The sequence below is a fragment of the Glycine max genome, chromosome 10 (genome assembly GCF_000004515.6).
Source record: "Glycine max cultivar Williams 82 chromosome 10, Glycine_max_v4.0, whole genome shotgun sequence".
In the NCBI taxonomy this organism is placed as follows: domain Eukaryota; kingdom Viridiplantae; phylum Streptophyta; class Magnoliopsida; order Fabales; family Fabaceae; genus Glycine; species Glycine max.
In genome coordinates, this window is record NC_038246.2 from 326,891 (window position 1) to 471,069 (window position 144,179).

The 144,179-nt window shown below is 30.6% G+C and overlaps 13 protein-coding genes and 1 long non-coding RNA gene across 27 annotated transcripts in view; 6 read left to right on the forward strand and 8 right to left on the reverse strand.

The window, feature by feature from the left end:
* Window positions 1–1,448, reverse strand: part of LOC100812145 (uncharacterized) — a 2,754-nt gene extending 1,306 nt beyond the window's left edge. The window contains exon 1 of one of the 2 annotated variants that reach the window (XM_041005621.1): window positions 1,152–1,448. The gene's annotated coding sequence lies outside the window, so the exon portion shown is untranslated. The remainder of the gene's footprint in view (window positions 1–1,151) is intronic. The other variant, NM_001253306.3, reaches the window with a different exon arrangement.
* Window positions 1,449–3,758: 2,310 nt separating this feature from the next.
* LOC100784359 (VAN3-binding protein) lies at window positions 3,759–8,582 on the reverse strand. 4 transcript variants are annotated; one of them, XM_006588476.4, is made up of 7 exons: window positions 8,213–8,581; window positions 7,445–7,552; window positions 6,014–6,464; window positions 5,051–5,299; window positions 4,738–4,787; window positions 4,415–4,472; window positions 3,759–4,224 (listed from the first exon to the last, which is right to left on the reverse strand). In XM_006588476.4, the coding sequence occupies exons 1-7, from the start codon at window positions 8,528–8,530 to the stop codon at window positions 4,010–4,012; spliced, it is 1,449 nt and encodes a 482-aa protein (XP_006588539.1). In that variant the 5' UTR covers window positions 8,531–8,581; the 3' UTR covers window positions 3,759–4,009. The 4 variants fall into 4 exon arrangements, with proteins under 4 accessions (XP_006588539.1, XP_003537162.1, XP_014618351.1 ...); XM_003537114.5 differs by having other exon boundaries at window positions 7,445–7,555; XM_014762865.3 differs by having other exon boundaries at window positions 7,445–7,564.
* A 22,331-nt stretch (window positions 8,583–30,913) lies between these two features.
* On the forward strand, window positions 30,914–37,736 carry LOC100804854 (uncharacterized). 4 transcript variants are annotated; one of them, XM_006588411.4, is made up of 12 exons: window positions 30,919–31,261; window positions 31,582–31,692; window positions 32,872–32,958; window positions 33,700–33,753; window positions 33,919–34,064; window positions 34,217–34,367; window positions 34,434–34,571; window positions 35,023–35,094; window positions 35,171–35,244; window positions 35,344–35,485; window positions 36,041–36,119; window positions 37,249–37,736. In XM_006588411.4, exons 1-12 carry the CDS (start codon window positions 31,103–31,105, stop codon window positions 37,335–37,337), a joined length of 1,302 nt encoding a protein of 433 aa, XP_006588474.1. In that variant the 5' UTR covers window positions 30,919–31,102; the 3' UTR covers window positions 37,338–37,736. The 4 variants fall into 4 exon arrangements, with proteins under 4 accessions (XP_040861547.1, XP_040861546.1, XP_006588474.1 ...); NM_001254657.2 differs by lacking the exon at window positions 37,249–37,736 and adding an exon at window positions 36,809–37,135 and having other exon boundaries at window positions 30,962–31,261; XM_041005613.1 differs by having other exon boundaries at window positions 30,914–31,261; window positions 35,171–35,485; window positions 37,249–37,497.
* Window positions 37,737–40,829: 3,093 nt separating this feature from the next.
* Window positions 40,830–46,082, reverse strand: LOC100807319 (uncharacterized). Of its 2 annotated transcripts, none has more exons than XM_014762866.3 (6): window positions 45,863–46,080; window positions 45,386–45,547; window positions 43,741–43,821; window positions 43,517–43,642; window positions 43,249–43,344; window positions 40,830–41,160 (listed from the first exon to the last, which is right to left on the reverse strand). In XM_014762866.3, the coding sequence occupies exons 1-6, from the start codon at window positions 45,960–45,962 to the stop codon at window positions 41,012–41,014; spliced, it is 714 nt and encodes a 237-aa protein (XP_014618352.1). In that variant the 5' UTR covers window positions 45,963–46,080; the 3' UTR covers window positions 40,830–41,011. The 2 variants fall into 2 exon arrangements, with proteins under 2 accessions (XP_014618352.1, XP_014618353.1); XM_014762867.3 differs by lacking the exon at window positions 40,830–41,160 and adding an exon at window positions 41,831–42,532 and having other exon boundaries at window positions 45,863–46,082.
* An 8,595-nt stretch (window positions 46,083–54,677) lies between these two features.
* IQD34 (protein IQ-DOMAIN 34) lies at window positions 54,678–56,881 on the forward strand. The gene is made up of 3 exons (NM_001357596.1): window positions 54,678–55,148; window positions 55,345–55,569; window positions 55,975–56,881. The coding sequence occupies exons 1-3, from the start codon at window positions 54,771–54,773 to the stop codon at window positions 56,641–56,643; spliced, it is 1,272 nt and encodes a 423-aa protein (NP_001344525.1). The 5' UTR covers window positions 54,678–54,770; the 3' UTR covers window positions 56,644–56,881.
* A 3,261-nt stretch (window positions 56,882–60,142) lies between these two features.
* On the reverse strand, window positions 60,143–67,792 carry LOC100775252 (RNA polymerase II-associated protein 3). The gene is made up of 8 exons (XM_003537152.5): window positions 67,433–67,792; window positions 66,324–66,417; window positions 66,192–66,242; window positions 65,909–66,082; window positions 62,508–62,687; window positions 62,176–62,295; window positions 61,186–61,319; window positions 60,143–60,623 (listed from the first exon to the last, which is right to left on the reverse strand). Exons 1-8 carry the CDS (start codon window positions 67,579–67,581, stop codon window positions 60,548–60,550), a joined length of 978 nt encoding a protein of 325 aa, XP_003537200.1. The 5' UTR covers window positions 67,582–67,792; the 3' UTR covers window positions 60,143–60,547.
* Window positions 67,793–69,117: 1,325 nt separating this feature from the next.
* Window positions 69,118–72,136, reverse strand: LOC102670323 (uncharacterized). 4 transcript variants are annotated; one of them, XR_003263124.2, is made up of 4 exons: window positions 71,869–72,136; window positions 70,893–71,744; window positions 69,497–70,810; window positions 69,118–69,406 (listed from the first exon to the last, which is right to left on the reverse strand). It is a non-coding gene; the product is annotated as an uncharacterized lncRNA (long non-coding RNA). The 4 variants fall into 4 exon arrangements; XR_005886885.1 differs by having other exon boundaries at window positions 70,893–71,416; window positions 71,869–72,133; XR_416189.4 differs by having other exon boundaries at window positions 70,893–71,540; window positions 71,869–72,133.
* Window positions 72,137–80,686: 8,550 nt separating this feature from the next.
* Window positions 80,687–90,245, forward strand: LOC100808390 (COP1-interacting protein 7). 3 transcript variants are annotated; one of them, XM_014762868.3, is made up of 13 exons: window positions 80,687–81,130; window positions 81,771–81,950; window positions 82,358–82,478; window positions 82,556–82,595; window positions 82,743–82,795; window positions 82,868–82,923; window positions 83,932–84,084; window positions 84,222–84,418; window positions 84,896–86,262; window positions 86,461–87,414; window positions 88,060–88,465; window positions 89,629–89,694; window positions 89,813–90,245. In XM_014762868.3, exons 1-13 carry the CDS (start codon window positions 81,072–81,074, stop codon window positions 89,878–89,880), a joined length of 3,720 nt encoding a protein of 1,239 aa, XP_014618354.1. In that variant the 5' UTR covers window positions 80,687–81,071; the 3' UTR covers window positions 89,881–90,245. The 3 variants fall into 3 exon arrangements, with proteins under 3 accessions (XP_014618354.1, XP_014618355.1, XP_006588541.1); XM_014762869.3 differs by lacking the exons at window positions 80,687–81,130; window positions 81,771–81,950 and adding an exon at window positions 83,560–83,668; XM_006588478.4 differs by lacking the exons at window positions 80,687–81,130; window positions 81,771–81,950; window positions 82,358–82,478; window positions 82,556–82,595 and having other exon boundaries at window positions 83,978–84,084.
* Window positions 90,246–91,874: 1,629 nt separating this feature from the next.
* Window positions 91,875–94,985, reverse strand: LOC100794054 (putative protein phosphatase 2C-like protein 44). Its single transcript, XM_003537206.5, has 5 exons — window positions 94,781–94,985; window positions 94,120–94,395; window positions 93,040–93,307; window positions 92,667–92,800; window positions 91,875–92,292 (listed from the first exon to the last, which is right to left on the reverse strand). The coding sequence occupies exons 1-5, from the start codon at window positions 94,811–94,813 to the stop codon at window positions 92,155–92,157; spliced, it is 849 nt and encodes a 282-aa protein (XP_003537254.1). The 5' UTR covers window positions 94,814–94,985; the 3' UTR covers window positions 91,875–92,154.
* Window positions 94,986–101,346: 6,361 nt separating this feature from the next.
* On the reverse strand, window positions 101,347–103,039 carry LOC100808592 (probable 60S ribosomal protein L14). The gene is made up of 5 exons (XM_003537224.4): window positions 102,887–103,039; window positions 102,683–102,784; window positions 101,878–102,007; window positions 101,682–101,794; window positions 101,347–101,506 (listed from the first exon to the last, which is right to left on the reverse strand). Exons 1-5 carry the CDS (start codon window positions 102,887–102,889, stop codon window positions 101,456–101,458), a joined length of 399 nt encoding a protein of 132 aa, XP_003537272.1. The 5' UTR covers window positions 102,890–103,039; the 3' UTR covers window positions 101,347–101,455.
* A 3,182-nt stretch (window positions 103,040–106,221) lies between these two features.
* LOC100499964 (glycolipid transfer protein 1-like) lies at window positions 106,222–111,810 on the forward strand. Its single transcript, NM_001251767.3, has 7 exons — window positions 106,222–106,368; window positions 107,336–107,471; window positions 108,089–108,144; window positions 108,418–108,548; window positions 109,917–110,052; window positions 110,573–110,704; window positions 111,514–111,810. The coding sequence occupies exons 2-7, from the start codon at window positions 107,354–107,356 to the stop codon at window positions 111,547–111,549; spliced, it is 609 nt and encodes a 202-aa protein (NP_001238696.2). The 5' UTR covers window positions 106,222–106,368; window positions 107,336–107,353; the 3' UTR covers window positions 111,550–111,810.
* A 5,342-nt stretch (window positions 111,811–117,152) lies between these two features.
* Window positions 117,153–120,585, forward strand: LOC100808922 (CRIB domain-containing protein RIC1). Its single transcript, XM_006588479.4, has 5 exons — window positions 117,153–117,422; window positions 117,788–117,950; window positions 118,266–118,363; window positions 118,460–118,520; window positions 119,868–120,585. The coding sequence occupies exons 2-5, from the start codon at window positions 117,815–117,817 to the stop codon at window positions 120,281–120,283; spliced, it is 711 nt and encodes a 236-aa protein (XP_006588542.1). The 5' UTR covers window positions 117,153–117,422; window positions 117,788–117,814; the 3' UTR covers window positions 120,284–120,585.
* Window positions 120,586–125,391: 4,806 nt separating this feature from the next.
* LOC100809470 (KIN14B-interacting protein At4g14310) lies at window positions 125,392–129,693 on the forward strand. Its single transcript, XM_003536788.5, has 3 exons — window positions 125,392–126,574; window positions 127,705–128,312; window positions 128,906–129,693. Exons 1-3 carry the CDS (start codon window positions 125,537–125,539, stop codon window positions 129,435–129,437), a joined length of 2,178 nt encoding a protein of 725 aa, XP_003536836.1. The 5' UTR covers window positions 125,392–125,536; the 3' UTR covers window positions 129,438–129,693.
* Window positions 129,694–130,354: 661 nt separating this feature from the next.
* On the reverse strand, window positions 130,355–141,667 carry PHO1-H4 (PHO1 family protein). Its single transcript, XM_006588480.4, has 14 exons — window positions 141,248–141,667; window positions 138,973–139,279; window positions 137,558–137,882; window positions 136,049–136,097; window positions 135,169–135,240; window positions 134,860–134,989; window positions 134,017–134,137; window positions 133,074–133,323; window positions 132,814–132,918; window positions 132,654–132,698; window positions 132,402–132,554; window positions 131,628–131,906; window positions 131,401–131,537; window positions 130,355–130,721 (listed from the first exon to the last, which is right to left on the reverse strand). The coding sequence occupies exons 1-14, from the start codon at window positions 141,476–141,478 to the stop codon at window positions 130,631–130,633; spliced, it is 2,295 nt and encodes a 764-aa protein (XP_006588543.1). The 5' UTR covers window positions 141,479–141,667; the 3' UTR covers window positions 130,355–130,630.
* Window positions 141,668–144,179: the final 2,512 nt, after the last annotated feature.

The following is a 144,179-nucleotide window of genomic DNA, read 5'->3' on the forward strand; positions in this document are numbered from 1 at the left end:
TACAGTAGACAGAACAGCAACAAGTTAAGCTTATATGATTAGTTGTCTCATGTCTGGTCTATTTGTAATGAGAAATTATGATCACATTGATTCAATTCATGAATTGTTAAAAACAGACTAAACAAAACTATAAAAAAAAGGGTATCATAAATGGCATAGTTCAGGCACCAAATAAAAATGGTGCTTCACTGCTACTACTTATATTCAGCAAATCAACAATAATGCATCACTGTCAACAATATTTTTTTTATTGACAGCATCACCGTCAACAAATGATATCATCTGTTGAGAGTTTAGTCATCACTATTCCAAAAGTAGATGGAACTATAAGAGCTGGGAGAGTTCTGATAGGATCATGGGAGATTTATTTAGACTAATTATTTTTACTGCATAAAATTAGAAAGTACAGATAAATATGCAGTGCATAGTATAAATTATAAATTCATCTACTTTGCCAAAGAAATAAGGGTTAACTTTCTTAGCATGGATTAGGGAATCAACGTATCAAGGTGTCATACCAAATATATTGGTCTTAGCATTATCAACTATTGATGTTGAGTTCATCTGTTCTTATTTATCATCGTTACTGCTACAAGCTACAAGGTCCATTTCTAATGCTTCACTCCATCACATTAATGGGGAGAAATTGCATAAAAATTGGACACACCACTAATTACAAGAAAAGAGATTTAAAAGTATCAAACTTTACAACCAATACCAAAAAGAAAATATGATTTAAACTATACCAAGGAAACAATATATGCAGAAAAATGAATATTGAAAAACTCTATAATGCTGAAACAAGTATATCTGATCACAAATCCATAACTTGGGGAACAAGTGGCGTTTGTTGCAGCTGAGTCTAAATGAAAAACAAAAATATAATGCAAGATTTCTGAACTGATATTTCCTAAAGTTCAGTTAATACTGCATCCAAGCTCAATTCGCATAAAAAATATAATGAATTTATGATGTAAGATTAATTTCATAACCGCTTTCCGAAATAATAATAACAAGTTAAAAAAAAAAAAAAGACAGAGCCTTTGCAAAGAATAGGAATAAATCAATTCCCGATCTCCAACTATGCTTAACTGAAACACAGTAACATACAATGTTATCAATAGCGGGAAAAAAAAAACGAGAAAAAGAACCTTGTATTTATGGGTCACCGGAAAACGCCACTCGTCGGAGCGTGAATGCTTCGCACGGTGACATCCGGAAGTCAGAACCCTATTGCTATGGTGCCGGTCTCCCTTATAGCCATTAGATTAATACATTTAAAAGATAACTTTTTCCACATTTTTCTTTCTTTACGAAGGCCATCCTCCGTTTGGCGGAGTAGTGGATGATGGCGGCGGTGAGGAGAAGGGTGACCACGAAGAACATGCTCAGATATATGCTGTTTGGGATGTATATCTTTTAATTAAAAAATCTCCTTTTCATTTACACCTTTACTATTTTTATCTCCTTTAACAAACGGACCTTATAATACTGTCTTAAATGCCTAAATGGTGTATTGTTTGGTATGAGGAAAATAAAGTAAAAATAAAATAGTAATGTGTTTAAAATATTATTATATTCTTATTTATTCATTAATTTATTATTTTTTTGACAAAATAAAAGAAAAATAAAAAGACATTAATGTATAATCAATAATCACATCAAAAGTTATTGTGTGTAGAAACCATGCATATCTACACAAAATTTTCTTCACCAATCAGGCATCCTCATTTTGATCTCCACCCACACTTCAAAAATTCATTTACATAAACCCAATGTAAGGGACAATTTGGGAAAGTTTAGAAGAAAAAAAGAGAAAATAGATAGAAATCAAACACAATATTAAGAAATCTTTAATAATTCATGTATTTTCTGGATCAGCTTAACTATATTTTCTTAATATAAAAAAACTTTCAGCCATTAACTTTTAAATATATTAATCTAATGGCATAAAATGAATTTCCCATTGCGGAGACATGTGGCATTCGTCTTCTAGGAATGAGGAAAAGAACGTTGGACCAAAGGGTCTAAATGTTTTTTTTAAATAATAAAAAAAAAGGGTCAATAGATAACCCAAAAACCTATCTATTTCTTGCCATTGTCGTCATAAACTACTTATGGCATTACCATAAGTTAATAACCACTATTTGATAACACTCTAACATATGGAGTACATGTTTGATTTCACGCTCCAAAATCTACAATTGATTTTAGATAAAATTTCAAGTGTCTGATTTTAGTATGAGAAGAATTAAAAAAAATATGAGTTTAAAATTGATTCCAAGTTAAATCAACTTTAAGTAATTTTTTGCTTTAGATAAAAAATTTATATTGAATTGTATTTTTAACTTAATTTTATAATAAAAGCTTTCAAACATAAATCATATTATTTTAAAATCAATTTTATCAATATTCATCAATATTCATCATGCATGAAAGTTTAGCAATTTATCTTCCAACAAGGAACATGTTCAAGGGTTATATCACTCTCGAAGTTTGAAAATTTAATCAACATAAAAAGAACATGCGACAATAAATGCATTAGAAAACAATAGATAAAGTAGAAAAAACTTTGGAGGTTAAGGATCAGTTTCTCTAGAGATATTTTCTACCCATGACTACCAGTTTCCTGGCATCCAACTTGAGGACAATGTGTGTCTTGAGGAGAAAAATGTTGATAGGATCCCTAAAATACCTACAGAGTATATGAGAATGGAGAGAGGACCAAGAGAAATAATGGAAGGTTATTATCCACTATGCAAGTAACAACTGAGTTGGCAGTGAGGAGTAATGTAAGAGTAAGAGTGGTTAGGTTGTAATGGGTAGGGCTGAGCAGAAAATTCATGACTGTCCAAAAATTGAAGCACCCGAGTTGATTAAGAGTTAAACAGACGGGCGATAAAACAATTTAAAAAATAGCTTATTTCGAATAATATGTGTTTTTATTGACAATTTTCTCTTATTTCATGAATATTGTCCAAATAATCATCCATAAGTGTTTTTATTGGGAAATTGGTTATGGCTGAGTTCGTTAATTAGACTAATGTTTACTTTAGAGTTAGTGTAGTTTAACTCTGACTAGGATAGACATGTAATGTTATGGCTGTAATACCACTAACTCCAAGTAGAGTTTGTGGTTCTCATGATTTCTACAACTTGGATGGTGCAACTTAGTTACTTGTTGGACAATATAGAAAGCTCGTAATGCAACTTGGTCTTTGAGTCTCATTCAAAAAAAATTCCGGTAATCCTCCATTTGGCTTCTTGATTTATGGTCATGATTTGCAATGAGGCAAACAAGTATTTGTTTTCCCTGCCTTCATTTACAGACTAGGTAAGGTAACTATAACTTTATGAAAGACCTTTTAAATTTTTAATTTGCCACATCTTAAAGTTACTAATTATTTACATGTTACGTCGCTCTCGGCTATATTTGCCGAGGCATATTATATATTTGTTCAGCACTTTACTTTAAACAAACAAAATACGCAAAGTGAAAGAATATAATCCAAAACAATGATGGCTCTAGCTCATAAACCTTAAACTACTTCTTGGGATCCAATCAGGGAAAGCCTAAATCAACATGTATAAACAAAAGCACATAGATCACTACCCTTTCTTTGTCTTTATCTTCAATACTACACTTCACTCATTCTTTTTTCTCTTTTGACTGCCCCGGTCCAACACACATACTACTTTTCCTTTCCAAATCAGCAAAAGAAAGAACAACACCAAGGTTCACATGATTTTTCACTCACTTTGGCTCAAATGACTTTACTTTCACATTCCAAAAAATACATAAAAATATCCATGTGTGTCCCCCAAGATTAAAAAGAAAGAAAAGAAAACCCCCATATGGCACAACTAGAAGAACTTCAATTTAATTTACCCTTTTTTACATTTGGATTAAAACCCCACCCCACCATGTATCAAAAGATCTACTACCATGTTCATTGATTAATTATATCTTATCATACTTAACTACTACCATCTCCTCAATAATTTTTCACTATATTCGGTTTCTGTTGCTCCTCTCGGCAGCAATAGATAGAAGCCTTGACACACCTTGAGTCCATACATCATACTCTCTTTGATTTCTGCACTCAAATTCCACAACACCACGCATCACTGTTTTCAAACCAAAGTAGCGACGGTTCTCACCACCTTCAAGCAAGTGGCGTCCAGGCCAAGCAGGCATATCTTTGATCACTCCAAGCACCACATCTGTGCCAAAATAAAGGGGGTTTTGAATTAAACTTAAAGAAGAACCCTTTTGATTCTTTTTGCCAACTTTAAAATTAAAGACCATGACTTTCACAAATCCCCAAATGGAACAAGACCCACCTCCAAATCAGTTAAATTATTTGGGGACAAAAAAATAAAAAAAGTAAAATTAAATCAAAAACTCACTCACTCTTTTTCTTTTTTGTGATGGTCCCAGCAACGTGCCTGCTCTTCATCTTCACCATAACCTGAGCACAAAAAGAGACTCCAAAGGGTTATATTACAATTTACAATTTCTTGGAAAACTAAAACAACTTGTTCTGATCCCTTTGACATCACATCATACATACTACGCGCGCCCTCACTTTATTACTTTTTCCATAGCCAGGTTCATACTCATCATCAAAACTCTTAATTGATGACCAAATAATTGTTATCTACACTCTAGTCTAGAACCAAAAGTATATTAACATTATACTATCATAATTTGGAACTAAGAAAAGAAAAAGTCACCTGATTCATCCTGTTTATGTAAACGGATACAATTTTCCAATGCAGTTCACCTGCAAGTGCAGGCAATTCTCAAATCAAATCATTTCCTAATCATCATCATCATATACACAACATTTGGAAGAAACACAAAAAAAAGAAAAATCAAAACCAACAAAGAAACTAGATCAAATCATTTCCTATACTAATGTCTTTTACTCCGCAGACACAAAACACAAACCATGCCAAATTATGTTAGCAGAGAACAAAACTAAAACAAATTGTAACAAATATTGTGATTCAGAAACGCTAGAAATGTAAATTTCAGGAAGTATACCGGTGCGAGTGCGCTTGAGAAGTTCACAACCTCTGGCTAGCAATTCTCTGCTACAAATCCCCAAGAAATTTTCTTCTGGTACAATTTCACCACTGAAGCTACTATTAGAACTATCATTGCTACCATTTCTATTACCATTAGCATTGCTGCCACCGCCAGCACCCAAATTCTTCTCCACGGGAATCACAGCTGCTATGTTCCAAACCTCCTTAAGCACCCTTGCTTTCAACGTGGCAGCCCCACGTAAAGCTGCAAATTCAAGTCACAAGCAACATACTCAGTAAAAGCACCAAAAACCCACAAAAAGAATCCCACGTAGAGACAAACTGATGCATTTTCACAAACAATAACTAATGCTACCTGAAAATATTGCATGTACATCAGAATAAAATAATAAAAAGTTGTTCTATTTCAGGATATATTACCAAAATGCTAGTATAAAACAAGGAATAAAAAAGAACAATAGGGAGAAAATTAATTGGCTTTAATTTTGATAGACTAACAATTTAAAGAACTTGAATTTAGTTCTTCTAAATTTGATTAATTGTGAAGTAAGTAAATAAGTCATTCAAGTGATTAATGAGAAAATTAACAATTAATATTAGTATTTCAATGCATTCTTAGGTGTGTGTTCTCAGTATCGACAGTTTAGTTTTTATCAAGATCAAGATTCCTTATTAAAATAAATTGTTTAATCCAATATAATATAACTAATTAAAAATTACCACATATATATATATATATATATATTAAATAATTATTATCCTTATTAAAAAATATTATAAAATCAATAATCTCCTACACGTAAATAGACCCTTTAAATTTTATTTTTTTAAACCAAGCCCCTTTAAATTTATGTACATTCAAGTTAAATTCAAAATAAATATAGATGATATAATATCAAAATTTTCATATTCAACTGATCAAAGTAAATGTCATTTGTTTCAGTTGTCATGCACATACCTGTGGCGGCAGCTGCCGTCAACGTCGTGATGTCGCCGGCAGACCTCACGTTCACGGCGGAGCTTACCACCGAGGCCAGGTGGTCGCGCTCGGCTCCCATGGCCTCGGCAGCCTCCACACACTGGGCCGCCACCAGCGTCGCCGCCGACGCCACCGCCATGTCGGTCTTCGCCATCTGCGCGTCCTTCCTGGAGCCCGACGAGGCGGCCGTGGCGGCGGCGATGGCGGCCACCGCGGCGGCAACACCGGCAACGGAAACCGCCGCGTGAAGCTGAGCATTGTGGGCCCTGGTTTCCTCCTTCTTCTTTTCCTTCCTATCCTTCAGCCACCTCCCCACCGTCTTGCCACCTCCGGCGGCGGCGGCCGCAGCTGCGCCGCCGGCACCCCAGTATTGACCATTCAAGCCGGTAATCATGTTGACAGTGTTGTGGTTGTTGTTGGAACGGTTATACTGCACAGAAAATTGCATGTGGTGGGCCATTCTTAGCGACAACAACAGAAATAAGTAACCAACAATTTGTATTGCAACATAAACTTTGTGTTCCACAATGGATATCGATCTTGTAGTGTAAGTGAAAATTCTGTGTCTATTTACAAATCACTAAAACATTAATAAAAATAGGTAAATTTTAGAACTAAATTAATGATACAAACAATTTTTTTAATTTAGATGCCAAGATCGTTTAGGCTCTGCGGTTCTGTAAGACAGAACAAGTAGCAACCTTGATGTGGCAGTGCCAAAAAACTGTACTAGTACTTATCTTTTATTAATATTTTGGCATATGGCTATGGTTATGTTCAACCCCTTTTCCCAATTTCCTTCATAGGGGGTCCATGAGCAATTAATGCAACCCAAGAGGGAAATTTTTTTAAGGCATATTCAGGAATCAGAAGAATGGTTTTGATTGGTGTTGTTATTTGTTAACAAATTTGACAAATAGGGGGACCAGAAATAATAACAGGTTGTGGATAACCTTGTAACCAAAATTGTAATGGAAACAAACAAGTGAAGCTTTTGTTACTCTTAACTGAACAGAAATAATTGAAATACCCCAGACATGAGGGCCTGAAAAGAAAATATGGTATTTTTGGAGGGCTAATTTTAGCCTCTTTTATTGTAATTTAGTGATTTTTTAATGGGTAGTAGCAAAATAAAACAAGTATTTGTTTATTTGTTTGTATTGAAAACTGAAAAGAGAAAAAAGCTGGGGGAGTCTCTCCGGGTGTCATCCAAGTTTGTTATTTGTTTTGTTGGTAACAGAGAAAGCTGAAACTGAAACTGCATCATGGTTGGTTCCAAGTGTGCAGTGATACCAGTGTTCGTGCTTTGTACCCAACCAAAAAAAAAGTTTAACTCTATTATTAAAAAATAAAAAAAAAACCCATGCAACAACATGGTTGTCGGTTTATAGAGAGAGACATAGCTAGTACCTTGAAATCGTCAATTTCAGAAGGAGAAACCGGAGGGCTATCTGTTAGGGAGCCATTAAGAGGGCCACTGCTGTGAGAGAGTCTTCCTGAGGTGCGTGGTGATACCTCCTGCTGACCAAACTCAAAAGTAAAACCACCCATTTCGCTTCAGTTTCTGACCATAACATAAGTCCATAACACACACAAACAAAAATGAAGGCTTCTTGATTGTGATGCAAATTAAGCTTATGTCTTAATTTTTCTTTAAAGCTAAAATGGACTTATATAGATCAGAGGAAAGGGTTTCCATTAAAATTAAGTTTATTTTTTGTCATTACTCTTCTAATAGATGACAAACTAATCTCATTTACAACATATGAATGTCGTTGATCTCAGAAAATTTTACAAATAAATAAGTTCAACAAGAGTTTATAAAATAAAGTTTATAAGTTCATGAATCTAAAAGAAAAAAATAAAACATTTTTTTAAACTAGGTAAAAAAATAATTTATAGGTAATTTTAAAAATATTTGTCATTAAAGTTTTTGTAGTTTTAGAATTAGTGAAGAAAAAATATCTTTGTCACTAAGTTTGGCCAACTAAAATTAATAACAAAAAATTCTATAACTATTTCTTAAAAAAAAAACATGTAATTCCAAAATTAGTGAGAAAAGAACAATTTCCGTCACTAAATTTGATTGCCCTTAATTTATTTGTATATAAACAAAATACAGAAGATAACAACATAAGTGAGTAATGGAAGAGAAGAAGAGAGGGTAAGGGAACATACGGAGTGGGACATGATGCGGTCCATGATCATCTGAGAGGTTTCAGAGGAAGCGAAGGAGAAAGGGTTGCCAGAAACAGTTGCAGCAGACTCTTCCACTTCACCAGCTATGTCTTCGAGTATTATAGACGCATTAGAATTATTAACATAACAAACAACGTTGTTGTTGGATGAAGGTGGAAGCTGTTGAGACGACAGTGCCTTGGAAACTTCGAGGGCGGAGGCGCTCCATGACCGGGACAGGAACTCCATGGGGTCGCGCGGCGGCGGCCGTGCGTGAAACGGGTCGGGTCTCCATGATGCGGGTCGCTCCTTTTCCATTTTCGGGTGAAGAAAGATGAAATTGAAGAGGTTTTGATTTTATTGAATGAATGTGTGAGAGGGAGTTCTATTAAAAGAACATGGAGAGATTTTAGCACCGTCGATCTTTGTCGGGATTTCATCCACGGCTCTTGTTGCTCGATGCCATTCCTCCCTATCAAGTACTATTCCCTACCACACTTTCTTCATAAATTACAAGTTTGGACCTTCATGCTTTGTTTACAAATACTAGTGCATTTAGTAATTTCCTTTTTTTTCCCACAAGAATGCTTATAATTTAACGTAATCTACAATCATTAATAAAAAATTATTTATATTTGATGTAAACATTTATTTAAACCATTTTGCCCTTTGATTATTTTTAAAAATACATTTAAATCAAACGCTTATTAGAAAAAAAAAATAATTCCCAAAATACCGTTATCAGAAAAAATAAAATCATTCAATGTGATAGTTATTTACATCTTTTAGTTATTTTTAATTTTTAATTTAAAACTAGAAAATAAAAGAAATTGACAGTTGAGCCACATAGTTTCTGTTTCCAGCTAGTATTTATTAAGTTGCAGTGTAACTTTTATAAGCATTTAAATTAACAATACTTACATATATATTTATTTTTTTACTTTTGCATATGTTGGTAAAAAAATGTTATATGTTATCTTGATTGTTAAAAGAAAAATATTTGTACAAATTAAATTTTATGGGAATAAGTTTGACGAATTTTAGAAGAATTTTTTTTAAAAATTAATTTGTTTAGTTAAAAAATTTATTAGTAGAGATACTCAAAACTGATTTTAAGCCTTTGAAAATGGGAAGTTTTCATTATAAATTACATATTTATTACATAATAATATATGTATAACAAAGGTTTTCTTCTCTACAAAATTTACTATTTTTAGATACTTAAAATCTAATAAAATCAATTCTAAAAAATCGGTGCTAACTTATTTTATAACATTTCAAAATATAAGGTCTTTCTTTTAGGTTTGATTTGGTTCTCTAATTTTTTTTAAATTTAATTTAATCTTTTAATTTTTAAAATCTGATTCATTTTGATTTGATCATCTAAATTTAGTCAATCATATTAAAAAATTACACTCTGTTACAAAATATATATTTCCTGTTACCGTCAATGTAATTTAGATAAAAACATTAAATTGAATTGACTTTAAAAATTAGAAGACTATAAAATAAATAAATTAAAAAAAACGAATTTAACCATAATCTAATGCTTGGGCGACTATGCCATCGAGTACATTTTAGATTTTATTTTTTTTATGTTATCATTAATCATATTTATGTTTTGTGAAATAGTGCCTTTATTTGAATCTTTTACATCCAATCCCAAACGAAATAACATGAGAATTGGGCTTTATCAACAAAATGACCACAATAGTCAATAGAAGGGAAAAATTATATATTTTAAACCCCGATCTTGAGTATGCATTTTTTAAAAGAAAAAAAAAACTGAATGAGTTCTTTAACCTCTCGTCACCAGTAATTATAAGTATATATGTAGCATGGGCATTCCAAAGGGGCTTTGGAGTATGTTAAATGCCTCTACGCTTTCCTCATTATGGTTTGTATCTTTTAATATAATAAAGGTAAATAAAAACTAAAAGATATAAAGAAACGGGAAATTTTGATAAAGGCAAAAGAAAAAAAAAAGAGAGAGGAAAAAGCATGTTGATTATATAAGTAGAGTAATTGAAATCATAATTGATTTAATATTCTATTTATATAATTATATAATAATCAATAAATGGCAATACAACATAATAATATTTGGTGTTTTGCTCGCAATTGTGAATACTTACATAGCTGATTGGTAAAAAATGGATCCTTTTTTTCTCCTTCCAAGTTCTGAAAAGGAAAAAAAAAACATTATAGATGAGTCGAACTACTTTATGGCCGAGTAAATAAAATCAAACAGTTCAGGACAAAGCTAAAGCATCTTTGGTTTGAACCCTTTTCTGAGTTAAAGTGAGAAAGCGTTTCTCTTCTAGTTTGTTTGTATTTCCTTAAATCACATAAAGAAAACAAATCACCGCACCTCTTTAGGATGTTTGCTGGAAGATAATTGTCCAATATTATAAAATTTATTTGAATAATTCAAAAATTTAATAAACATTTTGTGTTTTTATAATACATATAATTAATAAATAAGTTTAATATATTCTGCCAAAAATAAAAAATTTAATATATATTTCTTTCTTCGGACCCTGTTTTTCTATTTGAAACTAAAAAGGAAAAGAAAGGAAAAAGTGAGAGAGGTGAAAAATGTGTGATGTGGGCTAAGTAAAGAAGATATATTTGTCTTTTGCAAATGAGAAAGTGAAGAATGAAAGAGGAATGGTTAATGTGAAGAGGTGGGTCCCAGGCTGGATGTAGGACATTATTCACTCACTCAGACTTGTGGTACTCTGCTTCCCTGCTTCCTTCTGTTATTGATGCCAACTCAGACAAAAACAAAAATAGTGGCGACACAAAACGTGTTTATTTAGTACCCGATTGGTTATTGCCAAAATTATGAGTAAATATCCATTTTGCTCCTCATGAAAATTTGAGGTACGGATAAATTAATTTCTCAAAAATCAAAATTTTCAATTTAGTTTTTATCCGTGTAAAAAGCTTAACATATTAATTTTGTTGTTAACTCTTCTCTCTTATTTTTAACATGCGTCCTTATGTGACATTTCTAATGACGATAACATGACAGTTGACTTTTCAATTTATTATTTGATTTTAATAATTAGTTATTACTTTAATTTTTTAGCTTAATCACTTATTAACATTTTGGTTCTTGAACTTAATCACAAATGATCATTTTGGTCTCTAGAAGTATTTTTTAGTTTTTAATTAAGTCTCACAATGTGTATGTTGTATGTAAATTATTAGTAAATCATCACCATATTTGCTTACTTCCATTCCATTAAGGGTGTTCATGAATTAAGTTGGGTCAAATTTGACTAAACCCTTCATCAAACCCAATAAAAAAATTTCGGGTTGGGTTTGTGAATTTTTTTTACATATCCAATCCAACTCAATCCGATCATGAACGTGTTTGATCGGGTTCGTTTAATTGTGTCTCAATATTTTAAAAAAATATACTTTGTAAAATTTAAATTTTTTTAGGATATAATTTATTTTTTCCTTAAATTTTGAAAGTATATAATGTCTAAATGCACTAAAAATATCAAATTTTGACAATATTTGACTAAAGAATTAATGATTTTAATACTAGTAAAATATTTTTATTCTATATAAAAATAAAATATCATATTAACATGAGAAAACATAAAAAAAAAACAAAGATAAAAACAACAACTTAAAAAAGAAAAAAATGTCATGGGTGATTTAATTTAATAATTTAATAAACTATGTGAACTAAAAATTAATGTTTAATTGGGTTGGGTCGTGTTCAATCCGGACATTTAAAACCCAACCCATTGGGTTGGGTCATGGGTTGACCCATAACACTCCTACATTTCATATCCCTTATATTTTTAACTTCTTTCATACTTTGTAGTTCATCTTGATTTTCACATCCATCATTTGCATGCAAAGTTTATTATTTATTGTGAAACATCAATTCTAATAGAAAAATAACACAAAACATCTTTGAAAACTATTTTTTCTCTTAATAAACATTGTATAACGACTAGTATCTATAAGCAGTTACATTTTATTCAATTAAAAAATTTCAAAGAGTTTCTTCAACACTCTCAAGTAACCATTACATTTAAAATCCTATGATGTCTCTATATACCTTGGGGTAGTGCGTAATTCGTGAAAATAACATTCATTGTTTATATTTTTGTGATATGCTTGACCCTTTTTCACTTTGATCATCGATAATTAATGTTTTAATCGATCATATCACATGGATCCTATGTCACCTTTCTCACTCACACCTCCTTCATCTTTAAATTTTTTCATTCTCTACACTCCAAACGTGATCAAAAGAATGAATAATTGACACGTGTTTCATGTGTCACCTGAGAGTCATGTCCTCTAATACCCAACCTGTGAACAATGATCTAAAAAATGCAAAGATTGAAAAAAAAAATAGGGACAAGATGTATTACATTTTCCCCAATGAAAAGGGTACATAAGAAAATAGATCTAACAATTTCATTTTCTCTCTTTTTGTGATTCTCAAGTTTTTTTAATTGTCTTTTTGTTATTAATGTTATTCCATAAAATAGATTCATTAATTAATCTAACATTCTACACATATTAATGGCATATAAGATAATATTAATATGTGATTTTGGTAGAAGGTCTAGTGTGGAACCTTATAGGATCTTGTTAGCAATGTCTTGGATTTAATCGCTAACTATTGTTATGTAATCGCTTATAAATTAGTTTCACATTTATATAGTATAATTTAAATGACATAATTGGTAAGATGAAAATGAAAAAATGAGGAATAAAAATAGAAGTGAGAATATTATAATGTCTATGCCAATAATTTATATGAAACATGAGACTTAATAGAAAATTTGAAAGTGCTTTTAGGAACCAAAATAATAGTACGTTGTTGAGTTCAAGGAGCAAAATGTTTGTAAATGATTAAATTTAATTAGAGACTAAAATGATAACAAATTATTAAGTTTAAAGATTGAATTAAAAAATCAATCTTTAGACACACATTGGTCACATAAATAATATGTGACAACCATGTACATGAATGACAATACGTCGATTACCACGTCATTACCTGAGATTCCATATAGACATGCATGTTAGCGATAATGGAAGAAAGTTAACAAGGAAGACAATTATTGCACTTTTCACATTCAAAAATTAAATTTAAATTTTTAATATTTTAAAAATCAATATGTTAGCACATCATACTTCTAGAAACTAAAATGAGTATTTAATCCCCCCAAAATTAATTTCACTAAAGTTCAAACACATTTCTTTCTAAGTAAAATTTGTAGTTCTTTTTATTTAGGCTAAAATGGGCAAACCACTCCTCAAAATAGTAATTGAATATACTATCATATATAAAGTAGATGTTGAAATTAATCAATTATAAAACCTTAAATAATACTTCTTCCATTCTTATTTATAAGACTCAAATTTAAAATGATATTTTTTTTTTCTAAGACTCAATCTATAATATTCATTATATTAATTATTTTTATACTAGAAATATCTCTCACTAAAAAATAAAGAGAATGTATTGACAAATTATTAGAAAAGAAAAAAATGTTAATAACAAGGATAATTTTAAAAAATATTATAAATTTAAGATAAATTTATTATTATCAATTAAATTAATATTTTTAAATTTTAATAAATTAGATAATTGAATCTTATATATAAAAATGAAGTAAGGATAACTTATTACTTAGAAAGTTAAAAAAATATAGTTAAATTTGATAAGTTATTAATTATGATTTAAATATAAAATTTATCTATAAAGGGTCAAAATTTCACTCTACAGCCCTAATATAACAAATAAGTGAATCATATCCCGAAAACAAAATACCACACATATATGTAAATTTAATCCTCTGACAGGGTCTTCACTACTGATCTCTGATTATATATATGACTGATCTCAGTTTGGTGCAAGACACAGTTTTTAATTACTATAGACATGATCAATCCTCTGCACGAGGAATATGACACTATTAAAAATGTAATGTATGAAGTTACATAGGACATATCAATATTATAGCATTTACTACTACATTGATGAAATCCTTCATTATATATCTATCTTGGTCACGAGTTCCTAGCAAGGAAAGAGTAGGGGACAATGATGTTACAGTTCTATGAAGAAGAAGTGTCTGATGACATATTAGGTTGTAAGCATGACAGAGTTCTGATTAGAAACATCGATCAATAAAAGTATAAAACTGTTCATCCGGCTAGCTTGTCCATTAATGAAATATTCCTCTCTCTGGGGTGATACCTAGATAGATAGATGAATAATATTGTCTTCGTGATCATGCCATGCATGCAAAGTGAGCCTTTCTTTTTCATTCTTAATTTCTTTATTACAATAAATATTGAAAAGGAGAAGATATATAGATATACAGTTATAATAATGCTGAATATATTTCTGCTTACATTGCCTTTAATGTCCACCTGCTACACGAGTGGAAACAGAAAATTGGAATAGTGTTGATTTTGATGCATGCTTGGTAGTATATATATTTTTTTCATTATCATCAATACGTACGTGTAAAGTACACTTCATTTGATGAATTTTGTTTGCATTAATAACTACAACTGTCAAACTCTCATTAAATTATATGATATACACATTATATATTAAAATGTATGTTTTCACCTTTAAATAGAACTATATCTCACGTTATGAGAGGGTTAGGGTTACACTCTTTACATCAATGTTTTGAAAAGGAGACTACATAGATTGATCATTGATGGTCTAACAAGAAAATTGGTAAAGTGTTTTATCGTCTTATCTAAATAAATCTTACAATTGATCTTGAGAAAATTGCTTAAAATAAAATAAAAAACAGAAAATGGCCAAAAAGAAATTCGCTAAAAATTGATATTTACTGTGAGCAAATAAAAAATGTTTAATGCAGCATTAATTATTTTGATTCTGTTAAAAAAAATCAAAGATATTTTTATTTTAGATGCAAACTTGTTATTATATAATCATTTGATATTAATTGATTTTATCAAATGATTAATTTTCATCAAGAAATCTAACTTGAATCCAAGATATTGCTTATGGTATTTGAGCTCAGCTTCTCTAGAACTAACTAATGTTGGTTGAAGTGTAACTATTATATTTAGCATAATAAATAAATAATAAATAAATAAATAATTTTTAGCTTAATGGGAAATTAAGTTAATTTATTGAATTAAAGGTATTCAATAAAAATACAATTAAAGTAGAAGTAAACGTAACATAACATAAACATATAGGTTTATATGGTTTTTATTTTATAGAAAAAATATATTTTATGTAATTGTAAATATTTTTATTGAATAAATATTTAATATTAATTAAAGGAGAGAGTTAATGAAGAATTTTAGTAGAATATTGAGGATAAAAAAAACTGTAAGCACAAATAGTCAAATATTAGATCAGGTATATATATCGGGAAAAAAAATCCTATAAATTAGTGAAATAAAATTATTTTTTAAACATCTTTATATTAATAAAATAATTTTTTGTTAATTAAATAATAAATTATTAGTTGATTAAAATGACTTTTAGGAATGTCTCACACCTAAAGGTTTCTCTATTAATTTATAGCCGGAGGTCACTTTATTTATACTGGCAATCTTGCGACACTTCATCTATTTTTTTCCCTAGTGTTACTGATTTGTGCATGTGATATTACATCTAAAACACGTTGTGATTCATAATATACTACAAACATGTGGATTTATGATTGGATTAATAGTTAATTTTCAAAATTTTCTGTATTCTAAAAATATTATAGTAATTCATTAAAAAAATTATAACACGTGGCATTTTACAATTATACATGTTTTTAGATTAAAATCAAATTAGTATAATTATAAGTTAAATTTGGACGGTTGTCAACTGCCGAGTTTAACTGTATGAGACTATGAGTATTTTTTGTCATTTCTTAGCTAAAACTACACACCTATGTGTACCTACACGAATTGTTCGTGCACGGACAAAGACACTATCAAATATCAATAGACACGAGACAAGTAACCATAATGCACAGAATCAGATTGTGACCAAACCAAATCCATAGAATATATAGTAAGAAACATTAATAGTGATGGACAATAATAACGAGTCATTGTTACTATCAAGTATGCTGGAAAGAATCATTTGTGTCTTCATTTCTCATATCTGCTAGCTGGTTTGGGTTAAGCACGTATATGAAGGAGAGATAGATACAATTTAACAACCAAAGGCCATGCCAGCACATGCATGTTATTAATCTTAACATGTTATATTATCCTCCTTTTTCTTTTATGACTTTTTTTTACCATCTTATTGATATAGAGTATCCATCATTAGTATCAATGATTAATATTTGTTGAAAAATGTAACTGATCATTTTAGTGACAGGAGTAGACCGAAGTATAGGGGAGGGGGCTGGTTTTTTGAATTTTTATTATATATATATATATATATATATTATAATATTAAATTAATTGTTTTTATTTGAAGACTTTGATTGTAGAAAAATAAGTCAAATATTAAGTTGTACACTAATAAATTATTGGTTCAGTCATAGTCGTGGCGTCAAATAAGATTTTGAGTTTGAGCCTTGTGAATATAAAAAATGTGATTATGAAAAGAAATTAGTAAGAGATTCAAGACCACCACGTCATTTATGATTTCGATCAATAATCATGTGACACATGGATAATTAAATATATTCATTAAATTAAAGATATACTAAGTAACTACCTAATAAGAATTAATTGTGTTATTTCTTAATTTAAGAGATTTTAATCATTTAAAATATTAAGTGATCTATGTATTATATAATTATTGATCAAGACCATAAATGGTGTGGTAGTCTTAGACCACCTAATAATTTACCAATAAGATGTTAAAATAAAAAGAAATATTAAGTTATACAAGACCTTCGTTGAAATTTATTTTAATATATTTTAGATTTTTTTTCTTACAAATAAGTAGTTTTTTTTTAAAAAAGGTAGAAATAAATAGTTAATCTAGATTTTTATTATAAAATTATCTAGGATATATATGATTTCTCTTAATTTTTTTCCGGATTTGCCCCTATTTAGTGAAATTATCTTCTTTCAACCTTATTTTTTTATCTATAAAACTTAAATTTGAGATCTTATTTAAGTGAATTAAAATCAATTACTTATTTGATTTTATGACTATTAACTTTATAACTTGTTATTAGTTTTGTACACGTATTTATAGTATAGGATATCCTCTGCAAAAGAGCACACATACACGAAGAGGACTAGCAGAATAAGCGAAAGAAATAGAGAAGGAAGAAAGGGTATATAATATATATATATATATATATATATATATATATATATATATATATATATATATATATATATATATAAAAGGGTGTTTATTATTATTTTGTCCAGCATGGCCCCTAAAATGTTAAGATTGGCCCTGAGTGTGATAATAATAGTTTTTATTTAATAAATAATATTTTGTATAATATGATATTATTTATTTTAAAATATGGTTTAATTTTTTATCTCTAATTTTATTTCTTCAAATTTTACTTGTAGTTTCTAAAAAAAAATGACTAATCTTAGTTTCTATACCATTGATAATTTTTGGCCTTTTGCTATCAAGCATCACTATTAAATGGTGGTGTGATAATCACATTAGTAATTACGTGGACTATCATATCATAGTCCCACATAATAATCACATGAAAATGTTTTGATATATTATGTTTTTAGTTTATAATTTTTTTAGAAAATTCATTTTAATCCCTTAACAATTGTTCGTCATTATTTTAGTATCTTTTATTAAGTATCATTATTAAGTAATGATATTATAGTTAGTAAAGTGATTACTTTCCATGTGAACTACTAGTTTAATGTAATAATCAAGTAGTAAAATATTATTGTTTAAGAATATTTTCTAATAGGGTAAAACTACAAGAAAAATATTTGGAAAAGGAAATAGAAAAGGAGATGGAGTAAGCTAAATCAATAATCCAATACATTGAGAAAAAGATACGGCTGAATATTAAATGGACTAAGATTAAAACCTTTGTTCAATATATATTATGCAAACATTATTGAATATTTGAATGTCACCCTCAAATATGGAAAATAAATGAGGAAGAATGTATGAAACAGACCCTGGCTGGGTAAGGTGGGTCCAGTGTGTCATCTAAGCGTGTTGTGATTGTGTCCCTCTCACTCAGGTCTTTGTGTTTGTGTTATTACAAGAGAGTCCCTGACAGATACGTTTTACCGTAACAAAATCTTCAGCCACTCACTGAATCACTGCATTGCATTCAATTTCAATGTGCCCCTTAATGCGTTGCCCTTTATTTTTATTTGATCTTAACATTCCCCCCCTTTCACTTTTTTCTCCCCTAAAAGCTTCACATACCAACACCTTTTTTTTTTTTTGTTCACTATCCATTTTCTCCTTTTGTGAAAATCTTTTTTGTTTTGTTTTGTTTCTTCTATACGTAAATTGAAGCTCTGCCATTTTGGATTTCCCATGTTGCTTCAATGCTACTAGTACTTGTCTCTTTTAGCCTCATTCATCATCCTTTGTCCCTTTGAATGTTAATGTTGTGGAGGGCAATGAAAACTATACAAACAGCAAGGAATATTTCCGTGGTCAAATATGTGGGGCTGTAAATGGGTTAATTGGTTGGGCACAATGGTGAAATAATTGGATAATGTTTGTACTTTTTGTTTCTTTTAATGCCAACATTTTTGGCACTTATGCCCACATGACATAAACATTGCTCTTCCTAGTCAACTAGTATTTCATTGAATTTTGGGCATAATTAGGGGAGCAAAATCTTTGTTATGGTGCAACTTTCCGCTTTGTGTTCTAGAGTAATCCACCTTTATGCGAGGCTGAATCTCACGAGAAATCGATACTTTTAATGCAATAATTATTTAATTTTTAAAAGGGCTAACTCTTCTTTAATTATAAATTTTTTGGAAAAAATAGAGGAGCTTTAAAGCCTTATAAACTGAAAATTCCCTTTAATAAATAGTTCTAGAGGTGAACTTCATTAAGATAATTAAGTAGGATGTTGAACATGCATCATCAATTATATATTTTGCTATTTTTGTTTATAGTGCATTCATTTGTGTGTGCTTTTCAAGTCAATAGATTTTCTCAATTGAAAAATTCTTTATCGATAATACACTTTTCAGTTTGGTCTAATTATTAATAAATTATATCTATCTATCTATATAGATATACAAATAGATATTCTTTGTACATTATGCTTGTTCATTTTGATGGACATACACTAATTTTGGATTCAGAACCCATGTTTAGTCCAAAGCAAGTTAGAAATGTGTGTTATTTGAACTCATTTTAGTTAATTTATAATTTATTTAATAGTTTATATTTATATTTGCAAAATAATATTTTAAAAAAAGATAATAGTTCAAAATTAAATAAAATATATAAAATCAATTATAAAAAAATATATATTAATGTCTTTAAAATTTAAAATATTGAGTACAAATCATATAAATACATATTTTTATATCATTTTCCACATATCAATTAGTTTAATAACTAAATTTACCAAATGCTTTTAATTCAATAAGTTAGTTTAATAGTAATTTTTTACTTATCAAATATTTTTTTTTATCAAATATGACGTTTGACATGATTTTATAATGTTATTTTCATTTATACAGATGAGTTTTCATTCTCAACAACAAGTGATTGGCCCGTGTCTGAGGGGCAATAGGCTAAAGTTTCATAAATAAGTTATAAGTGTTAGAATTTTGTTATGAATTTATGTGGGTGGTAATTAATTATAATATTTCGTTTTGTTAAAAATGAGTTAATATCATAATTAATTTAATGATTTTTAAATTTATTAATAATGTGATTAATTCATAACAGGTTTTGGACACTTAATTATGACTAGTGTGTCTAGGGTTATTAAATAATAAAACTAATGTATTTTTTGTCATCTTGTTATTCATTATTCACCAGAATTTGTCCCATTGAAATCTTAGTATATGAAGCATGAGATAGACAAAAAAGACTTTCACTACAATGCACGCAATTCTAATACATCATATCATGTTTTTAACAAAGTAATTTAATCCATATTTTAAATTCATATAAAGTATACATATTTGACATAGTTTGTCTTAGAGTAAGTTGCTCAAATCCCGACTCTTGCATATTAAGAAAATCTGATTAGAGAAGAGCAAATATTCATCTTTGAGTGCCTTCAGTTCACAATCCGCTCGGTAAACAACTAGCACACTCCTTACAATTTATATGCATATTGAAAGAAAAAAAAATCATTTTTCAAACAAGATAATGTTTCATTTGTTACAATATTTTTTTTTGTAAAAGAATAACTTTTTTAAAAATAAAAAACACTTTTTTATTTTTTTCATACGTTTATTTAAGTTTTCAAAATAATAAGAAGCTGAAGAGAATGTAAATCTAATTAAAACCAAACGTTATTTTGAATAACTTCTATAAAATTAATTTTTTTTTAAAATAATTTTTTATAATTGTAAACAACATTAATAAATTTATTTTTTAAAGTTTTAAAAATAATCACTGCATTGTATTACATTAGAATTATTATTTTTAATCTATAACAAATTGCCCAATATCTTACATACTCACTCTTCATATACCTTACATGCATGTTGGCTGTTGTCTTCATTTTGTAATACATGTTTAATGAACTTCAAAATCAAATCAAATTAATATTTTTTAATAATTGCTGCTCAATATTAAAAGTGCATTTTATCAATTAAATGAAGGTCATCAATTGTTTTATAAAAATAAAATATCAAATTAACAACTAATTTTGTATATTTTAATTTACATTTTTATTATCATTATAACATTTTTAAAGGTTATATATATAATATTTATTTATTTCATATTGTACATGTATTTGAAAATATGTTTATTATCTATCAGGTGTTTGTTAATAAATACTATATCTAAATTTGATCCGTGAAAAGAGAAATACAATTACTCTGCCCTGCTATGCTAGATACCACAAAGGCATTCAAGGAAAGTGTGGCCTCTAACATTGCAATTCTTTATGATTGATGTCATCATGATTAAATATAAAAATCATCATCATAATAACCACTAAGTCAATGTGAATTTTCACTCATTGAAAAATTCTCTGTCCTTTTTTTGAGACGGAAAAATTCTATATCCTATGAACATTAGTAAGCAGCTAACTAAAGCCTGCAACAAAAAATTCCTTATTAAAGTTTCAGTTCAACTCTTTCACTCAGAAGTGAGGATTCTGTATGCACACACTGCCATACCAAGTACAGAATTTGAATCCCTTCGTTGATCTTTCAACTTTAATTCAAAACAAGTACTACCATGATTGAACCCAGCGCCTTCTTGAATTCGAATTTATGCCAAGAGATATGTGGTCATTTCGAGTCACATGAACTAACTAACAATGTAATATTTCATAAAAAAAATAATAATTAGGGTACTTACGATATTGATTAAATAATTAAGAAAATATTTTTATTAAAATATATAAAATTATATTGTTTATCTTTTTTTTTTATGTTCTCCTACCTACAATTAGCACAATAAATATTTTATCATTTTCATTTCTTAATCAATATCCTAAAGACAAGTGTCTTTTACAAAATACTATATCATACTCTCTCCATTTCAAAATATACATCAGAGAAAAAAATTATTCTAAAATATAAATCGTTTTATAAAATCAATATTACATTAAATTTTTTTTCTTCAAAATTATCATCAATCAATGTTTCATGCATTAATACGATAGTCTTTTTAATTCTCTTGAACTCTTTTTCCCTAAACTATTAGTATTTATTCATGCATTCGTGCAATTGATTAATTCCAAAAATTACTTATTTTTCCACAAGTAACACATGAAAAAATCTTAATTCATCAAGTTTGTATAATAATTTATTATTATTAATGAAAATTCTGTATAATAGAAGTAAATGAATAGGATCACTATTTGATTAGAAATAAAATTATATATTGAAAAAATCACTGATAATTTGTATAAAATTTAATAAATTAATTATTTTTCTTATTAACTGCACAACAATTTTAAACGAGTTATATTTTAAAACCCAGGGGAATATAAGATTAAAGTGGTGGGGTGGATTGCATATGCATATATAGGTTGGTCCAATGTGATCAGAACCTCGTTTTCATCATTAACACAAAGAAGATACTACTACGTTTAGCTAAAGAGAATAGTCGTTGGAGTCTGTCCGTACCTTTTCATAATCCCTATGCAAATTCTTCCTAAACCCAAAATTCTGGCCTTTAAAGCCTGATGGGACCTTCAACTGCATATCGTTCAATTAATTAATGCTTCCAATTTCATGATCCAATTATATAAACTTGATGGATCCAATTAGATAGCTTTAAGCTTTAATGGGACTTTAAATTACTCCGGTATAATTTATATATTTAGTATCTGTTTGGATTAGTTTTCAATTGTATCAAAATTAATTAATTTAAAAAATAAGTTGAAGTGAAAGTAACAAATATTTGTTTAACCTTATTCAATTTTTTACTATAAATTTGAGAGGTCAAAATTAATTTTAGAAGTTATTTAAACATACTATTATAAAATTTTATATTATTATTGTGGTCACTATCAATAATTTTTTCGTTATCTTGCATATTGTGAAAAGTTTCAAATAAATATAATTGATGTGATCTTGATTGTAGTCATGATTTGATATATGAAAGAAAAGAAACTATTAAAACTTTGATATCAAGTTTAAAATTATGGTCACGAATTGTTTTTAAAACTTCTAATATATCTATTAAACAATTTCACTTAATATTAAATAATTTTAAAATGAAATTTAACATATTTCGATTGCCTCAAAGGTTTGTGGAGGGGATTCTACATGAAATTGGAGGACAAAACCTTTGTTTGTTGATCCAACTTGTGTGAGATTTAGACAAGTATACCATTTCTTATGCGAATAATGCGTTGTTATTGGTTAGCAAGTGTACCATTTCTTATGGGAATAATACATTGTTATTGGTTGACAGTGGTGTAATTTATATCATGTGATGATTGGAAAATTGAAGGATATATAATGACATGGGGACAAGATTGCACCAACTGAGCAAAAACAAAAGAAGATTCAGTATTTAGACTAGAATTGGTTGTGTATGAATTTAACAATAATAATTATCCCTGTTATACGTGTAAAATTATGCAAAGTTATAATTCTATTTGACCAAGAATATAATATAATTTTATATCTACACTCTATTGATTAGTCACCACTATGTCTTTGTTGCTTATAAGACAAGTGCAAATTAGACAAGAGCTAGCTTCCCCATGGAGAAAAAAAAAGGCAAGGAGTTCCCCGATTGTGGTCACCACCATTTCCTTTTCAACAAACCCAATTGGCCATTTTTTATATAGGTATAGTATGGATCATATGCTTCCAATTGGGCGATTAATTAGCAAAATGTGAAGAATTAATTAAAAAGGTATAATATAATGGGACAGAACTACATATATAAATGTGAGCAAGCAAGGGACAAGATTAATTGGAGAATGATTTTCATCTCTTATTATAGGAGACAACTCATTTCATGGATGGCATGGAGGCCTAGTACTGTTCAAAGATGGTGAAACAACAACCCAATTGAGCAAATATCAAGTTTCAATCCTTTTTCAAGTTTCAAATACGGTTTAAGTGGAATATTTGATTAGGAGCACCAGCACAACAAATGTGTATACACTATGGGGGACTTAATTTGACTTGAAGATGACATATCAATCACAATGTGCTTGACGCATGCATAAAGTTGGTTTTGAACAATATCCTATTCTTGTACTAGATTAATCGCATGGTAATTTAACAATAAGATTGGCGTTAACAAGGAAAAAACTGGAACAAGAAAAGGTAAAAGGGAATAGGGTAAAAAATAAATGTGGTTTGAATGTGTAGTTTTGGAATTATGCTTAATTTAGCTGAGAAGAAATAAACTTTACTCTAGCTAGGAGATGGAGAAATCTTATTTATGTTCTTTCTCTTTCTAATTATATAACAAATATTTCAGTAAAAGATTTTTTCTGTATAGAATATTTCAATATCAGATAAATTACTAAACATTTAATAAGGAATTGCAAAATGCAGTGGAATTCTTGTTATTAATGTTGGATTTTTTTAATTCAAATCCAAATCGTGCAATTTTTATAGATGAAAAATAACAAAAATTGAGTTAATTTAAAGATTTTCATCTAATAAAGAATTTAACTTAAGATCTTTCACCTTTTAAAAAAAAATATAATTGCACTAGCTTCATTCACCGGAATTCGACAACATTGTAAAATTGGGGCGGTGAAAAAGTTGTTTTTTTTATGATCTGAAAAATGATGTTTAATTTAAAATAATAAGGTACAGTGTCCTATAGATTGCTTTTAATTTAATAATATTGTAATTTATTATAATTGTTAAAAAAATTGTGCATATCTTCGTCGCCTTGAAATATTCTTCAATCTTCATGGAAGGGAGTGGAAGATGTTGGTTTAGGAGGTAATCTTTTCTAGATTCAACAATGGGGAAGAGAATGAATAATTATCATAACCCTAAATCTTTGGGACATGATACCCACGGGGGCATGCTTTTGCTAACAAAAGATTCCATATAAGCTATTAAGCTAACACCATACTCAAAGTGAATATTGTAATCAAAACACACACTTACCTAAATTAGGAATAGGGTCAGTCTTTAATTATATTCACAAATATTTGACATCATTGTGTTCATCTATGGTGGGATGGACCTACGTCGGCGTGTATTTTCTTTTGGCTATAATCGATAGGCAAAATCTTATTAATATTAAACATAGGATATCCCATTTCATAAAATTAAAAAATGATAAGTAGAAAGAAAAATTAATATTTAGAATTTATTATATTCACATCAAAAAGTAAAATAATGTAATTCAATAAATTTTAAATATAAAATTAAAATGTACATTCTTTTTTATGTCTATGTCCATTATATGTGTTTCTTTTATAGATTTTATTGAATTAATAATTGATTTATTATTTTTGTTATTAGTACTATTTTTTTATCCAACATATTATCTTTTTACACGAGGTGTTAGCTTTTATCTTTTCTTATTTAATGAAAAGACAAAGTGCATGGGATTCAAGCAAAATTGGAACATGATGAAACACAAAAGATAGACATAGGTAGTTACAAGTTCCAAAGTCCACATAAAATAACTAAAGCATAAACTTTAGGTTTACTAAAAAAATATTTGTTATTAAATTTTATAAATGAAAGATGCCTCATTGACAAGAAATTCATATATGTTGATAAAAAAAAGTTTATTATATAGTTATTATATTATAAAGTAAAATATTTTTTAAATTTTATTTTAATCATTGGGTCAGTGTTACATTTGAAAATCCATCAATTGAATTGAAAAGAATAAACATGAAAAAAAATTTCAAACTGAACATTATCCATGTCACGTAAATAAAATTTACACAAATAAAAGGGACGTTTTTAAGCTTTGCCGTGAACAATCAAAGTTGTTAGATACAACGATAAAGCAATGATATAAAGGGTCCAAAGAGAGTATCTCTTAAATTTTTGAAACAAAAAGAAAGCTAGAACTGGTTCAAGTTTTGAAAAGAACGCCCTATTCTTATCAAAATGAAAATTGACGTAAAGAAAGGAAAGGGTATTTATGTAGAGAAACCCAAGAATGGAAACAAAGCCCCATCAATAATTCACTCACGAATTCAAAGTGAGAGGGAGGGAGAGACATATTATTAAATACTAAATGACTAATGGGTTACAAAATGCAAAGGGAGTATTCTACACCACAATTTTCCTTTTTGGTGTACACATATAGCAAGTATCTTAAGTGAAGTGGACCTGGGGAAATGATGAAGGGCTAGGGTGTGGTTGAACTTGAAATATGTTGAATATATAAAACATAGTTTTGGGGAGTCACTAACTAGCTACTTTGGATGTGAATTGATGCATAAATATAATAATAATGGTGGGACGTACGCCGCCGAATGAGGTCATGAGTGATGGTGGAGGGTGGTAGTTGCACTTAGCAGATGGAGTTATGTTATTTATGATATGGATCAAGTTTTGCTACTTGCAAATTAATGAGGATGGCCAGAGATTTGAGTCACAAACTTTTTTAATCATGTATAGGATAACGTGTGTTTAGTTTTATGCTAGGAATTGATTTCTAGGACTACAAAAATATTCACTATAACAATGAGCTAAAAATCCACTTTAATCTAAAATAACTACTTCAAACGATTTATTGTTTCTCTATAAAAACCTCATCGATAAATGTTATCGACGACTTTGAAAAAGTCATCAATAATATTGTGAGCTAAGTTCGATATAATTAACTCGAGTAATATAGTGGATTTAATTGTATTACAATGAGATAAGTTATATGTATTACAATGGACTTTTTACCGTTGACCAAATCTATTGAAATATAAACGATTAATTCTTTGATAATATAGTAGATTTTCTAGAGGGTTTAGCTTTCGGTAATTATATTTATTAAAATTTTTTTATTTACGAAATTATCAATACCTATATATATCCATTAATTTCAAACACAAACAATTTAAAAACAATATATGTTTAAATAAAAAATTAATAAATAACAAAATATTTCATTTCCATCATGACTCATAATAACACTTCACAGTAGAGCTCCTAAGTCATAATAAAAATCCATGTAAGTGTTAATAAGTAAAAAAAAAAACGATTGAAGTGCTACTATGAAGTATAAAAAAAAACCCCATATAAATATGATAGTAGGTCATAATAAAAAAAAAATGTTGTAACATCCTGAATGAATCACACAACAATGAGAAGGATCCAAGGTTCTACAGGTACGAGACTGTACAAGTGCAAGTGATGATGACTTAAAAGAATTAATTGATATTACCTATGTTAACAAGATGCATCTATTTGTCAATAACTTATCACTTAAGAATTCCACAGTTAAACGTGTCTTGAAATAGTTATGATATGAGTGATCTTCTGGGAAGTTTTCCAACAAACGTGTGAGTGGAGACAAAGTATGCTGAAAAGTCTCATGTAAGTTTGTGAGACAATCAATGATTCTGAAAGCAATCGAAGCAAAATGTCAAGGTCTCGAAAAGACTACTTACAGAGGGTTATAATCCACAAAGATGTTGAGCGAAATGTCATTGTGTGAAACATTGTAGAGTGTGAGTCGACGAGAAGTCGACACTCATGAGATATTACAAGTGTTATGTCTCTAATGACTAGGTATGTATTGAACATCATTATCAAAGTTTTCTTCGTAGCCTGGAGAGATGACAATAACAACTAGATTGAAGCCACTTGGTGAGGTCACCCATAGCTGTTGCAAGTTTCCTAATAGTGTTAAGCATCTCCTCTTGTGTCTTTTGATTTTGTTCTTGCTACTCCATCATTTGTTCCTCAATTTTTTGAGATCTTTCGTTTGCTTGTGAAATTTGTTTTGCCCACTTTGGGGAATGTCTTGAGATGATGTGCTCCTACAAGATGCTCGTGGCATCAGGGTTAGTGATTCCATACCAAATATATAATGGGAGGACATGTCTCTAGCCTTATAAAGACGTCCCCAAGACTTGCTTCCAACAACATTACCCCACAATTTAACTCTTGATGCAAGGTTAATGGCATGCGTCCCACTAGTGGAGCCTTCCTACAATTTCTTCATAAAGTCTCCCAAATTAAATGGAAAAAAAACAGTCAGTCAAAGTTAATTTTTTACTAAAAAATTAAATAATTTATATAGCATGTTAACTTACATAGGTTTGCTTTGATCCCTTATCTACCTAGGTGTTGTCCTTTTTCTTAATGTGTGTTTCCTTGAACACCTATTCAATGTAAGCAAGTCTACTAAACTTATGCGAGTACAAAATATTTATATATGGAAGTATGCCATGTAAAAATCATAGAACACACAAAGTTACTAAGTTAATGCTAAGGCAATTCATAGTTCAATAGACTAATTATGATTAAAGATAACATCTTATTGCACAAAACAAAGAGGAGATATAAAATGAAGTAAAAACTAGACATTATGCAGTGTATTAGAAAACATAACATTGGGGACAATTCTATTGTTCAAGAGACTTAAACCATAACATATCACTTGGAATATAATAACATAACTTTGTTTTTCCATTTTCTAGCATTATCCTACACCACATCCTAGTGCCAAGGATATGTAGCAACATATAGCAATGAAGCTAGAGTGCATGACTAAAATAATGTTTGCTAGCTATATCTAAAATAGAATATTTCTTATCATCAACTTCATAATATTTATAAAACCATTAACATCTCAATTCAAAGAACAATGACAAATATGTTCCAATGAAAGATATATAAGAAACAATTTGCACTCTTGCAATTCACATCATGATTGAAATAAAGAGAGACTCGCAAAAGTCAAAACACACCCGTCTTTGGAAGATATATTCATGTGAGTTTAAAGTCATGTGATTTTTTTCTTAACATTTCATTTTATGATTATTCGGTTTAGATTTAATCCTCACTCTCATATAAGATGATTTCTCTCATAAAATATGCCTTCATAGAGGATATGTCATATGAGAGAAAATTATTTTATATGAGAGTTAAATCTAAACTATATAATCAAATATGAACGATCAAGATTTAATGTTATGATGTGACCACTTAAAAAAGTTATGTGGATTTTTAAAAAGTTATGTGACTTTTTGACATTAAATCTTAACCATTCATTTATGATTATACAATTAAGATTTAATCTTCTCATTTTCATATAAGATTTTTCTCTCATAAGATTTGCCCTCATATAGAGGACATATCATATGAGGGGAAACTATTTTACATAAAAGTAAGAGAATTAAATTTAGACCGTGTAATCAAACATGAATTATCAAGATTTAATGTCATATGACTACTTAAAAAGTCATTTGAATTTTTAACATTAAATCTCAATCATCCATTTATAGTTATGCAATTTAGATTTAATCCTTTCACTCTCATATGTTTACTCTCGTAATATATATATAAAGTTCTCTAAACACATGAATAAAACTATTGTTCAACAATTTAGGTGAAGTGATAAAGGTAAATTAAAGGGAAAAAGAAAGAAATATTATTATTATTATTATATTCAAATTCAAATTTAAATTGAATCATATTTTATGTTAAGTTACATTATTTTTAAAATTTTGAATTCAATTGTATTAATTATTATTTTATATTTATATATTAATTGGATTCATTAGAAAATATGAAAAGTAATTTTAATGTATATAATTAAATTATTGTAGTATATAAAAACTCCGTGCATTTGCAGAGGTTATAAAATGGTTGTTATGAGATAAGTTCATATAATGGGTTCAGTCTAATTATTAAATAAAGAAATAGTTCATATTATTTCAGTCTCTAAACAAATCATATTAGAGAGTAGAAAGAAATAAGAGTGAAAGAGATGACTATCCTAGGATTGGAGAAGGGACATGATGAATTTTGTGATCTAATTTGAGGACCACATCATAGTATTGATTCAGTGTTGAATGATAGCTCTAATAATTCAAAGTCAGGCTGCTATACGCACTGTTCAAGTTGAATTTGGGATGGGATCCATTATTCAACCAATGCCGTAAATAAAGGCTTTGTGATCCATGTCTTTTCTTCTCCAACATAATATCTACCTGTCTTTCTACTCAATAATACCATAATACTTAGTTTTAAGAATTGAAACAAACAGCCACAGGAACTGCTATCCCCACCTTCATTTCTTTTTTATTTTTATTAAAATCTCATTTAAATAAGTGTTATTGTACGTACTAGAGATTGTTATTTCTAAATTCTGGAAACGCACAATGACACCCGGACTTTTAATCAATCTCACATTTACAGTGTTATATAAAAGATCTGGTTTATTTATTTACGATCATTTCAAATCTTTTAAATATTTTCTCTATTTATATTTTGCACAATTAAGTATAACTGTTGGCGGAGAAATTTGTTGAGGTTGGCAGTGAGACATGTGTTGCGTTTCAAATGCGTGTGATTTAGCTGCTGAATCTGAAAGACAATTTGTAATGGGAGGATATGTCTGTGCTATGAGAACAAGACCAGAGTGTACGAGATGTGGACCAAAAATGAAGAAATTCTCGGATTCAATAAAATTAGTCAGAATTTGACAAGTGAAGATGAACAACTTTAAAAACGAAATGACTTAAATAATCTTTTAAAAAATGGAGGATGAAAATCAAATTTAAACATATCTTGTTTCTTATTAAGAATAGTTAGTCTTAGAAAATAAAATCATTTTTTTGTTTTTTTTTTATTGAATATAATATAACTTATTAAAAAAAAAGAGCAACAAGAAAGAGAAAGAATCTTGAAAAAAAAAAGAAATAATATATGAATTGGTTTAAATAGGATTGATTTTAAAAATTAAATCTAAACTCCTATCCGAGTAATAAAAAATTTCAAGTTGTTCAATATTTGATTTTTTTAACCAAAATTTTCAATTTTCATAGGGTACATGAATATCCTTCTGGCTATCATTTGAAGACTTTTACAATAATTAATTGAAGAGGTGCGTCAACGAATTTTTTTTAATTGGTTGATAAAATAAAACGTAAATTTATACGATATTTATTAATTCAACATATGAAAATTAAAGTAAATGGTGTCCGATAAAGTAAAAATAAATATTGCAATTTTAATGATTTGATTTGCTTTGGCTGTTGTTGCTGTTGTTGTTGTTCATGGTGTTAAGTGATAGATAACAGAAGGGAGAGCAGAACCTAGAAATCGCGTTGGTTCGTTGGTTTATGACTTGGAGTGAAACCCTAACTAATATTGAAGATGAGCATTCGGAGGTTGAGTGCCGAAGAATCGCAAACACTTTACTCTCTCCTCAGAGCAGAGCAACGTTCGCTCCATGAGATCCTCTCCCAATTCAACGCTGCAATCCCTTCCACCCGCCATTTCACTCTCTCTTCCTATCTCCTCATCCTATTGCAGGTGAAATCCCTTTCTTTTTCCGTTTAGGGTTTTTCGTTTCCCACTCACAATTCAACTTCTAGGGTTTTTCTATAACAAATCTTGTACCTTATTGGATTCCCATTAGATACTGATTCTGGCATGCCATTTTTTAGGGATTTAAATTATTAGGTGGAAATGTTGTTGAATTGAAGATTTTCATTTTTTGGGATGGGGGTTTGTGATTTTTTTTTCGTTAGATAGAGATTCTGGCATATGTGTGTGTTTATTTTATTTTTGTTACCCTGTTATTTGATTGGAAATAGTGTTGAATGTTGTCTAATTGGAATCTTTGTGGGCAGGACAATAAGGTGCTCAGCACCACTGAGCGGTTAATAGCTTTTGCTCTGCTAGTTGAGGCTTATTCATCCCAGAAACCGGCTTCAAATCCCTTCATAAGCTTTATTGTAAATGTAAGCACTTATTATTGTTGTTGTACTTGTTGAAACTTTTTTGCATGTCTAATTCTTTTCTTTGAAGTTAGAACCGGTTTTTGAATGCTAGAGAAGGATGTGATTCCTTAACAAAAACACGATGAATAAGAACTATGAGCAGGCACCTTAGAATAAGGTTTTGTCATTGAAACTAGTTAAACTATTGTCAATAATAAATGGATCTGTACGGCACTGCATTTATGCCTCCCTACATGCTCCAGATGTTGATGAATGAAAAGTTTGTGATTAAAATATTATACCAATATGGAAATCTAACATTCTTTCTGCAGAGTAATTTTCTACTGTGTTTCTCAAATCAGAAATTCTGACAAAATAGAACTAACTATATTTCATCTGAATTACAATTGAGTTACTTATGGACATACAGTCTATAAAAAAAAGTGAAACTAACTAATTCATCCATAAGCACGAGTTTGTGCGAGCTGAATTTGAACCAAGTTTACCATAAGAGATGGCGAGTTTATTGTGAATTAGCACAATTTGGTCACTATGGCCTATGGGGCAGAAAGTTTATGTTAAAAGGGTACAACAGGTAGAGAATTGAGAGGGATCTGAGAAAAAATTATTATTGATATATGTGTTTAGAGATACAACTGATTGCTATTTCTAGGATACTACAGTTGGTTATTTACAACAGAAAATAACTGACTAACTAACTAACAGAATTCAGTATGCTAAACAGTAGTATACTCCAGCAGTTAATGGTTCAAACTAGCGAGTTGACTACCATGCGAGTAAGAAAAGTGGATGAATGGGAAGATAGTCCAATTAGAGGGGAGCGGAATAGCTAAGAAAACATTAGGATAAACCATTTAAAAAAACCCTGCACAAATGGTATTATTGAAATCTAGATATTGACAGAGTTAGTAGTGTTAGTCGGTTTATGTAGCCAACCTTGCCTGCTGAAATATGTTGAGTGTTTGTTGTTGTGGGTTTCTCTTCAGCCAAATGCCTTTTGGAACTCTTAATGGAAATCTTAGCTGAAACAATCATGAAAGGTTAATGATAAGCAATTGATATTGCATCATTTTTCATCTCTATATGAATAAGTAATAAGTTGGACTGTGCTTTTTCTCTCTACATTTTATGTTATTGTGTTATATGACTGTTGAGATAAGGATAATTTCTTGGCTACAGGCTTCCTGTAATGAAGGGTCCGAAAAAGTTGAGAGGGCATTTATTCTACAGCTACTAGGTCTTGATAGCTCCAACAGTGGGAAAGAGGTTATATTCTGTTTCATTGTCTAATTCTATTCATACACGTTATCTTTTTATTTCTTCTACATAATGATGTTTTTTTTTAGTTCAACATCCTATCTTATAAACATCATTTCTTGTTAGCTATTATTAGGTACAATTTCTTTGAACATAGGCTGGGAAGAGGTTATTTATAGGTATTGTTATCAGCCAGTTGCAAGTTTTGACATGTAATACTGTTATTGGTACTCTGCAAAAGCCACTTAGTCAAGTGTGGAATTAGCAGAGCAAGATTTTAGAGAAATTTTAATCAGAAGTTGTATGATATTGGAAATTGTTTTCTTAAGGGAGTCTATTTGACTTGTTGTTGGCTCATTTTGTAATTATAAGAGAATGCTGATTTTGATTGTTCTAATCTTTTTTCCTTTCAGCTTGTTTCTTTTGACTCATATTTGTCTATTGGAGTTCTAATCCTCCTTCCATGTTGCCTTTGCCTTCTTCTCTCCTAAAAAATTCCTTGATAAAAATCTATCCACTTTTTGGCCATTAAATTTGTTTTAAATTGAAATTTTTGTGAATGGAATGTTGTTTGTTGGTTAAACATTTCTTTGTAACATATTTTCAGTTTAAGATTCTGTCGCTTGTTTCACCTTCAACATGCATCTAATTGTTTGCTGTTGATCTTCCTTATTCTATCTCTTTCATTAGGTGTTTATTTTTAGTGGTTTGTAATTTCTGAGGTGTTTTTCTTTTCCTGGAGAATTGCAGTTTCTTAAACAGTCTGCATCAGATTATGTGAAAGGATTTGATCAGTCATTACATGTAAGTTACTTATAGATATGCAAAGTCCTTACCCATAACATATCCAATATTGTCCTTCCATAATATCTAACTTTCCTGAGATGTATCACTGCCTTTTCAAATGTCTCAGGATAGTCCTTCCCTTGGTTTAGGATTTCTATACTTATTTATCCTCTCTGATTCCAGGAGTTCCCTCCACTAGATCAGTTGAAGCAGCAGTTTTCTGATAAAGTTCATCTAGAACCATATCGCTGCTTGTTTAAAGATGGTTCTGTAAAAAATGTAGTCCCAGACCCAGATGTTCCCCCAAGTTGTGATGCAGACTCACTAGAGTATGGCCCCATGCAGTGGATTGACAAATTAATATAGCTTTTTATTAAATTTTACTTTGTTTTTTCCGTCCCTTCAATGGTTTCCTATAGCTAATTTAGAGTATCAATTCAAAGTTCAGATGCTCTAAATTATTATAACGACCCATTTATAGGTTTGATCTGCGACCTGGAACAAAACCTAAACATGGTGCCGGAGATAAAGATGAGGCAATAGTTGGGTTGTTGTCAAATCTTTCATTGGAAGGATTAAGTCCTCACTGGATCAGACCCCTTCCACCAAGGCTGCCGATACTTGATGGGGAGGTACTGCAATATTTGATTCTTGAGTCTTAATTATTCAAGCTATTTATACTGTGAATTCCTTTTCAGCTAGTTTGGCTCAATCCTGATGACAATCATGAACTTATGTGGGACTATGGTATGTGTGTTGATACCAGCAGAGGGGCTGCAGTAAGGGACTTAATTGCAAAAGCTCTGAAGGGAGCCCTTGCGCCTGCACAGCAAGAGGTGATTATTATTATTATTATTATTTGATTTGATAGAAGATGAAACATTGTAGGAGCATCTCTGTTAAGGATAAATGGAGCATGCTCTTTACACTGAACAATTAGGGACAGATGAACTAATTCTGAACTAGCACCTCACTGTAACACATCAAGGTAATGAAAACCTTGTGGCTTGTATGGCATCCAAACCTGCAAGTTTTTATGTAGAAATTAGATTACGTGATGGGTCTCCTGATTGATTTGTTACAAAAAAAGATTTCCTTTTAGGTTGGGATTTTAAGGAAAGCTGAGTAAACCATTGGAAGACTCTTTTTTTCTATAATAGCACATATATTCCTTGCTAGTTGTTACAGATTGCATCACATTGCAGTGTCAAAAGTGTATCTGTACCTTAGTTCTTATTTTGTCAAATGTTTAATGAAGAATATGATCTTGATTTCCTTGTAATCCAGCAAGTCCTTGTGGAGCTGGCAAATGATCCAAAGCTTGTATATCACTGTGGACTGACACCAAGAAAGTTGCCAGTAAGTGTTTTTGTAATCTTTTTGATGAATCAATGACCAAGTTAGGTCTTGATGTTTATTCTCATTTTTTTATCAGGACCTGGTGGAAAACAATCCCCTTATTGCAGTTGATGTTCTCACTAAGTTGATAAATTCTCCAGAAATAGCAGAGTATGCATTTTTCCTCTATTATATTATCTGTGCTTTAGTACATACATTGCCCTATCGCTATTATTTTCTTTATTTCTATTTGCTTATTTATGGATACAGATACTTCACAGTACTTGTCAATATGGACATGAGTCTACATTCAATGGAAGTTGTGAACAGGCTTACAACAGCAGTTGAACTACCGTCTCAATTCATTCACATGTACATAACTAATTGTATAGCATCCTGTGTGGGCATCAAGGTAAGCCTTTATTTTCTGCACAACAAACATTTGATTTAAACTTGATGATAACATTTGATTTTATGCAAGTTTATATGGGTTTAATGAATTTACCAAAGTTTATCTAGAAAAGAGTTTGACTATGAGATAACTTGTTTTGTCTACCCAAAATTGCAAGAGTTTAAGGTTTAACTCAAGACAACCAGTTGACTCCAGTACAGTATTCTTTAATCTGGACAGAAATGTATCCACATGAATGCACAATGCATGCATGCAAATACATTTGTTCTTATAGGATAACTGCCCTTATCTAACCACCTGCATATGTATGCCAAAGTACCTTATTATTTCCACATGTCCAAAAGTCATTGGCAATGAACTTTGGTGTAAAATTTGCATAACAACCATTGATATAATTTTTTAGCTGGATTTTATATTCATGTCACTCAGATACTAAATAATTGCAATAATGATCCAATTTAGTAACCATTTCTCTCTTTGCATTTCATAATATGACTATGCTATTGCTTTTCCCCCCATAATTAACATCTCTGATTTCTACTTTTTTTTTCTCAGGATAAATACATGCAGAACCGGCTTGTGAGACTTGTCTGTGTTTTTCTGCAAAGCCTCATTCGGAACAACATTATTAATGGTGAGTTTACCCAGTTGGGACATTATTGAATTGTAACATTATTGTCTTTAAAAAATGTAGGTCCCTAGTAAAGAAAAGAAAAGAAGATAAATTGTTTGTTAGTAACTAGTTTTACTCTGGATAAATTACACAATTGGTGATAAAAGAGGGTGTGGAAATAGCACACTTGAACATGTTCAGAATTTGTTTAAACTGTTGTAGATAATATTTTAAATGATAAGTTCTTTGTTGAAGGCACAAAAGTGAAGTTCAATTTGTGGTTCTAAAAGGATTTCTGCTCAATTTGTGGTTGTTTGGAGTGTTTGGTTGTAAAGAAACACTAGTATTTTCTCTGCTCGACTTTTAACTTTGGAGTTTATTCAGGATTGACTGGTGCACTTAGATTCTGTGACCAAGGACTTTTTAGGGGACGGTCTTTGTATTTCTTCTGAGAGATTGTCATGCAGTATTACATGTTTCACGCTTAGTTTTTTTGTCTTTTCTTTGATTAGTTTTTTGAGGATATCTTATCTCTTGTATTTTAATCTCCTTTAAAATAACAGTAGAGGTAATTTTGCCTGGTTTCTTTGGGTTTCTTATTTGTTGTTTGCTATTGAGAGTTGAATGCAATATTTGTATATTTAATGGAACACAAGAAGAAAGTGAAAGTGGAAGCATGTCATTGATTTTAGTGATGATCAAACTTGCAGTCAAAGATCTCTTCATTGAAGTTCAAGCGTTTTGCATCGAGTTTTCACGGATTAGAGAGGCAGCTGCGTTATTTAGGCTGCTCAAGTCATTGGAATGATTTTAGTCTGTCAATTTTCTCCTCTTTTCTGTTCTATTTCAAGACTTTCTGTAGATATGTATCTACCTAGAGCTAGGTAGCGTTATGTACTCATTTTCTAGTTGTGGACAATAAATCAAGATTATAGCTTTTATGCCATTTGCATTTTAATTGTAACGGGTTATATTTTGAAATGTTCATGTGAGAATAGAGAATTTAGAATGTAATTGAATTTTAATACTATACTATACCCCCTACCTCGTGGTTGTCCTTGTGTAACCTGTCTTTTTACTATGCTAGTTAAGTAAAGTTAGTAAATAACATCTTCAAATACAAATTTATATATTTATCTTTTTACTGAAGGGGCTAGGACTGTAAGAATCTGCAATAGACCTTGGGCAGTTACCCATACACTCATTCATAATCATAACCCCCAAGATGTTGGAAAATGAAGTGTGTAAACCCACAACCACAGGTAACTTGTGAGTGTGACTATTGGCCAGCTAAAAAAATCTGCAACAATATTTCGTTCTAAGAGTGATTGAAACGAAGCTACCAATACCACAAGATTTATGATCTAATCTGAAGCACATCATATTCATATCCAGGATTTTAGGTTATCAAACTCATTTATATTACTTCTTTGCTCCAAAATAATTGTCGCATTTGGCAAAAAATATGGTTCAAAATAAGTATTGCAATTACTTTTTTAATGTAATATTAATTTTTTTCCTTTAGATAATACTCCTAATAAGTATTACTTAATATCTATAATAAGTATTACATTAGTTTTTCAATGTAATATCAATACTAAGGTTAGTTTTTTAAAATCATTCTTCTTTTTATCTAGATATTAGTTTTTATTTGTTTGTGTAAAATAGCTTAAAACGATATTTATTTTGAGATGAAGGAAGTAAATAGTTACTTCCTTTGTTATTATTTGAGCAATTAATGTGATGTTGGACAAAGAAGAAATCACTAAGGGTCTGTTTGGAATAGTTGTGAGTTTTTTATTTTTGGGTTTTAAATGGAATTTTTAAAACAACATGTGTTAGGCAAAAATGATTTTTAAATCATCGAAATATTTTTATGCTTATTTTCAAAATAAAAAAAGGTTATGAATTTGGTTTAGTTTAAAAAAATACACATTTCTCACATTTGACAATAATATTTTTTGTTGCCATCACCACTATCATCATCACCACCATTGTCGCCACCATTGCCACTGCCAACGCCATCACTATAATACCATGTCTGTCATTGCCACCACCAGCATCACCATTGTTGTCATCATCAGAACGGATTGTTACCACCGCCACCACTTCCACCGTTGCTACTACCACCACCATCATTAGTGTCATCACTATCGTTATTATCACCACTATCACCACCACCACTTGGTGTCATCACCAACACCATCGTCATTATCATCATTGTCGCCACCAATATTGCTACCACCACCACCACTATCAATGTCACTGTCACTGTCATTGTCATCATCACTACTAACAATATCACCTCCATCACCGCCTACCACAACCACCACACCGCCACCACTTGGTATCACCATAATACTATTGTCATTGCCACCATTGTTGTCATTGACATCACCATTACCACCGACATTGTTATCACTACTACTACCATCATTGTCACTACCATCACTACCAACAATACCACCTCCAACACTGCCACCACTACCACTATTGACATTGTTACCACTACCTTCATCACCACCACCACAAATGTCGTTGCTACCACCACTAATATCACCTCCGTCACCACCACCACCACCAATGTTGCCACCATTGACTGTCACCACCAACACTACTATCACCACCATATCGTCATTGTTACCACCATTTGTATCACCACCAATGCCACCTCCACCACCATCATTGTCATTGCGACCACCACAATATCTCTATCGTCGATATTGCTATTGACATCACCACCATATAAAAATGCTCTTAAACTAATTTTAATATAACATGACTTTCAAAATGAGTTTATTTAAAACTAATCATATTTTAAAAACTGATTTAAATTTTTTTTGAAACTAAAACTAAAAACTAGTTATTTTTAAAAGTTTTGAAACTCAAAATTAAAAAAACCCCTAAACAAACCCTAAGAGATTAGGTGGATCATGACAACCGTCAACAATTTAGTTAACAACTATATGATGATAAAAAAGGAATCATGTTATAACTTATAAGATCATCGTTTTGTTTTATTTTTGTATCGACAAATATTAATTGTTAGTATTATTAGTTTGTTAGTGGGATATTTAAACTTGTAATCTCTCCTCTCTTCCTTTTTTTCCTTCACCTCTAGACTAATCTTATATCTCCTATAAGATCATAGGTTGGTAATGTATATCTCATATGAATGCAGCCATAACATAATAATATTTGAACTTGTAATGTATATACTTTCTACCTTATTTATTATACTTATTAAGAATGGAAAAAAAAATGAATGAATGCAACATATTTGGAATTTGGATGCTTACTTTATTCAACAGAGTGCAGATCATACACTCCCACATTCCAGATTCTTCAGAATGAAGAGTTCAATTGAAACACCTACAAATCATGTATAATTTGAAAACTACAAATATTGTTGTTATCAGCGACAAACCTGTATGTATACGAGGATAGACAAATTTTACAAATTTGTGTATTCTTAAATTTTACTTATGTTGCCCTCCTATTTTGATGTATATGACTCCTCTGTATTTAATATTTGTGTCTTTTATCTTCATATATGAATAATAGTTATTGTTAATTTTATTTTTTAAATAGATTGTCCCTACTAGCTCAAGATTATAAATTCTTCACTAATTATTGTATGCCTACATAATGATATTTGTTTATAATATTATTTATACTATATTTTGACTTGGGCCATGCGTTGTATGGGGCTAATAGTTTAAGATTTTTTATTTGAATTTTTGTATTGTATGTAATATAATCTGTTATATTTTTATCTGACTCCATGTCTTTTGTATTGTACATAATGTGCTATAATTTTTTTTTTTTGAATTTTATATTATATGTAATGTAATGTGTTATATTTTTAATAAGTTGGCTTATTAAGTTTAAAAGACTTCTCATGTGCCTTAAAGTGGAACTTCTTAACTAAATATTTTGAAAAAAAAAGTATCTACACTTATTTTGTAAGTATGTCTAATTAATCTAACTTATTTAAGTCCAGTATAGGCTACTGTAGGTCCTAACAAATGGTTTAACTTATTCTCACACGTATATTCCATTTCTTTTGCTCATAAAAAAATATTCCTTTTCTTTTTGTTTATCCACTTTTTGTTTGAGGTATTTATCTATCCACTTAAGAGGATAACAAACAAATTAAGAAATATAGTCATTGTCCTTATGTTAGTTATTTTTTATTTTTCTTATTATTTTTTTACTGCGTTTTTAGTTTTCTTATATGGCCACTATTCTTTTGTTTATAATAAGTGTTTAATGTATTTAAAAATTATGTAAAGATAAGAGTTTAATTATTAAGATAACAATTAACATTACCTCAAACTTTTAAATAGACAGATCAATAAAAAAAAAACAAATTTGCTTTTAGAAGTGGACATATAACTTAAGGAGTATTTTATTTTTTTCAATGAGAAATAATAGTTCTAGTTCCAAAGTCAAAGAAGTTAACTTGAATTTTTTAAGACTTTTTGTTATTAAAATCATTAATATTTAATTATTAGAAAATGTATTTATGAGTTAAAGTGAAATATGTGTTGAACTAAATTGTCATTTTCTTAGAAAACATTTTCAGTTCTACCATTTTCCTCCACCACTAAATTGTAATTTTCTTAGAAATCATTTTCCGTTAACATCTCTTCCATTTTTTTCCTCCTGGGCTCCATTTACATTAATACTTGTAGAGAAATTCTAGCACCTACGCAAGTTGCATGAAAATAAAATCAAACAAATATACAATTTCGTGACACTTGGGAAGCACAAAAGCTACAAGACCCTCAATCATCACATTAATATACTCTGGAATAATTGTTTAACTCTAATGAAATAAAAAAGGACATATCGTGAACTAGACACATATAATAACTAAAACTGTCATGTATTAACTCTGATGTGATGCCTTATTTATATGAACACCAGTATAAATTAATACAATAAAATGAGATACTGCTAAAACCATTCAAAACTTGTCCTATTTGCAAATGGAGCTTTGCCACGAACATAATTAGCATGATCAACCAAAGGGAACTTCCTTGTAGAATTGAGCTACCTGATGAAACCCCCAAAATTTTAAATAAAAAAAGGGGAAAGGAATGAATTATCAGGTGTACATGGTATTAGGATTATACACTGTCACAACATGAACATTTTTTTGTGTGTACAAACACGCCAAGAACAATATATAGCTTCACAAATCACAAGTTGATTTCCATCAATAAGTTAGAAAAGCAGTCCTAATTGCAATTTCGATAACAATAGGACAATATTTATACCATAAGAAAGAAAGAATATAAAAGAAGTTTGGGTTTTCAACTGTTTAAGGTAGGTCTATTAATTGAAGTTCTATTGAGATTTTAAAAGAATAAAACTATATCTCAAAATTTGATTTTAATTCCTAGAAAGGTATCAAGGATATAATTGAGTTAATCGAGCAAGTGCACAAGTTGTTGTAAATTTTGATATTTTTTATTTTTACGTGTAAAAAAAAGAAGACTAAAAACAGGTGATACTAGTAAAATATAGGAAATAAAAACTTGTTATAATAGAAATTAAAACTGAGTTTTAAAATATTTTAAGAGACAAAAAAACATGTTTTATCCTACAAATAACAATATATATATATATATATATATATATATATATATATGTGCGCGCGCGCGCGCGCTAGAATGCTTTAACACGTTTTTTTTTTTTTTACCATTTCTTAAAATTTAGTAGTCAAAACTATAAAATCATGAATGAGATTTATGTAATAAGAAATAACTTACCAAATTTTGTGATTTTGTATCAATTCCTACTAATAAAAGATGAGTGTTAAAAGATAACAGTGATGCGAAATGTGAATGAAGGTGAGTTCTTTGACAAACTTAAGGCATTGGAAAAACTAGTACATTGGTTGGTACACAGATGAAAAACTTGGATGTTAAGTCATGGTTGAAAAATTGGGCTTTGAAATTAGATAGGTATAGTGTTGATCCAATCATATTATCAAACTATACTTAATACACTAAAAACATCTAGTTCAATTGATTAAACTAAATACATAAATATTATATATTCTTTGATATTGTCTTTCATTCTTATCATAAAAAGGAAAAAAAAAAAACTATTCTTAACACTAGCGTAGGTGATTCATTATATGCTGTCTTCATCCTCAATCATCACATTAATATTCTCTGGACTAATTATATAAAGAGAATTAAGAAAACAAGGACAAATCATGGTACTAGATATAAATAGTAACTAAAACTGACATGTATTAAACCCTGATGTGATGCCTTAATTACTCCCTGGCCAAATTAATAGCATAAAATGACATACTGCTAAAATCAACCAGCAATTATCCTATTGTAATTGAAGCTTTGCCATAAACATAATTAGCATGACCAGCCAAAAAAAGCTTCCTTGTAGAATCGCGCTACCTGATAAACCCAAAATATTAAATAACAAAAGACAAAAGAAATTATCTCGTGTACACGACATGATTAGAATTAGTTGTGTGTTTAGATTCACATTCACATAACTCAAAAATGTATATCACAGAAGCAATTAGCATTACACACTGCCATAACATGGCTAGAACATACAGTATATAGCTTGACAAGTTAATTTCTGATTTTAAGTTAGAAAAAATCTTATATAAGGTCCGTTGTTACATTTTTTATAAAAAAATAACTTTTTTTCTCAATAAATACTAATGCATACTTTTGATACGTTTGTTTCATCTTTACAAAATTATCAAAAGCTGAAAAGAATAATATTTATTGTAATTAAAAACTATTTTTGAATAACTTATCATAATTTTTTTAAGTGATATTTATGATAGTAAATAAATATAAATTAACTTATATTTTTTTCTTTCCAAAATCTCTAAAAAATAATCACTAAATTATTTTACATCAAATTTTTTGTTTTTTTAACCTATAAATAACGGAATGACAATTTTGATAACCATATGACCAAGTTCATGCCTTGAATTTTCAACTGTTTATGCAGGTCTATTAATTGATCAAATTTCAGTTTCTCTGGGGATTTTGGAAAGAACAACATGTATGCATAGTCTCATATAAAGACCTGTTTGATGAGCAAAGATAAGGAAAAACCAAATGCTGAGTTAGCCATACATTTGTGAACTTACCCTCATTCTTAATGTTGTCATTCAAAGCTGGTGGTGTGGAAGTAGATGAGTTTGTCATTGATATTCCAAGTTCAGAGCAACCCATGCCAAGAGAACCTTAAACACAAAAATTTCAAATCTTAAGTAAATTATCTACAACTACTTAGTGGTACAAAATGTGAACATAGAGGTCAAAACCTTATTTTTTTGCATCAACATCAATCATAGAACATATTATTCCCTTAAAGCAAATGACATCATTTACTATGAATGAGGTTTGTAATCTTACATTCTCTGAAGCAAGGGAAGGCAGTGACATTTAGAAGATTGTAATAGCCAGCATCACATTCACAATTATAGGAGAACATGGATGTCTTGTTGCATGAGCCACCTCCACAATCAACCCAGTGGCAAGCTACAATAACGCACTGATGAACAAAATGCTATTGATATCTCATAAGAAAAAATATCAAATTGAAATATGATCATGCATGTTATATATCTTTCAATTACCATAAAAAATTGACTCATTGGACTTTGTTGCCTTTTCTTGAACAGGGGCAGGGGCTTTGGAGCAAGAGTAGTCCAATGTACCTACAGAAGATATCATGCAAATCTTTCAGCATATGAAACAATGAAATACTTTTTAAGAGAAATGTTATTAGTAAGTTCTCTCTAATGACTAATACTGCTAGTTTCACTCTAACACACTTTCTTGATGAAATTTATGTAGGTCTCATTTTCCATTAGGCTAGTCTTATTTTATTCCCAAATTAGTAACAGCCACATGGATTTTAATCAATAAAAAATGTGTTAAAAAGAAAGTATGCTAATCATGTTGTCATTTATTAGTAAGTTGTACGATTCCATGTGACACCTGCTAAACATATAATAAGTTAAAAATAAATTGTAACCACCGTGTTAAGATTAATTATCTTGAAAATTATGCAATAAGAAAAAGTGTGTAAATATTTAGAAAATTTTGAAGAATTAATTGTATTTATTTTTTTCATTTAATACTTATATAAAGAATAAGAATTCTAAATCCCACTAAAGTTTCAAAAAATTGAGTTTTATTTAGGACATTAAATGCATTTAATTTTTTATTTAATACATGAATTTGATGTACATCTTTCTTATTTTTTTTTTCTATATGAGATATTTGTCCTTTTGTATCACATCTATTACTTTTTTTTTTCTCTTTCTTTTCTTATGCTAGTATGGATAGGGCAAGAGGCGTTCACCAAATTTTTTCCATATCACATAGAAAATCATTTATTTTATGTTTCCATTTCTCTAACACATTGAGCAATGATTTTTAAACACCCAATTTTTTCAAATACCTATCTAACACCTATCATCATTCCTCTCTACAATCTGTCATCCTAATTACCGTCACATTATATCATCTATAATTCTTATATTTTTCTCTTATTCGTATATTTTTTCTCTTTTTTTATCTCTCTCTCACCAGGTGTTACTTCACATTGTCCAAATATTATTTGCCTATCATATTAGCCAGGGACAGCTCTAGCTGATAGGGGCCAACTTTACAAAGAAAATTTCTACACCCTTCAAGCAGACACTTTATCCTTCTTGGTAAAATTTCCACCAAGTTATCTCGCTACCCTCTTTTACTACAGTTAATCCCCTTACTTCTAATGATGAAGAGGTCTTTGCTGTTACAATTTGGAGTCTAACTTGCTGTTACAGTCTGTGGCTATATAAGTTACGAGTTTAACTTTTGTTTGTTTTTAATAATATCTAGGATTCTGTTGCTTTTTAATTTTCAACTGTTGAGAATCACTTAGTTGTACCTGAGCTATTTTGTAGCATTTTGTTAAGCGTTGTAAGTAAAGGCTATATAATATAACAGCCACTTTGAATTCAATAAAGCAGCAATCAATTTGCAAGTTACATATACACTTTTCATTCTTTACATCTAAAAGGTAGACAATTTCACCAATCAGTCAAATAACATAGACACCAAGAAGAAAAGGAACAACATAATGTGCTTTGCAAAATTGCCATGTGATAGAGTGCTACTATGTTAGTAAGTATAGTTCATCAATAATTTTTCGTGTTAGAGGCAGTGTCAAGATTAAATCAACAAAATGATAGTGATTAGTGAACATAATAAAGAGAGTTCTTTGCTTACAATTGGGAACGATGCAAGGAAGAAACTTCAAGCTTGACTCATCATCATCATTGGAAAGACTCTGTTTCCAACCCTGATGACACTCGCATTCAAACAAGAAAGTGCTGTTCTTGGAAGGTTTACATGTTCCTTTTCCACATTCCACTTCTTTGCAGACATCATCTGAACCCATCTCACATGAAAACAAAACAAAACATCATATAAAAGCAATCTAGAATTCCCAAGCCGAAATAATTAAAAAGAAAACTTGAAAAGACCCTTTTATGAAGGATTTGGATCAACAAGAAATGTTTATCAAAATACACAATTTTTTTTTTGCATGCAAGAACCATATCTACTATCTTGTCATTTAAAGATCCATCCAAATCCTTAGATGAACACTATAAATCTAAAGCCAGGAAATGCAAAATCAACAAACATATAACACCCCAATAAGGAAATCCAACAAAAAAGAGTAAAGAAGAAATGGGTACAAACCAAAGATGGGAGAAAGCAAAGGAGAAAGGAAGTCAGAAGTAGTTGAAAGAGGTTGTAGAAGAAGAAATGCAACAATGGCTATGACACTTGCAAAGGCCATTTTTGAAAGTCAAAAGAGAATGGGAGGGAGGGGATTACACTAGAAAGAAAGCAAACAAAGCTGAGATATATGGGTACTTGTATTTGAATTTAAATGAATCGTGGACAAGTGTGAAAATGAAACATACTAGCAGTACTATTGAATATACAAATTAATGGTGCAACATGGGTTACATGTCTACAACGGAAAAAAGCAGTGCGTGGACACAGTGGGTCGTTGGAAGTTGAGTCTTTGACCCATATTCATCTACCTAGTTCGTGTATCCGTGACACCCATTGTGATGCTCCACGTAGTATCAATCATAAAGTTTTTTGGTTATGCAATGAACAAGTGACCAGATGATTTAACATTAGAAAAAGTCAACCTATTTTTCTATTGTTTCTTAGGGTCAATCCGTAAAAATTATGGTAATGTACACAATAAATCCATATTTGATTTCAAAAAGAAAAATTAGCTAACACAAACCAAACAAACATAGGAGGACAACACAAAAATTTTAATCTTTGTTACTCAAAAAATTATCTGACAATTTTCTTTGTCTAAGTGCAAAATATTAAAATGATACATACATTTATATTTTTATCTCTTTAATAACAGAAAATAATAACTAACCAACGTAATTATTTTAAAAAGAAAAAATATAATTTTTTTATTCTAATTTCTCTTTTTTTATTTCGATAAACATATTAAATTTGATAAAAAATTATATTAAGAAAATTAATATTAGGTATTTCAACAAACTTATATTATTTTACTTGTATGGGTCATTATTTATCAAACGATATACAAGATAAAAAAATGTTTTGTAACTTGTATATTTGTATTATGTTGCTTTTCTTATCCCGTTCAGTATTATATTTTTAATAAATTAGACGGATCCTTAATTTTTTTTCTTATATTTTTTTCAGAAACAATACTGGCAAAATATTTGTTTTTCGACATATGAACATTTTTTATTATTCACTAAAATATATTGAGAAAAATATATTTTAATGGATCTCACTTCACATTTAAAATGTGTGTCTAAGGCTTGGTTCTCTCTCATTTCCAATCCAAAATTAAATTCATTTTAAGCTAGCCACCGAATTCTAAAATTCTGTAGGCATAGAGGAAGAAGAGGATGATTCTGCAGATGTACATAGTCTTCAACATTGTCCCGCTCTGCGTACAATGATGAACTCAGTAAAATACATTCAAAAAACTAAGCACACAATTGAATGAATAAGCTACATATATTAAGTTTTTGCAATACACATTATACAAGATGATGAACTTGCTTATATAGCAAGAAACAAACATTAGTTAGGAGTAACTAACTCCCTTAATAGGTAACTAACTACCTAACTTTCAACTTTTGAATTATTTCTAACACTCCTCCTTAATTCAAAGATGCATTTACACATGCAACTCCAATCAAATCCCTTAACTCCCAAAACATTTCTAACTTCAGAGCTTTCGTAAAGATATCTGCCAACTGAATTTCTGTTCTACAGTGCTTTAGTTACAGCTTCTCATTGCTGATTTGGTCTCTTAAAAAATGAAACCTGATTTCTATATGCTTGTTCTTTCCATGAGATGCTGGATGCCTTGCCAAATCAATGGCTGATTTTTTGTCCACCAGCTTTACCTTGCTTTTACTCTTCACTTGCAATTCTTTCATCAAGACATCTAGCCATATTACTTGACATGCAGTTCCTGAGGCTGCAATGTACTCTATTTCACAAGAAGAGAGTGCTACAACCGGTTCCTTTGTGGAGGACCAAGAGATTGGTGCTCTTCCAAAGAAGAAGATGCAACCTATTGTGTTTTTCCTATCACTTTTGTCTCCACACTACTCCGAATCAAAATATCTAACCAATTCTAGTTCTGCATCAGCCTCTCCTTTTGGAAATAAGATTCCAAAGTCCACATCACCTCTCCCTCAATTGTTCTTCTAATAAGACCTCTCACTCAGCCACAACACCTCATGAAAAGAATGGTGAAGAAGGAGATTCAATGCACAGAACTTGCGAGAGAAACAAAAAGAATCTCTCAAGAAGAAGACACACTTCCTTGAAAGCAATCAAGACTCTCTAGCTAGCATTCCTCACCAGTGTAGGATCTCACAGTTCTTGATACCATGATGAACTCACTCAGTAAAATACATTCAATTAACTAAGCACACAATTGAATGAATAAGCTACATATATCAAGTTTCTGCAATACACATTATCCAAGATGATGAACTTGCTTATATAGCAAGTAGCAAACATTAGTTAGGAGTAACTAACTCACGAAAAGAATGGTGAAGAAGGAGATTCAATGCACAGAACTTGCGAGAGAAACAAAAAGAATCTCTCAAGAAGAAGACACACTTCCTTGAAAGCAATCAAGACTCTCTAGCTAGCATTCCTCACCAGTGTAGGATCTCACAGTTCTTGATACCATGATGAACTCACTCAGTAAAATACATTCAATTAACTAAGCACACAATTGAATGAATAAGCTACATATATCAAGTTTCTGCAATACACATTATCCAAGATGATGAACTTGCTTATATAGCAAGTAGCAAACATTAGTTAGGAGTAACTAACTCACGAAAAGAATGGTGAAGAAGGAGATTCAATGCACAGAACTTGCGAGAGAAACAAAAAGAATCTCTCAAGAAGAAGACACACTTCCTTGAAAGCAATCAAGACTCTCTAGCTAGCATTCCTCACCAGTGTAGGATCTCACAGTTCTTGATACCATGATGAACTCACTCAGTAAAATACATTCAATTAACTAAGCACACAATTGAATGAATAAGCTACATATATCAAGTTTCTGCAATACACATTATCCAAGATGATGAACTTGCTTATATAGCAAGTAACAAACATTAGTTAGGAGTAACTAACTCAACTAAGTCCCTTAATAGGTAACTAACTAACTAACTTTCAACCTTTGAATTATTCCTAACATATAGAAGCTCCTAAATGTATACATGGTGGGTTCTTGCAAAGGAATTATATATAGTCTTCAAAATCATTGTACGCTACACTCATATCACTAATATGAAAATATCATTGATCTCATGGTATGGATTCCAGAAATGAATTAACTTGTCATGTTAGGAAATTTTCCATGTAAAGGCATTTAACAAGATGGTGTTTTAGCAATAGTTACATACTTTTTTGGATAAGTAATGGAGGGGGTATATCATTGTCATCTTTTTGTGACAATTGTGAATCACAGTTTATATTGTTATACTCGTTTCTGCAGCTAAGTATCATACGGTTATGCTGGGGAAGTGTTAACTTGAGTTCTGTTTAGACTTGCCTTTTAGTTTGATAAATACTTGTGCAATTCTCTTTAATAAATTTCAGTCAATAGAAGAGATTGTATGTAAAAAATGTGTTGCTAGTTCTCTTTAAATAATTATCAAAAGAATGCTTGTTTTCAAATTCTTTAGAAATTTCTGCCAACTCCTCATTGGTAAGCTCCATGGCCAGAGAATCGATGTTGTATTCAAGGTTCGTAACTTTGGTATTCTCGATAGTATCATAGAATATATGAGAAGAACTAGTGTGTGTTCGGATTATAATTGAAAAGTAGAGTTTGGTTAAAGTTAATTTTTAAAATTTAAGTTTAATTATAATTAAGTAACTTGATTTATGTTTATAATGAATTGCTAGTCTAGATTATGGACCAACTTAAGAACTATTTTGGTAGGAACATTTATTAAAAATTAAGGCTAAAATTTCAAGCACCTCAAAAAACTTTTGTCAACATTCTCTTTTACTATGAAAAGGATAATTCGGATACATTCTAGTTAGATAATCCTTTTCATAATGAAAGGGGTGGTTAGTAGAATTTTTTTGGAAAATACCCTAAAATCAAATTCATGGTATAATTATAATTAAGATAAATTCTTATTTTAGGTTATTTCAAAATTTCTTTAAATCCACCAATTTGGGACAAGACTGTAAGACATTTGGGCCCAATTTGACTCACCTAAGTTATTGAATGCAATTTAGAAAATAATAATAATAATAATAATAATAATAGTAATAATAATAATAATAATAATAATCATCAGTGATGTAAACGATTAAAATTATAATAAGATACATATACATCTAAAATAAATTATAAAGTTGAGATTTTAGCCTTTAAATTTTTAATCAACCATCTTTTTTTTTTCTTTTGGTCTAAATAAATAGTCTATAATCATTTTTCTTTTTTGTCAAGGTATGGTATCGATATAGAGGCTAAAGCTTATTGACCTCTTTTTATGGTCCATTTATGGCACCCTAACCCTTGACTTAGCAATAGTATCATAACATCATGGATGTACAAGGCCCAAATCCGTTTTGGATGTACAAACATGCTTGCACTTACTCTTCTCTCTAAATTAGATCCTCCAATACCAACATTTCATGCTACCTTCAAATGCAGACAAATAAGCATGTTCACAGGAGTTGGATACAATAGATATGTCCAAATCACAAGTTTGAAATTTTTGAGGAGACAAAATTTACATTGCTATATAGATAGAGTCGTAGAGGAATGGTCGTAGTGAGGATATATATATATCCTCCCTAGCTAGTGAATTAACCACGTGAGGCTAAGAAATTTCACACATGCACTGGAATGATACATGTGACCCTTCACAACATGTAAGAATTACCAATAGAGGGGAATTTGCTTGGTGATAATATCTAGTAAAAAAAGCTAATTAAATAGAGAATAAGGGAAGTTAATGGGCCAAATCCCAAAGTTTTGTTTCCTCAATGGAATAGCTAGTCTAATGGGGAGCTTAATAAACATAAAACATGCCATGTGATTGCCAACTGATTGTTTGTTTAAGCAAAGAGATCATTCATATAACAACACAAATCACAACTCCATTATAGGCTTGATGGGCCCTATTTCTATTTAAATTGATAGCCATGTATAAACAACCATTGATGCTTCAACAAACTTGTCCTTTTGTGTAGCACATTATGTGCATGCATTTTATTCCTCACAGACTGTAATTTCAACTTCTTTTATGCATTGCAACATAATACAAAAGGTGGGTCTATATAAAATCTAACCGTTATTTTTACAGTAAATGGTTTAAATAACCGTCACATGAGGTAAGCTAACATAGAAGGCCAAATCATTTAGCAATGCGTCATCTCTGTACTCTATGCAAAAGTTTTCAATTTATTATAAAATTAAATATATTTTTAGTCCTTATTATAAATAGGATCATGCTTATTTTTAATCTCTCAAAAAAATAATCTTTTTTATCTCTTATTCATAAAAATGTCATATATGATCATTATTTTCATAAAAGATGGATCAAAAGAAGACAATTTTTCTAAAAGAACAAGAACCACATTTGACACATTTCTATAAGTGAATGATAGAAAAAAAAATAAGAAGATTTATTTTTTAGGGATTAAAGATAAAAAAAAAGTATCCTATTTATAAAGACTAAAATAAAAGTATATTTAACACTTACTATTATGATCTAATATCATTTTCTAAAAGTTGAAAAAAAATGCATTCATTGCAACCGATCGAAATGTTATCTTTTTCTTTGTCTTGAATGTACTTTAGATTCAACGGAGTTAAAGTGCATGATGATGGTGCATTTAGTATTCGTAGATTTTTCTTTTTGGAAAATAATATCAATGCTTTTTTGGTCATCACCTAAACTAATTAGTCTGGCTATTTAAAAACATTGGTGCTGATGGTGGCCCTCACTCGTGGATACTAGCATAAATTGAAATTGTAACATAAGTTAATTGAACTCTATGTTGACAAAATCACTTGCACCTTAGTATTTTTTATGGGTATTTGGGAGCCAACAAAGGCGAAGTCTAGAGTTTCATCTTAAGGGGATAGGGGAGAATAAATTTAAAATTGAAAATTTTTTCTTCACATTTTCTAAAAGTGTCTTTGATTTAACGTAAGGTTGAATAAAAAAATATTCTTATATACATTTTATAAAAAATAGAAATTCAAAACTTTGAATTCAACTGTTGGGAGGCTCCCTAACGAAAACCAAACATACATTAAATGTGAAATATTAAACATATTTCTGAAATGTGAAATATTAAAATATTCAAGGGGCGTTGACAACAGAAAGTATTAGCCCCTTGAAGTAGTTTATAAAGGAAATAACATATAGTGAAACTCATAGTTCTCTATGGTCATTAAGCAATGTCCCAGGAAACTTGTAACACATTCTGCTCAACAGAGACCATGAAAGCTCTTGCATCCATGCACCCTTATTCACAATGCCTTGGTACATCAAGACAACCCTGGGTTAAGCAGAATCAAGTGGTGAAAAAAAAAATAAACACATGATTCAATGTATTTTGATTCTCTAAAATCACATTCAAATACCATCTAAAACAATATTAAATTATTTTTCACAAATTTGACGTTGACAAATTGATTTTAAATTGAAACAAATTTAAATAATTTTTATATTACATAAAATGTTTTATGAAATTTTATTACTAGCTTGCATTTAGAACAAAAATATTTAAGAGAAATGTTAACAATACTCTTTTTCTATCACTTAATAAAAAGTAAAATTCATCAAAAAGGGACGCAACCAGAAAAAATTCGGGGGGGGGGGGGGGTGGATTTAACAACAATGACTATTTTTTTCTTCAAGATCATGATATTCTTTAGTTTTTTTTTATTTGATATACTCTTTTGTAATTTTTGTGTAACAAATGTCTTTATAACCTTCTTTTCAACATAATTAAATAGTCAAAGTATCTCTCTCTCTCTCTATATATATATGTATGGATGTAATCCATGATCACTCTCTATATTAATAGCATTCATTTATACATCTTGTGCTTATTTCTAATTACTTTTGTCTTAATAAAATTCTTTTTTCCATTTTCAAATAAATAAATAATAGGATTCATTTATTCTTTGATGAATTCTTCTACTGAGTTCTACATTTTAATGTTGCTCATCAAGCTTAGAAGTTAGAATGTGAAACATCAATCCAAAGCTTTTGGCATATGAGTAGGCTGAGATGGATCAAAACTATTGATTTCTTTTAAAGAATAAAAACAATTGTTTAAGTTGTCATACATTAACAATTTAATTATTATTTTTCAAACATCATCACAAATAAATATTGAAAAAAGTTATCTAAGGAGTCAATACAAAATACCAACTATACATTAAAAATTGCAAAGCATTTATAAAACATTTGTACTAACACTGGTCCTTCTCAAAGCGGTGCTAACAATTTTATAAATATTAAATACCAATGGTAGTAATTAATATGTTGATTCAAATTTTACTTAAAGTTACAAATATATTTTGCATTCTGGCCATTATATTACGTGAATGCCTCAAATACCATAAAGACAGTATTCCTATTCTATGCAGAGGGGGCACGATTCTTTCTTCTTTTTTTTCAACTATAAATACTGAATTCTGATTTTTCAGGATGGTTCGTCTTTAATTTCAACTAAATAACACAGAAAGTATTTTAGAGAGAATATCGTTAATATTTCTTAACATTAAAACATAAATTAAGTCATTTCAAAATCAATTTTATTTAGAAATAATTATATAAAATCAATTTTATTCGTTGATCAACACAAACTCAATCATGTTTTTAACTTCATGGACAAAGTATTGGCACGTGAAAATCTGCATTAACCCTAAAAAAACCGCTTATAATTAGTGGAATCCGGTCGCACTAGGACTTTTAATTTTCAATAGTTCATCATGGACCTGCAACTACTTTTCACATGGTTTCTGATCCAACCCCGACAATAGAAATCAACAAAACACACTTGGCAACCATGGAAGTGTGCTTTTGACCTTTGGCGACAACCATGGAAACCCAAAATCTAATGTATTAAATGTTATTACTAGTGTGAAAGTCATTTTTTTATATGAAGCATTGAAGCGTAAAAAAAATAACATTGGATCACGGTTAAAAACTAATCTCTTAATATATTTAGATTTATTTAAGAAACTAATATCTCTTAATATATAATTTTTTATATGCATTCTAACATAAATTTAAAAAACAAGGTCATTTATCAATTATGTCATAACATTCTAATTCTTTTTTAACATAGGTAAAAGTTAAAACTAATGTTTCATATATATAATACAAGTTTAAAAAATAATGTCATTTACCAATGTCATAACATTCTAAAGAGTAAATTGAATTCATATATACAATTAAACATGAATAGTCAAGTAAACAGTTAAAAATCAATATGAATTTTTTTATAAAAAAAAAACTCTATTTAGTTTTAATCTTCACCATTTATTATCGTATCTAATAATTTATGTTTATTTCTCCCATAAAAAATGTCTACCTCACTACATATATCCTATTTTTGTATCTATCTGTAGTGAGCTAATTTTAGAATAAGTTATTCAATAAAAAAAATATTAAATGTTGTGAGTGCTAAAATCTTACACATCCCTGATTTATGTATCTATAATTCTATATATTTATCTATCTATCTATACATTTTCAATGGATGTGTATCACTAGTGTTCAAGGACTTGGCAATTGACTTATCATTGGAAGCTGCTTCTATGCTTCAACTTATACAAGCAGAGGAGTTACCTAATTACATGGCACAGGGACCCAAACATGCTCTGAAAGTGATAGTTAGTAATGAAAATAACCAATAAGATAAGTAGAGGGGCTGTGAAAATGCTCAGCTAAACTTAGCATGGGATGGGGACCATAGTATTGAAAGCAATTATAAAAAAAAATAAAAATAAAGCAGATATGAAGAAATCTCATATTTGGTTTTGTTACTTTCTTGGGAGTTGTTGAAAGAGATGGGGAGGACAGGGAAATGGCTCAGGAGCTTGTTGACAGGGAAGAGATCAGACAGAGAGAAAGAGAAGGAAAAGGAAAAATGTGGCACCAACATGTGTTTGTTGAATGGCATCACAAGCACAACAGAAACAGAAAATCCAACCACACCAGTTTCAACAACAACAACCACCAAGGAGAAAAGAAGGTGGAGTTTCAGGAGATCACCAGCTTCCAGGGAACTGAATCTTGCAGAATCTGGTGCCATTGCTTCTTCAGTCACAGTGCAAAATGCTGAGAATGATCAAAGGGAGCATGATCCTGATTCCAATGGGTTGTCAACAAGATGTTCTGAAGAGGCTGCAGCTATTAAAATTCAATCGGTGTTTCGGTCCTACTTGGTACGTGACATCTGAGACCGTTTGGTTTGAGAAAAAGTTTTCTGTTTTCACTTTTTTTTTTTGTAGACTTCAAAATACAAGAAACAAAGTGAAAAGCAAAAAAAAATGAAAATATTGGACTTTGTGTGTGTGACTGGAATACTAATACTAGCTCTGATATGTGTGAGCGATTAATATTTGAATGTTTCTGTAATAGGCAAGAAAGGCACTGTATGCTCTCAGAGGACTAGTGAAGTTGCAGGCATTGGTGAGGGGTCACTTGGTGAGAAAACAGGCCAGGGAGACACTGAGATGCATTCAGGCTTTGGTCATAGCACAAGCCAGGGCTCGTGCTCAGAGGGCGCGGATGGTGTTAGAAGATCAAAACCTATCACCCTACAGAATAACCACTGAGGAAAACTTCTTCATGCTTATGCATAATGTGAGTTCAATAATTAACTCCTGCCAACTAACTACCTTTCAAATTGTGGAATGATAGTCCAAATTTTACATGGAAATTTTCTGATTTGATGTGTATATAGAGGATGGTGAATTATCTAAGGAATGAATGATAAGCATGGATCTTTTCAAATATCAGCCAAAGGTAGAAAGAAAATGATAAATTTTCATTTGAATTAATTGGTGAAGCATTTTGTCAATATGAACTATGAAGACACATTCCAAAATGAAAAGATACATACTTGGCACTATTCAGGAGACAAGACATTTTGTTGAATCTGAAAACTAAAATAACTTACTTTGGCCAAACAAAAGGAAAAGAGGGGAAATAACAATAAGTTCTTCTATTCATTGATATAGAATGTGTTTTTTTTTTTTTTTCATCTAGGAAATGGACAGTGGTTTGGAAGAGAATGCCAAGATTGTGGAGATGGCTGTTTGTGAATCCAAAGGCAACTCAAGAGGAAGAAACAGCGCTGCGAATCGCGAGCCTTCTGATCATAGATTTTCTGCATATTACTCATCAAACGGTTCATACTCAAAGGAGGAAAAGTACAATGCATCATCACCTGCACCATCAACACTGACAGAATTGAGTCCAAGAGCATGCAATGGTCATTTTGAGGAGTGTTCATTCAGCACAGCACAAAGCAGTCCCTATTACTACTCAGAAGAAGTGTCAAGAGTGGATAATAAAATTACAAAGGCTCCATTTGCATTCCCTAAACCAGCATACACAGAACCCATGTCCTATGACTACCCTTTGTTTCCAAACTACATGGCGAACACGGAATCGTCGAGGGCCAAAGCCAGATCACAGAGTGCACCAAAGTCAAGGCCAGATTCGAACGAGAGGCAGCCAAGCCGAAGAAGAGCTTCAGTGGAAGGAAGAAATGTCCCAAGGCCAGTGAGGATGCAAAGGTCATCTTCACATGTTGGTTTCACTGCCCAAAACTACCAATATCCATGCTCAATAAAGCTTGACAGGTCCATAGTCAGTGAGTGTGGCTCTACAAGTACAGTGATCACAAACACAAACTCTAATTACTTCACATGATCATCACGATGTCAGTACGGCTACTTACCATTCTATTCTCATGTGACATGTTCTCACCATAAAATTGAATGATAGTGCAACACAAAAAATCATGTATAGTTCTCATTGAATAAAGGCCAAGTCATGTATGTCACTTAGTTTGGTAATACTATTTGATCTGATAAGTGATAAGCTTTTATTATTGCTTGTTTTGGCTGCAGCCTCATGGACTTCTCACTACAACAAAAAGGGTACAAAAATTCAGAGTTTCTTCACTTTTTAGACTTCAAAACATATAACAAACTCTGTATTTACAAATTCAGAGTCCTAGCTTGCAAGGGATTTTGATTCAAGTCCAAAATTAGAAGAGCTTCTTCTTGTATTTGTTGTCTCATGGATTACACTATGAGAAAGCAATATAACAGTTTTTGAATGTGTATAATTTTTACAAAGTGGGATACTAATTCCTAACAGCAATTATTATATTATTACAAAGATATAGGCTTCTATAGGTGTTGGCAAAGCTGTAAGACAGTAACACAAGTCGTATTAAAATTTGATAAGTAAAATTTAAGAGATGTAACATCGTTTTTGCATGATAATTTGACTCGTCACTCTTTTGAACGATAACTTTGCATTACTTCTTTTGGTGCATACATATGTTTTTCTCCTCTTGTGCACATAGAAGTTTTAATGTTTTATGCTAAACAGATGTTGTTCACTATATGAGTTAGACCCACTTTGTAAGATAATATCAAAGTCTAATATCAAAGTCTATCCCAGCACTGAAAATCTTTCTAAGGAGAGAGATACACTCATTAAATGGTTACAAAAAATTCATAAGGGCATCTCTTCTTATGAAATCTCTAGGTTAAACTAGAATAACTGCACACCTCCACGTCATATGATCTATGTGTTTGGTGGTTTATCCATGTAGGATTAACAAAACTACCTGCTTGACTTAATCCTTTTTGTTTATGATAAAACAATAATGCATATTTTTTAAATTGTGAAAATATTCATGATGTCAAATTCAACTATATCCCAAATTTGTAGGATCAACAGAGCATCATGCTGGAATCAATAAAGAAAATTTGTTTTTTTTTTCAGTGTAAATATTTTTCTATGCACGATGTCGGCTATGATTTCATATATAATATCTCAACTCATTCCCATCACTAGGTCGACCTCACTAAATACAATGAAAATATAATTTAAAATAAACATCTTTTAAATAAATAAATTATTACAACAAATTAATTTGTTAGAATAAAGAGATATGTACATATATTTTTATTCGTTATGTCTGTTATCACCCAAATTTAGTAAACAATTTAAAAATTAATATCAAATAAATGAACAAACACATAAAATAGATAATAAAATAAACATCAAGTGAATTGATGCTAACAATTATACTCAACAATGAACCAATCATTCAACATCCAGATTTTTTTGGTACATTATCATTCGATTAATAAAATGTAATTTAACTAGGCTAATAAATAAGTTTTTTTCCCTCTAAATAATTTTTTTTTCTAAGAATAAACGGACAACTGCATAAAATATTCATGAGATAAAATTATATGTTTCTGGAATTTTATATCAAAAATATTCTAATTAAATGCATCAAACTATTTCCATTATTTAAATTTTTATTTTCAATGAAAAATTACCTCACGTATATACTTTTTTTTAGAGACACGTATATACTATTTAAGTACCTACTTCTAAGTACACTTTTTCAGAAATGGTGTCACTATTTTGATTCCCCAGATATAAAAAATTATTTAACATCAACATGCCATCAAATTTATACACCAAAACAACTTACCATCAAAAGTCCTATGTTTGCAACGTATGTATCCAATAGTGTTCCAATTGTCTTACAGAATATTTTACTCTTGACATAGAATTACATGGTGATTGTGTGTGCATGAGTTCTGTTTTCAACTTCACAGTGTTTGAGACAATTAACAAATATCGCAAAGACCAGAATGAGAAAATTTACAATAGAATGCAATTTAGTTTAAAGGTGAGCAACTTGTACCAATTTCTTGCACCTCTGATAATTCTCCTACTGCTTTCATTTCCTCTTTTGCACGTACCACTAATATTTTCATTTGATTTCTTGACATATATAGACTTAGTAGCCTAAGTAATTGTTCTTTTGTAATCAGAAGTCAAGAACATGATCCACTTTTACTGGGAGCTCATTTAATACCAAATAAATGACGCAAATTTGGGTGTTGATAAATAAATTACAAGCATTCCTCTATGTCAATTATCATATCATGACCAAATTTTGCACTCATGTCATCTTACTTTTTCTATTGTTTCCAAATCAATCCAAACATGAGCCAAATATGTTTATCAATTATTTCGCAGGCACCTAAATTAACTTAATTTATATGGGTAAAATTAGAACTTTTTTTTATCATGCATTATCATATTGAAATACAATACACAAATATTTTTCTCTTGACTTAGTGATTATTTTATCCTTCATCATAACTCATGGTAAACAGAATCCTATGATCGTTTTGTTTAAATTCAATGGTTAAAGAAATTAATTCAGAATATGGTTGTTAAACTAAATAGATAAATCAAGTTAACTCGTTATCAAACTCTTTTTCAAATAGACCCAGGTCATTAAACTCAAACTCGCATAAACTCCAGTCAAGAAATGGTTAGCAAGTTTGCAATCAAATACAATATTTGCTCTCCACCAACTCCATAGTGACTGCTTTCGATTTAGTTATTTATGTTTTTTTTATGAATTTAATCATTTATTTAGTTTGATTTTATTTTGGACTGATATACTATCACACTTTATTATTGTGATTTGATACTTTAGTACACTTTTTTTAGGATTAGTTAAATTTTTAGTCTCTCAAAATTTATTTGACAACTTTTAGTCTTTTATTAATTTCTCAAACATTTTGTCCCTCAAAAAAATTTTGCACCTTCATTTATTTTTATTGTTCAAAATAAATAAAATAATGAGAACTAAAAATGGATGAAACAATGACTAACCTTGAACAATAAAAATTAATGAGAGACTAAAAATGAAAAAAAAAAAAAAACTAAGAGACTAAAAGTATTGATGAAAAAATTAACAGAGTACTAAAATATGTTAAAAAAAACTTTTAAAGGACTAAATTGAAATCTAAAAAATTAAGCTACTAAAAATTTAATTAACCCCATTTTCCTATTTTTATTTAAGGCAAACATGTCTCCAAATTGTGTTTATATAAGCACCCCGAGTTTACAAAGACTCATGTTTGACAACCTTGATTTAGGGTGTTAAAATGGCAAGCCCCTTGGCATAACCTGTGCGTTAAACTACTCAACTCAACCAACCATCGGTCCTAAGCTTCTTGAATTTCTTCTGCAACTCTTGCCTGATCATTAGAGAACAAAAGCTCATTGACCAATTCTTAGTTTCACCAAACATCATCAGAAAATTCTTGCCATATACAAACGAGAGGATACAAAAATAAATTGATCAAAATGAACATTAACAGCCAAATTCAATATTCATATCTGAACCACAAAAAAAACAGATAAAATATCTATGCTAACTACTTGAATACTTTGCCTTGGCAACATAAAAGTGTCACATCTCAAATAAACAAACTAAAGGCCAAGGTCTCCAAACCTCAAGAACAGAAGAGCAAACACAATAAAATAATACCAAAATGCAACTCCTCGATGGCTTGGATGATTTAAAATAATTTAATAAATAAATATACGGATCTAACAAAATTATGAAGCACACATCCTTTTTGCCAGCATTTTTCACATCCTAAGACGACAAAACATCGGCACCATATTGCGTCTGTATTCGTTGAACATGCAAACCTTCGTGTGAGCCTGACATTTTTACCTTAAGAAATACACCACGTACTAATGAAGTAGTACACTAAGAATGGGGCAGATTTTCTTTTAATAACCGGGGAAGAACTTCATGAGCACCAATGTCCAAAACCTCTGGATCCCTGAAAATAGCAAACACAAAAAGTTTTTAAACTTAAAAGTTAACTTTTAAGTTAAAATTTCTTGGATAATTTCTGAGATTGTGTTTATAGATCAAGGGATTTTAAGTGAAGAAGGAAATGGAGAAGTCAAAAGCTCTCAAGACAAAGCTCCTTTTTTCAAAGTTTTCTTCATTGAAAAAAAGATACATTTTTAAAAGCTCTATTTCTCAACAACTTCTTTTGAGAAAAGAAGCCTAAGATAAGCTAAGTCAAACACTACGTAAGTCTATATAACCAAACTTTGAGTACAAGGAATGCCTGATATCACAAGATTAACGTATGCAATAGCAAAGTTTTCATATTAATAATTCTGCAGAGAAATTAGATTAACAAAACCAGCCTATCACCCTAGTGGATATAAGAAAGGATAAAAAAGCTAATATTATATAAACCATTATTATAAGTGTGTATCCTCGTTTTTCTTAAAAGAACAATCAATCCTTGCAATTATCACCCTCCGGCCTCCTTAAATTACAAAACTATGCAGTAAATAGGTGTGTGCGAGAGATAGTGGGAGAGAAACCTGCATAATGTCTGCCCCTTTTCATTCGAACTTGGTATAAACCACAGCTTTCGCAGGGAAGGAGACTCAAATTGAACAAAGAAACCATCACTTTGTGCATGTTTCCACTTTCTTGGTCCTTGGCCCTTCCAGACCTGCAGGCATAGAATGTCATTAATAGATTCTGCTGACATTCAGAATTCGCAATTCTAACAGAATGAGTAGAAAAGCAGGCAATCTGAGCCTCACAATTAACCTAAAAAAAACATGGAATTTTGAGGTTGTAACCTGATCTGTTGAAAATGAACATTGATCAGATAGCTTTACTGTTACCACTTTTGCATTTTTAAACCAAGAGCCCTTTATGAGTTAGAGTTACTGCATCATCATCATTGATGTAATGAGCTGATCAGCAACCAAAACCCCTTTTTCCTACTGAGACCACCAGCTCAGGCTTAAAAAGTATTTGACAATCTTCTTTTCGTTACAAAGATCTATTTTGTCGAAGTACAAACTTAAGTAAATATAAGCCATTCGGATGGGAAACATTTCCCTTCAGTTCGTCTTTTACCATCGCCGTGTAGCCATGTCTGGAGTATGTAGTGTATAAAAAAACTTAAATGATATCAAATACCACAATATTTTAACTAAAAGAATGATGCTACAGACCTCTTACTATTTTCTTTTCTCATAGTGCTGCTACTCCACGGAATTTACAACACACCAATGGAAATGAAAGCATCTGAATTATATACTCTCATACAGAGCCCACCTAAAGTGATAACTGATCAGCTTAAACATTTTTGTACATCCAAATTTCACACGCCTTGCACCCTAGGTGTACAAATATCATTTCTCTTCACTTTCCTAGTTGAAGATGTGATATCATATGCCTCAAAAGTACCCCTAAACCTCGTAATAAAATTTCCCATTTAACTGTTCATTTTCTTAACCATCTACATTTTCTGATGTGGAAGTTTCAATCCTCAATGCATTAAGAAATCAAGTTACCTGTGGATAAGCAATGATGTTCTTCGGAGTCACCAAGCAGGCTGCTTTGGAGAAAGACTCCTCAGCATACTGCCTAAGAAATGCAAAGCAGTTGCCATGTGTATGTGGTGATTCAAAGGCCTGGCCAAGAAGATGAGAAAAATAAAAAGATTAAAACTCAGAATACCATATAGGGAACTTTTTGAGTTGATAATCATATGCAAACAGCAAAGCAGTTAAATAAGCATGAATATTAAGCATAAAGTTCATAAATCAGATATCCAAGCACAAAAAGCAAGGAAACCACAATGATAATTGTACAAAGATTTAACATGAAACAAGAAAATGCATACCTTATCAATATTCACAACTGGGGCATACTTATCGGTGTCTGTCTTTTCCTTATCAAGAAGAAAGTAAACTCTAGCATCCACTGAAGAAGTTTCATGCCATGATTTTACAGCTGTCTCCATAGTCTCAACAAGGAATGAGAACAAATCTTTCCAGCCTTCTTCTAATCCATACTTCCCGGACTGTACGGAGGAGATCATTTTAATCCTCACATGGAAAATTTTTAAAATGATGCATGATTATATGAAAAAATGAATTCTTTAACAACCTTATATAAATATCAATAACAAGGAATCAAAAGTTAAAGGAAACAGTAAAATAAAACATCTCAGTAACCAAGATACAGAAAGAAGGAAAGAGAAATATTTCCAATGTTCTTGGTTCATTTTTCAGGTGTTTTTCTCTGCTTTTGAGAATTGGAGTCTTTGTTGTTGATTCAGTTGAACTTGGATGAATAAATGCATTGTTCAATTTTGAATGTGTTGATATCCTACAGCTTATTGTCATATAAATGACTGGCAGCACCATGGATGCCAAAATTGTAAATCCCATCTTGGTTCAGACATGGAAGATAGAAACATAAAAGGTAAAATGTGAGATCATAACAAAAGATGGAAGATCCTATATGGGGGCATATCAAGTGAGTGTATGAAGAGTTAACTTTGGTCATACAAACATGTGTATTAAAAATTATTCTGAACCAAGATGGTTGACACCCCAAAGATTCAATGAATAACAAAACATTAGGACTTGAATGAATTTTTGCAAAAATCTAACAAGTGTATTAAGTTTGTAGAATTTCAAGTGTCTCATAAAACCAAAAGAATCAGTGTATCTAAGTGTCAATATAAGCAAGCATCTCATAGATACACAAGTTTCTGATGTTTTGAAATGTCTTAGAAAATAACAAGGACATTTTAGGACTTTGACAACTGTACCTTAAAGAAAGTCAAATTCTCTTGAAAGATGTGTCCTTATCACAAAACTGAGTATGCCAAATGGACTCCCAATTTCCCAAAGAAAGATACTTCCTATTTTACATGAGAAGGCTACAAGAGCAGAGATTTTAGCTGCACAATCAAAGATACTTCCCAAAATAGCTTTCCTGCAAAGAGACTTGTAGAAAAAAAATACTTGGGAATTAGTTAAGAGAGGCTGGTGGGAATCAAAAGGTAGTTTGGTGGTTAGGGGGAGGGGCTTAAGGATTGGAGTGATAAGGAGGTCATGGGTTCAAATCCCCCTACTAACATAACATATTAACTGCTAACATTTACTGATAAAAAAACTAGCAGAGGCTGGTAAAAGAATAATTTGGCAGTGAAACACTAAGAGTATAAAACAGTTTAAAGAGATAGTGAAAATCTTAGCCTTTTGGTTAAGGACTAGATGTAGCCCTGGGTTTATGAGATGAACCAGTATAAATTATCGTGTATCCATCACCTTCTCTCTGTATGCTCTTACTAACACTCATTGGAGACTTGATATGAGATTTTAAACTTCGTACCCCATTGCCCAGAGGCTCTTCGCTATGCGAAGGTATGGGGGAGGGATATTGTACGCAGCCTTACCCTTGCATATGCAAAGAGGCTGTTTCCGGATTCGAACCCATGACCAACAAGTCACCAAGACACAACTTTAAAAGAAAATCTTTTTTCAAAAAATCCTTTTCAAGATATCTATTATGAAGATAAACCAATAGTCTGCCTAAACAAATGCTTGTCTAAATGCTGCTTTGCAAAAGGTTTTTTGTCTTGATTGTTCTTATTTGAAATAGTATTAAAGAGGAGAAAAACTTGATTCAACCATCCTTGTGTTTTTCTGCGTTATTCCTTTTCAATTATTTTACTCTTGATCATCCATTTTGGTTGATAGGTCAATATTAGCATAAACACACAACCACTTGAAGAGGCAAAAATACTATTAATGTTGATGTGAAACCTATTGAAGTTTAACCAACATTTGTCATGCTTCACTTTGATTTCGTACTCATGAGGAAGTTTAAAATCCAAAGCTATTAATTGATGTTTCTTCCAACACCACCAGTTGGCCCCCTTTTTATTGATAAACAAAGAATTTATTAGGAAAAAAGAGAAAGATACAGAAGTAGAGTATAAGAAATCCTCAAGGGAAAAAGGACAACAAAGTAAGGACTTGAAGGGGAAAAAGGCAAAAAAGCATACATAGATCATGAATATTGCAACAAAGCATGCTAATATCTCAGAAGATCTAAAATAAAACATATATATTGGTATTTATTGATTAATCATTTTGATGTTCATAAATTTAGGTTATTTGGAGTTTATATTGGATTGATTGGTTATCAAGACGCATTAGCCATAGCTGTTAACAGCACACAATATTTGGTAGTGTTTTGGCTTCTCAGATGTTAGGCCCGCTACTGTGCCAGAAATCACAGCCATTTGTGGGTTTTGCGGCAATGACTGTGAACAGCAGCTAAAACCCATTTTATCCCTCCTTTCTATGTTGTCGCAGCCACAACCTTCTCTGTTTTGATGCAATCCCTCCAACCCACAGCTTGCCAGCATTGTTCAGGCCAAGCTCTGCAACCCATTGCTCTATTGTGCACTTACTCTGTTCTGCAAGTTCTCAATAGCATGACTCAGTTTTCACACAGGTATTTCTTTCTCACAAAGATCTTGCCTTTGTCCTTTGCTTGGTGGCAGTGACCTTAGGTTTTTATTTAAGTTCTTGTTTTTGTCTCTGACTTTTTGTATCGATTTTACTACTTTACTTTAAGCCATAAATGCATTACTTATTTGATTCCTTGACTTTCACTATCAATTTATTGATTTGTGTATTTAGCATAAGACTAAAACTTTTAGATACTAATTATGAATATGCCTCAAATTTTGGATAATTTAAAAAAAATGAGCATTTATTTAGCACTTTTATAAGTGTAATATAAAATATTTAATTTGTACTTAAGAATCATCATAAAAGTGGCCACTACAGGTTATCCCACTATAGCAGTTTTAGGGCCAGCCACTCTGCACTGTTATTTGAGATTGATAACTATGAGGTTAGCCTACATAAGGATAGCTAGGCACTGATTTTGATACTTTTGACTCAATTTAAGAATATACATAATTCGTTTGACAACTGAGGTTAGCCTACATGAGGATAGCTATGCACTGATTTTGATACTTTTGACTAAATTTAAGAATATACATCATTCATAAACTTATGTTTCTCCCTCCTTGTGTACTTGTCCCCCCTTTCTACTGTATTTCTCCCTCCTTTTTGTCTCTCTCCATGAACAACTTATTCCCTTCTCTTTCTCCCTAAACCTTTCATCATCATATCATAATTAATTCAAAAGAAAATTCAAAAAAGCACATGTCGAGCACTCCTAGGAACAGAATGAGAATACATGTATACTAACCATTTCAGTTTTGAATGTATCTAAATGTTTGGCCATGTCAACATTGGATCTCATATTCTCCACTTCTTGAGCTCGCTTGCTATCTTTCATCAGTTGGTTTATCTTCTTTATCTTTTTTGTTACTTCTTGACTTTGCGGGTTATACTGCAATGCTATCTGAAAGGCAGCTAAAGCCTACAAACAGATATTCATGCAAGCAGACACAGTAGGATCAAAATCCCAAAAACATAGCAGAGTAAATAGCTTCCGATCAAATTTAAGCAAAAGGCTATTATATACATACGTCATCATATCGTTTCATGGCCTCCAATATGCTTCCCTTCCTGAAATATCCCTGGAAGTGTATTCAAGAAGCATTACTGAAAATTGTATCACAAGGGTTTGAACACCCAAATATTAATAGATAAACATTTACCTTTTCCCATTGGGGTTTTAATTTGATTGTCATCTCTGCATCATCTAGAGCTTTATTAAGCTTATCCAATTGCAGTAATGCTGCAGCACGGTTACTGGCAAACAATGAATAAACAGAAACTACATCAGGACAAGATGTTTATACATTGAGTGCATGCAGCAAATCTCACATGTGAAACATTGATCCAAACAGCTTAATTTGCTTAAGAAAGAACAAGTCAATAACTTCTAAGTGCCACACAACACATTTCTTGAATGACCTACATTAGTAATTACTTCTAGCAATGTGCCATCCAACATGAGATATGATCAGAAGCTCAACTGAAGTGTATGACAATTAACAAATACAGATATCAAATGAAAATTAAGCATAAAAATGGATACCATGAAATATTTAACCATTCAAAGATACCACAATATCCTGAGCGGTCTATCATGATAAGCATCTACAGAATTATTTTCTCACTAGCCAATAATCCGAATTCTTAATTACTGTGTGTTCAAAACTTCAAAGGCAGTAAGAGAAACTATATATGTGTGGCAGGATATTTTAGCAATGTGTTCTATTTACAAGCTTGGCCACTTAGTTCATCGCTAGTTAAACTTTCATTTCCTTCCACTTTCCCTTCAATTCAAATTTCAAACTTTTATCTTATCACTTTTTTTCTCTCCACCATATCAAAAAGACCATAAAGTTCAGTATATTCCAGCCTACTAATCTACACGGCTTCACACTTAGCAGAATCAAACTTGATGAAAAGGGATTTTTTTTTTCCTATTTAAGTGCACCATCTTAAGCCTTAAGCGTTATATCGATCTAACTCCAACCCAAACAACACACATGACAATGCAAACCTTTCATTAAAAAAAATCCAATTCTGAAACTTTGATCATAAGCTGGCAATAACTGAAAAACCTAATTAAATTAAAATAATAACGATAAGAATAGCAAAGAAGATTCCCTTTTGTGATTTAGTTTTCAGAACAAAGACACAAAACAAACAAGAGAGAAAACAGAAAAGCAGAATGCAGAAGCAAAATTTGAAACCCACCAACTGAAAGAAGTGAACAATGACACCCAAATGAAAAATTTGAAGGAAAGGAGGGTACCTATAGAGAGTAGGGTTAGAAGGGTCTTGCTTGATGGCTTGAGTGTAGAGTGCAGCAGCTTTGAGATACTTTCCTGACTTGAAAAACTCGTTGCCCTGATCCTTTAGAGACATCTCCGAACCTGAAACTTCTTTCGTCTCTGCTGCCATCGATGATTAATTTTCGTTCCAACCTTTAAATCTCTGATTCTGGTTCCTGAAATGATGTCTGTACTCTGTAGGGTTTACCACCAAGATGTTTGTTCCTTCCAAAACCTTTGTACTTCAAGTTCTGGATGCTTTTGTTTCATAAAAAAAAAAAGTTAAATTTACGGTTGTTTGCAACTCTAGTTTGCTTTGATTTTCCATTAAAAAGGGAAACAAACTAAACTTAAAAATTATCTCCTTTTTCCCGATTTTTACTAAAATATTATTTTATTAAATTTATACGTTTTTTCAATTTTAAATTAAATTACATGAGTAGCTAATACCACATTATTTTCGATAAATATGAAACTAAAATTATATTAACTTTATATTGAGATAGAAACTGAATTTTAATATTTTTTGGGATAAAAACATATTATATATATATATATATGTGTGTGTGTGTGTGAGAGAGAGAACAATTATTCACTATAAAATCATGACTAAAAAAACATCAATTTAATGAATAAAATTTAATCAACAAAAAATAAGGATAAAATGATATTAACAAATAGAAAATAAATTAAATAAATAACTGAAAACAAAATTCATGCAAAATAGAAGAAAATGGATTTTACCCACAATTAAAATTATGATATATATAGAAATATGTACGTGGTTTCAAGAAGTATCATATGTATACAAATATTATCAACTAAACAAAATACGTATTCTTCTTAATTAGTATTTTTTCGATAGCAATATTTTATTGAATAACACAAAAAGTGAGATAAGAAAATGAATATAATATCTTAGTCCTTATAAATTTAATTTAATTTGGAGTGAATTAATTTATTCTCATATGTTTAGGAGAAACACTAATTGGCCTAATGATAAGGAGTCTAGCTAATTTGCATGTGACCTTACTTTTTTTTTTTTATCATAGTTGAATCTGTGACATATGGATATATAATTAATTAGTATAACTAAACTTACCAATTCAAATAATTAAAACTTAAAAAAGGGTAAAGTATGTTTTTCTTCCTTAAGTTTATTTAAATTTATAGCTTTCGTCCCTGAATTTTTTGCAATTAATCTTAATCTTCAAACTTTTATTTTATCTAGTATTTTAGTTATTTAGGTCTATTTTAAACGTTAAACATCATATTTATTTTAGGATTAATTAAATTTAGTCTTTTAACTTTTAATGAATCCAATTTTTAGTCCTCAATTTTTTTTTTAATTTTTAGTTCCTCATTATTTTTCCGTCACACAAAATGATTCATGACGATAATTTTTTTTATTAAGTGATAATATGCCATCTTTAGACATTATTGACTGGATAATAATTTCACATGACATGTCAACTCATTTGTCATGTGTCATAATATTTTTAATAATTAATTAATTTTAAAAAATAAAAATTATTAGTTTTTTAAAATTACAGCATTTGTTTTCTTTATAAATAATTAACGTAAATGTGTTGCAATTATGGCATTCTATTGAATTGGTGTGGGTGGTTGAAGTTTTTAATGGTAAAATTTTAATACTAGTAAATCATAAATAAAGTTGTCATGCAGTGAAGTCATGACAATAATAATAAAGTATACATCTCAAAACAATAACTTGTGCTCAACATCTAGAACAACCAAATGCTATCAAAATACATTCCAAACGACCAGCCAAAAAAACCCAGATCTAACATATTCTTAATCCTAAAAAAAGACTACCCCATCTTCCTCTTCAAGAGTTCAATAAGCTACGGAGTGTCCATGTCTTCTCCTGAAACAGTGTTGCTACATTGTGCACTTTGTTCAGACAGGTGAGGTTTCTTCAAGGTCTCTTTTTTCTGCAAAAACAAACCAAAATCAGTCTAGTTTTAATGTGGTAACACTATGAATCTGGGTATTTTTAAGTGCAAAGTCACAAGAAATCCTACCGTTTTTGTTGTTGCACAACTCACTTTCTTTGCAATACCAGGATTATCTGTAGATGTAGATGCAGATGTAGGACCAGTTTTCTTTGAAACAAGGTTTGATTTTTTGTGTAAAGGGACCATTAAAGACTGAAAATGAAAGTGAAATACACAATAGCTTCTAACTCAAAATGGTGTAGATTTTACCTTATTTGGATTTGTTTGGCTAGCTTGTGTTAGCAGATTAATCACTGCATCAATTTCCATTCATGTGTTCCATTATCACCTTTGGTGTTCGCTTCAGTTTGCACTTGTGTTCCATTTGGTCCAACTTGAACATGACTTTGTTGTTCTTCACTGGGTGCTCCCTCACCTTCAACACGAGTCTTTGCTGGTTTTGGATGAATGGGGGAATTTTTGCAAGTCCTCTTGTTATGTCCAAGCTTATGGCATCTCCAACATCAGTTGGTTGTATTTGTCCCCCTTAGTTTATGGTCATTCTAATCTTCATCAACTTCTCTTCGCCTCAACTTCTTTGGTCTACCAGCTGCACGTTTGTAATTAGGAGGCAATAAGTCAGGATCATTAGTCTTAGAACATTTTTTCCTACCATCGATTGTTGTAATACTATGACTGTAACATAGCTTGTAAGTATCCCTATGGTAATATTTGTCAACATGGTCTTCTGCATGCTCTCCTTTGTAATTGATTGCAGCTATAGCATGCCTGCAGGGGATTCCCACCAACTGCCAAAAGTTGCAAGAACATGAAGTTTTGCTCAAATCAACAACAAACCTTTCAATGAATAAGTTGTGAGTAACTTCACATATGTTGTCTATTGAAAATGAAGCAAACCAACTCCCACTGTGTTGATCTTCCTTGCCGAGCCTCTTCCTTGGCTTTGGCAATTGGCATTATTTTCCCTTCAACTTTATGAGTTGTTTCATTCATAGTAGCAAATCTAGTCATACAGTAAGTTTGAATCCATTCCAGCATAGTAACTATTGGTTTTTCCCTAGCCAATAGAATAATAGCATTGAAGGATTCACTTAGATTGTTCATGAGAACATCACACTTTGCATAGGTCTTGAAAGCATGCTTGGACCAATGTTGTTCACCAATGTCAACCAAGTATTTATGTGCAGCTTCATTGATCTCCTTTAGTTGAGCCATTTTCTCTAAATATGCTTCATGGTAGGTAGCTCTTGTTGCACCCATCATTAGATCCCCCATGACAATGCCTCCTCCAAATCTCTTATTGAAAGTATTGTATAAATGCCTTAAGCAGAAACAATGTTCATTATCCCCAAGCATCTCCTCAAAAGTTGGAACTAGTCCCTGCAATAATTGAGAAGATTAAATTAGTTGTAAGTCAAGTTTAATTTAAAGTACAATTTAAAACATGTAATGGAAAATATACCTTTTGTTGATCAGATATTAAAACCCATTTTTGACTGCAATCATGATCAATGTCATTCAAGAATAAAGTCATAAACCATCTTCAACTTTCCTTATTCTCTGACTCAACAACCACAAAGGCCAGTGGCAAATACTGATCATTTGGGTCTGTTGCAATAGCTGCTAAAAAGATACCTCCATACTTATTCTTAAGATGACAACCATCTACACCAATAACAAGGCCTGCATGCAGATTTAAAAGCCTTCTTGCATCCATCAAGACACATGTAGAATCTTTGAAATCTAGGTTCTACATCAAGGGTCAGTCTGTCCAGCTTCGTTTGACAAGTGTTTTCTTTGCATTTTTTTGTCAGTGCAACACTGAATGACCATAACAGTGTATTGTTTAGTACAATCACTTAACAATGATGCATCTTTGTCACCCACAAAGTAAAACAATCCATCTTCAAGGGACAATTCCTTAAGCTTCCACCACATTTGAACTTCACCATGGTACCCCAAATCACTCCTTACGATGCCTAAAGCCTAAAAAAAGGACCATTTGTCAGCATCTACATTCTTGTATACATTTTTCCCGTGGCCATTATACTTTAGGTTTGGTGTATTTACAAAATGCCCCAAATGGAAGAAAGCAACAGTGAATGACATCCTTGCATACAATACATCAAACACAATAATAATGAGACAAAAGTAACCAACTCCACTTCCACATAGGTACAACAAATTGCAATTAAAATAATCCCCAATTAACAATAACAAAAATAATTACAGAAAAAAAATCCTAAAAAGCCCCGCTCCATAGTCACTCACAACCAACAGTGGCAATTTCCTTCATTAACAATTATAGAAAACCCTAAAAAAGAAAAAAAAAAAAAAAAAAAAAAAAACCAATAGTGACCAACCTCAACACACATGGATTGTGACTATCGATTCACACCAACCAGCCAAGCAAAAAGGGTAAAGCAAGATTCGCCTACCTTCATGTGTTCCTCGTGTCGAGCTTCGTCTAATACGTTGTGTCGTTTCCTTTGAGTGATTGAATATTTGTAGAGACAACAAAATCGCACTCTCTACAGATTCACAAGACTCTCACCTTTGGTCTGTGACTATCGATTCGCACCAACAGATCACGAGTTTGAGAAGATTCTTCTCCCTCTTTTTCTTTTTGGGACCACTCACAAAGACTAATTTGGTGTTTTCTAAAATAGTAACCCTAATTTCCAACGTGAACATCTTCAAACCCATTCAGTCAATGTTAAATTTCCCACACACACACCAATGTCTCTTTCACAACCAATAGCTTTAAGACATGTGGCAAATGGGTTGACATGCAACGTGACACCACTTACCTAGTCCGCAATGTCCAGAAATGACACATAATTACTTAAGAGAGGAAATTAATAATAGAGACTATTTTATGTGAGATTAAAAAATTGGATTCATGAAAAATTAAAGGATTAAAAATTTAATTAATATTTTATTTATTATTTTATTTTATTTTCTAGTTACAATCCTACATTGTATTTTTGAAAGATTAAATAATTTATTCGGGTAAAAGTCACCGCAAATTGCTTCATCTTAACCAACAACATGCAACATCAAACTTCATCCAAACCATTTCATAAATCACAAATTGTCCCGAAAAATGCATTACATAAGCAAATTAGTTCTGATAAAGAATACACATTTAAAATCATTGAGGAATAAATTAAAAGATCAAAGAGAAAAATCAAATCAATTAAAAAAATATAAGAACAAAAGCCCAGATCATATATTTTTTGTAGTGATCTATGAGAGCGTAGGAAAAGGTGAAGCAAAGATGAGGGTTTGGGAGATGGCAATGGGCCTTGGATTTTGCGGTTTGTGTGGGACGCAACTCCATAAGCAGAGCTAACACCAATAAACCAAGTGCAAGTTCCCAGAAACATCGTGTCATGGTGGAACATGTTAGTTTGTTTGATCTTGGCTTTTGGGATCAAACGTCACGCCATCCCTTAATGTTTAAAATAGATGTAAAAGATTAAAATATTAGATAAAATAAAAGTTTGAGATTAATCATAAATTTTTAAAAAATTAAGGAAGAAAACACATATTTGATTCTTAACTTAAATCTAATCACATCTACTCCAATTCAACCAAATTTAAGTGAATTTCTAAATATACACAATTTGAATAAAAATATTCAAAATTAAATCAATTTCTATTTCTAACCATTCTAAAAAATAAAAAAATAGGACAGTAAAAAAAATAGGAAGAATTTTGTCGTGCTTGTAGTAGTTTTACTTCTCTACTTGTGGGTTAAGATTTTTTTTATATATTTAATGAATTCCTAAACTAGTGACTCCAAACATACTCATAAAATATTGTACTTTTATACTACAAACCTTTTGTGGAATCTTTTTTATTTTTCATACCCTGGATATAAGAAAGAACATTAATTTTTATTCTTTTTCAATCTTTTGCAATTATGGATAAACTTAATTGTTATAGAATGTCATTGGAAAATCTTCTACACGATTAGATACTTTAAATATGAAAAATTTAATGAATATATACAAGGGAAGAGGGGAAATATATAATATAAATGAGGTTATGATATAAAAATTTAACTATGAACTCGTAATATTACTTAATCGATAATAAAAAAATAATATTTGAAATATTTTAAACTTAACTAATTACAACATTTTGTCAAGTATCGATCTTTGTCCAAACTTGAAATTACATTTTAGGAAGCTCACATTTTAACTTTCTTTAATTTTTCATACAATCCACTAATATAATTTAGGTAGATATCACAAAATCAAAGGTTTTGTTCACCAAAATTAGTTGAAAATTAAAAAATTAATTAGAACCTGAAAGTTGTTAAGTTAACTTATTAAATAATATATATTCAATAAAATTATTTGTTAAACTCAAATAGTTAAACAAGTTTTTCAACTAGTAAAAAAATATTAAAAATCAACTTAAATGACTTGTCAAATATAGTCAAAATTGTATAATGATAAATATTTTCTTTGTTTTTCTTTCCATTAGTTGTCTCTACAATGTATGTATTGTTACACGTAACTATATAATATTGATATATATAGCTAAATTAAATATATAAAATACCTTTTTTTCTAATTTAAAGTGTCATAAATGTTTTTCTAAACATATTAATTAGCTGTCAATCCCATAATACCAAATCTCTAGGTGTTTATAATAGTATCTCGAATAAGATTACTTCTAGAAGAAATACAAATACAAAAAAAAAACCACATATGACATAAGCACCATTGCGTGCAAATTAATGCAAAATAGATCTACATTGTAACATGTAAGCTATATAACACCCCTCATCCACCCACATATGATTAATCTGAAGTGATCAATAAGTGTTACCAAGCTAAGACTAGTTCTGCCTCACACCCTTTTGACCTAATTTTCCCAAATCCCTTTTTCCATTTCTTTGCCCAACACCACCATGGCCAACAACTTTTATAACAATGCACAATTTGCTGGATTTTATAACAACACCGACCCAAAAGGATGCCGGTTGTGCAACCAAGTTTTCACCGACACTCAGGCCCTTCTAACCCATGTTGAGTCTCACATGGCACAAGAAGAGGATTCACTTAGAAGGCTCAATTCATCACCACCAAATGTCAATTCTCAAATGCAATTGGGTTCACAACAGTTCCCACCACAACCTGCTATGGGTGATGGCAGGAATTTCCAAGCACAATCACAACCTATGAGGATGCCTCAACCAATTAGTAAAAACCCAATTTTCAATTCTAGCCAAATTGGCTCATCATCAACTCCAATCAGGCAAATGCAAGTTTCGCCACAAGCTTTTCCTTTTTCTGGAAGTATTAATGGTGATGGCTCTAAGCCATATATCTCGAAGTTGGAGAAACCCATCAAGAAGATTGATTTCATTGACTTGGTTAACATGGATGGCGATGACAACTTAGAGGTGGAAGCAATGGATTTGGATCTAAAGCTTTAGAAACTTAATTTGCCTTTAAATCGTAAGGTTTTTAAAATTATGGTGTCAGGTTTTATTGGTTCAAGTTTTTTAAGTTATGGGTCATGGTGTATTAAAGTTCTATTTTGTTGATTTTATTTTAGTCATTGGAGTTAAGAGTTATGTGATGCAGAGAATAAGAAAAAAAATGGAAAAAAAATGTAATGTTTCTTTTTGTTGTGTACTATGATATTGAAAACTACATAGCCGACTGATTAAATTATCATAATGGATTTTAGTTTTAAAAAATTATATTTTAATGTATAATATAATAAAGTTACTCATAAGAAGGTTTTGATGGGACAAGTAACTGATTTTCTTTTTGAAAACAAGTAAGAGCATGAATTTCGTGCACTCATCACTTTTTAATATTTTTTTTAACTCTTAGCATGATAGAACTAACGTGAAGAAACCAAAGACATAGGTGTGATGCACGGGTTGCACGTTGAAGGAGAGGCGTCATGAAGTCGTCATGGTCAGTGGTGAGTTCCACAGTTCTTGACACGTGGAAGCATGATGAATAGGAGTAGGAAAGCAAGTCGAGACCAAGAAGATTAGGGATTAAGTAAGGATTATAAGGATTAGGAAACTGTCTTTTCCAAAAACACTAAATAGAAAATATAAAAGAAAAACAAAAACATTAAATTTGCAAAATAGTCCTTGTACTTTAATTGGAAAAAAAAAACTAAATTATTATCTGATGTGGCAAAAAAAGTTACATGTCATTAAATGAAAGGATGAGTTACCAACCTACATATCATTGTCCATTAAAAAAAGCTACTACAACAAGGCAAGCCAATCCCACAAAATTTGTCTTGTGTGTCTTTTCTCATGCTTTTTGTTGTTCTTCATTATCGTAACTACCATTTTCCTTTTTCATCTTCTTTATGGAAATATGAGTTTTGGTGTGTCTTCTTAATTTTCATGCTCGTTACTCATCATAATGTTTTGATGGGATTGAGTAACTGATTATCTTTTTGAAAATAGGTAAGAACAATAATTTCTTGCAATGGTCACGTCTAAAGCTTTTTATAACTCTTAGAAACATAGAAATAATGTGAAGAAACCAAAAATGTGGATGCAATGCACGAGTTGCTTGCTCAAGGAGAGGCGCCACGAAACTGTCATAGTCAATGGTAACTATTGCATCATTGATGCATGGGAGCACGATGAATAGGAGTGAAAAAAATATCAAGACAAAACTTCAATCCCTTGAATTTGAAAGCATAGTAATAATGTTAGTCATTTATGATGTGTTAGATTGTGAATGAAGGTGAAAATTATACAAAGGAAGATAGTGATAATCTTGAGAAAATTATTGGAGATGACAATTCTTCACACATAAAAACCAAAACAATGATGTCAATTTGTCTTTGATGAGTACCGGGCTTGTTAGAGTCTTTGTACAATAATGTGTTTGGTTTCATGTGATGTGTTTGGTTTCATGTGTTTTTTTATTATCATGTTACAAGTCTTAAATATTTATCGACTTTATTGATGATTTATTATATTTGAGAATCTAGTTAACTATTACAATTTTTCTATCCTCCAAATTCGAACACTAAACTTTGAAATAATAAATATCACATCAAGGTTTGAAGAATGATGATGAACACATATAGAAAAACAAGAATCGTCAAACAAGAAACGAGAAAAAAGAAAAATATCTATAGAGAAATACACAGAGCTTAATAGAGTCTATTCTTTGTAATATATGTGAGAGATTAGACCTTCATTGTAAATTCACTCTTCGAGTGTTGTAAAGAATCTTTGATTTTAAATCAAACTTTTGTTTGTGAAAGCCAAGAGTGACTTAGTGACAAAACAATACTTGAGTGTCTTTAGATTCAAAGGGAGTTTAAGAGTTGTATCAGTAGTGACCTTGAGAATACTTGTAAGCCAGAAATGACAGAAAATAATACTTATTGTAGTCAAAGTTGATTAACGGAACTCTTTATTGTTGGTTGGTGAAGGAGAATTGAACGTAGCTCAAGTTGAGTGAATCAATATAAAATAAAATATTTTTACTATTCTTATGTAGCTTGCCAAAGTATTTTAAAGTTTATTATTGATACATTCTACACACAAGGTTTTCACTGAAAATAAGTTTTATACATCATTAGACGATAGTCTACTTGTGCTTAAGAAAACTTATATTAGTCACTATATGAGAGTTTTTATAAATTGATTTATTAAATAAACATCTTCCATTCAAAAGGATTTTATAGCTTAACTAATACACTATTCAACCCTCCATCTCTAGTGTGATTTATTGTATTTTAATATATGATATTTTTTGTCTATTTTTATTTTTTCTTTGAAGCTACATTATATTTAAAAATTCAAAATAGGAGCTTTCATAATAAAGTAAAATTTGTTTGATAAATTGGTTTTGCATACCTAGAGCTTTTATAAATTGGTTTTTTTTACTTTTAAAGTTCTTTTTAAAATAAAGACCACATGGATAAAGTGATGTGAAGTTGTTTTAGCTTAAACAAAGATTTGAGGTTCATGTCCTATGTATGCAATTGTGTTAAATACTTGAAAGGGAAGTTTTGTCACCCATACTCGAAGGATACATGTGCTCTACACAAACAAACAAAAAATCTAAATGATTTTTGGTTAAAAAGTTATTTAAAACTAATTGCCCCACTCAATGATAGAATATATTTATTTATAAAAATAAAAAAAATATTATGTAAAATTAATTTAAGGATAAGCTAAAAGTGAGTGACATAAAGAATACTTGCGGTAATCAAGAGTGACAAAGTAAAATTCATTTGTAATCAATTGTGATTAATGAAATTCTTTACCATTTGTGAATGAGAACTTAACCTAGCTTAAGTTGAGTGAATTAATATAAAAGTTGAGCTATTACTCTAGCTAGCTTTTGTCATTACTTATTTATTTTCAGTTGCTTCTATCTTATCTTTGAATGCACAAATTTTTGTAAAAATTATTTTTGCAAAAATCTTTTGTTAATATTTTAGACGCTCTTGTTAAGAACATTTTATTTTTATATAAGTGATAAATTTATTTTGTGAAACTCTCTATCTCTTGAAAAAACTTTAAGATTTATCTAACATACTATTCAACTCCTTTGGTGTAAAATTTATTATTTCAATTAAGCTTATAAGTTAGCTAATTTTAACTTATAAAAAAATTATTTGATTTTATTATTATTTTTCTCCTAAAAATACTTATAAATTTTTTTATTTAAGTAAGTCCTGATTAAAATGTTAATTTATCGAGTTACTGATTAAACTAGTGATTAAACCACATAAAAACCAATATATATTTATTGAATATGTAATTTTTATGTAAGATTTTGTGTATAAAATACACATATCATGCATATATGTTGTGGTGGTTAAATTTATTTTAAGCACCGCCAACGTGAGTGTGTGACTCCTATTTTGGACCAGACCAAATGACAGAATGTGTCCAATTTAAAACCGACTTATACAAATTAATTGCAATGCAACTCCTATCTAAAAAGTTGACAGGACCAGTCACACTCACACCATACTGAATCAAAATCAAAGTATGGTTACCAACCAATCTTAACCTCACCTCGCTTAATTAGTTATATGACTTAGGATATTGGGCAATTTGTTCCCGAATTGGTTAATCTGCTTTTGAATTGATCAGTTTAATAATGATTTGGTTAATCTTATCATATAGATTAGAACATTTTAGCTTTGGATCCATCAATCTTATCCTTTTATTGGTCAATGTAATCATAAAATAATATAAGGACACAAAGCTGAAAGGTTGGGGACCTGGGGTTATTTGCTAAGAATGACAAAAAACTGAAAAAGAGTTCCTTCTCCTATTTATAGGTCGATATTTTACCTTTGCAATATCCATTAATACCTTTGAAAATAGCTTATAATTAATAATGCAAAATCAGTCCATTGATATCTTGTCATGTGTTGGATTTCATTTGACTTTCACTATATCTCAGTATATGTTGATTATCTTTCCCCCCCTTGTAATGTCCATATCAAAAACAATATGCCAAAAGACACTATATAACTAGTGCATGTCATACTACATTTTCCCCCCTTTAAAGCTTACAAAAACACATGATTGATTCTCGGATTTATTAACCAATTTAAAAGTTACAAAAACAGATGTGTTGATACCATCATACAAATGCAAGTGAATTATTATATTACGTTATTCGTTTTTTTATTCTTTTTTATTTATTTTCCAAAATTCAATATAATATTAATTATTATCTCACCTTCGATTAATTCTTTAACAATTTATATAATTAATGATTATAAATAAGAAAAAAATAGTAAATATCATATTAGAAAGTTAAAAAATATTTTAATTCTAATACAAATAGAAATATATATTAGTATATTATTTAACTTATACGCTATCTTTTAAAATGAACGTATGAAAAATGGAGTAATTTGTAAAATTATAGCACCATAATTATAAACTTAAGCAAAGTGAACAGACATTAATGTCAATAGCAAGTGATAATATCTATAATTTTATTATCCACAAATGTTATTATTGAACCCATTCATAATTATTTCCAAGCTAGTCAAGCGACAGAAAAAGAAAGTTCTGGTAAACCTATATCATTATCACTATATGTATACATACATTGCAATTTGAATGATTTCTTCATTATTAAATAAGGAAGTTAAGCAGTTCGATAATGAAGTGAGTTTTAAAAGTGTAACATAGATCTTGGAGGACAATCGACGACCATCTACCATAACTTGTTCTAACTAAATTAGTTCACTTTAATGATATGATAGTTAACTTAAAAATCAATAGACTATTAGCATATCATTAATTATAATAGTTATTATTAATTATTTATATGTTAATTTATTGGTCTACTACATTTTGTAAACACTGTTAAGTTTACACTAAACTGAATGCAAGTTTTAATTCATGTTAAATAATCTAAAATCTAAAATTATGTTTAAATATCAACTAATGTAATTTTAAGTAAATATTCCCATAAACTGAATGGCTATCCTAGAAATGATACAAGCTGTGATTGTGGGGGCAAAAGTTAAAATGTGATCCACAATTTTAAGTAAATTTTCACATGTTAAAATGAATAAAGACACAAAATTTACATGCAATAAAAATGGTTACATTTGAATTTGTTTTTTATAGGCAGATTTTGAATTTGTTGTGTTAGAATGTCAATTCAAACATAAAATTAAATTATTTATTTTAATTCAAAATCAATTTTAGTTTCAGAATTAATATTAACATGCTTGATTATGTGAGAATTCACATCAAAAGTAAGGCAAAAACATATTTAACATAAAATTATACATTCTAATGCATAAAATGAGAAGAAAATTTCAGTGCCTAAAAATTCTTTTGAGCTCTTTCAATTTTGATCCAAAGCATTTCTATAACACGTTTCCAAACATATTATAAATAATTTTTTGCATTAAATAAAAAATTGTGCTAAATCAATAACTTACTTTTAAAATAATAATATAAAATATAAAAAAAACTATATCACTTCACCAAAAATCAATTTTTGCAATAGTCGCTGAATAATAGGGCGTCTATTCAACTTCAACGGTACTCTGCAATGGAAAACTATAGAAAAAAAAAACTTTTTGAGGGCAACAAGGTAATTTCATGCAAATACTGTCGATTTCGAAAGACAACTATGTTTCTGATAGCGTCACTATGTTGCCATTTGTCAAATTTTTGTGAAATCCCGGTTCTGCCCTCATTATTTTCTCACAGTTCCGAAAATATTTCACCCTTTTTTGTGATATTTGTGTGTGAAGAAGAATTTGGAAGTTGATGGTCCCTTCTGAGTTGGTATCCAAAGAAGAACAACAACGTTGGATCCTGTCTCACACACACTTCCCTCTTTGTTTCTCTTTGGAAGCCATTGAAGCTCTTCTTCTTCAGAACCCCATTTTCTAAGTTTTCTTTGCAATTTGCAACTTACCCTTTTCCCTTTTTGGACCCTGAAGCATGTTTTTGAAGCAAAGCTTGCCTTTTTAAGTCACCAAAGTCTAACTCCATTTTGAAACTTTGTTTTTTCCCTTTTTGGGTATGTGAGCTTAGCCTCACTTTAGAGACTCAAGTGTGAATGTGTGATCCCTGAGAAAAGAAAAGAAAACCCAGTTTCTGGTTTTTGGTTTGGTTTCTCTCACAATGAACTCTTCTACTAGGTTGGATTCAGCTGTGTTTCAGCTCACACCAACTAGAACCAGGTAATAATAGCGTCTGTTACCCCATTCATCAATGTATTTTTGATCATCTTGTTTTATTTATTTATTTATTTATTTATCATTTGTGCCATTTCTCACCACAAATAGAAAACAAGAACTAAAATTAGCGTGTTGATTTTGTGTTTTTTTAAGCACTTGGGGTATTTGATAGTCATAATAAAGTGATTTAAAATGGAGTTGACTATCTTTTTAGAAGTAATGATAGCTTGAGTTAGAGGACTATGATTCATTTAGTGATTCGGTTCATTTTACTTCGAAGTGTGTTGAAATGATTGAAGCCAACGTGATTTTTTTTTAAACTAGAGTGTGTTATCTTCCAGTTATTTATAAATGTTGTAGCTGATGTGGGCACTTTCATCGGTGGTTAATTTGTTATGTGATCACTATTGAAGTTCTTTGGATAGTACAGTTGCGTAATGTGTTGCTTATAAGCTTCAGTACTAGAAGAACTTGAATTTAAGAAATGGGCTACTAACAACTGAGGGAGTGTATGTTATTTTTACTAGTGTTTTTTAGGTCACTAATTGATCTATACAAAAGCTCATCCAAAACGATGGTCATGGGTATTTTCTGCTTGACTTGTTGATTTGATTTTTCACCCTCCTCTCTATATCTAAATCAGGTTTGACTTGTTTATAACTGTGAATGGAAAGAAGGAGAAAGTCGCGTCGGGTTTGCTCAAACCATTTCTATCCCACTTGAAGGCTGCTCAAGATCAAATAGCTAAGGGTGGTTATTCAATTGTTCTTGTGCCTGAGCATGGCAGTGACGCCTCATGGTTTACCAAGGGAACAATTGAAAGGTGTGGCTAGTTATCATAACTTGTTATTTTGTTAATTATTCCTATTAATGTATTTTGGAAGTTGGAATTTGAATTGTCACTGATCTTTTGTTTAAATATGCTTATTCAATGTTGTCATTTCTTCCAGTACTCAACATGGATCTAGTATGCCGTTTTGGAAGTACTGTTTTTGGTGTAATATGTTCTTCAAAATTCCTTTTTATATTTCTTGTGTTCTTACTCTTTCAAAAGAAGAGGGAAGTACTGGGGAAATACAATGAAACCATGCCTTTGAAAGTTAAACACAGATTAAATGACTTGCAACTCTAAGGTTGGAAACTTAAAGTTTGTCCTCTTACAAATGATTCATGGTGAGATTCAGTTGTATATAAATTAGCATGCTGAACTAATTTCCTCTGCTTCTGTAGGTTTGTTCGCTTTGTTAGCACTCCTGAGGTATTGGAACGTGTGTATACTATAGAATCTGAAATTGCACAAATTGAAGAGGCAATTGCAATTCAAGGAAATAATTCTATAGGGATTAGCTTTGTAAGTAAATATCTAACAATTTTCAAATTCAATCACCGCAATTAAAGGTCTGTTTAAAGTAACTTGTATATCTGCAGGTGGAAGAATACCAAATAAAACATGTGGAAAGCATTGAAGGTAATTTTGAAAGAACTGGTACCTCTATTGCAAATTATTATTGTGTAAAACTATTAACTAACTTGTATTCAACAAATCTGGATATATTTAAAGCTTTGCTGAAATTTATTACTGTTTGCAACTAAAAAGACTTGCTGCTTTGCTCAGGCAGGAAGACTCAGCAGGATACGAATGAGGAGAAAGCTATTATTCTTTACACGGTTAGAAGGTCTTGAATACCATATTCTTATATTGATTTATTATTTTCTAATGTCTGTGTGCATATGTGCCAGTCTGATACACTGCCACCTGAAACAAATGGAAGCACCAAATCGGAAGGAAACTCAAAGTAAATTCTATATCTCTTCAACTTTTTTTCTTCTTTTCTATGATCATCCAGTAGGAAATTTTAGTTGACAACTGTGTATGATTAATATAAAATGCTCCAAGTGTTAAGAATAGTCCCACATCGGGTAATTCATGAACATGATAAGTGCTTATATAGCTGGGTAGACCACCCCCTTATGAACCGGTTTTTAAGGGGACCTTTCGGATGCCTTTGCTGCACTATAAAATTTAATATGGTATCAGAGCCATATTCTGCTTCTGTCCGGTGGGTGCCGCCAGCCCTCGCTTTGTGGTGACGAGCCCTGGCTCGAGGGGGCGTGTTAAGAATAGTCCCACATCGGGTAATTCATGAACATGATAAGTGCTTATATAGCTGGGTAGACCAAGTGCCCATGGCTGACCTGAATTTCACACAATAAATTTTTTATCTAATTCTATTTGGGCTTTGTAACATCTGCTAATACATGAATTGCAATTGGGAACATTGGAACAATTGATTCCTTAGTGACTAACTTCTACCCTTGTTTTCTTCCCCTTGCTTTTTGCCCTATGATAAGGTTTTTGTTGTTGTTGTTGTTGTTGTTGTCATCTTATCTTTCTTTATCAACATGATAATATGCTATCTTGAAATCTTCAGGTCTTCTCTTATCTTTATGGATGGATACTGTGATTGCCAACATTTTCTCTGGCAAACAATTTAATAAATTTCTCGTACTTGGGGTTGACCTTCCACCCTTTCCAACGAGGTTCTCTACAATTCATCACAAGGACTCCTTATTGAATTTAGTGGACTAATATTAGCACTTTAATATATGATAAATGAAGTGACATTGACTGAATTTTTGTTATAAAAATTAATTAAGCTAACATCCAAACCTTATTGTGTAGTTCACATATGTAAAAGCGGTACTTTTTAAAATGTTGTACTCATTGAGCATCTGTTCGTTGTGTAAAATTGGTTGTTAACATCTGTGTTGTATTGTATTCCCTTCTTTATGTATTGTTTTAGAGTTCAGCTTTTGAAAGTCCTGGAGACACGTAAATCTTTGCTGCAGAAAGAGCAAGGAATGGCATTTGCACGTGCTGTTGCTGCGGGTTTTGACATCAACTACATGCCAGCTTTGATGTCATTTGCTGAATGCTTTGAAGCACCACGCTTGATGTAAGAATAATTATCTTTCTTAACCATTTTTCACCTTAAATAATGGTTAGTGAGATGTTGGGTTCTTGGTCAATTGGTTGATAACATATATGTGATTTCTGGATGATATTGCTGATTCTAACTTTGTCATATTTCAGGGATGCATGTAGAAATTTTATTTCTCTATGGAAAAGAAAGCATGAGAGTGGCCAATGGCTTGAAATTGAACCTGCTGAAGTGACACCCAATCGTGCTGACTTCTCTGCAATAAATGCATCAGGTGTCACACTTTCCAATGTGGTTACTACATCCCATACTGAAATGGACTCGGAAAGTAATGGGAAAACTAATTCAGGTACCAGACAACTCCAGCACATGTGGACTTTTATATTTGTGCACTGTTTGTGACTTAGTAGTGCATACCTTTATTTTAACATAGGGCTAGAAGTCATTGAAAGGATTGTTATTTTTTTTTAGTGGATTAAGGGGAGAAAATAGTTGGAGGAAGATTCATTGGGGATATATGAAAGAACAAAGGGTGGTTTGGAAGCCATACACAACTCTTATAGTGGGTTGTAGGAGGTTAGGTGGTAGCTGTTTAGGTTCTGTGAACAATGCCTGCAAATATGGGTTTAAGGGTTTGCCAATTTGATAAATTTTATCTTCTATGATTAATGGAAAGAAGAACTAACTGGGGTTTTATCGAATAAAATTGTTAATTCTGCCTGCCAAGAATTAGGAATACTAGATCTGAGCAAATTAGAAAAATTCCTGATGCCTAAATTTCCTCTCCCTTAAAAATGTACTAACATTATTGTTTACACATTTATAGATGTGTTTTCAATGGACAGACAACCAACTGCAGGCTACCAAGATAATGTTCAAGGTCATTTTCCAAATAATGGGTTCTCCTCTTGGCCTGTTCATTCTTCCCCAGGTGCTTTACCAATGTTTCAGCCATATCCAGTTCAAGGGATACCCTACTATCAGACTTATCCAGCAAACAGCCCATTTATGCAGCCAGTTTGTTCAACACCAATAGGACATAGAAGACATTCCATGGATAATGGACAGCTTACAGAATCTGAAATTCGGGACGAAATGGATATGGAGAGGGAGCGTTCACTGACTGGAGAACGACGGAAGAAGGCTGGCCGATCCAGCAGACAGAAATCTGGCATGGTGGTCATTCGGAACATCAATTACATAACGAAGACAGAACGATCTTTGGGCAGTGGGTCATGTTCAGATTATTCCTCTGAAAGTGATGGAGATAAAGTTTCTCATGAATCAGTTAAGACCTCAAAAAGAAGAGGATCCAGTGACAAATCTTTTAAAAGGTTGAATTCATCTGATAAGGAAGTAACAGACTCTGGGAAAGATGCTGATGAAGGACAGTGGCTAGCATTCCAAAATTGTTTACTGAGAGGAGTAGATGAAGATAGACGGGCCATTGACCAAGGCCAGTTTGATCAAGTGAGAAGAAAAAAACATGTTGCAGTCAATGATCCTATAGATTTTACTGAGCAGAATAGGCATGAAGCTCAAGGAGGTGGAGCCATAGATATGCATAGCATTAGAAAGGGATTGGCCTGCATGCCTAGGTCATCTAATGATGATTTCTTGTTATCTAGGTCAGGACAGTCTGTTAATGGTAATTTACATTCTTCCTCAGATGTGGCATCTGTCAATGGACAAGATTGTTCAAGCAATAAATTGGAAAGGAAGTTGTTTCATGATACGAACAATGACTCATATATAGTCAGAGTCAAAGATTCAGGAAATTTTGAGAGAAATGCTATTGACATGGACTCCGAGTTCCCTAAGGTGAATAGGAAGGAAGAAAAGACTTCCAATTATCAGCCAGATGAATTGAGTTTGATGCCTGAACGAGGAGCAGAAAAGGGGTCAGTGGGTTATGGCCCTGCCTTAGACTATGAAATGCAAGCTCAGGCTGGAAGTGGTGCTTTGCAAGATAAAAAGAACAAAGGTTTATTGGCTCACACCAAACCAAGATCTAAGATGTTGGATAAAAATCTAAAATCGAAATCTACTCCAAATAGTTCTGATGTAAAAAAGATTGTTGGGCCAATAAGGAGAGGAAAGACTAATAAACCAAGTCCATTGGATGAAGCAAGAGCACGTGCTGAAAGACTACGTAACTACAAAGCTGATCTCCAAAAACTGAAGAAAGAGAAGGTAATCTATATTCCCCTACCTACTAATCTCCCTTTCCCATTTTCTTGTTTGTATTGCCTATGCGTAGCATAAATTTGAAGTAAACTTAACATTACTTTAGTATGTTTAACATTTAGATTAATAAGAGATTCATGTTTCAAGGTCATTCATATGTTTCTCAAATCTATTTATTTCTTCTCTTTTATTTATAATAACTAGGAAGAGGAAGAGATAAAACGCCTCGATGCTTTAAAAATGGAGAGGCAAAACAGAATTGCTGCCAGGAGTAATTCAGTTGCTACCAAATCATCCACACCACCACAGAAAACCAAGAAACAGATTCCAATGAAATTTTCACCTAGCTCTTATAAAGGATCCAAATTTAGTGATTCAGAGCCGGGTTCATCCTCACCCTTCCCAAGATTTCCCATCAGAATTGCTTCTGTTGGATCCAGTGATTCTTCAAAAGCCCCGAAAACCAGCAGATTGAGTACTCTAAGCCACTCAGCTACAAACAAATTAAGCCGATCTGCACCTTCTCTGCCCGAATCTAAGCAAGAGAAGGGTGATGGTACATCTGATACTAAGGCATCGATGGCAAGACTTAGAAGATTGTCAGAACCTAAAATCAGTACCATTCGTCATACTTCCTCAGTCTCTGTTAAACCACGAGGTTCTAGGACAACTTCAGTGACTAAAGCAGCTAATGAAACTGAGATCAGAAAGATTTCTGCAATTGTGAATCATGATAAAAGCAAGACTGCGACCCTTCCCGAACTAAAAATTAAAACACCTAAAGCTAGCAACATTTTCCAAAATAAATCATCAATTAAAGAGAGGACACAGAGGCTAAATGTTAACAAATCTTCTATGAATTCTGAAGGTACTATGCTAAAGAAAAATGAATTTGGAATTTCACCTATAGATGATGAAGATGATAATCCTATAATTGAAAAGACTGTTGTAATGCTTGAGCGTGAAAAACCTTGTGCCCCCAATATTAAAAATGACAAGTCAAAAGAAAAAACAGGGATACCAAAGAGACAGTATGACAATGATAAAGTGAAGGAGAAACCTGAGACAGTGTCAAGTTATGTTGCTGTTCATGCCCCAGTTTCAGTAGATATGGAAACCTCGGAGAGCAAATCACATGTGCAACCCTTATCATCCAAGGTGTGTTTTCATAAATTTATTTATAGTTAACTGTTTTGATAGTTTATACTCTTGTAATCAATCAGTATGCATAAAAGAAAAAAGACCATGAACTATTTGTGAATGTTCTGTCTGTCTGACAGCATATGATCTTTTAAACTAATAACAGTAAATATGAAATATTAAAAAAATTATAGTGACATGTTTTTTGTGTGAGGCTTGAAACTGCAGCTAATATGTTTCCTCTAATTTATGTTTGGTGAAGCACAAGCATGTACCACCAACTTTACATCCTTTTTTTAGATTGTGAAAGTGACATTATAGCATAACATCAAAAGCAGGTACACTTTTTTAAAATTTTGCTTTTCTACAAACTCTTGTAAGATATTTTGTGGGGAAGAGAAATCTATGTTCAATTCTATGATTAGGATAAATTTGCTGATATTTAATTTTTAATTTCAGGAATGATATGTTATTTTAGACCTGTAAGTGTATGGGCAGAAATTGTTAATTTGATTTGTTATCATTGACATGCCTGCAAGAAAATGTTAATTTGATTTATTGTTGTTGACATTCGTGTGTTGTAGTTGTTTATCTGAATTCTCCATGCATGAGATAACTTGTTATACATCAGTTAATTTTGAATATATTTTCTTCCGAAATCAGGTTAAAACAAATGATACAGGGAAAGAGCCTTCAAAATCATCTAGCATTCATATTACTGAGGAAACATATCATGCCCCGCATGCTCGAGTGTCTTCTTTGGAAGATCGTTGTTCACGAAACTCTGAGCATGGTAAAGCACCTACCACAAGCTTGGACAGTGCATCAATTGGTATGGAGACTTTTAGATCACTGGTGTCTGATTCCAGAAACTCAACACTTGAGAAGATTCCTGAAGTGATTGAGAAGCCTCGGGTAAAGGAATCATCTAAAGGGTTGAGACGGCTGTTAAAATTTGGAAGAAAGAATCACGACTCGCCTACTGCTGGACGCAACATGGAATCAGATAATACCAGTATTGATGGTTCTGAAGCAAATGAGATTGGAACTAATGGTTCCTCGAATGAAGGTAGCATGATCTTAATGGCAACCAGCATATTACTATAGTAGTATATATTAGGAATTACATTTTTAGAGAACTTTCTGATATATGGTACACTTTCACTTCAAACAGCTCTATTTTACAAATCACATTGTTGATACCATGATCCATACAACACTCAAAACCTTGTGTTCCAACCAATTAGTTTAAACTATTAATCTAAAAATATCAAACACAACTTTGATGAGTAAGGACTAAACTGTGGACTCCAAACCCATTAGTTCAAAGCTGCCAGTACCTAAATGAGTTCATGAATCTCCCTCCCCCAATACCGAACACTGACATACACACTCCTTTCCCTTCAGATTTTTTGTCATTTAATTTAAAGGCCATAAAAAAGTTAAATATATAAACCATTCTGGTAACATCAATCTATAGCTTTGAAGATTCAAGATTATAACATACAGCATAGCATCTCATAAAATCAATTTTTTGAAATAAGTAATGTATTCTCTGGCATATGCATTTACCTAAACTGCATTGCATGTTGGTTAAACCAAAATCATTCTAGTTGCTGTCATGGATGGCCATATTGATCTGGTATTGACTTCACTTGCACCAACATTCAGAAATGGTTTGCTTTCTCAATACTAAAAATCGCAAGTTACTTGAGAAAGTATAATGAACATAAACCATGACTAGAAAATGTCAATCATTGAGTAAAAACTGTTGACTAAGTGAAAATCCAAGGTGCATTTGGCTTGTTTTCTGTTTTCATTTTCAGTGGATATATTTTTGCTAATAATTACAAAATGAGGCATTGTTTTCATTTTGTTTTCCATTTTCAAGAACTTACGCAGGGAACTGCAACATCATTTATTTATTTGCATCGCTTCCATTGTTCTTGACAACACTGGAATAAAGTGAAAATAAACACAACACATCCTGAATAACTGTTCCTATTTTGTTTTTCTTTTAAAAAAAGACATTATCATCTAGATATAGTACTAGAAAGTTATAGCTTTTGCTTTGTCTTTTAATATATTCATCCTTGCTCCTTTATAAAATGCCTTGTGATTATTATTGTCATGTGACCAATTGATAGAAGGTCAAACCATATTGTGTTTTATCTGTAACATATGACTGATACTCAAGCTGACCATACATTGGGATTTGCTGTGTTGTCTTAGTTCATACTCTGAAGAATTTGATCTCTCGTGATGATACTCTCACAACCAGTGCAACTCCTCCAAAGTGTAAGCACTTGCTCAATTTATTCAAGTGAACTTGAATAAACTCTTGCTTTATCTTATCATCTAGATTCCTATTAATATTCTTAGTATGGAACATGTTTAACACATCATTCTTATGCAGCTTCTCGCTCTTTCTCCTTGTTATCGCCATTCCGAAGCAACAAAGGAAAAAAGATAACAATGGCCTGACAGAATTTATGCTGTTACTTAAGGTTGACACAGTGATCATTTACTTGATTCTTTTAATTTAATTTAATTTTTCTTTTTTGGGGGCTTCAATGGTCCTGTGTGTCTAGCACTCTAGCTGAAAATATTTTCCTGTTGGAATCCAGCTCTTAACCAAAAGCAATTTTAGGCCCTCTTTTTGATAGCCCTTTTGAGCTTACCTTCTCAAATTTATTGGAAATCTAGATGGGGAGATTGATTCTGAATCCTTGAGGAATTGGTTGGTTCAGCATCTGGTGATGTAAATTGTGCCACTATATGTTTTGACATTAGGAAAATCAATTATCGTACTTTTCAATGAAAAAGAAAAACAAACATTTCAACGTAAAGTTTTGGTTGACATTTACTTGGATACATATTCAATTATGTTTAATTGTTCAAAATTGATTTTATCCAACTTTAGATGGACCTTAACACTTATGTAATCTTGATGATTGCCACAATTTATTCGATCCTAAGGAATCATGAAACATTAGACTATATTGGTGACATTTGTTTCTATGTTCTGTAATTACATTTTTAAGAACAATATCATTAGGATAGGGTTGTTTTTCATTTTAGTCTTAGTTGCAAATCATCAAGTCTGTTTTTCAATCTTAGCCACTTCATCACTTAATAGTTAATAGAGAAAAAAAATTTATAAAGGAATAAAAAGTTTTTAATAATCAAAATAGGAATTTATTTAAAAGAACAAAATGAGAATAACCCTTTATCGGCAGTTGGAAGTTGTTGACGACATAGTTTTCACTTTTCAGGTGGTTATCACGATAATTTGTTTGAACCGTTGCAAGCAATGCATGGCCTAAAATAATTTTACATCCTGTTTTAATCTTTATGGATCAGGTTAAATCCCTTTATAACTTTCAATGTCCTTTTAAAGAGTTTTATTAATAAATGCTTTTTTTTTATGTGAGTTTGATGGATATACATTCTTATCGTAAAAACTTATGTTGAGTCACCGTTGGTATTACTTGACTTTTAAGTTATTATAAAAATCAATAAATTTATTATATAATGTAATAACTAAACTAACTTGACGGTAGTTTTTTTCTTATCCGTAATTAGATAATAATTTTAAATTATTTTAAGTGAATAAGCTATTTTCGTTATTAATGAAATGCTATTAAGTGATTAGTTAATGAAATAAAAACATTAAATAAAAGGCACAAAAATTTGGTCAGCATTAAATAAGGGACATTAAATGTTTCTTAATTAGATATCTTAACAGCATTCACTCATTAGCAAATCTTGATTAATTTTTGGTCGGGATAAAATTTGTGAATCCATACCTTGTGAAAAACCTCATATACTTGTGGTGGTTCTCCCATCATTGGAGGTTGGGGGAGTTTGAATGTTTTTTTTATTATGTTATTAGTACAAAGTATTTGTCGGCTTTATGAATGATTAATTTATATTAGAAAATCTAACTGACTACCTTTGGTGGAGTTTTCTCCTCCATTTATATTTTTTCTAGTTACCTTTGGTGAAATTTTTCTTTTTCAATCATTTTTTTTCTATTTACAAGGCTTAAATTTAGAATCTTACTTAACATGATTGAATCCAGTATCACTCGGATTAACAAGTTATTGGTTTTGAGTGCCTTTTATGCTATAAAATGAGTAAGGGGGCTTAAATGTTACATAATCCGACTAAACTTGTTATATGTCATGAACAACCCTCGTTACATGTTGACATGAAATGAAGTTTTATCACTTAGACATAAAATAGGACAACTTAAGGGATATGTTAGGCATGGAGAATTTTCTCATAATAATTTTTACCTAATAAAAGTTAAATAGATGTTATGAATTTACACTAATAGTATGATGTATTTGATGTTAATATACACATATTGTTATTTAATAGCATAATTTTCATTAGATAAATTAAGACTATATTAATGAAATAATTGATATATGACATTTTATTTTTTTATTGTGTTGAATTACAAGGAGATATAGAAACTAAGCTCCTCATCATCACTAATCATTCCAAGAAAGTTAATACTGATTGATAATGCTGGGAGAAATATTAAGGTAGCAAGGTTCACTGAACTAGGGAGATGAACAATCTTTCTGAACATTAGTGCAAATCATGTCTAAGAACTCCAAAAAAAAGAAATACTTAATATTGTCATAAACGTATTGCTCATTAATGTTGGCTACTACTGCTGTAAGGATACACCAACTGTGCTGGCATGATTCAACAAAGCTTCAAGGTTACCCTTATGGTGAGGAATCAGTCAAAGCGAATGATTAAGCATGAAATGTTGCTTTTGCTCATCCTAATCAAGGCTTCCTTTGCCAAGCACTCAGCTGCTTCTTGTGGATCCTCTATGTGCCTTATAAGATTCACAGCCTCTTGATTCTTCATCACCTGCAAACATACATTGAGATTCATGATCTACTATTATATTTTTTCCTTATCTTTTTATTTTTTTAAGAAAGAGCAAATTATACTGATACTCTGTATGGTTTCTTAAAAATTCACATGTCACCTCTACTTTTTTAACTCTTACACTAACTCCCCTTATATATAGAGGATACACACTAGTGTAATGTGTTTCTTGGATAATGGATAACATGGTGTACTGTGCTTCAAATAATTCAGGGGAGTTTCTTTTAGCATTAAAAAGGTAGAGACATGGTGTGAAATTTCAACAAATCATAGAGGGTGTCAGTGTAGTTTGTCCTTAAAGAAACCATTCTAATGACCAGGAATGCAAAGTTACGTATTATTCTAGGAATTACCTCCCATATGCCATTGCTTGCTAAGATTAAAAACTCAGTATCTGAATCGATTCTATCACCTCCCACCACAAGTTCTGAGCCTTTAGAATGCTTTGTACCTTTTGTATTGCCTGATTCACATGCTATCATCCGAACTTTTGGTGCACATGCATAGAGCATCAATTATAGATGTGTGAACACTTATGGATAAACAAAAAGAACCAAAACTTGTGATTCTTGTATAGCTGAAATTCCAATTGAATTCTAAATAATTAAGGAAAAACAAGCTAGTGCTGTGTAGCAATTTTGTTGTATTATACAATTGCCTCTTTCAAATGAGTGTGTAGTCTCACTAATAAAGTAATAATGAAAAAAAGATGAGAGTGATTTATACCTGAAAAGAGTCTGCGATACCAATGTCTCTTGGCTGATGATTGATTGTATCTGCCAGTTGTCTGATAAGCTACACCATTTCTGCACAAAACAGTTCTGTAATCTCCCATGTTGACTATCACAAGCTTTTCTCCATTGATCACCATCACTGATGTTGAGCCTATTCTGCATGTCTCCAGCTCCTCTGGCTTGTGTGCCTCTCTGATCTTTGTTTTTACACCTAGGTAAGCTCTCTTCAGTGTTTCTTTGGTTTTTCTCCTCATATGACACTAACATGTAATTAAAACATCAGAAGCACAAAAGAGGTCAGAAATATAGGAGAAAATGGGGAAGTTATGCGATAATCTAGGGACAATCCTTTGGTGTACTATCATAGGTATTTTTTATATTTTTTTTCTTTCAAAAATTAGAGTTTTATCTTGTATAAAATGGGAAAAATTTAACCTTTTTCCCTTTCTTTTTATTTTCTAACAAAATCTTACTTTTTATTCTTTTTTCTTTCCTAAAGCAAATATACTTTAAAAGCATCTATGGCACTGCACTTAAGTTTTGTCCTCTTGATCTACCTTTGACTATAAATGTCAAGGTTGAATTTGTAAATATAATAAATGAAAATATGCCATTGTTGAATATATGTATCTAGCACTAAGTTACATACTTGCATGTTTTCCCCACGCCCATGTTTTTTTCGCTTATTACCAAACTACTTCAAAATGGAGAGTTAAAAACAATAAATCATAATGCATTATTGCATTTTTGTCCCTTTTACTGATAAAAGAAGTGCCCCGACAACACGAATAATCAAATCAAGCAAACATCAGTATATTTTTATTGTCCTCCTGGGTCCCTCTTTTCAAAATACCTGAGTTTACATTATCTATCAAGGGCATTCTAGAGGGAGCAAAATTTATCCTTTACTGATAAAAATGCATTCACATTAGTTGGATGAGACAGAATTTGTCACAAGAATTTTAATGGAAAAATAATATAGTATAATCACCAATCATGAGCATTATTGGTTTGGTTCAGCAAAGTAGAGAGGTATACTGGAGAAAAGTTGACACAATATTTGATTGATTACCTCTTTGAGCTTCTTGCCAAAGAAATGGGATTGCATATACTTGGTAACTTCATCTCCAACTACAGTATCAAAGATTCCAAAGTACCACAGTTCTGTGTGATCCATTTGCTCTCTCTGTATCACAACTGAATCGAAGTTCGAGTCATCAGAACCACCTTTGATTACATGATGCTCCACCACATGATGACCATGTGATATTGGAATCATCCATGAAGGCTTGTTTGCACTCCATCTATTTCTCCTTCTTCCAAAGAAAAAACGTTTCACCCGGAATGCCTGCTCGAGTCAATGGAAAGATTACTAAATTATTCATATTAACAAGCATTTACCAATAAGACAAAACATAGATGCCCTTCCCTGAGTGCTATGGTGTTGTTTCTGTAATCAAGATTAGAGCTTCATCTTGGTAATTCGCGCAATAAAGATTTCACTAAATGTCAAAAAGGATTACTGATGTAAAACTCCAATTTTGATTAGAGAACAACCCCTAAAACACATACTAATAATATATCATGGAAAAGAAAATCTCCAAAGGGTCATGACCATTTTTTCCTAGTTAAAATTTTCTTTACACCCTTGTATTATTTAGGCCTTTTACATGCTACTCAGATATCCATGCATTTCAAAGAACCACAATGAAACAGTGGAATAGGGACTTTACCTTAAGCTTGATATGAAAATCTCTCATTCCCATTTTTTTTTCTCTAACGATTTGATCGGACCCTTAGAGAATATGTGGCTTTTTCAGCAGATGATTGTCAGATACTACAAATTCAATATTTTCAGATAGAAAATAGATAGGGCCTTAATTTATTCTTTTGGCTTTGTGGGTGCATATTCAATAGAGGTGTTGAGTGAGGTAGAAGTAGATGATCAATTGAAAAAATTAATTAGTTTTGATTATCCGTTAGGAGGAACTTTTGAATAAGAAGTAATCGAAAAAGAAAAGACACCAATTAGAAGAATCAAATAAACTCCGGGTCCTAGAACTACAAATAAACTCCGAAATATTAGATTCATTTTTGTTTGAGGATCGAAATATTAGATTTATTTAATTTTGACAGAATATTAGATCTATTTTTTTAAAAAAAATGTTTTATTTTGTTTATTTATGAGAAACTGATTTAATAGTATCCTTATCTCTCAATATCTGGATTATGGAATAATAGATAAATCTACTTTTTTTATTTAAAGCAATAGACCAATCTATAATATATATATATAAATTTTGTTCTATGGAATAATATCTCGTCACATTTTATATTTATTCTCTAAAAAAATATCAAATGAAATTGAATTATATATTTATCTTTTAAAAATATATAATTGATTGATTAGATTTATCATAATGGATATAGTAGATATTTTTACTGTATAAATGATTCTATCGTATGCCAGTCACAATAGATATTTACAAATGTAACGTGCTTTATAATTAATGATTAGTAGAAAATTTACAAAATTTAAGAAATATTATTATATTATACTTATTTATAATTAGTGATTAAATTTTCTATTAATATAATATCTATTTAAATAATTACCAATTCTAAGAATCATAATTGTACTTTCCTTTTAACAAATACTAATAATAATAGATATTATTCTACCCAATTCTGAATATCCCTTGTTAGCACGAGTTTTTAAAAATTTTATGAAATAATTTTTATAGTTATGGTGTTTTTAAATTTACAAATTTTAAGAATTATCATACTCATTTATAATTAGCAATTAAATTTGCTATTAATATAAGCTCTATTTAAAGAATTATATATACAATTTATGAATTTTGTAAATATTTAATATATTATTATTTTATAACACATTCAGACTCAATTATAAGAATCATAATTATAATTTCCTTTTAACAAATACTTAATAGATATTACTCTACCAAATTTTGAATATCGCGTATTAACATGAGGTTTTTATAATTTTATGAAATAATTTTTATAATTATGGTGTTTTTTTTTCTAATTATGACAATTTTTTATACTGCTGAATCAATTATTTTATCAAATAATTTTGTAAATTTTAATATATTAATTTACGGGAAGTATGTATTATAAAGATATAGTAATGATAATGGTAATAATTTATTATATTCCTTTAAATATTAAAATAGTGAATAACGATGATGTTAATTGACAAAAATATTAAAAAAACGATGATGATAATTATATTTTGTTATTAAAAAAATGTTTTGATTCAAATTAATTGATAATTAATAATATTAACGTATTGTATCATTCAAAGTTATAACATACTCAAATACTCAAATTAAGGTAATTAGCAAAATTTATCATTTGAACATTCAAATAATAAATTAAATATATATTGATTTTAAATACTACAGTGACATAAATATGTATTGGATTTTTTTTTTCAAGGTAAATTTATATCTCTATTTTTTAAGTCTTTCTCAAATATATGCCATTTAAAGTTTACATGTTAATTTTTTATTATTTTTTTCTCTTTTCCAGATTTGAAGATGTGATAAAAGACTTGAAAAAAATTCAAAAGTAAAAAGAAATCTATTGTGCTGAAAAAACAACCTTGATAAAAAGAAGAAGAACAACAATAGAATAATTTAAAATATTATAAATATCTTTTAATTTGATTTAAGTAATTATTAATAACATGGATCAATCATTTATAAAATAGTTCAAGTGTATATTTGATTTATATCAATGGAAATGCTTAAAATCAATAAATGTATTTTTTAATTTTTTTTTTTGCTTTGGAATCAATACGTGTGTTTGTCAAATGATATTAATTCATTAATTGATTTATAATTATCTTTCTTATCACATCAAATTCTAGTTAAATTCATTCATTCTCGAAATATCAAAATTAAACTATAAATTTTATATAAACAAAACAATAAATTAAAAACTGACTTAAAATGTAAGGTTATATTTATTTTATAATTTTTAATGTAATTTCATCCAAATATGATATTTAAAGTTTACTTAATATTTTTTGTACAGTGTAGTATGAAAAATAAAGATATTTTATTTTGTGGTTAATGTTTTTTTTTTAATAGTCTATATTGCAGCAGGATAATAACTCGTTTTAAAGTGAATAAACATGTAAAATGAAAATGTAAAAAATGCGTTTGTTGTTAATTTTTAAGAACTTAATTAAAATACTTTATAATTTTAACCAGTTTTAAATCAATAATAAATATTTACGTACTTCACACTTTTTTCCTCTTTTGCTCAATGCAAACACATATAAACAGTAGTTGTAAATACTAAATAGTGTACCCAAAAAAAAAAAAAAAGAAAGAAAGAAGGTCACTACCTCATTTAAACAAAACTGGTAATTTACCATCTCCTTGCCCCAAAAATAAATTGGAGTATCCCCTCGTAGGTTCTAATTTAACATGCTTAATCAAATAAGTGCTTGATTTTATGTTTTTAACACATCACAGAACCTCAAAAAAGTAAAGTTCATAATTGCGTACCAAAACCATAGTAAGTTGATGCTATATTAGATGCAACCATTCAATATTCATCAGCATCTGGTCACTCTCTTTTCTCCAGTTTTAATGCGCAGTGCAACTGCTTGTCAAAATTATCTATGCAAAAGTTTGAAATCGATCAAAACCGTGCCAAAGATTTGAGATAATACTCTCTTTTATTTTGACATATCCAAATATTCCAGTTCATTTAAATAAATCAATACCTATTTTAAAATTTTGAGTAAATTATTGTATTATACTAACATTTTCTAACATTTCGTTAAATTTTTTCTTCATATTTCTCTTTTTTTTTTAACATCTATGTCAACCTCCTTAATTATTTTAAAAAACATCACATTAACACTCCTCATACATTATTTTAATGCTCTTAAATCATTCAGAAAAAATATTCTTTTTTTTGCTGAATTGAGAAAAATACTAATCTGTATACATCTATATGAGAGGTTGGTGTAAATATTAAAAAATTATATAATTTATGTGTAGTTTTAAAAAATCTCAAAAAGTGTGTGTAATTTACTCTAAAAATTTAAGTATTTATTAAGCAACAATGCTTTTAAGAGCTTTTGTCTTTCTTATCCAATCATGTAGTTTCATGAACATTTTAAGCATTTAAATTTTATTTATATTTTTTCTTTCAAAGACTATTATTTAATTTTAATTTGATTTAAATCTTAATACATTAAAATAATTTATTAATATAATTTTTTCTTTAATTTTTATGTGATTATGTGTTCCTACTTAATACAATAAAATATTTATTATAGTCCTAAAAAAATATTATTCTCAATATTTATTATATACTCCTATAAAATTTTTCTTAATGTGAATTTAATCTTCTAAACTTTTAATTATTACAACCAAGTCATTTTGTCGTTTTTCTTTTATATAAAACCCTCAAATCATTCTATAAAAAAATCCCTCAAATAATTCTATAAATAAAGGTCTAAAAAGAACATAGATAAAAAAGGTTATACATATGTTAATGTAGAAAGTTTTATATAGGTATCCAGTTACAATCTATTATGATAAGTTTGTTGATTTTTAAAATAATTATCTCAAAATAATTCAAACGATAATTTATGATTGGATAATAGAGTAAAATTATTTTTGACGGTGAGTGTATGGATATTAAACTCAATTTTTCAACTATTTAAACCTTTTAAATAAACTTTCAGCTTAAATATTTTCTTGAGTTTAATAAATTTTGAATAGAAAATGATTAGTTTCATAGGTTCGGTTTATGAATTTTTTGCATCGCAGATAAAAAATAAAAATATTTACATAGAAAAATTGATTTAAAAAAAACTTAAATACAATAACTAAAAACATGAAGGACATCATTTTAATTATAAAAGAATTAAGAATTTAAATTTGAGTATACAAAACTTATTAGATACTAAAAACACATTTTAATACCGAAAATACGATTTTATTCAATTTAAAGTATAGTCAACTGCTTGAACACGAGGTATATGAAGATACTAAAATCATTGCGACATGTCTCATGCCATGATTCTGACCAAAGTTAACAACTTAACAAAGCTAATTGGATTTCTAAAGAATAATTAAACACACAAAAAAATGAAAGCAAAAAAGAATAATAAATATTTATGAACGACTAACGAAAAAGTTTTAGAACAATAGTTATAGAATGACGTAGTACGTCAATATTAATGTTGCTTATTAAGGTGCCTCAGCAACTGATAACGATATTCTTTAATATCTACCTATGCATACCTCAATGCGAGTTGGGTGCCATTTCAATTATTTTAGGTACAACCATTTTAGTTATATATTTATTTTAGTTACTTATTTGATCAACAGAGAATCTCGTCACAGAGATTTGTTCCTTTTTTTTATTTGAATTGATTTTCTATTATTATATTACAAAACAGCATGATGCATATTGCACATAGTGGATCCAGAATTTTAGATAAGAATAAAATAACATCTCGAGAAAAAAAAAATGTGTACTAAAATTAATATGGTGTGTAGTAAAATAATATCTCGAGAAAAATATATTAATACGTGGTTTAAAGACAATGACGATAATATTAAATTTTGAAGTTGACTAGAAATAGATACCGCTATGCAAATGCATGTTATTTTGTAGTTGGTCAAAGTTTTTGTAAACTCTACCTTCAAAAAATGAAAAGTTCATGTGGACTCTCCAGCAGTCCAACTTTTTGGGCATGAAGCATTAGATCTATGATGTGAAATTAATATAATTTTATTATTTTTAATAAATTTTAATTAATAAAAAATATTTAAAAGAGTGTATTTTTATCATTTTAAATAGAAATATAAGATATTTTCTGCTTATAAAAATAATTATGAATTAGGCATAATAATTAAATTTAAACTTATAAATATTCATCTAATCCTGACTCAAATTTGAGAAGAAGAAAAAAGTTTTTGACTAGAGTTGAAGTCAAGCTTTTTTTATTATGCATAAAGGAGTCGAATTCAAAAATCAAGTTTGAGGATATGAAAACTTGCCCTCAAATTTGTTTTGCAACACACATAATAACTAAATAATAAAAGTAAACTTATAAAATCTATTAAAATATAATTTATTTCTTAAAAAAATGAATTTTTGTATGTGTTATTATTAATTTTATATATTATATAAATTAAAATATATTCAATAATTGTTGTATTCTTTTTTGGGCTTAGGCCCCGTTTATAAACTAAGTGGTCTTTCATGAACCATTGTTGGATTTTCTTTGGAACACACAATAATATCGTACATCTCATATTATGTTCCTACTAGATCCACCATGACTTCTCTACGTGAATTGTCGGTTATATCTTCTCAAAAAATCTCTTACTTGAGATCCTATGAGTCATGTCGTCGTCCTACGCCATTGCTCACACACTCACGATTCTTCTGTAAATCATTTTTATAGCAGCTTAAAACATTGTTATATGAACATGTAACCTAATCGCTATTTAGACAAAACTAAAACCTGCTCTTTATCAATAGTATTGATTACCATAATAAAAATCAATATTCATAATATGCAATATTTTTCATTTCATTCAAACTTTTATAACAAAATATAAGAATCTATCAAAACAACAAAAAAATCGATTTTTTTATAACAATATTTTAAATTTTTTATAACACATTTGTATAACAATTTTTTAGATTTTTTATTTTTACAATTTTCGGTTTAAGCAATTTTTGGGATTTTTAGTTCGATCTAACAATTTACAAACAATTTATTCAGTTTTAAACCCCCTAATCTTGAGCATGTTTTATTTTTCATAAAACCACTTAATATGGCTAAATTCCCTTTTGATTTATGATGTCGAAATTAAATATAACTTTCACGTGAAACTCACTTTTAACCAAAACTAAATTCATAAAATCAAGATCATCCCTAGTATACAAATGCTCCTCTTAATACTGAATTTAATTGCAGAATCTTGTCCAAGGTGTATACCACAACCATGAATAGCATTGTGTCAATTAACAGAGATAATCAAGGAGGCGATCAATTGAAGCAAGCTTATAATGATTTCAAAAGACAAGAAAGAAAAGAATATATCAAAAACAAGAACATCTTAATGAGGAAAATTAAAAAGCAGTTCCAGCTCACATATTTGAATTTTAGCTCAAGGTTTTATAAAATTTCAAAAACCAATATTCAAACATCTGCAAGCAAAAGCCAAAACGGACCTGATATTCTAACAATGATATTGGGAGAACTAGCATCAACCAATAACACGAATGATTTCAAAATAAGCATTTCTAGGATGTCTCTCATTGATACATAAAAATTCATATAGCAACCAAAATGTACTAACTGAAGGAAATTCAAAACAAAATTTGAAAATTGAAAATTAGGCACTTTTCTTCAGCTTAGCGAGCTCTTGCCTAACAACAGCTGCCCTCTGCACAAATTAAACACTAGTATATTAGATTCAGCGTCTCCGAAGTTAAAATTATAGGATAACAACAAATAGAACAGACCCCTTTCTGTGTGAAGGGTAACACTAGTACACAACTAAATCAACAAAATTTAAAAAAAGAAACGAAAAAAGTATAAACATGTAGAATGAAACCAACCTTGATCTTTGCCAACATTATCTTGAACCTATCAAAGTCATTGAGGGATGCCCTCCTCTTCTGCACAATCAGTTTTCTGCCCCAAGAACTCTTCTCCCATCTGTTCTTAACATCTGTTCAACAAGAAAACAAACTGATGAACAAAAAGAAATGCTTCCAATAAAATAACAATTTCTTCATGAAAACGTGTACCAACCAGCAGCCTCCATGGCTTGAATGAGATCCTTCTTCTTGGGAATCCTCTTAATATCAATCTTGATGTCAGTGAGCGAGAGCCTCTTGAAGTTCACTTGGGACCTCACCATGTCGGGAGCATCAACAAGAGCCTGTCAACAAATGGTAGAAAAATTATGCTACATGGTTTTGAAATCAAATACTCGAAAGCTGTAACATGCACATGCAACTTATCAATAATGTCTACACCTCTAATATTCAAAGGAATTTGATATTACTACAAGCTCAATTGATGAGCACAATGACCCAATTAAAATACAACTAAGAAAAAACAATAGCTTCAAAACAGAGAAATATAAAACAACAACAACAACAAAACTAAAAGCATCCATTAAAGTTGGCTGCAAGGTTGACCTCTATAACTACAACGAAATTAAATATTATCACATTCCGGTTTAACACCAAAACCCATTGATGATTTTATCACACAAAATATACAAAGCCTTATGACCCAATTAAAATACTTTTAATCAATAGCTTCAAAAAGAGAGACAAATAAAACAGAAAAAATTTATCAAACTTATGACCCAATTAAAAAACAACTAAGCAGAACTAACAGCTTCAAAAAAACCTAAAACCACGGATCAGAACAATTCTTCTAGCAACAAAACCGAAGTCGATAATTTACCAACACCCAGATGAAAAAAATTATAATCTTTGCTCCAACCTCACGAGAAACCAAAACAAACAAAAGGGCGCCCACCCATTGAATCTAATCAAACGAAAAAAGTACTAAATCAGAGAAAGAAAAAAGAAAAAGGTCATACCCTATTCTGGTCAATGACATCGACAATGATCACGAGCCGCCCGTACTCTTTGCCATAGTTGATCTGAGCAACCCTTCCAATCTCAACGTACCTCTTGAAAGGCTGCAACACAGATTAAAAAACGAAAAACAAAATAATTTTTTATTAGAACAAGAAAACCCAGATGGATGCAGAAACACGTAAGGGTTGAGAAAGTGCACTCACCATTTTTGGGTTATGGAGTCTTTCTGACGACTGCTGAGGAGGTGAAAGGAAGAGAAAAAAGATTAAGAGTTAGGGTTTTTGTCGACGCAGCAATTATAAAGGAGTGAGTTGAGATGAGGAACACACGCATGGGCCAAAACACAACAGGGTCAAGTGTTTATGTCTGAAAAATAAATGTTGGCTTTAAGAAAAACGGGTTTCAAGAAAGCCCGGCAGGCCCAAACCTAACTGAAATTATGATAAATTTAATTTATTTTTAAATTTGATTTTAAAAATATTAAAAACACACTCTCATACATGCTTTTTTTAATATACACTTATTATTTTAAATTATTCACAAATTATGTGAGTCCCACCTTAAATCTGATGTTATTTATGTTTTCAAAAAAAAATTTATTAGTTTTTTAAAACTATTTGTTAACTCTCGAAGATTTCTCTTTTCATCGATAGTTTTTAATTCTTATTTCAATATACTTTTTAAAATTAATATTAAGGATATTTAAAACCTCATTCTACTTTTTAGAATAATATACTTATTACGAGATTTTTAAAATTAGTTTTATTGATATTAAAATGTGAAGAAAATATCACACTATCATCTAAATAATTAAACTCGTCCTTAAAAGTATGATGTAATGGTAAATCGATCACTGATCAAAAACATAAATTTAATATTTTAATATAAAAAATATGACAAATTAGTCATACAGTTTAATTTGTGAGATAATTTTGTCAATCAGTTATAATATTTAATGATTAATTTGACAACATGTTGTATTTTTTCAAAAATTAGTTTGACGTTAAATTATAAATTTTTGGGATCAAATTGTTATTAAATTATCTGCATAACTAATTTGTTGTATTTTATATAATTAGGGACTAAATTTGAATTTTTTATCTTAAAAAAATCAATTTGTCAGCCTCTCACATTTTTAGAGATAAATTTAACTATTTATCCTAACATCACACTTTATAATTATTTTAAATTGTTAAATGACTTATTTTTGTTTATATATATATATATATATATAAATAAATTCCTTTGAATTTGTTTATGTTAAAGTTTTCATCCTTGTCGTTTACATTTTTCTATCAAATGATGATTTGCCATTAATTTTATTATTATGCCATTTTCTAGCGATTTGTAACCGCTAGAATTTGTTTGAAATTGACGACAAATAACCTTTTCATACAAAATACTCGACACATTGTTCATATTTCAAAGGTTCATGGTATACACACCAACAACAATATCACAAATCAATTCAACAAACTCCAACAACAAAGGACCAAACCCAGCATCGCGTTGTCTCACTTCTCGCCTCATCCCATCGCCACCCACCATGCAAAACTTTGTCACCTTTCCTCTCCGATCATTGCCCAACCCTAAACCCAACTGCAAGCCTTGAATGTCGGAACAAAATCTTCACATGCAATTTCTTTGTGCGTGTGTTCAATGTAACATTGGCCCTCTCTCGGGTCTGGATCTCCTCCAAGGACTCGACCCAAAAAACCCAACCACCAACTCCCAACCCCTTTTGTCCTCCTCGATGGCTCCGACGATTGGTTCAACGTCACCATCAATGTACAATGGGACCTCGCCCAAGCTTCCTCACATGATTTTGGGTTGAATATGGATTTGTGGGTTAATCGATTTTGTGTTTGAATATGGATTTAATGTTGTGTAATAGGGTGAATTTGGATTAGTTTTTGGGGCTAATAATTTTTGTGCTTGAATCTCAATTTGGAGTGGGGAGTTAAAAAGCAATTTTTAAGGGCTTTTTAGCCACTAAAATATTTTTGATTCAGTCTAAAGACCTTGTCCAAACAATTTATGACACACTCTAACGATAAGAACTAAAACCTTAACGGAAGAAAACTTTGGGGACCTTGACTAGTCTAATAATATTTCGTTCAAGGTGGTTGCCAATTTATGGTTTATGATTTTGAAATGTTATTTCAAAACAAAAACGTGTTCCAGAAAATCAGTTTCTGAGTTGAAATTTTACTGGATTTTAAAATTGATTTTACCATTAACCACAAACAAAATAAAGGTTTTAGGATTGTGTGTTGGTTTTGTTTTACCCTAATTGAAAGTCTCTTCACTTTTCTCTATGTTGTTGTTCTCTTTCACGCCACTGTTGTCTTTCTCCCTCATGTCGCTGCTTTCTCTTGTGCGTGCTACTCATCCACCACTATTGTCATCTCCTTTTTGTCTCTTTCTCGCCCACCCACCACCACCATCTCTTCTTGCCCTTTGTCCTTCTCACCGACCACCGTCTCCTCTTGTATCACTCCCAAGATTTAAAATTGTCTCCCTTATTTGAGATCAACTTGGTCACATGTAGTTTTGGGGTAGTGGTGCGATTCTGGTGGTGTAGGGTGACGATGTGACAATGATGGTGGTCAGGGAGGCGAGGTGTCATCGAGGAGGGAGGAGATAGGTGTCGTCGGAGAGTAATTGGTATTGAAGAGAAAGGATTTTGAGGTTGGATTTTTTAGGATTTCAAAAGTAGTTATCAAATAAAAATTAAAATTGATAACTCAAATATAAAACTGAGTAAAGTTTTTTAGAATTTCAAACTTATAAACTAAAATCATCTCGAACGGGATCTTAGTTAACTCATTATTTTGTTTCTCAATTTTTAATTTAAAAATATTAATGTATTATATTTTTTAATTTAAAAAATATTTTTTTCTCTTTTATATTTTCCATATTTTTTCTATTCTCTGTCAATTACAATTTATGTTTAGTGATTTTTTTATAGATTTGATGGTTATATATAATTTCAATTTTAATTTTAAATATTTTATATGATAAAATACAATAATATTTCTAAATTAAATTTGAAAAATAATGAGTTTTTAGTCCAAAATTCATTAAATATTAGTATTTTCATGTTACCAATATTGTTTTTTTTATAAATCTCGTGACCAATATTTTGCAATGTAAAACAAATATTCTATTAAATTTTTAAATTGTATTTTTAATAATTTTAATTTGAGTTTATTATTACACAAATAGAAAATATAATTTTATGAGTAACTCATTACTGAAGTAAAATGAAATTTTAAATAATTTTAAAAACATAGTTTGATTTACATTCTTTGAAGTTGTACATATTTCGAGGGAAAATAAAAGTAACAAGAAGGAAAATGGGAATTACTGAACATGTTGAACAGTAATATAATAATAATTAAAATAAAGAAAGACATGAAATTTAATGAGGATATAAAAAAATAAATAATAAATAATAACTATAATGAATAATTTTATAGACTTTACGTATGAGTGTAAAATCTAGCATATTGGTATTACTGAATTATCATTTTTTAAATAAAAAAATTGCAAATTTGTTTTTTAAAATTTAGGAACCAAGGAGTAACTTCAAATCTGATTTTCATTCCTCAACGCCAACGCCAACGCCAACGCCAATTCCATTCAGATCACAGTCCCTTCAATTCCTGCTGCAGCATACTGTGTATGCACATCATCTCTTCTCTATTTTTTTCTTTTTTTCTGTTCATGGATCAATGCATGTTGTTCGTTTGTTTCTTGAGAAAAATGGATTCTAAATTTTGATTCTTTTGGAAAATTAGCATAATGGGTATTCTAAATTCTTCTTTTTTCTGAACTCTGTTTCAGTTTCTGGGTTAGTCGCTTGCTATTTTCTACACCAAGGGAAAACTAATTAGCTGGAACAAGATCTGTTATTTATTTATTAATTAGCATGCCATGGTTCAGTGAATTTGCCACTTTTTAATTAAGCCTCTCAAGTGGGTGTCTCATCCAGAAATCCTAGGATGGAAACTTTTGTTCATTGAAATTTCCCCAATCTCAGTTTGTAACGTATTATGTGTGATAGGCCAGCAAATTGTGATGATCTTATAGGATTTAGAACCACTACCTGTAACCAAAGTTTAAGCTTTTGATGTGTTATGAGTGCAATCAAGTTTAAATTCGTTTCTATAGAACTACTGTTCCTAGAGTGATTATTTTTTATTTGGATATTTCTCACAGTTAGAGCATGTTTGGGAGTTGGGACAACTTATGTTTTGAGATTTCAGATGTTTTTGAGTTAAAAATCTGTTTACAGAATATTTTTTTTAAAGAAATTCCCATTTTTTCTATTTTACAAACTATCAAGATAGAGGAGAAAATCTATCTATACAATGTCAAGTTAATTTTATTTTTTCTTCATTTCTCTACTTTAGAAATTGTTCATTACAAGGATACATTACTTGTATCAGCTGAATCAATTACTATTTCCCACCTATGAGTTTGTATGCTTCCCATGGAAGATCGGAATAGTTCTTCCTAACTTCACATTCTTATATTTGTCTACCTGGAGTAAGAAAAGCGATATTTGTATACTTCAGTGACTTATATGTAGCTTCAATTTATGATAAGCTAATGCTAATGTATTTGTTTGGTCATGGTCTTGCCAGGTGCAACAAAGCCCTAAAATGGAGGGGACTGTCTTCACTCCTGCACTGCAAGAAATTGAGCATGTAAAGTCTGATCAAGGAGAAATTCTGAGCAAGCCTTTCTTGGATGCGTGCAAGCACATATTGCCTGTAATAGGTGCATCTTGTTCCTTACCTTGTTATTGGCACAAAACTAAAAAAAGAAAAGAAAATTTTGATGTTATTTTGGATTATGGACATTTTCCGAGCGTTTCCTCCATTTATTTTGTCTTTTTTTTAATGGTTAGGGGCAATCTAATTATCATTTTTTTATAATCTGTGGTGTGTTAAATGATATTATATTTGCTAAGTTTGAATGAATTATCCCCTGTTTGAGCCAGTTAAGATGCATAAAATGAGTTTTTCCATAATGGACTTTTGTTGATCCTGTCCTCTCAGCATTCATCCAGAGATATTCTTTTCATCACAAAAATGTGGAAAATGTTTTGCTTGCTTTTAATTTATCTTTCTCTGTAACTTAGGTATCTATATCTTCATTTATAAGGACAGAATTCATGATAAAGATAGCAGATATACAAAACAGGATGATAAGGAATCTTTCTAGATCCATGACTATTAATGTGAAGTGATTTTTATTTATAAGTCTAACTCTGCAACTGCAACATGTCAAACACAATTGACTGTGAACCTATGCACCCAAGTTTAGTGCTTGCTTAAGCATTAAAGGAATACTTGTGCCATGGTTGAAAAGAGCTAACACTTTTCTTATGGCAGATAAGTTTGGAGCTGCTATGGCCCTTGTTAAATCTGACATAGGTGGTAACATATCGGTATGTTTTTGTCAATTGCTCTATCTGACTCTTATGTGACCATATGCTTTGTCAGATACTTTCTTGCAGCTTTAGTAACATGGTATAGCTATACATTAGTGTTTGGCTGTGATAAATCTTGTTTTAATTCGTGGGTTTCTGTCTGACTTGCATAAAAAGTTTTTCATTTTAAGTTGTTTAACAATTATAAGTGTGTACATTATCTAAATCTTAATAATATTGGGATCATATGCTATTTGTTCTAACTATATACTATATTGTTTTTCTTAGCAGAGATTGGAAACTATGTATTCTTCCAATCCATCCAGATTTAACTACCTGTACAGTTTGGTACAGGTAGAGGTTGAAACTAAAACAGCTAAATCATCATCCAGTTGTACCAATGGACTTCTTTGGCTGACAAGGTAATGAACATCATACATTTGCATTTAACTTGTGTTTCATATTGGTATGATATTACCAAATCTGTTATTTGAGAACATTTTCTAAAATTTGTAATAGGTTTTTTTTTTCCAAGCACAGATTGCATCATGTATGAAGTTAAAATGGCCATAGGATAAAGATTAGATAAAAAAAATTAGGAAAAATTACTCATTTAGTCCCTATAGTTGTACAAAATTTACTGTTTAGTCTCTACACTAGGTAAAGTTTTTGCTAGTATAAGGACCAAATGAGTCATTTTTCCGAAATATAATTATACATCTATACCTAGAAACAAATTTCTGGAAGAAATCTCAAGTTATTTGGGGTGTGCTTTCCAAAATTTGGATCTTAATGTGACATGAAACTGGCCATAACTAAGAGAGGTTAGATAGAAATATTAATGTGTATGCATAATCCATGCATGTGTGGATACAAGAATGTTTAACATTACAAATGTGTCGTGATATGCTTATGTAACTTAGGCTGTGGATCAGCAAAGACAATGTCTGTCTCTTTCTTCTAAATGATCAAAAGCTAGAATCCATTTCTAGTTTGTTTGGAATAAATGACTAAATGGTAAACTAGAATAGTGGCAGAAGTTTTGGAGTCACGTGAATTTCGATTAAGTAAAACTGAACATATGAAATGTAGATTCAAAAGGACAAATACTAGAACAAGCTTTGAGGTGAAAATTGGAGGTCATTCATACCACAAGTTGCGTGGTTTAGCTACCTTGGTTCTTCCGCACAAAGTGATAGAAAAATATGCTCTTGATATTTTAATGTGTTAGAAACCTACAGATTGATGTTGTCTATAAAACTTAAAGCCCTAACCTTTATTAACAATAATCCTAACTAAATAAGAAAACAAACAATGAGATATTAGAAAATGTGAAAACTAGTAAAACAGGTAAGCTAACCCTAAGAGATAAAGTGCCAAAAGAGCATAAGCTAAGTGTTGCTGAAATGATAATATTGCTGCCTTGCAACAGATGTAGATCTAAATGACCTTTTTGAAGACTTGGTTTTTGTCACTGTACAATGACAATCATTTAGCTTACCCCACATAGTGGGAAACAACTTGTGTTGTCATTGCATTTTTTCCCCAGTACTATGGTGAATCCTTTACACTTGCTTCAATTAGATTTTATTTTCTTTTATTTCTTGAGATTGTTGTCGAGCTTCAGGTAGTTGTCTAGTTCAGCTTATTCTTCTCCAGGGGTTGAGGCATACATGTGATAATTTTTATTTGGTGGTCAGAGACCCTAGCTAATGATTATTTGTTGCCATATTTGTTCATGCAATATTATTTTATGATACATTTATTTTTCTAACATGTAAAATCTTCAGAGCAATGGATTTCTTGGTGGCTTTGTTCCGAAACTTAATCGAGCATGAAGATTGGCCAATGTCACAAGCATGTACAGATTCGTATAACAAGACTCTGAAGAAGTGGCATGGTTGGCTTGCTAGTTCAAGCTTCACGGTATGTTCTTTTTTATGCTTTGTTGATACGATCTTGAAAGTTTTTGATAGAAACACAGCTTAGTGATCTATTCAAGGTCTATAAATAGTCTTGCACTCTTGCATGCCTAAGTCTATGGAATGTCAATGGCTGTGCATTGAATAATCATCCTAGAAAACCCTGTTGAGTTTACCATTTGCACCATTGTGCTGTCAATTCTCTACTATCTTTTCAGTATTTAGACATGTAGCCCAGAAGTTTGTAAATAAAAGAGCATAACGATGTTGTAGTCATGTAAAGCATTAAAATACTGACAATAAAATATGCCTACATCTTCTAGTTTCTTTGCACTTTCTTGTAGTCTATTTAATTTAGATCAAAACATTTAAATACCGTGCAATTTTACCTTGTCTGTCTGTCTCAATTATTGTTCCCTTGTTGTTTTATTTGTCTTTTTCCATTGTTTTTCTATTTATGAAGTGACAATATAGTATATGCAACTGAATATGGTTTTGGGATGTACTAAATATTTGACCTACAGGTTGTCATGAAGCTTGCTCCTGATAGGAAGAAGTTTATGAACGTGATAGGAGGCACTGGCGATATCAATGCTGATATCGAGAAATTTTGTACAACCTTTTCTCCTCTCCTTCAAGAGATTCACAAGTTTTTGGTAAGAACTAACATATCTTGGATTATTTTTATGACTTAAAATGATAGTAAAACGACATTTATTTGAATGAACTGGAAGATGACATTGAAATGTATGCATCATCAAGTCTAGTTCGAGTCATATTCTCTTAGCAATATCTTCTATAAAATTAAAATGATTCAAATATTGCATCATCATTATTATAGCATATTGCATTGATAATCCTAGCAGTTCCTTGAGAAAAATCATTTTATCATAGTTTAATAAGTATGCAGGTTACTTTTTTTTTTTTGATCAGCGTATGCAGGTTACTTTGTAGTTTGTAAAGACAATACATGACATCAATACACCGGCTTCTTAAATAAATAACTGTAGAAAGTTGGAAGTATTACGAGTGACCAATAGTGTATTTTGGCTAGTGTATACAAACTTGATTTTAGATCTTGATTCTGCAGAATTCATTTTGGTGAAAATTAAGTTTGAAGTGAAATGATTTATATTTGGAAAGTTGGTATACAATTTTCAATCCGATGCAAAAGCTACATTATTTCATTTTCAGTCAAATATGCTTTTAAAGATACGATCATGTGCTCTTGGCTATATCCAATGCTTTCCTAAGTATAACATAGATTGTTCTGCAAGATTTTCAGTGTGAGGGTACAATTAAGAAGAGAAAACATAGTAAAGATAATCTAGTAAACATCAATGGTAGTCGGGATGCACAAAAAGGTTTATTTTGATGGTGGGAGCGGGGAATGGTAGGCTATATTAGCTATTTTCAATTTTAAAACTTTTACCTGGAGCTCACCAAACTTGCTCTTTTTGAACAGGCTCGATTTCGCTTAGATGATATGAAGGCATCATGAATCACAGATTCAGAAGTTCCTGACGAGTAGCTCTTGCATGCTCACTCTCATTTCATATCAACTTTATTAGCATGATAAATAAGCATTGGCTTTCATGTTGTGCCGTTAAGTACTCTATTAACATCATGTAGTGTTTCTATGTCAATTTGTTACTATCAGTTGGTTGTTTATTATGAAGGTTAAGGCTAATGGAGTTTAGTAACTTGTTTTCTGCAATACCGTATAGAGTATCTTGGTGATTATAGAGTACTAATTGACTAGAATCAAACTCATCAAACTTTGGCTCAACATATGGATGGCTGCTTGGTCATATAAATCTTATTCAATTATAAAACTTACTACTGTTTATGAAAGTGATGAAAGATGTGATCTGCATTCTCTCTAGAATTTTAGATTCCTTTTCAAGTAGTTGTATCCCCAACATTTTTTTCCAGGTTTGTTTAAGATAATTTGGTTGGTGTGAATTTATATTTTGAAGGTTTTAGTGATACACTATATATTGGTTTATTGCTTTATTTAAATCCTGAATGTCAGTGAATAACACAGGCTTAAATATGTTTTTCATATTTTTAATATTATATCATTTTTCAGTTTATTATCTAAAAAGTATTTTTTATGTTATTTTACTATTTGACATTTTCAAACTTTTGCTTTTGGTACCTGTCATTTGTATTGGTTCGCTAAGTAATGATGCGACAAATTAAGAGTGTCACACCATTACTAATCAGACTTAAACTAATGGTAGATACCAAAAGTAAAAGTTTGAAAATATCAGATAATAAAATAAAATAAACATATTTTTTAGGTAGTAACCTAAAAGTGAAAAACATATTTAAGTCAATAATAAATTAAAAATTGGAGCACAAAATATTTAGTCACAGCACTACATTCATGTCCTTGTCTCCTAATTAAACCAATCTCTAATATTGCTAACTTCTCTGTTTCAAGCTCCTTTAATGTAGCCATTCATTATAATCCCAAAAGCATGCTAAAAGCTTAGAAGTTAGAACCCTTTAAACTCTCACTCTCATGAGTTATGCAGTTAGAGGATGTTGCATCCATGCTCCAATCATTCAATTCTTGTATTTTCAAAATCCTTATACTACACACCTCTCAAAGTTGTTCAAAACGAGGATTGTAACATCTTGTTTTTTACAAAATAAATTAAAAATGATTTTATTTAAAAATAGAGTTTTAGGGAAATAATGAGATTTTTGTAATTAAATAAATAAAGAGAAATAATTTTATTAATTAAAATAATGGTTTTAAGGTAAATAAAATAAATATATGTTCTTAGAAAATAAAAAGAATGTTTTATTTTTTCATTTGATAGAAAGTAAAATAAAATTCCTTTTTATAAAATAAAAAATAGAGTAAAGAATAGTTATAAATAAGAACATATTTGGTCAATTTTTACATCTACGATATGTTTTTATACTCCCTCTTCTCTCAAATTTGTCTTCCCTTCCCCCTTTTCCAAAATCCTCTTTTTTTCCCCGCATATATTCAACCCTATTTCAATAAAACTATGATCCTAAGCTTGTTAATCGTTAGATCGTTGTGAAATTTGAACACCAGGTTCAAAACTCATTTTTGCACATTTCCACCATTGAAATTTGTGAAATAATGTCTGTGGTGTGTGAAATATTCTTTGCACGTAGCTCTCTTTTTCCCGTATACACCCAAACTTGTCTTAGTAAAATTACGATTCCAGACTCATTAATCATTAGATTGTCGAGAAATTTGACACCAGGTTCGGAACTCATTTTCGCACACCACCACCGTTGGGATTTGTGCAATAATGTCTATGGTGAGAGAAATACCCCTCACACGAAAACAATAAAATGGAGGCTCCAATTTCTTTCTTTTCTCTCTAACGCTTGGAAATCCTAGTAGAGCAACCAGAGGAAAAACTTGAGAAATTTTAGGAAACCACTAGAGATGTCGTTATCACTATCAGACTACACACGTGAGTCCGCTTAGAGGTAAAAGATGAGTTTATCACAATTGGGATTAGAATGAATATGTATAGGGATCTTTAGAGGATCAAATTGGGATTTATTTTGGAATGTTTATTGTATTGTGATTCTTCCTTTATGATTATAATTACGAGATTGTTGAGTTTGATAGACCAACTGATGACCTGATGCGAATTGATTTATAAAATTGAGTGCTCTTGGTGTTTTCATGTTTTTTTATTTATGATTTTGATTCCTTTGATTTTGATATGATTATGTGAAATTTTTTGAGGGATTTAATCATATGAACATAACATATTAATATTGTGTGACATGTATATAATGCATGAGACGTGATAACGTGTTGTCTTAGGATTATGAAAGTGTGATGAATTATGTCTAAGTGACAAATTGAGTATGTATTAAATTATGAGATCACACATGTGTATTGAGTGTTGTGTGCATTGATTTGTGAGCTATGAACCGTACAATCACACTACTGTGAGACCCTTTAAGGGTGACAAGTTAGTGCACGACGAGTATTATGATGAGATTCACCGTGGGAACACGACGAGTTTAATCACTTTGAGGCGCGATGAATTAAAATTATTTTGAGAACAATTGAGTCGTGTATTTTGAAACAGTTCATAGATAGCTGGGTGCTAAAATATTTTCTGGGTCGGACCTGAATTAGGAGGGAGAGACCCTGACGGACTCTTCAGAGTGTAGGCCTTGGGGATAAATACACTTAGTTTGAATGTTCCTTGAAGCCTATGCTAAATAGAGTGACCTTGATTGGTATCCCTATGAATTTACTTAGTGAGAGTGACTTGACTTACCAGTGTGTGGTCTGTCTTGTCATGTACTCATGGGCACTCGACGAGATTTTTTAGTGACATGGTACCACATTGTATATAAGATTGAGTCTTAGTATATTTGTTGCATAACACTTTCGTATTGATCAATATTGATTGGTTAAGTGATATTGTGTTTTGATCCTTAAGTATGTGAATGATGTGAAAATGTGTGAGACGTGTAGTGTTGAGATGCGATGTTACACGATAAGTGGTGGAATGACATGAGCTATGCTAAAGTAAGCTATATTTCATTTATATGACGTGTATATCTATGTTGTCCCATTTTTTTTTATTAGTTAGGAATGTGATAATTCACTTCCTGTGTGTTGTTTGTGTTTGAATCATGTGATGATATCAAACTTTGTGTTCGTAGGAGTAGATGATTAGGTGAATGATTATGGAGAACTTCATGTTAGAGGATGATGGAACATAATGCTCGGAAAGAATGTGACATTAAGACATTTGATTCTCTATTAATTGCATGAAGTTTTGGACATGTAGTTTTTATCATTTTATTTCACATGCTAAGTCTTTAGTTTATTTTTTGGAGTTTTAAACCACCTTGTTTTGAGTTAGAGATATTTTAATAAGTTTTATTTGCTAACAATGAAGTGAATATGACCATTTTAACCACATGAATTTGTTTAAGTGATTTAAATAAAATTAATTTAATTAAATTTTAAATTTTTATATGTTTTTCTCAAGTATATATATATATTAGGGTAGAAGGTGTTACAAGGATAATATGTCTCCAAGAGCTTTAATGTCTACCGTGCTGAACACAAAAATAATTTGATACAAGATTTGAGAAAATGTCACGGATGATAATTTCAATTTTGAAAGTAGAAAAAGACGTGTATAGATATACGTTATGATGTGACAAAAAATAACTAAGCACTAAACTCAGTAATGAAGTATTCACAAAAAAAATAAATCTCGTAATGAAATGATTTTACGTTATAAAATATTTTCATATTAAAGAAAAATGATTTTACTGATAAATGAAGAATACAAAAGTTTCTATACATTATTTATTTATTTTAAGTTTTTAACCTTATTTTTTTTCCTCTCCTACTATGATTTCTTTTAAATTTTTAACTTTCGTATAAAAGCTTTTGTATCAATTAGTATTAGTATCGCTATATTATAAATGAAAATACAAAGATTCCCTAAATTACTAATAAGGAAGCAATAATAATCACAATACTATTTCAATAATAATAATAATAATAATACTTATATTGACACTCCATATGGTTTTTTGAGATTGTGCAAGGCTTTTTTAGAACCTAATTAATTGTTTGAAATATGTTACATTGGTACCTCTTGTTATGCAAGAAACATATCACATTGTGTATCTTTGTAAGAGATTATTAATGTAAATGCTAAAAATAAAAGTATCATACTCAAAAAATCACATGATGATGATGATGATGATGATGATGATGATGCTAAAAATAAAAGTATCATACTCAAAAAATCACATGATGATGATGATGATGATGATGATGATGATGATGATGATGATGATGATGATGATGATGATGATGATGATGATGTACTTTTTGTGCAATAAAAAGAGAATCATCATATGAATGATAAATAATCCGATATTTATCGATGTTTATGAATGATAAATAATCCGATATTTACCGATGTCTCTCTAATTTTGATAAGAAATTTTCATTTTGACTAGATATGAATATGGATATTATTCAAACTTTTTAAGTGAAAATGAGATAAGTATCAAATTATATTCGTATGCGTTATTATTATAATTTTTTATAATTTTTTGTCACAATGCTTATACATAATACATATTAAGGATTATTTTATTATAATTCTTTTAAATATAAATCAAATAGTTAAATAATTAAATAACAAACTTTTATATATATATATATATATATATATATATATATATATATATATATATATAACTAAAAATATAATTGAATTCTTAATTTTTATCTTTAATTTTTTTTATTATTCATTATATTTATATATTGTTTGAATTAAAATATAATTAAAAAATTAATATATAATTTATTTAAAATATATATAAGTAAATTAAAATTATAAAAAAAGTGTAGTAAGTTATCCACTGGTATACCTAAACCCGTAAAACCTTACAAGGATGAGGATAGATATTAAAGTTTTAAATCTGTCTCTTTTATAACACGTACTCATTTCATCTTTTAAAAGAACAGGAACGAGGAGAGCCAAACCGTTCCCAACCCACCCACCTCGTTGCTATCCTTAAACTTCGGTACTTACTATTCCAATCTCTTTTTGGTAATAAATAATTGTACATATATATGTTTTTCTATAATACTTGTTCAATGATATATATACACAGTAAAGTTGAATTTAATTTTGATTTCATGATTGAGTCTTATAGATAAAAAAATATGACTGTGAGTCAAGTTTTTTGATGAAAATTAATCATTAATAAAACTTAAAAACTTTATATCAATAACATGATAATAAAAAATATATATAAATAAAAACGGACTTTTATCACAATTTTATTCAAAGTAAAGAAAATGCAAAGCTGAAAAGTCCCATCCCAACAATTCTTTTTTTAATAGAATGAGTTTAGCTTTTAAATGGTTCACTAATGATCATTTCTCAACCATGTTTCTCGTGCTTTCATTAGAAAAAAAGCCACTTCCCAAATATAGCCTTTGCACCTAAAAAATGCAGTGCTACTTATCTGGATTTTCACCTAAAAATACGTTGAGCTACTGGTTCTGATTTGACTCTCAACCGGTTAGGGGGATGGGGATGGGGGGATCAAAAACTACTGCTCTCTTTGTTTTCACTTTTGAGATTTATCCACCCTGAAGACTCCCTCTTCTTGGTTGGTTTTTTCTCCTACACAACCAACCGACCAAGAACCATGCACATCTTTTTCTTTGCATAACTTCTCTCCCCCCACCCCCCACCTTTCGAACTTGACATGCATGCATGTGTGTTTTAATTCTTCTTCACTTCTAAATGGGCTTATAAAGTCATATATGGTTAATATTAATATTTGTTCTCAAGGTAAAGCCAGGTTGGTGTTTTTGTTATGACCTTTATCTTTTTCCTCTCAGTCACTTCTTTTTCCAACCCACAATTTTCATCATGTAACATTTTCCCTGTTAGAAGTGGTTTAAAACAATGAAAAGAAACATTAACAAAACTTTTTCTTTTCTCACAACGTGAGAAAACTTTATTCTTACCAGTCATGTCAACAACGTCTTCTAATCGATTGAGAATATATAAAAATTAAACTTGAGAATTTTTTAGATATCGTAGTCACTCAATTTATTGTGTGATTAAGTAATATGGTCAATCAAATGATTAATTGGTACAAAGAAGATTTCTTATATGATCATTTGGCTAACTTTTTCTTTTTCTTATTTTATTTTCCACAAGGATTTAGTTGATTCCATTGAAGATTGAATGCACCACCACCAGCACCTTTTAATTAGTGGAAGGTTAATTAATTTCTGGTGTAAATATATCAACGAGCTTTATCTACATAAATTAATGCCGACCAAGGTGAAAGGCCTCCTTAAATACATATCCCAAATATTCGGTAAGTGCAATCTCCATTCTCAGAGAAATTAAATGGAAAAGTGCATTTTTCTTGACCCCATGCAAGTGAATTTATTAACATTTATATTTTTTTTCTTTAAGAGTGAGAGACATATACACATGCATTTTTAAGAACAGGGAGGGTTGAAAATGATAGAAGCGAATAATTTTATTTAGAATATTGACTAGGTGACAGGGGTTTATGCATATATATTGTTATATTTTAATTTAAGTTTTCTAGTAATTTAATTAATATAAAATTTTCAAATTGTGCAAATTGTGAGTTTGTGAAATAAATGGTATAATTATTTTGTAGAAGAGAAAGAAGAAGAATTTCAAATTGGGTTGCCAACTGATGTAAGGCATGTGGCACATATTGGATCAGATGATCCATCTGCAAATGCACCAAGCTGGGTACTATTCTCTTTCTCTCGTGTTTAATTTTTTTTAGTTCATAACTCGTCTTCCTTAAGAAAAATTAGTTTGTGTGCAATTTGAAAACTTATGCAGATGAACGATATCAAACGAGGAAAAGAACCCCCATCAGGAAACCCTACTCAGACAGTTGAAGGTTTGCACATATTTCTCTACTTATCATCTTTACTTGCTTATAGGATCGTCACGTACACTACATTCTACAAGCTAGTCATGAATCATGCATGATGCTAATAAATGGTCTATAACATGATATTTTATGCACGAGATACCGAGAGAGATATGAACTAGATAGTTTTACAATGCATTTTGGAAGGGGAGGAAAAGCATAGGTACATTTGTTTGATTTGGTTCAAGAGGATGAAAACTGGAAAGAAAATATATGAATATTGTGCTACCAATAGTTTGCGAGTTTAATATCTATACATTATCAGATAGTTTAATATTATCATTCAATCATAAATTATTGTTTGAATTATCTTAAGATAATTTATTTTAAAAATCAATAAATTTATCTTAATAATTTATCATTTTGATGGGATGATAGTATAAGTTTTTTTACATTATCAATGTATTTTATCCTTTTTCTCATAGTTTACAACAAACAAATCATGAATTGCATATTAAAATATTATTACTTTTAAATAGTCCTTAAAATAAAAAACTATAGAAATATTTTTTTACAGAACCATATAAATAATTTTTCAAGTATTGAAAATCATGTTAATTAATTCATCATGTATTGAAAAAAAAGTTTTTAAATGTTAGAAAATATATAATATAGACACTAAACTGATAAATATTCAACACTTAAAGATAATCAAAAGACGATCAAATTGATAATTTATTCAATTTACAATGTATATAATACAAGGAGTACAGTATATTTTTACTTAAAGTATCTTAAAATGTATTGAATTTAATAGTTATGCATAATCATACAACTTTATATGCTTGTTTGGGAATTATCACCAACTTTATATAACGGTCGAATAGTTTGTATTTAAAGTTTTTGAATAGCCTTCTCTCTTAAAAAAAAAATAGCCTCCTATTTCTTATTTAATATTAGTTCCTAAAAACTTAGTTCATGTTTTTACAAATATCAGTGTAAAAACACTTTACAGTTGACAGCATAGATGCAAAGAGTATTGTTTCTTACTCTATCCCATAATAAGCATCGTATAAAAAAAAAGCCTATAAATAATAATTTTTATTTTATTTTTTTAATTTAATATTAATTATTTTTTCTACTTATATTTCTTATAATATTAATGATGAACATCAAAAACTAAAATAAATTAATTTTTTCTTGGTTTATGTAAAATTCATAAGATTAATTTTGTAAAATTGTTATTCTCTTTGATTCAATTATTGATTTTTTTATTGATATAAAATAATTTAAGACGACAATTATAATGAGATAAAGAAAATATTTGATTTCTTCTTCTTTTCTTCCTCTTACACAAGTATGCCATTTTTGTAGAATGTGAGAAAAAGTCATCATCAAATTCCAAACGTTCCAAAATCCGCAACCACCTGATTCCCAAGTCCCGACACACTTCAATCGACATTGATCCTGATGCGCCCAAACAAAAGCCCATACGCCGCCACAATCGCTCCTCGGACCCCTCTGCCGACTCCTCCAACCATGAGTCCTCTAGTGGTGGCTACCGCCGTCGTCGTGGATCCAACCATGGTGTAGAGTCTTCGTCATCACAGGATATGCCACCGACTGGTGTCAAAACAAACCGAAGAAAATCAAAGGCCTCTGAAAACAGTTCGGTGAAGAAGCCTTCGTCTCGAAGATCATCCAAAGTAGATTCTCTAACTGATATTTCTATTTCAGATTTTGGGTCTGGCTCTGGACCCGAAAGTGGGCTTACAGCCATTAGGATTTAAATTGAAGTGAATGTCTATTAGAGAGTAATATAAAAAAATGTTAATAATGATAAAAAAAATTCATAACAAGGTTTCAAGATTTTAGGGTGTGTTTGATTTAGAGGATGAAAATAGAAGAGAAATTTTTAAATTAAAGTAGAATGCAAAAGGTGAAAGTCCCACATGAAAAGTACAAAATTTCTCTCCTATTTCTCTCCTCCCATCCTAAATCAAACAAAACCTTAGGGAGGGAGAGGAGAGGAAAAAACAAATGTTATTTTGCATGTTGTAAATTATTACTGGTTATGATGCAATTATTTTAATTGGAGGTGTGACTTCAATTCTTAATTTTCTCATATTTGTTATAATTTAGGATTTCTTCTAGTGTTTATAAATTTATGTATTGATATATTTTTCTTTTTTTATTGGAACTTCAATAATATTAGTCAGTCAATAACTAATTTTACCATAGTTGTAAAAAGAAGATCCTTAGATTTGTATTTCTTGTCAAACTAGTTTATGAATATTGGTTGGATAAAAGAGGAGTACTAACTACAAATTCTATATCATTAAGTGTGTGTTTGTTTGGGATGATGAATCATAGCCGAAAGTAATTGCAATTGATTTGAGATGAAAGTTGTAAGATAAAGTGTTTGGTATTGAAAATAATGTAGAGTCCCATATCTTAAAACTTTGAGTGGAAGTCACAATTGTTGATGAGTGCATTATACAACAAATACTCATTTGTTAAAATTGATCCGGATAACACATGCTTGAGTTTCATACATAATCAATTATTCTATGAGATTAATTAGTTATTTAGCTATTGCAACTTTCAAATTTGCTTCGATTATTATCCGGGTACAATGGACATTTTAGTGAATCATTTTTTTATTTTATTATTTATCTATTACTTTAATTCAAATATTTCATCTTTTTTATACCCTTTTTCATTTCAGTCAAACACCCTAACTTTTCCCTTTCTATCATTTCTTTTCATTCCTCAACTTTCATTTTTTTTTTCATCCCTCTTTACCAAATAAACCCCAAGTACGTGTTAGGATTGCCGTTTTGACAAATTTAACCTCAGTTTAATCTTCCTTACTTTTTATGGTAAAAGTTTTTTAGGTTTTGTGCTATCATATTTAAAATGACATAACAAACACACTATATATATTGTGTGAATCTCAATATATAAAAAGTTCATCTTATTGTGCGACCCATATAAAATTCACCAAATAATTTATTATATTTACAGCACAAATAACAAATAGATATAGGGGAATACAATGGCCAAATGCCAATGCCATTGCTCATCACTACTGAATTCCGAAGCATAAAAGGTAAATAGCATTAACATGCATGGTTGTAAACCAAGGCAATGATAATTTGTTGGTATGCTCCTTCCACATGCAGAAGGGCACAAAAACTGCCATGCTCAAAGCTCTTTGGCATTAAGATTCGGAGGGCACAATTTTGTATAACAAAGGCAGCACTTGAAAAGCAACAGATTTGGCAATCATTTATTTCCAAATGCATCTTGCTTTGATACATCTAAACTAGAAACTAGGAAGAACTAAAACTTTTGCTCCTGAGTCGATATTATTTTAAAGAAATAATGTTGGCTTGCAGGAACTTTGAAGCGCGAATATCATCGCTGGAACAGGAACCTTGCTCCACATGCATCTGAACATTATTGAGGATGAAGACAATTAGCCAAAATATTGACCTGATCGAATTTGAACTACCAAGATAGAAGATTAGTGGAAAGGGCACAAAGAAGATAACATAAAGGAGTGGTGGTGTTCAGCTTCACCTAATTCATTAAGCCAACAACATCCATCACTACTCGTTAAGTGTAAATGCATCCTAACCCTTGCTTAAATTAATATTATTAGTGGATTGTTTGTATTGAATGGGACCACGATGAACCATATTTAACCAAGCCAGTTAGTTTTCATCTTTTTTCTTCTTTCTAGCTGACAAATGCCAAAATGGCCAGAAAAAGCAATATTGCTGACACTAGCCAGATAAGCAACATAAACATTGGAAATCATATCCTAAACATGGCTAAATTAAATATGAATAGTGGATGATAAAACATATATATTTTTTATATGAAAAGATATCTTACAAGGATGAAAATATTAAATTATAAATTAACGTAAAAGACACATATTAGCAGAAAGAATCATAAAAAAAACGCATCAAATAAGCATAAGAAAATTGGAAAAATAAAACAGAAGGAAAAAATAATTAAAGAAAACCACAGTACATTGGTAAATCATGTATCATATGAAGGATCATTCTTCCTTAGGTTCCTATTTGATCATCAAAATGAACAATTTTCCACTCTGAACCCTATTATATTCCACCTCCATGAAATTTAAAACAATGGATTAAAAAAATTTAGTTGTAACGTAGTGATATAAAACGCAATCATTAATAGCCTAAGTAAAGATAAACTTGTAACTAAAGCATGTGACTCTTATATTCTGAAATGATTGTCAATCAGATTTCTCCATATATATCTTGTCACTTACAAAAAATGAAATGGGATTGAAGACCTTAATAATACAAAAAATATATGTGTAGACATTTGGCCCACCGGAATATATATTCTGTATCATTAATGTAAAAGACATGTATTAGAGTGGATGTGGCCAGATTTGGAGAAATTTTTATTGAGAGACATTTCATCCATTAGGAATACTCTTAGGAAACCGAAGATGGTGCTTTACGTTACCACGTTTCATTGAAGACAACATGGCAGCTCTTGTTTCTCTTACTTTAGACACCCCATTGAAACTTGAGACTTGAGAGAGAGTGTTTTTACTTTTCATAAAGCGTTATTCAGTGTCACCAAGATTCGCGTGATCTTACTGTTGATTGACTTGCTCCAACGTGTGATGGATTAAGTTGTCTGTTACGTTTTTTTTATTCACATGAGAGATTTTTGTGGGATTTTCTCCTATACTCTTCCTATGGAAAGCCATGTTGAATTTGAATGGAATAAACTGATTTTCAATTCGATTAAAATGTACTGTCCCTTGATTTGTATTTTACGTTTTTGTTCACGTCAATATTTTTTTTAGTGGATTTTACTTATCATAAATTTTATTTCTCTTCGCTACGTTTTTTTCCATGTATTTTACAATAATGTTGGTAAAATAGACCAATTTTTTTTTTTAAAAATAAACCACTAGCATACGAAGCTGACACCCGAAGCTCAACCTCTCATTTGCGGCAAGCCAAATATTATTAAAAGGGAGAAAATATAGTACAATAAAATGATTTTTTTTATTTAAACCTATTTTAAAAACATTTTCTAAAAATATGAAAAAAAAATTCTTATTTTTTAAGTGTTTGTCTAAATTGTTTTTCTAAAAAAAAAAATAGTTTAATTCTTTTTTAAGAAGTAAATCCTACCTACTTTTTAGAGAAATATTTTCAATTTTTTTTAAGTTTAACCAAATTAGTCTAATATAAGTCAAAAGGATTTAACTTAGTTATTTGAATAAGGTGTGTTAGTTGTTGTTGTAATCCATTTGATATTATTTATAATTCTCACAAACAAAAAAAACTAACCCAACATAAATGCTTTTTTTTTATCATTTTTAATTCATTTAAATGGATAATTATATTTTTTAATGTATTTATCATTAATATAAGTTTTTAAAGTAATTCCATACCATTAAAGGTGTGCATGATTCGCTAAAAAATTAGAGATTGTACAGTACAAAAATATTTGTCGATTAAAAAAATGACAATGTGACAATACAAAATAAAGAATAATGGACTAGATAAATACCTAAAAATCTATATATAACTTACTAAACCTGTATAACTTTTTATCCAATGTCTAACAAGAGTAAAAACATAATATTATTCCTATTTTATAACTTTTCATTATCCTACACTTTTTTTCTTTTTCCATATGTGTTTCCTTCTTTAAACTTTCCCTCTCCAAACATCATACCTTGGCCATCGACGAGGGTTGCCTTGGCTACCAACATGGACACCTTGACTACCGATGAGGGCCATATGGACGGCTGCTATTCTTTTTTTGCTCATTATTTCTTTTTTTTCATCGTTAATTTATTCGAACGTTCTCATTGTCATCTTTCTCCTTCTTGTTATGTTATTTTTTTCTTTTGGCCAAATTCGACGAGGTTGCATTGCGTCGCCATGCATCACTGTCACTACTGACCTTGTGGCGGCCTCACGCCTCTAGACCCTACGCCTTGTGGTGTTAGGGGCCACACCCTTCTCCATGGAGGTGTATTTCCTTTGTTACACCGTAAAGGTGCTGCTAATGCACTTAGGGTTTTATAATAAAATTTACATTATTTTGTTCAATACATAAACACATCAAATAAGATATAACATAAAATTACTTGTAATTTACATCGACTAACATAACATACAATACAAAAGTCGTCATGTGATTCAACTACTTGTCTTATATTATTTTGTTTGTCATGTCTTCTTAACAAATTAAACACACCCTAAATCTTGATCATCTATGTATGATTGCGTTATTAAGATTTAACCATCTCACTATGATATAAAAAGCCCTCTCACTAAATATGCTCCTTTAATTTCATAATACAAGCATATATATATATATATATATATATATATATATATATATAAATTTGTAATATATAAAAATTTGTATAAACTTATCTGCATCAGCTATTAAACTAGTATAATAATAATGAAAAACAAACGAGTATTAAATACATTTTTTAATAACTCAAAGTATAATTTTTATTTTTCACATGTACGATAAAATAAGACCAAGTATTGGACCAAATAAACAAGACCAAGTTTATTTATTCAGGAGAGAATATTTTCTTTGGTATATGCCCATTAGATAATTTTATTTTTTAATTTTTTCTTAAATTTTTTAACTTTTCTTCTAATCTACGTTAACTTTCCACTATTTTTATATTATTAATTTTTTTATTCTATCATTTTTTTATTAACCATACTTAACTTCTGTTTTTTTTTTTATTTAAAAAATACAGAAACAAAAAAAAAAAGCGAGCATCACTCCGCTAGAAAGAAACAAAATTCCCGGCCGAAAATTTTGAAAACTCAAAACTTGAGTGATTTCCCGCTTATTCCTGAACTGAGCCCAGTGAATCCCCATTCCACCCTCACCAAATTTCCTCTCTCTCTCTCTCTCTCTCAATCCCAAACGCACATCAAACACCATCCATCAATTAATCACTTACTACGCTCTCTCTCTCACTCTTTCACACAGCCATGGCCACTCGCCGCGGCGGCGGAGATGACGGCGCCACCGTCCGTCCCCGCCCCCTCTCCGCCTCTCGCCGCTTCCCTTCCCCTTCCCTTCCTCTCCAGAAAGAAAACACCAACCCTCGCCGCTCCACTTCCCGTTCCAACCCTCGCGGCCGCAGCTCCAGCCCCTCCGATCTCCCCCGCCCCACCGTCCAAAAGCCCACCCCCACCGCCCTAATTCCCAGACTTTCCTCCACCCAAAAGCCCAAACCTTCCACCACCACCACCAGATCCAGCCTCGAAAAACTCAACAATAATCACCCCCACAACATAACCACCACCAGCAGGCTTCACGAGAAGCTCGCGTTTCTCGAAGGCAAAGTAAAGCGGATAGCTTCCGACATAAAGAAGACTAAAGAAATGCTCGACATGAACAACCCTGATGCCTCCAAGGTGATCCTCTCCGACATTCAAGACAAGATCTCCGGAATCGAGAAGGCCATGGTTCATGTCGTTTCTAACAAGGAAACCAAAAATGACGCGGTTCAAGTCGCTGCTAAAGACAAGAGCTTGGCGAAAGGGTTGAAATTGAACACCGAGGAACTTGAGGCAAGGTTGTTCCCTCACCAGAAACTGCTTCGTGACAGGACAGTGGTTAAGGATAAGGGCTCTGTGGTGGAGGAAGAGAAGGTGCTGAGTCCGGTTGACGATAATTTGGTTGCGGTCGAGTTTTTGGCTCTGATTGATAAAGAGAAAGAGAAGGTGAATGCTGGGGAGGATGTGAAGGAAAGGGGTGGAGGTGGGAATGTTAAGAGGAACAATGGCATTGATGTGCTGCTCGGGGCGGATGAGAAGCTCGAGGATTTCGATGATGATCAGGAGAATAAGGAGAACAAGGAAGAGACGCTTGTTGAGGAGGAGATGGATGAGGCTTTCAATTTTAGGCTGAATGGGATTGGTACCAATGTTGCTACCGGTGGCTGGTTCGTCAACGAAGGCGAGGCTGTCCTCCTTGCTCACCTTGATGGTTCTTGTACCTATTATGATATTACCAATTGTGAGGTATGTGCTCTTTGTTTGATGCCAGATTCAAATGTCAAACTTTGGACTCGTGTCGTTCAGTTGGATTCAGTATGAATGATGCTGAATAGGTGTGGTGATTCGTGTGATCGTTGATTATAATTTTCTATTTATGTATTTGTGTTGTGTCCATTTAGATTGGGTTTAAGTGGTATGATGTGAAATTATGAATGTTCTCCATGAAAAGTTCTAAAAGTTGATTGAATGGCCTTCCAAAAATATCAACTAGTGTTGTTAATTTTGGTCTGCCCAAGTTCATCTTTTGATTTGAACGTATATATTGATGGTGAATAATGAGGTATGTCATTCAGATTGTGGTTAATTACTGTCTCTTTATGTGATGCTTTAAATTTTCACTTTGTGTTAGTTCAGGTTATTATGAAAGGATAATATACTTACTTTTGACAGTATTCTAAAGTGTTTCTGAAAAAAATAATTATTTTCATATAAAGGTTTCCAAATAGGTACAAAGAAGGTACGGCATGACATGAATGTTTAGTTTACCATTGAAAGGAATAATAGTTCATATTTGGAATTGTTGAAAGAATGAAGAAGCAATTTTGAGCAGAAAATTTGTTTTACCTTCAGGAAAAAAGCATTTTTGGTTTGCATATAATTAATGCTGAATGTTGAGTTAGCTGATTAATATGATGGTTAATTATCTTTGCTTTATATGAATAATTTTTTTTATCCTTGCTTTATATGTTTCTACCCGTTTATATTTAATGGCGAGATTTGATTGTTCTTCATAAACATAATAATGGTTCATATCCAGATTCTGATTATTCTCCTTAGAATACCAGCAAGTGTCATTAAGTCTGGTCTCATCAAGTTTTTCTTCTGATTTGAATGCAGATAGTAATGAACTGAGGTAGGTCATTCATATGATTATAGATTATCATTTTTTGGAAGAATAGTACTTTATTTTTTAAGGGCCTCCTAAAGGGATTTTGAAAAGAAACAATTTTTTTAGTAAATTCAAACGTGTGCAAAATAGCTGAGGCATGGTATGACATAGATGTTTCCAATGAAAAAGTAATAATTGTTCATATTTCGAATTGGTAAAAGAATGAAGAAGCATTTTTTCAGCTGACAATTCATCAACCTTCCAGGAAAAAGCTGTATATATGCCACCCCCAGAAGTTTCACCCAACATATGGAGAGATTGTTGGGTAGTTCGTGCCCCTGGTTCCGATGGTTGCTCTGGAAGGTTTGTAGTAGCTGCATCTGCTGGCAATACTATGGATTCAGGATTTTGCTCATGGGACTTTTACACCAAAGAAGTGTGTGCTTTACAAGTTGATGCTGGAACAGCCTCCTCAAGAATTGCACTTGGACCCTTACCTAACAATATTAGAAGAAATTCTACATCTAGCATTGTGACAGCAGAAGCTACGAAGTGGTGGTATAGGCCCTGTGGACCTCTCATCGTGTCTACGGCCAGCTCACAGAAAGCTGTGAAGGTTTTTGATGTTCGCGATGGAGAGCAAATAATGAAATGGGATGTTCAGATGCCCGTTTTAACAATGGATTATTCTAGCCCTTTGCAATGGAGGAACAGAGGGAAAGTAGTGGTAGCTGAATCTGAATCCATTTCTTTGTGGGATGTGAACTCACTCACTCCTCAAGCTCTGCTCTCTGTTCCTACAGGCGGGCAAAAAGTTTCCGCTCTCCACGTGAGCAACACTGATGCAGAATTGGGTGGAGGGGTTCGCAAAAGGTGAGTTTGGTTTTAACCATAAATTCTTGCTTCTTGTCTTTACTGAAAATGTTCTGTTTATGCATTTTGAGATCACTGTTTTATTTGTTTGACTCTTAACAGCTTGGTGGTATGCTGCTTTAATTTTTATTCAACAAAACTATATCTTAGTTACTTTCTGTATTCATTGTTTCTACTAATAGCACATCACAAGCCACATTTCTTTACTCTTATTGTAGTTATCTTGTCATCATAGGAAAGCTCCAGTCTAGGCCTAATATTTGCAATTTATCTTGTTATTTATTTTGAAACTGAAAGGGACCAAACTTAGGTCAAGTTCATTGCATCCTTGCTGTCAAGTTCTCCAATTAAATAATGATATGTGGAAAGTTTTTTAAAATTTTGTAACATGTATACTATTTAGTGAAAGTTATTCAATGTTGGAAATAACATTAACTTGTCTTCATGTAATTGTATAACTTGAGAGAAAGAATACAAAGAGCTTAATTTTTGTCCTTGAGGATAAGGGAATTTTGTTTAGTACTTCAAGATTCATGCATTTTCACTATTATCTTTCCCTGCTGTTAACCAAGTTTAGAAATATAACATTGCAGAGTAAGTTCATCTGATGCTGAAGGAAATGATGGTGTGTTCTGCACCTCAGATTCTATTAACGTGTTGGACTTTCGCCAGCCATCTGGTGTAGGTCTCAGGATATCAAAACACGGTGTCAATGTGCAATCAGTTTTCTCTCGTGGGGATTCTGTGTTCCTTGGTTGCTCCAGCACAAGTTCAACGGGCAAGAAGCAGACCTCACTGCTGCAACAATTTTCACTGCGCAGACAAGGACTTTTTACAACCTATGCTCTTCCAGAATCCAATGCACACTCACACCATGCAGCAATCTCCCAAGTTTGGGGCAATTCTGACTTTGTCATGGGTGTTTGTGGCCTAGGACTGTTTGTGTTTGATACAGTGAAAGATGATGCACTAAGGGTTCTCAACATGGATTACTCTAGTGATCAAAGTTTTAGAGAAGTTATTGGTCCGGATGACATGTATTGTCCTTCCTTTGATTATCTTGGATCTCGTGCTCTTCTGATATCAAGAGATCGACCAGCTATGTGGAGGCATCTGATAGTTTGATAGTTATGGTTTTCTGGTAACTACAAGCTTTACTTGTGTACAATTACAAAACAGGAATTTGCTTAAAGTTTAAGGTTGTGTTTCTGCTTTTGTTTTTTCTTGGTTTTCTTTTTAAGGACCAAAGTTATACTTTAGAGGAAATTATGTTAGATGTGGATGCTTGGTTGTTAGTATTTTATGCAAGAGCCTTGTACTTTTCCCGGGTAACCACTTGTCACTGATCAATCTGGTAAAGGGGGATCTCTATTTATGTCAACCCACTGGTGTTCGTTGATTCTGTATATTTTCATTTTCAATCTATTTAAAAATAAAATGATAATTTGAAAAACTTTAGTTACACACTAACACCTGTTATGGGGAATGTGATTCTGAATCTACATTTGAATTTCGCATTTGGCTTAAGTATGTATAATCAATAGATGGTTGAATTGTAATGTTTGAATCTACTAAATGAGCTGAATTCGGTTTAATAATGCAACCTGAAATTGATCTTTAATCATTTTAAAGCATTAAATGTTATTGAAGTTTGAACAAATTAAATTCAGTCACAAATTTTACATTAAATGTTACAGGAAAAATTAATTGTTATTATATGAATTTAATTAGGATATATAATGATTTTTATAGTATTATCTAATTATAATTATAAATGATCTAATATATGACTTTTAAAATAATATAACAAAAGTTTATAATTTTTAATTAGGTAACAATTCATAATTGAGTGACAATGCAATTTTTTTATATTTGCTTTTAAGTTGTCATTCTCATTTAATAATTTTAATTATTAAATAATTCTTTTCAACTTATTTCAATAAACTAAATCAACACTTATAACTTTCTAATTGCAATTTACAAAATATTCGATACACGATCTTCAAATATGTTTTCTTAAAACCGATTTAACAAAACAGAAATAGAAGACAAAAAGAAAAGAATACATCTTTTTTTTTTCTTTTGTTACTAAGTATGTTGATCTAGAACATGAAATCCAAAACTTATGATAGCCAATTCACAAGACAAAATGCCATCTATTTATGCATTTGTCTTTTGCATTACATTTGGTGTCGATTGATACTTCAATTGGTATCCAATGCATGGTGAGGGATGTCACGTTCAAAATTTTATTCCCTTGGGGCTATATTGCCTATCCCTTTTACAGGACAAATCTGTACAAGTGTGAGAAAATCACCTCAGCTGTCTGAGTCTATGTCACGAAATGGTAGTGGAACTGCCTTCACTGCCCGATAACGACCCACGTTGTTTAGATGCTCATTCTCCAATCTGTTCATAAAAAAGTTGTCAATTTCACAAGGATTTTTGTTCACTATTTCATTACTGTCAAGAAAAAAAATAATCTTAGAAGCAGAAAGTTCTAAGATGATACATAATTCATTCCTTCTGATGATACACCCTCTACTATTATTTAAAATATATTTATTTATTTATTTTCAGATATTATTTAAAATTCATTAAAAATTACAAAATAGGAAGGAAACTCATTGAATAATTAAATAAGTATAATTCCCAAAATTTATAATTTTTAATAAATTTCAGTTAATAATAAAAAGTATGTTTAAAAGGGTGTTAGAGAATATATTACTAATATTGTTTTAACCATCTTGTAAAAAAAAAGGCATTGTTTTAATCATAATTTCAAAACCTGTGTTCAACTGTTCAAGTAGTTTAGAGTTCTGTTATCGTTTCTCTCATTTCCTAGTTATGGTATAATTGGCTATAAACATTTTCTTAGTTAGCACCTAACTTAACCTTGTGGGATGTTTTGGTTGTTTATAACTACCAACAGATTATGTCACTTCAGATATATGATAATTCGAACAAGCTTAAGACATCTAAGTTATAGCCGTGACCAAACGAAATTGATGTACCAAAACAACAAAAACATTCTTAAAAATGAAAAAAAGAGTCATTTTCAGCTCTTCTAAAATGTTTGAGAAAGCACCTGTAGAAATTCCAATGTCCTCGTCGAATAACCTCTAGTGAAGCCAACAAAAAGTCTAGTAGCCTTGTTTGAACAGGCCCCACTTTGAGGTGCACGATAGTCTCCACCCAAGCCACCCTTAGGACAACATTCAATGCCTGAAAAGTGAAATCCAATACCCCTTTGTGATTAAAAGACAAATTTATGATTGTAATATTCATATCACAAAGAGGTTAAAGAGAACTTACCATAGACATGTAGTATATGCTTTTATTCTTTAGAATTAAATCATCTCTGAGCAATGGGTTTTTGGATTTGGGATTGAAAAACCCCCAGTCCTTGACAAAATCCCAATACAATTGGTAAACTGTGGCCACCACAGAAGTGATCAAGACTATAGCAAACCATAGATGGTTATCTTGCCTACTATATGTGACTCTAGCTCCTGCTGCAACCATTGCTGAAACATACTTCCCCATGTTAGCCAAATGGTTAACATCAGAGTCATCAAACCATCTTCTTGCACACTGGTAATGACATTCAAGTAGCACGTGTTAGTTAACGACGTAGTGAAGTATCTAGTAAGGAATTAAAAGAAGAATTTTTTTTTATTGAAAATCATACGGGAGTGTATTTAAAATTCATAGGGGAACATATTTTTACGTATTCTAATAAAAACTTTCTCCTTTTACTTTCTTAACAAGTGTCCTTAAGACAGTGATTAACATTTGTCTTTAGAATATGTACAAAACTTAGCTGAAGTTAAATAGGTGTTGTTTGTATTCTCTGGTCAGAATTGGAGTTTCACTTTGATAATTTGTGTAGTAAAAGTTTGCATTAATGGAATATGTAGATTACCAATGTGAAACTCCAATTTTGATTGGGAAAACAATACAAACAACAGATAAGGAACTGCGTATAAGTTTTGTCCTTAAACATAATCTGTTAGCAATATATCACGTCACCAATTCTAGAAGCAGTTTATACAGAATCTATATTACCAAGCAGTACCAAAGGCATACCTGCATTGCACGCCACCAATATGGCAAAAATGAGATAAGATAAGGTATTTCTATGTATAGCCTTCCAGAATGGCAGGCCTCAGGGTGGTGTGACTTGAAAACTCTAGCAAAAATGTGACAACCTGTTGTTTCCAAATGCCTTAGCAATGGAATCTGAAACCAACAACATAAAATTTAATGTTGATTATTAGTATGCATTTTGAGAAGCAAAGGGAAACAAAATACACTTTTTGTAGGATATAGTAAGATCACCTGACTAGTTAGTTGGTCAGCCATAAAAAAGTCTACCAGCAGAACCTGTAGGGATAGAAAATTATTAAATTAAGCATTGACAAGCTCAATTTTGTACTTAACTATATGCATTGTGGCATATCAATGCATCCAATTGTTCCAATATATGAAAGAAGTTTACCTTATAAAACGGAGAGCAAGCAATGTTACGAACAACCCGGATGAAGCAGAAACGAGTAGGGCGATAAAAAATGTCAAATGGGCAAATGAGAAGACCTACAAAGAACTGAAAATGGCAGCTCATAATCAGCACAAAGACTTAACTTGAACACTATAAATTCAATTGTAAACCACTTTCTGGAATTTCAAGCAAACCAAGCTACTTTTTTTAATCTTCCAAGTAACATGGAAAAGTAATACTATAATAGTCATTTGACTAACCAGAAAAATGATTCCAGGAATGGCATCAACTTGGCCAGGAGAAAAACCTCCAGCCCTTAGTAGCAGGTGTATCACCATTGCCCCAAACACAGTTGTCATGAGGGTAGTGCACATCAGAAATGCATCTCTGTGTTTCAATGCTGTGCTTGGTGAGAATTCAAATATGAAATTATGGTTGATTCTTGTACTCTTCCACATGTACAGGTTGCATCCATACATAAACAAGTGTAGGCTTAGTAATGCAAACACACTGCACAAAATCGTTGTAACCATTCATTAGTGCAGATTTAAAATAGGTGTTTTTGTTTTCAATTCTGCAGCTTAGATGTTTGTCAGTTCTTAGAAGCTTGTTTATTTATTTTTTTCATTTATGCATAGTTTAATGGTTTATGATTACAAAGGTGTGTTAGAAAAAAATGAGTGTAGCTGAAACTAAAATAGGAAAACTTTATACTATATCATTTTCATCCATTAGAAGAACTAGGCATGTATTTGATGATGGAAATCCTAATAACTCTTTGACACACTCTTTCAAACGTAATTTATGTAATTGGTTGAAATTTATGTAAATTTCAATAAATATGTGAGTTCCATTTGCTATTTTGTGGTCCTAATTTCAAAGTGATGGACCCCACATGAATTTCAACTAAAAACAGAAAATGTGTTGAAAAGAATGTGTCGCAGGCGCTTTGTTTAATAATTTCTTGACATGTAGTAGAGAAAAATTATGGAGTTCTTATTTAATATTGTTTTGTCCTCTACCAATTTGTACTACACATGTCTTGAACCTCACAATACAATTCCTTATGTTGAAATAATTTTGATCTAGGAAGTCAATTCCTTATTTTGAAAAAATTTTGATCCAGGAAGTAGGATGTTGAATAGTCTTGATTAAAAAAGCATAGATAAAGTAAATTCAAATAGGAACCATGCAATATAGCACCTGGAAACAGGGTAGACTATGTCCATATAAGCTGGCTCTGTACTAGGAGAGAATATACCACACATATGCGCCAAGATTACGTATACACAAAACAAGGATACAGAACAACCTGTACACAACCCTGTAGTGGAAGTAACATAGAACAATCAATGAAATGTTAATATAAGGGAAAAAAGAAAATTGACCTATGACTCTTATGAGCTATTAGTGAGTAGGTTGACCATTCTTAATGCATAGTTATTTGATGAATTGTTAATCTTAATTTTGTGTCATACAATTCCACATAAATTTAAATATTCTATACAAAAATTCACTCTAATACTAAGATTGTTAAAATAAGTGCTTAAATTAACTTTACAAGTCCTATAATGCTTAAAAAAAGTATTATATAATTTTGACTGTTGAATGTACTGTTAGGAAATAACGGGATGATATAATGAAAACATTTTTTTTAATATATTAGATTAATTATTGACTTTTATATTAGAGGAAATAGGTTATGTTCTGATAAATATAAACTGATTTTATATTGTCATTTAATAAAAAATATAATAAATTGGTTAATTTTTATAATAATTATTTTAAAATTATATTAATTATAAATTTTAATTTATTGACAATATAAAATTTTTACACGATAGTGTATAGTCATTCAAATATTTATATTAAATAACTGAAATTATGCAAATAAAATGATTTTTTTTATTGATTGATAATATAATTTTTTTTTTACATTAATCATGATAATTAAACTCTAGTTATATTCACCAGTTTACACTGATAGCTGAAGTTGTTAGGGCCATGTTATGAGTTAATTAGGGGGGAGAGAGAGAGGGGCATTACCGACAAGGAAGGTGACCATATGAGAAGCTTTTGGCTGTTGGGGTCTTAAAAACTTCATTGCTCTTTTTCTATCATTGTTGGCAAAGTGCTTTGTGAATATAGATTCCACTTCGTCCATTAGTCTAACAACCTTTAGTCAAATATATTATATTACATGAAACCACCAATTATTAGAAGTCCATGTAGTGTAACACATTCTCCTCCTCTCCAAGAATTTGAGAAGGATCAAATCAAAAGGCATTCAAAATTGAATATATTTGTTTCTTTCCCCCCTTCCTAGTATTAAGGGGAAAAGAAATTAAAGCATACCTTGTCGGAACTAATGAAATGGGATCTCTTCACTTCTTTCAAATAATTTGCAGAAGCCTTTTGACAAGACACCTGATCAAAATGCAATATAATTTCGTTCATATAAAAAAAATAAAAATGCCAAGCTAATAATCTCTTTAATTGTGACAGATAAATTATTTTATGTACCAATGCCAAGGAGGTCATGAATTAAATAGTTTAATTTGATCAGATGAAAAATGTGATTATTTTATGTATGGTCAAGGAGGTGTATTATTTCATGCATTGATACGGTGATTGTGTGAGACTTAGCCAATCTCTACATAATATGTTATTATTATTTTTGTTCATAAATTAAAAAAAATGTAGTTATCTATCATGCATGTGGAGATTAACTGCATAGGAAATTACCCATCACCCAACAACTATAAATAGAGAGGGGGAAGAGAGTAACTGTTTTGCCTCTATATATCTTACGTCATGCTTTGCGTGAGTAACTTATTTTGTGTTTGGAAATTAGGTTGGTTACTTATGTAGTTGAATATATTGAGATAGTAGTTGTTATGTCTCTCACGACCTTCATGCCAAGAATATAGCCCGCAACGTGCAAGTTGGTTTGAAACGTGATGAATTAATTTATGTAACAAAGCGCAACTTTTAATCCACAACTTCTTTGTCTTTACTCTTGCTATACCTATAACTACCTTGAGTACGATCATAGCTAGAGGAACACCTCAAAATAAAAGCAAGATTTATGGTGACATTATGACATATGCAAAATGTAACCGAACAGCGAACAAAAAAAAAGAAAGAAAAAGAAAAAGATCGATATCCCAAATTACTCACTGTACTGTTGTGATTATGCATGCATGTATAGGCGAAGATATATTTGAATCCGTACCTTGTCAAATTTTTTGAGTATCTTTGTGAAGGCTACCATATTCAATGAGCTGCAAAGAAGATAGAATATGTGGTTAAAAATTAATCATCAGTCATTAAAAAAGGGACTTATAGTAAGGTATGGCCTATATAAGCTGCCATTCGATGAAACGTACATATAATATTACGTAAAGGAATGAAAAATACAGTGACATTAATTGGCGTGACCAAAAGTTGAAATTGATACGCAATAATTCTTTCACACCAAGAAAGTTTCTTATTTTAATGACTACATCTTAGCATGTCACTGGTCTCGTCATGGATCAGCTATATCATGTAAAGTTGTCTCGACTAGTCCAGCAAAAGAAGCAATGCTTTAGGCAATTACATATTCTTTTTTTCCACCCATAACTTTTCCAATGCTTGCCTTTGGCCATTTTTATTTATTTATTTAAAGTTGGTGAGTGTAATCATAAATGTTGATATTTCGTACACTTCTAAGTGTTTCCCCCCCTAGAATATTTTAATTAAGTGATTTTTTTTAAAATTTTAAAATTTAATTATGTACTTGCATTTGAATTAAGACTACTGTTTTATTGTTGAGATAAAACAAATGTCTAATTTATGCTATATTTACGTATTTTTATCATTGTAGCAAAAAGTTGCACACAACCATTACACTTGAAGTTCTTGGTTAGAGCTTGAGTACTGCCTATTAGTTGTTGTTAGAAAGCCTGATCAGTGTTAATTCTTAATTTTGGTTTCTACCCCATCCAAATAAGACCAGAAAAATAACTTTTAGAATACATTTTTATTTTCGTATGAAAGGGTTTTGAGATATATATATATATATTACTGATTTTTTTGCACCAAATTTTTTAGTGTAAAAAAATAATATCTCAATTAAGACTGAAAAAGTCATATATATATTCATTAGCACTTAACAAGGAATTCTTTAATTAAGTAGTACAGTACGTTAATAGATATATAGGAATACGAAAATAATACATAAATAAAGACTTAGAAAGGATTTCAAGTTTCTGAAAGGAAGTGAAATAAGAAAAGGTTAAATTATAAAATTGACACAGAAAGGTCTCCAATTTGGATTTGTTCTCCATTATTTTGAAGCATGCATGATTGGATCAATTAGGGTTACGGTTCACATTTGCGTTAGATCCTTAGAGAAACGTCTTTGCTCATATAACCCAGCCATGTATCTCACCAAAGTCCTTCTACTATATGTCTATATCTACAAAAATCTTTTTCTTACGTGGTGTAGTGAAACTCCATGCAACTCTCCACTCGATGATTAGCCACGTAAACATGTTCTTTTTTTTTTTTTTTTTGAAAGGCACGTAAACGCAGTTCTTATCCTTCATTCCAATTCAAGTATACTCCCCAAATCAACATTCATTATATTCTTTCCTATATATGTTTTCCATCTAATTAACAACAAAAACAACAATAAATAAATAATGAATCAAAATTAATAATACTTAATCATAATTAATGTGATTAAATAAATAATAACCTGTAAGTTTTGAGAAGGCCAAGACCTTTATAGAGCTCTACAAATGCACTTCTAATCATCTTCTCAGCACATTGAATTTTTCTCTTGTTAATGAACTCTCCACCATACCCTGGTTTCATTGGACTGTTCACTAAATCCTCCCACAACATGGAAGTAACAGCCGTAGGAGTGGTGGCTGGAATATCAATTCTTATTGCCATATGAGGCTTTCCCTTCTTTTTTGTCTTTACCCTCATTGCCGAATTCACAAAACTTAGACCATTTCTTTCCAACGTTGAGATTACTTCATCCATTAGTGAAACTTCTGAATTATCATCATTTGATTCTACACAAATAAAATCATATTATTGCACGGATGAATACTATACGTACAGAAATTTACATATATTTTTCATTTTTACGAATTATTTATTGCATTTTGAGCCACTTGTGATGCCTATACCATTCCATATTACAACCTTAACAATACAATTTCCATAAGTCTCGATCGCGGGACTTTGAGAAAAAGAGACATTACATATGAATTATATTGACTGCCCCAATTTTCTTGAGTGTATACAAAAGGTCCAATTGGTAAAGTACTCATGAAAATAATTATATTAACAATTATTTTAAAGTATTAATTAAATATATTGAAAGTTTAATCATAATATTAATAACATATTAAGCCTACTTGCAAAAGAAAGACCATCAGCCAATAATTGAGAACCCAGTGTTAATGATTCGAGCCCCACCGTTATATGTAATTAAAATGTGTGTTTTTAATTTTTTGTGGGGCTTATAAAACGGATTTTTTAAGTATAACAATAAAAAATAAATATAATTTAAAAAATTAAAACATGAAATCACATTTTTTATGATTATTGTTGATAATATTTTATGAATTTAGTGTACACTATATTAGCTATTAAATTGAATAGACGGTAGAAATATTAATCTATATTAAAAATAAAAATAAATTGATCATAACTAAACCCCTAAGTCCATAAAAAAATTAACCCCTAAAAAAATACTTCTAGAGAGAATATTAATGTGTAAGTTTTATAAGTAATTTTCTAGCTATATTACTAACGTGGCTCACATCTTAACAATTCTCTTCTACTTTTATTAGTTACTCAATCAATTGAAGGTTTGTTCTTTTCTTTGCGTCACCAAATTATATTGGTAACTAATTTTTATTAACGTGGCTCACATTATAACAATTCTCTTCTACTTTTAACAAGATAAATGTGTAAAATATTTATTAATTTTATTAGTAACTGATTTTTATTAAAAAAATTTAATTCATCATCTTTAATAAAATTTCGATCTATTCTTAGTTATATTTTTTTCATTTAAAAGATCAAATTTGAGATTAGTTTCACTGATGAAATTTTATACAAAACAAGAAAAGAACAAATTAATAAAGAACTGACCGGAGTAATTGGAATCTTGGCCAGGAGAACGAGGAAAAACTCCAGTATTAGAAGGCTTTAGCGACGGATTTTTCTTGCGTCGGTCACTAAGAATTTGCTTGAGGTCTAGCAAGATGTTAAGCTGCTTCTTCAGCATTTCTCCTCTCTCAACAAACTCAGTCTCCTGTTTCTTGTAGAATTGGTTCACCTTGTTAAGCTCTCCATCCAGCTTTGCAAAAAACACCTGCACTTCATCCTCTGCTGAAAACAACTGCGCCAGCTCCGTTTCATACACCTCTTCACTCTCCTCCGTTGTTTTTCTCCTCACCTGAAACACAAAAACATTATCCATATTTCTATTGAGTATTAGTGCATTTACACAAGCTGAAACCAATTTTCAAATTGCCATCCATTCAAATATAATTATCTATTCTCTTCGACTCTTTTCATAAGAAATAAGTTATCACTTATTTCATATTATAACATTTTTTAATATAAAGGGCCAGAGTAATATTATATATGATTACTTTTAAGTTTATGGACTTTAATTTATAAAAGCCACATAATCATACGTTTCTATGATTTCTATTTGATTGTCAATATTTTTTTTTACACCAATGTACAATACATAAAAAAATAATTTTTTTAATAATCATGTCATTAATATAAAATATTGACTGACTTTATTGATAATTAATTTTTATTAAAAAATTTAATTGATCAACTTAATAAGGTTTTTTTTATAGAGGAGTATGTTGAAAGTTTCACATGCAACATACCGAGTAGTCATGAAAAAAAAAATGAAACATGTTGAGGTCTCATATCAAATAAAAATAATGTTGAGATAAATTATTTGAGTGAAAATCAAACCTCACCTTATAGGTTGGTGTTGTAGGATTGAGTTAAAATCCAGACTTATTTTTTGACATGATATCAAGCCTATATATATATATATATATATATATATATATATATATATATATATATATATATATATATATATATATATATATCATTTTACACTAATAATGATATTGTGCATTATTATGCTCTAGGGAGTGCACATGACAATGGTTTCGTGATGGGTTTTGTGCAACAGTGTTCCCATTATCGTCATATCTGTTTTCACCTTGATTTCGTGAGAGAATGAGAAACTCGAAAGCAAAAGCAGAAAGAGGTTTCAGAAAAAAGGACCACTAAACTCGCTTTTTAGCCCTTAATGCCATTCTCACATTCTCCACTTCCCCTTTTAGACTATTATTTTATTCATTCCATTAAACATATATATAATCAGATTCATTTATTATTATAACGATAAACATTTATTTGGATACCAAATCGAATTTCGATGGTTTATGCATAAAAATATAAAAAAATATTAATAATACATTCTCTAATACATTTTTATTATTCATATATATATATATATATATCATTTAAAACGTCAATTTAGTTACCTCATGAAGAAGTCATAAGTCATTTTAGTTAAAAGGTAGTAATAATTAGCAGGTTACTTGACATTCATTCAATAACACAACTTCAATAAAATATAACAAAACTTTAGGTGCCAAAATATTTTCAATTTCATGCATATTTTTGTTTTTGCAAATCCAGGTTGCTTCTATTCATCATAAGTTATTTATTTGACATGAGAAATGATATACAAACACTCTTATGTATCAAATATTATATTAATATTTTTATTTCTCATTATACTACTCTTATATTGTATTCTTTATCATACTTCTCTTTTTTTTTTCTCTGTTTAGGTGTTATGTGGTTAATTTCCACTATTTTTGGACCATAAAAGTAATATATTTAGATTGTAGTGTGCAACCAATAGATCATTGACTATTGTCATCGCATTGCGTTTTCGTGGTTCATATTAACCATAACTAATTTACGTGGCTGTTATACAAACGTAATTTCAAACCCTTTGGTCAGAAAACAAGTGACTAGAGCTATGTTAATAGGAAACCAAACTTTGTGTTAATTGTGTTAACTGTGTTAAAAGCCTCGGAGACATTTCATTGTCCGAAAACGATGTCATTTATTTCCTCTTTTTTTTCAGCAATAAGGTTATGCACGAAGGCACAAAAGACACTAGGAGACAAAATTAAAACACGCAAGAAATCACAGACACACGCAAAGGTTTTAGACATGTCACTAGAACTCATATCTTACCGGAACCACCAAAAGAATGAGCTGAAAAATAACAAACTAGAAAGCACATAAACAAACTTTATTATTAACTATAATACAATGATCTTATTAAATGTACACTAGTATGCTTTACCTGAATTATGTCTTGTAAATTATTGTTGTCTGAGTAGCGGAACTTGTTTCTTATGAAGCGAAACGAATCGAAAACGGAGCGACCAAAGGACTCTTCTGGGGCTTGTGATTGCTTGGAGACTCTTGTGAGTTTGATCCTCTTTATGTGTTTCTTGAGCTGCCTGTAGTTAACAAAGGCCTCCTTCCATTCTGGTATTAATTGAGCTTCGAGCTCCTTCGAGAATTTCACCATTTTTGGTTTGGTTTTGTGTTGTGAAGGGAGAAGAAGAAGAAGAAGAAGAAGAAGAAGAAGAAGAAGAAGAAGAAGAAGAAGAAGAAGAAGAAGAAGAAGAAGAAGAAGAAGAAGAAGAAGAAGAAGAAGAAGAAGTCCTTACATAAAGTTGGTGTGAGATTGAGAATGTGATCAAGGGGTTTTATAATTAAGATAAACAGAGCCTTGTGGACAACTTTATATAAGAAATGCTTACATCACTTTTCATATATGCTTTTAATTACTGTTTCCCTTTATAAGAAGTACGTGGGATTAATAAATGCTTGTTGTGGGTTATGTTTCATAAGAAGAAAAGAAATTAAATATGATAGATATATAGAAATATGGAAGAGAGAAATAAAGTTAATAAAAATACATGAGAAATATAGTGAAAACAGAATTATAAAAATATATAATATTTGAAATTGCTTATTTACTAAACAATGGATCATGTATTTCTTATAATTAATTATATTTCCCTTGTATCATATATTTTGCATAACAATTTGTAGAAGATCAATTAGTAGATAATCATTAATTATTACATGCAATGACGGAGCCAGACTCTCATGGGAGGCGGTCAAGTATGAAATTGATTTTACTTAATAAATATTTTTTATTCTAATAGATATTTCAATATATATATATATATATCAATTTTCTTATAAACTATTCGTAATTATATATTTCAGAATATTAATTAAATAAATAATTTATCAAAAGGTCTCTTTTCCATATGACAAAAAACATTTATGTTTGAATTTATATTCGATTTTTTAGTATTTTCAAAATAAAAATTAGCATAACAAGTGTTATTTTCACACATTAATAATATTTTAACAAAAATGAATAAGTAAATTGTTTTAAGTAAAATATAATATTCCCAAAGTTTATTAAGCAATGTGCTTAGATATGTGGACTCAATATAAAAAACACGTTAGCAACTCACAAATAATGACCAATAAAAAAAGAGAAATAATTGTGATAGAAAAAGAAAAAAAAATAATTTGCAAGTTTTAAAATTTATGGTGACAATATTTTATATTAGTGTGTACATAAGTTTGAAGGATAAATAAACAAAACATTATATATTCAAATTAATATAAATGAAAGACTGGTAAAGCCATTTGATTGAAAAAACAATAATTTATTATCTTTAAAATAGTAATAACAAATTATAAAAGGAAAAATAAATGATATTCCAGTAGTTTATTTAAATATTTATCTAAAAGATAAAGGAAAATATCATTATTTTTACAATGACACTTATTAAACAATAATAAAATATTTTATAAAAATTAAGTAAAAGATAATTGGCACTTAAGTCTTATTATCTCTAAATTCAAACTCATTAAATAAAATTAATTACTAAAATATTAAAATATCATTTATAGTACATACAAAAAAATAAGATTAGAAAAAATCAGGGAGGGCCAAGGCTCCCCCATCCCCTAACCTACATCCGTCCATGATTGCATATCTCTGCCAGAATTTGGGCTTTGATGCTTGTCTAGTTGTTGATTGCAATGGAAGAAGTGAGGGATTGACTCTTCTATGGAAGAAACCTTTAGATTGTAATCTAGTCAATTACTCTTCAAATTTTATCAATGTTAAAATTCATATGCCTAGAAAACTTTGTTGGAGATTCACTGCTTTTTATGGTTTTAATTTCCGGGCCGAAGTCATAGGAGAGACTCTTGGGATCTTTTGAGAAATATTGTTAGAGATAATACTCTTCCTTGGTGTATTATGGGCAATTTCATTGATATTCTTTCTAGTAATGCGAAAAGAGGACGAGTAGAGCTTCCAAATTGATTGATTAATGGTTTTCAACAAGTTGTGTTGGATTCTATTCTTAATGATCCAACAAATATGAAGAATTTTCGCCCAATTTTCCTTTGTAATATTCTTCCTAAATATGATTAATGGTTCTTGCTAATACCCTTAAGCATATTCTTCCTAAATTCAATTCTCTTAAGCATCCAACTTTTGTGGAAGGACAGTTGATCTTTGATAATGTATTGGCTGCCATTGAGACCATCTATCATATGAAATGCAAGACAAGGGAAAAAATTGGTGAGTTTACTCTTAAAATTGATATAAGCAAAGCTTTTGATAAGGTTGAATGGAACTATTTCATAGCTCTATTATTTCAATAAATTATAGGGGAAGGTATATGGACTCGAGTTTATAATAAGGACTGGGAAGTTCGTGATTTGTGTGGATTATAGGTCTAAAAAATTTTAGTCCGTCTAACTATAAAGGATTTTTGACCTAACCCGTAAAATCCATGGACTTTATAAACTTAATTCACAAAGCTCATAGACTACTTGTGTAATAAAAAATACTTTTGACTTTAATCACTTTAGACTTGACAATTGATGGGTTAAAACTTTGATATTTTGATATTAGGTATATATTAGTCTTTAAAATGTTTGATGTTTTACTTATATTTGAATATTTAATATTTAATTGAATGTTTATATTTATATTTTTTTATTAGGTAGTATTGCGAATATTTGATATTTTAGAGTTGAATGTTTAATATTTAATTAAATGATTTTAATTATATTTTTGTATGTATTCTTATTCTCTATCTTAGCTTAAAGGAAAAAGAAATCTCAATTATTTGACAAATGTATCTTTTTCTTAAAAAATCAAAAATTTTAAAGCTTTTTTAAAT

Excerpts from the sequence above, each read along its gene's own strand:
- PHO1-H4 (XM_006588480.4), bottom strand. The coding sequence starts at position 141,478 with ATGGTGAAATTCTCGAAGGAGCTCGAAGCTCAATTAATACCAGAATGG. Across the intron at positions 135,241-136,048 it reads TACTCAAAAAATTTGACAAG|GTGTCTTGTCAAAAGGCTTC; the intron begins GTACGGATTCAA and ends CATTTTGATCAG. Across the intron at positions 130,722-131,400 it reads GGACATTGGAATTTCTACAG|ATTGGAGAATGAGCATCTAA; the intron begins GTGCTTTCTCAA and ends TTTTATGAACAG.
- LOC100499964 (NM_001251767.3), top strand. The coding sequence starts at position 107,354 with ATGGAGGGGACTGTCTTCACTCCTGCACTGCAAGAAATTGAGCATGTA. Across the intron at positions 107,472-108,088 it reads GCACATATTGCCTGTAATAG|ATAAGTTTGGAGCTGCTATG; the intron begins GTGCATCTTGTT and ends TTCTTATGGCAG. Across the intron at positions 108,549-109,916 it reads GGACTTCTTTGGCTGACAAG|AGCAATGGATTTCTTGGTGG; the intron begins GTAATGAACATC and ends TAAAATCTTCAG.
- LOC100807319 (XM_014762866.3), bottom strand. The coding sequence starts at position 45,962 with ATGGCCTTTGCAAGTGTCATAGCCATTGTTGCATTTCTTCTTCTACAA. Across the intron at positions 45,548-45,862 it reads TTTGCTTTCTCCCATCTTTG|ATGATGTCTGCAAAGAAGTG; the intron begins GTTTGTACCCAT and ends AGATGGGTTCAG. Across the intron at positions 43,643-43,740 it reads CAATGAGTCAATTTTTTATG|CTTGCCACTGGGTTGATTGT; the intron begins GTAATTGAAAGA and ends GCGTTATTGTAG.
- LOC100794054 (XM_003537206.5), bottom strand. The coding sequence starts at position 94,813 with ATGGGAATGAGAGATTTTCATATCAAGCTTAAG. Across the intron at positions 92,801-93,039 it reads GTATCGCAGACTCTTTTCAG|TTCGGATGATAGCATGTGAA; the intron begins GTATAAATCACT and ends GTGCACCAAAAG. Across the intron at positions 92,293-92,666 it reads CAAGCAATGGCATATGGGAG|GTGATGAAGAATCAAGAGGC; the intron begins GTAATTCCTAGA and ends GTATGTTTGCAG.
- LOC100804854 (XM_041005612.1), top strand. The coding sequence starts at position 31,103 with ATGAGCATTCGGAGGTTGAGTGCCGAAGAATCGCAAACACTTTACTCT. Across the intron at positions 32,959-33,699 it reads GCTCCAACAGTGGGAAAGAG|TTTCTTAAACAGTCTGCATC; the intron begins GTTATATTCTGT and ends GGAGAATTGCAG. Across the intron at positions 33,754-33,918 it reads GATTTGATCAGTCATTACAT|GAGTTCCCTCCACTAGATCA; the intron begins GTAAGTTACTTA and ends CTCTGATTCCAG.
- LOC100808592 (XM_003537224.4), bottom strand. Across the intron at positions 102,008-102,682 it reads ATGTCATTGACCAGAATAGG|GCTCTTGTTGATGCTCCCGA; the intron begins GTATGACCTTTT and ends ATTTGTTGACAG. Across the intron at positions 101,507-101,681 it reads TAATGTTGGCAAAGATCAAG|AGGGCAGCTGTTGTTAGGCA; the intron begins GTTGGTTTCATT and ends TAATTTGTGCAG.
- LOC100775252 (XM_003537152.5), bottom strand. The coding sequence starts at position 67,581 with ATGGCAGCAGAGACGAAAGAAGTTTCAGGTTCGGAGATGTCTCTAAAG. Across the intron at positions 62,296-62,507 it reads CAGTTGTGAATATTGATAAG|GCCTTTGAATCACCACATAC; the intron begins GTATGCATTTTC and ends CTTCTTGGCCAG. Across the intron at positions 60,624-61,185 it reads AAGGGGCAGACATTATGCAG|GGATCCAGAGGTTTTGGACA; the intron begins GTTTCTCTCCCA and ends TGCTATTTTCAG.
- LOC100809470 (XM_003536788.5), top strand. The coding sequence starts at position 125,537 with ATGGCCACTCGCCGCGGCGGCGGAGATGACGGCGCCACCGTCCGTCCC. Across the intron at positions 126,575-127,704 it reads ATGATATTACCAATTGTGAG|GAAAAAGCTGTATATATGCC; the intron begins GTATGTGCTCTT and ends TCAACCTTCCAG. Across the intron at positions 128,313-128,905 it reads GGTGGAGGGGTTCGCAAAAG|AGTAAGTTCATCTGATGCTG; the intron begins GTGAGTTTGGTT and ends ATAACATTGCAG.
- LOC100808390 (XM_014762868.3), top strand. The coding sequence starts at position 81,072 with ATGAACTCTTCTACTAGGTTGGATTCAGCTGTGTTTCAGCTCACACCA. Across the intron at positions 82,596-82,742 it reads ACATGTGGAAAGCATTGAAG|GCAGGAAGACTCAGCAGGAT; the intron begins GTAATTTTGAAA and ends TGCTTTGCTCAG. Across the intron at positions 84,085-84,221 it reads TTTGAAGCACCACGCTTGAT|GGATGCATGTAGAAATTTTA; the intron begins GTAAGAATAATT and ends GTCATATTTCAG.
- LOC100784359 (XM_014762865.3), bottom strand. The coding sequence starts at position 8,530 with ATGGAAAAGGAGCGACCCGCATCATGGAGACCCGACCCGTTTCACGCA. Across the intron at positions 6,465-7,444 it reads CTGAAATTGACGATTTCAAG|TATAACCGTTCCAACAACAA; the intron begins GTACTAGCTATG and ends TTTTCTGTGCAG. Across the intron at positions 5,300-6,013 it reads GACGGCAGCTGCCGCCACAG|CTTTACGTGGGGCTGCCACG; the intron begins GTATGTGCATGA and ends TTGAATTTGCAG.
- LOC100808922 (XM_006588479.4), top strand. The coding sequence starts at position 117,815 with ATGCACCACCACCAGCACCTTTTAATTAGTGGAAGGTTAATTAATTTC. Across the intron at positions 117,951-118,265 it reads ATACATATCCCAAATATTCG|AAGAGAAAGAAGAAGAATTT; the intron begins GTAAGTGCAATC and ends ATTATTTTGTAG. Across the intron at positions 118,521-119,867 it reads CCCTACTCAGACAGTTGAAG|AATGTGAGAAAAAGTCATCA; the intron begins GTTTGCACATAT and ends CCATTTTTGTAG.
- IQD34 (NM_001357596.1), top strand. The coding sequence starts at position 54,771 with ATGGGGAGGACAGGGAAATGGCTCAGGAGCTTGTTGACAGGGAAGAGA. Across the intron at positions 55,149-55,344 it reads CGGTGTTTCGGTCCTACTTG|GCAAGAAAGGCACTGTATGC; the intron begins GTACGTGACATC and ends TTTCTGTAATAG. Across the intron at positions 55,570-55,974 it reads TCTTCATGCTTATGCATAAT|GAAATGGACAGTGGTTTGGA; the intron begins GTGAGTTCAATA and ends TTTTTCATCTAG.